At 36.7% G+C, this 144179-nt stretch overlaps 1 protein-coding gene and 2 non-coding genes across 4 annotated transcripts; 1 reads left to right on the forward strand and 2 right to left on the reverse strand.

The window, feature by feature from the left end:
• Nucleotides 1–24982: 24982 nt before the first annotated feature.
• ATG4C (autophagy related 4C cysteine peptidase) lies at nt 24983–115140 on the reverse strand. 2 transcript variants are annotated; one of them, XM_060142556.1, is made up of 11 exons: nt 115037–115140; nt 89697–89835; nt 83488–83571; nt 61889–62122; nt 59429–59759; nt 57510–57580; nt 51440–51576; nt 46996–47074; nt 46260–46336; nt 40778–40897; nt 24983–26129 (listed from the first exon to the last, which is right to left on the reverse strand). In XM_060142556.1, the coding sequence occupies exons 2-11, from the start codon at nt 89770–89772 to the stop codon at nt 25962–25964; spliced, it is 1377 nt and encodes a 458-aa protein (XP_059998539.1). In that variant the 5' UTR covers nt 89773–89835; nt 115037–115140; the 3' UTR covers nt 24983–25961. The 2 variants fall into 2 exon arrangements, with proteins under 2 accessions (XP_059998539.1, XP_059998541.1); XM_060142558.1 differs by having other exon boundaries at nt 89697–89781; nt 115037–115049.
• Nucleotides 35234–35340, forward strand: LOC132516657 (U6 spliceosomal RNA). Its single transcript, XR_009539464.1, has one exon. It is a non-coding gene; the product is annotated as a U6 spliceosomal RNA (small nuclear RNA).
• A 3058-nt stretch (nt 115141–118198) lies between the features above and the next one.
• On the reverse strand, nt 118199–118271 carry TRNAG-CCC (transfer RNA glycine (anticodon CCC)). The gene has a single exon. It is a non-coding gene; the product is annotated as a tRNA-Gly (tRNA).
• Between the last annotated feature and the right edge of the window lie 25908 nt (nt 118272–144179).

Here is a 144179-nt window from a genome sequence, read left to right on the forward strand (position 1 = left end):
GAAACCCTCTGAGGAAAGAAAGGGTATCACCCTCCTCATTTTGTAGAGAGGGGAAGTTATGCTAAGGGAGGTTAAGTCACAACTGCCAAGGCGAAGAGGGTGCTACAGTCAGGGCCAAACCTCCAAACGCAAGTTTCTTAAGCTGGATAAAGCACACACATTCAACAAAAGACACATGATGAGTCTCACGGACGGGAGCAGTGAACCTTCTGGGAATCTGCCTCAGAATTCAGCCAATTAGATGAGAGAGTGTAATGGACATATATACACTACCAAATGTAAAATAGGTAGCTAGTGGGAAGCAGCCACATAGCACAGGGAGATCAGCTCGGTGCTTTGTGACCACCTAGAGGGGTGGGAGGGAGACGCAAGAGGGAGGAGATACGGGGATATATGTATATGTATAGCTGATTCACTTTATACAGCAGAAACTAACACACCATTGTAAAGCAATTATACTCCAATAAAGATGTTTAAAAAAAGAATTCAGCCAATTAGAGCCTCCAGAGCAAACCGTGTTTGTGTGAAGAGGCGAAAGTCCAAAAAGAGAGTATAGAGGTTGGAACTGCTTTTCACTTCCAAGACAAAGACTCTTGGCCTGACTCTAGGGGACAAAGGTTGTTCTTCAACTCCTCGTGCAGGGCTCTGAAAGGGCGAACAAAGGAGGGGGTTATGGAATTCATCTTCCATAGCTAGAGGAAGGCCACCAGTTCAAACCAGGGGCACTGGTGGAGGACTGGTGGGAAGTGACAATTTGGGGTGATATACTCTGGGCACTGAGCTCCGACACTATGCCAAGCCCTCAACAGAGCTTATGACTGTTGCTTACCACTTGAATTGTCTTCTGTCTCAGCCCTGAAGGAATCCTGGGATGAGGTAGGGAGCCTGTCAACAACCTAAAGGTAGGGTGAAATAAATAGGGTGTGTAACACTGATGGGGGGTATTAAAACACGTACACACACTCACACACACATAGAAAGTATGCCTTCCTCTGTGGCATATAATTAAAGAAGTGTTATGCTTGTGGGTGGAGGTCTTCCCCGTCTGAGTGCAGGGCCTGCTGGAGCAGAGGAAGAACTAGCGTGACTAGAAGCAAAATGGATGATAACAATGTCACCAACAATGTGGGAATGAGCAGTGCACAGCGGAGTGACAAACTCCAAAGATACACCCAAGTTGGCGGCTCTCACCAGGAGTGACAGCAGGGCAGTGGCAGCAACAACAGAGGCTAAGGGGCAACACGTGTGGAGCTACAACAGCTGCTGCAGTAGAACTGTCAGTTAAAGTTCCTGAGCTGCTCTGGGATCAGGAAAATGTTGAGACAAGAAAGGAATATAAGCCTCAGACGAAGGTGAAGGGGAGATGCAATTAGAGGTTAACCTCCAGGAACACTTATCAAACTAAAAGTGGGGTTAATATGATTGTTTTGAGTCTTGAATCAGTAAACTCTCATCACAGACAAACTCTGCGTCTACAAACCCAAGAAGGTGCAGTTTCACAGGAACATATGTAAGTCCTGCACGTAGATTCTAAAAATCAGTTGAACTGAATAGGGCTGACAGGGTTAGCTCAGGGGTTTTGGCGACCGGAAACTCAGCAGGTGCTAATGATTTGGCTGCTAAAAAACCCCTACAAACCTCAGGCTACATTGATGAAAACGCATGTCCGGACCACTGGGCTCTTGTGGGTAGTACAGTCATCCCTTGGTATCTGCGGGGGATTAACTGCAGGACCCCACGCAGCTACTAAAATCTGTGGATGCTCAAATATCTCATATAAAATAGTGTAGTGCAGCTGGCTCTCCACATCTGCGGGCTCCACATCGCAGGAGCGGGCCCACTGTATTATGATGGGCTGTTGGTGCTGCCTCTGAAGAGGATCACTGACATTTCATGCTTGTCTCCAGAGGCACAAACAAGATGTAAGGGGTCCAGAAACCACGTCCCACAAGGAGCAACTGGAACTAAGGAAACCGCGTGGGGATCCAAAAGTCATCTTTAATTTCTGAGTAAGACTTCTTCTTGAAAACAAATCACACTTGTGTGGCATTATGGGATATAACCAGAACCAAAGATGAGAAGGCCAATTTTGGCTCAGTGTAAAGCAGAACTTTCTAATAGAACTGTTCAAAGGTAGAAGGCGCTGCCTTAAGAAGTGGCAAAATCCCCATCTCTGGAAGTGGATTTCAAGCTGAGGCTGGATGATCTTATGTCCAGGATACTACAGAAATGGTTCCTGCATTAGGTAGAAGCTTCGACTAAATGACCTCTGAGACTCCCTCCAGCTCTTAGAGACCAGGTTAGGGTTCTTTGCCTTGGAAACCAACAATTTCGTTCTGGAGACGAAACCCCAGAGGAACCCAGCTGTTCTGTGGACCTGTGGGGAGCAGAGGCCTGCCATAGCTTCTGTCTCAGAACTCCCCTTCTCAGCAAATGCTAATGCTCCAACTTATTTAGAATCTGGAAATAAGAAATGTATTTTTATGAAGCAAGTAGGTGTTTGTCTTCCTCGTGCCCCCTAAATGCAATCAACCAAATGTGTTTTGCCTGAGTCTCTGAAGAATGTCTCAAAAGTCCTTTCTTCTTCTCCATCCCCAGTAACACTGCCTTAGTTCAGGCCATCATCAGCTTACCTTGGGACTTTTTCAATAGACTCCTGAGTAGACTCCTTACCTCCCCTCTTATCTCCTTCAATACACCCTCTGTAGCGCAAGAAGAGTAGTTTTGAGAACTTGGCTTCTGTTTTGAATAGCTCCCCACTGACCACATGGGAGCTCTTAATGTTGAATGGAAAGCCCTGCAGCCTCATATTCTGTGACTTCCCACGCATGCCACCACCCCCTACACCACACACACACACACACACACACACACACCCCTTCTGCTTCAATAATACCAAACTATTTGTGACTTTTCTGAGCATACTATACTGTTATGCATCTTTGCACCTGCGCACACTGTTCCCTCTTTCTGAGATGCCTTCTTCCTCTCCAGCCCCCACCCTACTCACCATAACTCATGTTTACACTTTTTCATACATAAAAGCTTTGCTTGGGTATAACCTTTAAGAAGCCTTCTTTTAATCTCCTCCCCAACTCACCCCATCTACAAAAGTTAATCATTCCTTCCTATTTGCTACCTCTACACCTCTGCACATGGTCCTCTTGCAGCATTTATTACGCTGTATTGAAATACAATTACTTATGTGTCTGTCTTCTCCACTGTTCTTAGGCTCCTCAAAGGTGGAACCAAGTAATATTCATCTACAACTTCCTTGCACTTAGTTCAGTGTAAGTAGATCTCCATATTTGTTGAACTGACCTGACAGAGGGATCTTCATGAACATGTCTATCATTTGCTATGATATTGGACTTTGTATTATAATACACATGGACACCAAGCTCTACAATGAAAAACAAAGTGAAACTATTGAAATTGCCCAGTAATTTTAAGTTAAGTGAAAAGGACCCAGGGCTAAGAATTTAGTCTTAGAATGGAAGAAGGGGAAATTCTAACCTGTAAATTTCTGCTACCCTTACTGCTTTTGTTTTGAAAAGATTTAATCAGGAAGCTGGTCCCAAAGAACACTGGGTTTCTAGTCTTGGCCTTCTAAAGACGATATTCTCAAGGCAGAAACGGAACCACTCATTTTATCAAACAGTTACTGAGAGTGTACAAGGCATGGTGCTAAGCACTGGTATATTCCAGAAGAGATATTTGGAGGCTAAAGTGAAATACTAGCGGAGCTTTACCATACAGAGTTATAGGGCCATTAATACGTGTAAGTAGACTCTTGCTTATAGTTATCCTATACTATGCACAATGACAGCTTTTAAAATAATAGTTAACATCTATTGAGTGCTCATTATGTGCTATGAACTACCCTAAGCCCTTCTTTTATGCATTCAACAAATATTTACTGAAGTCTAATATATTATAGGCACTATACCAGGTGCTAGGAATCCAAAAGCAAACAAAACATACAAAACCCCCTGGTCCCTAGGAATTTACATTCTACAGGGGAAGACACATAAACAAACAAATAAAACATAGAATGCCAGATGGTGACAAGTGCTATGGAGAAAGGTAAACAGAACAGAAATACAAAGAGCCTGATGTGGATGTGGCGGTGATGGGGGTGCAGTCATCAATGAGGTGGTCAGAGAAGATACTGGTGACAAGGTGGTATGCATGCAAATACCTAAAAGTGGTAAGGAAACAAGCCATGAGAATATCTTGGGGAAGGGAGTTCTAGGCAGAGGGCAAAGCAAGTACAGAGACCTAAGGCAGGAGCCTACCCGGCATGTTTGAGGGACAAGGAGGCCATGTGGCTGAGGAAGAGTGAGCGATGGACAGAGCTGGAGGAGACAAGGTCAGCGGGGTAACTGGGGACCAGAACATGAAGGACCGTGTTAGTCATTATGAGGACTCTGGTTTCCATATTGAGTGACTGGGACCCCATTTGAGGGTTCTGACATGTTTTTGTTTGTTTGTTTGTTTAGTTGCGGCATGCAGAATCTTTAGTTGTGGCATGCAAACTCTTAGTTGTGGCATGTGGGATCTAGTTCCCTGACCAGGGATTCAATCTGTGCCCCCTGCATTGGGAGCATGGAGCCTTAGCCACTGGACCACCAGGGAAGTCCCTGACATGGTTTTTAAAAGATCGCTCTGTTTGCTATGTTGAGAATAGACTATAGACGGACAAGAACTTAAGTAGAGAAGCTATTGCAATAATCCAGGTGAGAAATGACAGAGGCTTGGAACAGGATGGTAGCAGTGGAGTGCTGAGGAGAGGCTGGTTTCTAGACGTATATTTAAGTAGAGATGACAAGATTTGTTGATGGAATTGATACAAGGCATGACAAAGAGAGAAAGAGGAATCAGGGATGACTTCATGGGTTTTGGCCTGAGCAACTGAGTAGCTAGAACTGCCCTTTACTGAGACAGAAGACTGTGAAGAATGCAGCTTTTTCTTGGGGCCGGGGGGTGGGGGTGGGGGGTGCCGGATGGGGAGGAGAGATCAGGGGTTTAACTTTGATTGTATTGCATTTGAGATGCCTACTAGATATCCAACTGGAGATGTAAAGCAGCTAGTTAAGGGAGAGAGTCAAGCTGGAGTTATACATTTGGAAGTAGGCACCATAAACTGGAAGAAATCATCAAGGGGTATAAACATAGAAGAGAAGAAAAAAGACTGAGGACTAAGCTCTAGGGCACCCCAACATTTACAGATTAGAGAGATGAGGGGGAACTTTAGAAGGAGCAGTGAAGGAGGAGAAAAACCAGGACAGCAAAGATCAGCCTCTGAAATCCTCATGCAGATATGTGACTAGAAACTATCCCTAAGCTCCCTTTTCTCATCTCCCTTAAATCCCAAATTTCCCACAGTTAAAATAACTTTATTTTTGTTGTCATTAAAGTATAAGATGTCTTCCAATTTGTGGGCTACACCACCTGTGGTACTATTCAGTTCTCCCTTCATTCCAGGTCATATCCAAGTCTTGCCTCAATGTTACCATCTGTGATAAATGATGACTTGTAGCAGATAGAGATGTGAATTCAGGCATTAGAGATGCTGTGTAGACACAGAAAAAGAAGTGTTAGGATCTGGTTATCTTACCTTACTGGAAACCCACAGCCAAGTCAGGTTCAATCAAGGCCATACCCACATTCTGCTGCTCTACGTAGATGTACCAAGGTGCCATCTTGCCCTGCCAAAATAACTCTTGCTGGATAATTCTCCTCACTGTCTCACCAGGCCAAGCACCTGACTGTCAGGAGAAAACAAAAACTATCGTTGCAAAATTGAAGTATACTCAGCTTTTCCTTATTTCTTTTTAACCAGCATGGATGGGGGTGGGAGGGGACAAAAAGCAAAAAAAACATGGTCCTAATGATGTAGCTACAACTTAATTTTTCCAGACAGATCCAAGCCTGGTTCTTATAAACTGGAAAGAAAATCTGAGCAACAAAAGAAGGGTTCTAATCAGAAGACTGTGAACATAAGACTAAGTTTCCCACTCACTGGGCTCTTTCCTAGGTAAAAAGGCTTAGAACAGCTCAAAATAATATCTTATGAGCATTCTGACCCTTTTAAAATCACACAGAGCCCTTGAATACAATAAGCAAACAGTCTGGGTGGCTTTAGGTCTGTCCGCAGCTGCAGGCAAGATGATGCATTTAGCCATATCCGCCCCCACAAAGGTTGGTTCCCCCACATGCCACCCCAGCAGTACCCGGATGAAAATGTGGATTTTTTTTTTTGGCAGCCGAGAAGCTGATACATGGTCCTATTACAGTCCTAGGCACCTATTAAATATGATTGAAACAATGCCCATTGGAAGTCTTAAAACCTTAACAACCAGTTTTACTTCCAAAATAAAGTAAACTGCCAAAAGTTCTGATAAAAGTGACAATTTATATTTTTAAGTAGTACAACTGGAATTTTCCTATAGCTATAGACAAAGGAATTCTTACTCAGATAAGTAGAAGAGCACCAATAAATTTAAGGTAGCTTATGCAAGTTAGGCACTAATGAATGTCATCTTCTGTTTAGTCATGAAAAAAGATCTTTCTGCTGCTAAAGGAGACTGATTTAGATTATGAATAGCTGTAGTGATTTGCAAAAATGGCTCCAGAGAGATAGAATGAGACTCCATATACTCACGGCACTTGAGGTTTCTGCCCTTTTTGTTGAAAATTAATTTGTCCTGTGGGTTATTGGATTCTAGCTCAGCCAATGTATATTGCTCAGTCATCACAAATTTACTTAAAATTTAGTGTAGCTGAAGTTCATTCAACAAGACAAAAGTCTACAGTTGAAAGCTTCTAAAAATCTTTTTTAAAAACTGGCTAACAGTGTAATTGAAAGTGCTGGCGTCTAACTAGATTCACATAATGTTTTGCAGGTATCAATATATACTATATTACTATGTTAGAAATAGATTTTTCACTTATTTCCCAAGAAAAAGCAGATAGGGAAGATTTATCATCCTTTGGTAAGAGGACATTTTGCTTGAAGTTTCCATATTCTGAAAAAATACAAACCCCTAGATTCAGATTTGATTCTGGAGTATGTACCATACAGTTCATTCATTTACGTATTTTGTGTAAGTTCAAAACAAATATTTTTAAAAGCAAATAGACTATACAACTCCTAATGTTTCCAAATCCCAAACACATTACACTAGAAAAAAATTTTAAGTATCTAAATTCTGTCTCCCTGTTTCAGCAACTCTGAGTGCAGGTCACTCACTTCCTACTTAGGATGCTACAACGTAGAGGCTTATAGACTGGGAGGGTCAGAGCAAAGACAGTCATACATCAGACAGAGCATCGGGATACAAATCACTTGCTTTTGACAAAGAGAACACTAGTTTAGTGGCCATGCTCCTTTACCCAACAATAATGAGAGGAAAAGAAAAGGGAGTATTCTTCAAAAGGGGCTCTTGTGAGAAGATACAAAGGAGACATAAAAAAAGAACAAGCAGCTAATGGCGAGAAACAGAGCAGTTTTTAATTAATCACTCCCTTAAAGTGATTTTCCTTAATATAATCTGTATTTTTCATTTTTACACATTTAAATATGTGTAGTTAACACATTAAACACGTTTAAATGTGTGCTTAACAGTCTTTTTTCCCTTTGAAAATCTAGCTGAATCTCAAAACTTAATAGCTAAAATCACACTAGAGAACCTCAACCGTGATTAGGGCCATTGGGGTAGCTCCTAATTAAACTGATACACCGGAGGCCACAAACATTATTTGTTCAGTTCATTTATAGCTGAAAGATTACTAGATAATAAGACTGCTTTCTATTGAAATAATATATTACAAAGCAATTAACAGCTAAACTGAAGTGGTAAAAACATTAGGATATATCATCTCATTAAGAAAAGAAAGCAAATAGTATTGGGGGTGCCCTAAACCATAGTTTCCGACTTTTTTTGGAGAGCGGCTTTTGTTTTATTCCTTGCACTTAGATTACAACTGAACTACACAACTGATAAAGTTCAAACTCTGAAGCGATCAGCTCTTTGCTTGAGGTACCATTGCTCAAATGAGATACAGAGTGCTAACCAAATCATGACACAGTGGACTGGAAATTTTACATTAATAAACCTCTTCCAGTGGAGAACTAAATAACTTTTACAGTTTTATCTACGGTTATTTGTTTCTCTGAAGATTTATGGTCCTCAGAACAGATATGCATCTTATCTTTCACTTTCCAGATTAAAGAAAGATGATTTTAAACAGGCTTCTGACTGGCATAATCTGGAATTGCAGATGATCTCAATTTTTTAAAAAATGCTAAAAGTGAACTTGCAAGTCAAATGAAAATGACTGCATGTGTCAGGTGCACAGGGGGAAAAAATCTGCATACAGCTAAAGAAGGCTGATCTTCTATTACCAATACTGATCCCCTTGCCCTACCTTGAATCAGCCAGGTGCAATCTGTACATGCTTAACCAGGAATTAAAACTCTTCATGCTGCTGCTGCTTTAATTGATTGATGCTAAAAGTTTAGAAAATAAAACCTAACCAGCTATTACAAAGCGCCTTTAACCAAGCCTTTTCCTTTGAAAGCAGGATCCTCAATTGAAACTGGCAGACCACATTTTTAGGTTTCAAGGAGCTCTGTCATTCTACAAGGAATGTGTCTGCCACTTCACAGGATAGCTTGAGCTGAAAGACATGTACTTTGAATCAGAGAATCAATAGAACACTTAATGGACAATTAGGAGAACAGCTGTAGGACTGTCAGAGACCCATCTGTACACAGCTCAAACAGCAAGCCTGGACAGGGCCTGGGAAACAAAGTACACTGCTCCAGGGCACTGGTCCCAGTACAAAATCTCCCTTTCATTTCTCATTTAATGTTAATATAGTGTTCTTTTTCATTACAAATTTTAACACGTGTAGAAAATTATGGAAATTGCTTAAGCCATTTGTCAACTTATATCATGTGAATTGATCAATAAATTTCAGTACTTTGTTGTTAATGTAGATAAATTTTGGCATTTAATTAAGCTCCAGTGAAAATGTGGCCACTTTTAATTTCAGCAGATGCTGCCGTTTCATTTGTAATACATAACTACAGGGGTAAATACAACCCAATCATGAATTATCACTAAATATTTATAGACAACATAGCAATTCAGAAAACAGACACAAAAGATTTTTACAATGAAACAATTACTATGAGCAAAATCTGAAATAGGTGTTGATGAACTCTAATAGGAGCTGTGAACAGAATCTTAATACAGTAGCTCTGCAAAAGAATTCCATGTGTATATTTTTGTCTCATGATCCTGCCTCCATAGATTACTCTCTATTAGGCAGAAATAATTTTGGATTTTTTTCACAGAATTGTGCCAAATGTTAAAAGAGAGTTTTCTAAGTTTGTGGAAGCTTATGAAAATTCATAAATTAAGATTAAAAACCCATTACTTCTTTTTACTAAATTTATTCAGATACAGTTGGGAACCCTCTCTTAATAAGAGGAAAATCTTACAATGCTTATTTCACAGACATGATTTGGATTTGGACTATAAGGTTGGTCAAGAGGACACTGGGATGGGAAAAGGAGGCAAGATGCTAGACAATGGGAAAAGGAGAATGAACTTTTTAGGCTTCCTCCATATGGCCTGAGGGGTCCCAAAATGAAATCCTGTTCCTGACAGCCAGAAGCCCGATAGCCTTAACCCTCCGTGGCGCGTAGTCTGACATGATAAACTGCTGTATCTCATTTGAGGGGGAAGAGGCTACCTCTTGGTGATTCTGCTGGTGCCTTCAGGGAAAAGGGGATTTAAAATCACATTGCTGTCTTTACAGTGTAATCCACTCCGTAACACCCATTCCCACCATTGTCTACATGCTTCAGTAAGAGGGCCCTTCTGGCAGTGCAATCACTGCCTTTTCAGCAGAAAAGCAGACCTGAGTGCTTGTGCGTAGCGCCTTTGTAAGTATTTTTAAAAATAAAGTTTAGGGAAATCAAAGCTGATCCCTCATTCTTATCTTCCCAGTGTCTCTACGTCAAGCTGGCCATCACTGCCACGCCAGTTTGGCACTTTCTGTTGTTCTGGCAGAGAAGTACCTGGTCGGAGAAGATGATTCTCTAAGTTCAGACTCTATTAGAGAAATTAGAATGCAGCAGCCAAAGGGAAAATGGATTTGGTCTTCTTGCTGAACCAAATTACACATCTAAATTCCCAGCCAAAATTCTCCCTCTGGCTCACTCTCACATGTTCATATTTCTTTTTATTCCAAAACTTAAATTTCCTGGGACTTGAAGTCTTCTTTTTATACCCCTAGAGAATAAAAGGGGCTGGAAAATTCACCTCAGATCTCACGCAGATAATCAGGGATATTTTTGTAATCTCTGAAATCTAGAACTTCACAACGTCATAATCGTAGCATTTTCCTGAGTTGTGTATGTCTGTGAATTTCTTTGTCTTTAGGGGAAACTGAGGAAAGATATAGGTTATTGCCTGGGCTAAGGAAATACTGGCATTTGTTGGATGTTTGATATGGGCATTAAAAAGGTAAGAAAGTTAAGATATAAGATTGGTTGAGAAACAAAAATTGAGATTCTAAAAAATTGAGATGATAATGGATTAAAGATGACCACAAAATTCTTTGTCATTTCTCTCATCAGTAAATGGAGTGTATTTCCTCTACCTGTGAATCTGGGCTGGCCTTTTGCTTTTGCTCAATAGAATTTAGCAGAAGTGACACTGTGCAAGATCCCGGCACGAGCCTTTTGAAGGCCTGGAAGCTACGGCATTTGTGCTCTCTTAGGAGTTGCCATGCACTAAAAAGTTCAGGTTAGACTAGCAAATGATGAGAGGTTACTTGGAGAGGGGTCTTGGAAGATGACACCATCTTGGCTGTTCCAGCCCAAGACATGACTGACTACAGCTTCATCACGAGGAGCAGAAGAACCTTATAGCTGAACTCAATCCACCCACAGAACCACGAGGAGAAACAAATCCTTCTTAGGTTAAGCTGTGACATTTTCAGGTGTTATGTTACATGGCAATAGATAAGTGAAACAGATTTTATACTAGAAATCTCCATTCGTTTTCTTCTCACATCTGACTTTCCTTTTGAAGTTTTGCCAACTGGCAGTCATCACCTGTTTTCCTATTCCTCTTGCAGAAGTGTCTCAATAACAGTATCACAAAAAGCCAAGATATGAATTGGGAGGGAGGGGTAGAATTTTTTTTTTAAAAAGGAACTCAGGGCTTCCCTGGTGGCGCGGTGGTTGAGAATCTGCCTGCCAATGCAGGGGACACGGGTTCGAGCCCTGGTCTGGGAAGATCTCACATACCGTGGAGCAACTAGCCCCGAGAGCCATAATTACTGAGCCTGCGCGTCTGGAGCCTGTGCTCCGCAACAAGAGAGGCCGCGATAGTGAGAGGCCCGCGCACCGCAATGAGGAGTGGCCCCCACTTGCTGCAACTGGAGAAAGCCTCGCATAGAAACGAAGAGCCAACACAGCCATAAATAAATAAATAAATAAAATTAAAAAAAAAAAAAAAAAAAGGAACTCAGACTGGGACTTCCCTGGTGGGGCAGTGGTTAAGAATCTTCCTGCCAGTACAGGGGACACGGGTTCGATCTCTGGTCCGGGAAGATCCCACGTGCTGCAGAGCAACTAAGCCTGTGCGCCACAACTACTGAGCCTGCGTGCCACAACTACTGAAGCCCACGCGCCTAGAGCCCTTGCTCCACAATGAGAAGCCACCGTAATGAAAAGCCCATGCACCGCAACAAAGAGTAGCCCCCACTCGCTGCAACTAGAGAAAGCCCACGCGCAGCAACGAAGACCCAATGCAGCCAAAGATAAATAAATATAATTAAAAAAAAAAAAACATAGACTGATTCCCTCTGCTCTTAGTTTTCTATTTTCTCTCTTGATGGTTTCACTCACTATCCCAAGTCTACATCAATGCTCAAATTGGACACCAAAGGAAAGGCAACTTCTGTAACAAGAACTCCATCCCTTTTCAGGACTCTAGTCTTGAAAGTCAACTGAATGACCTAATTTACTTAAATAAGAGTAGACTTTTAAAAAGACATCAGTAGATGTTCTGCTATCTATATTAAAGCTACCAAATATTAACTCTTTAAAATGAATTTTCTCTCAGCTAAAAGAACAAACTGAATTCTAATTAGAGCTCTGTCCTACATAGCTGTGTAACTTGGGCAAATAATTTTATCTTTGGCAGCCTTGGTTTCCTCATCTGTAAAAAGAAGACAATGGACTAGATAATCTTTAAGGTCCCAAAAACTTGGCCACCTTTCAAAGATATATGTCATTTTTCAGGTGATGCCAGCTCACTTGTAATCCCTTATTGCAATCATGTTAGTGTCAACTAAAAAGTCCTTCTCTATTGCCCAAGGCAGGAGTGAATATATCCCTAATCTAATATTCTACCCCTGAATAATTGAGGTGATTGTATAATTAACTTTCTCTCAGAAAGCATAATCCTATTTTTTTTTTACTCCATCATGCTATAAGAACAAAGAAGTATGACAATTTGTCTTACAATGCAGTTCTCTAAATGGATACCCATTCTTCATAAAGTTCATAAGAAGTCAGTACGTGTTTTGTTTGTGGGAAAGATCTGAGAGGAACTGAGAGAGGGTAATAGCTTTTGCATGGAAGGTAACAGCTTCAAAACTTACTGATTCTTATGTCATATCTGACACTTAAAATTCTGTTGTATTTCAGGGGGTCTTCATGAAACCTTGCTAACTTCTGGATTTTGTCAGAAACAGGATATTAATGTCTCATATACATCTAATTAAAAAAACAAGCAAAAATAAAAAACTTAGGGCTCTCTACCTCATTGTATTACTGTAGTAAATATTTGGCATGGTAGATAATGGTAAAGTTAGTTTTAACTTACAATATCTAGGAAAAGAACAACATGGTTCATTAATTCTACATACAATCCCAAAATTTAGCAGTTTCAACCATTTATGCAGTCAAATAGATCTGGGGTGGAATCCTGAATGAATCATTTACCAGCTGGGTAGCCTTGGGCAATCTGATTAATCTCTCTGAGTCTCAAGTTTCTTCCGTATAAAGCACAGATTTCTGTCTATGGCATAAAAATGAGATAATACGTATAAAGTGCCTAGAATAGTAAGCACTTAGTAAACAGAAGTTACAACTAAATGTGAACTCCATGAGAGCAGAAACCTTGCCTGTTTTGTTCACATGTCTATCTCAAGTACATAGATAAGCTGTATAAGTAAAGGATTATTTCTCTGGCCAACAGTTCCAACTTCTTTCCGTGGCCTTGTTACATTGTTTATCAAGGAGAAATCATTTTCTTTGAGTTTCATGCCCTGTAACCTCCTGTGCTCATTAAAACAAGGAATGAACCATCTAAAAGATAAAAATCAGAGGGATAAACTCTGCATAGATCACTGATCCCTGGTAAATTAAAAGTTATGAGCATGAACTGAAGACAACCATGGCTCATGTGGAATAGGAAGATCCCTGATCACAAAATAGGTACCTCTGGAAGCCGTACTAACTACCTTTACAAAGGCCACACCTTAGGTGAGCTTCTGCTTTGGTAAGTTTTCTAACAAACAAGCGGATTGGGTTTTGGGGATTCCTGTGGAGTAGCTGAAATTCAGTCTAGTAGAGGAATAAAACGAAAAGAGGTTCTCGACAATTTTCCCCAAGTCAATCAGTGACCAAATTGAAATTATAACTCACATTGCTTAATTTTCCAATCGTTATTCATTATTGACCATACTTATTTGCTTCCTATATTGAGAAACAATCTGCTTAGTGGTATGAAGCAACATTAGAAAACAAGGTATATAACACAGGTTCTCAATCTTCCTTCAAGGAATCCTTCCTTCAGGCTGAATTTGCAACATACCAGAAGAAATCTTACAAAGATCGATGATCAAAGCCTGCCCAGGGGTCCTGCTGCCCCAGATGGAGAATCAATTCTGGTTCATTTTCATACGAACCTACTTCTAGTGTGGCAAACAGTAATTGAGGATAAGATTATTCCATCCCAAACTACACCAAATCTATGCCTAATCGATCATCTCTTATGAAATGAGTCAGTTTACTGTGTCTCTACATATGGCAGACACAAAATACAAAAAGATTCACACTCCAAAACAAAACTACTGAAGTCCAATCTTCCTATAATTACAGAGAATTAATATGGCTATAGGTAAAGCTAAAGCCAATGAAGATATAAGACTTAAAAGCAGAAAAGAGAGGGGTATCTGCCACAGTGGGGGGGGGGGGTGGAGCGTGTCAAATCATAAATATGGAACCTGGTATTAATTGTTCTAAGTCCTTGATAGCAATGGTATATGACATGAACTCATCCAAATCACAGTGACTACTTTCATCTTTCTCCATTCCCACTCGTGTGAGAAGGAAGACAGCGGGCTACAGGAAATAGGAGCATAGAGTTTATAAGAAGCATTACCACGGACAGAACTCGGGCTAAAACTCGGGTGTCTTGTTCTTTGCACTCAGGGTTGAATATACCAAGTTATAGAAGAGTTTTCATTTGATTCTAAACCTTCACTTTCATATCAGCTTGCTTGTAGCTCTTGAGATTTTAAGATTCTAAGAGCTAGTCTATCTAAATGCAAACAACAATAATAATAATGGTGTTTCTTTTCTTTACGTGTTAATATTAAGAAAGCATCCTTCTTTATGTTGCGGAAGTCAGGCAAACCATAATCAAGGTCTGTCTGGGCTTGAGGAGAAGCGGACTCCATTCAGAGATTGTGGGTTTGCTTCAATTTCCAGAGTATACCAAATAACTTCAGAGGATCACAGAGGCCCTAATGCTAGTTCTTCTTGAGAAGCTGATGTTTACAGGTGCATAAAATGTATATTAGAAGTATATTAATGCAATTCTATCTCAACAGATTTAATTCTTAAATGCTACATATACTTGTTTAATCTCCCATTTTAAAAGTAGAAAAGGTTAGATTATAACATCAGGTTAGCTCTCTTTGAAGCAGGTAATAATTAAGTTGATTCACTGTTGCAATTACTGTCAAATCCCCCTTAATTACCAGAGATTTTATAGCAGCTTCATTATACGTCTGCTGTAATGCATTGTGGCCCTAAGGAGAAGTGTTGCAGGAAATTCTGCATAGCATGGATAATTCTAACATGCAGTTACAGCTTCCAGCAAAAGCTTCTGCACTAAATTTATCTTTTTTTGACATTTCTCCCTGTTACCCAAGCAGTTAAATGAGGTAACAATAATAAAATACCGACCTAACTTTGAAAGTTACAATTGATTTCTCCATAGATATTAAAAACAAACAAAAAAATAGATGAAGGGATAAATTAGCCTTCCATAATTCCTGAAGAAGCATTAAATTATGTTTAATAATGAATTTAGATTATGGCATTCAAATAGATGTGAGATCTATATCTAAATCACAGGTATACCTCATGTTTCTACTTCTTATGGATATTTCTTAATATGATAAGCAAGACATTATTGCTGAATCCCTAACAGATAATCTTGAAGAGAATTATCAACCACTTTTTATTTATCAACGATTTTTCAACTAATTTCTGGGAAAAGTAATCATTTAAAATAGGTCATTTTTAAGTTTCCATATCACTGCTTGTTTTCACTGGAAAAATCTTTACAAATCAGAGCCTCTAAATTGAGTAAAGTTCAAAACAGATAACTGAATAATGTCTCTCACAGATCTTTTTTTGACCAAGGAATTTACTCCACAGAATATATTAGATTCAGAAAGAGTTGCAGTGTCAATGACACTATTGGCAGCTGTGTTAACAGTTAAGGGCCTGGCTTTGTACAGCAATACAGTTATTAAATTTCTCCAGAGACCATGACTCATTAATCAAATATTCATACATCTCTGTAAATACACACTGAACAGAGAATACCCTCAGAGCTGAGTATCCCAATACAAGTGCTCTTTCATGTAACACTGACAAAATCCTGAGAACATGCGGTCATGTTTTGCATTTCTAATGCACTATGTACTCTTTAATACTCCATTTCCTAAAAACAGAACACAAATGATCTTACTGATGGCAAGTGTTAGAGGGTTACAATTAAAATTATTCCACTATTGCTTCATACCATCTTTTTTTAAAATGAGGACAGTGAATCAATTCTTCTGTTCTTTGTTTACCATCAAACAAGTAATTTTTTCCCAGGCGGATGAAGAAACCCAGGCCATGCTCCTATTAATACAAGAATTTGTATTAGCATGAAAACAACAAATCACTACTTAAACTAGGGAGGCCAAATAACTTAACATATTAGCAGACATGAACTTGCTATATTTTGCAAAGTCCTCAGTCTGTTTTCTACCACTGGGAGTTTTCCCCCTATTGTACAGTAACAAAAGGTCTTTCTCAATTGTGGTCTCTGGAAAATTGGGGTCTGAAGGCCAGGCAAAGAAGAGAGGGCTCAAACTGTCGCCTCATAAGGCTACTAAGATCAGACTCTTCACCTCAGGGTAAGTAGGATGTACTACTCGAAGGGAAGAGAGAAAAGGAGCATCTTACGAAAACTTCCCATCTATTTAGCAGTTTCTCAAACAACGGGAATCTGATTCTCAACACCAGTAAAACATAAGCAAAGCTGTCAAGTGTCTCTCATCTCTTCTTCAACCTCTTCAAACTGCCTGTGTCTTTATTCCCAGTTTTCCAAAATTCTGGCTACATTAGGTCGAAGGCTACCCTTCGACAGCTGGCCCCATTTTCATCCCCATCCAGCCCAGCCTTCCTCCACTCTATGTGCCATTTTCACTAGCGCCTGCTTCTCGGTCCTTTGGAACCTCTAACTCACTACCCTCCAGGGAAACCTAAAACAGCCTTTGGAATCAGGAGAGGTTTAAATCCCAGATCTGCAAATTATCAACTGTGCTAACCTGGCAAGTTACTGTATCTGAAATGTCAGTTTCCTCATCTGTAAAAGATGATAAAAATAACTAATATCCCAGGATCTTTGTGTAGATTAAATGAAATAATGTTTTTTATAAAATACTTGGTAAGTACCCAATAAATGGCAGCTGTTGCAATTGTTATCATCATTGCAATCATTAACCCTCTTTCTCTTCACACTGACTCAAACTTTTCTTTCCCTGACGATACTGATTCCCATCCAAACTCAACCAGACTCCTCCTTCTATCTGAATCCCTCCCATTGTGGGGGGGGGGGCTGGTGAGGGTGGCTCTGCATTCCCGCTTCCAGGTGCTGCTCTGTCATCATCTCACACCCTCTTCTCCTGATGTGCATCCATCTACTTCAACACTAAAAATGCTCCAACTCCGGATTTCAGCCTGAACTTCTGCCTTGCCTATCATCCTCACGACCTTCTGTCATTCCGTTTCTCCCACTTCCTCACTTTAAAGCCTTTGGGAGCCTGGTAAAGTCTATGGGCCCATTCTCAATAAAATATTTTAAAATGTAAATGAAATGCACATGGTTACAAAGGGAATAGTTATGAAAATATTTTAAAATTTGATATATAGTAATATATTGGCTTCTTTATCAACACATTAATAAGTCCTAGCAGCAAGTCCTACCATAATTTCAAGGCAGTGTAAATATTTCAAGATAACCGCATTAACCATGGTACGAAAGAATTTATGATTTCTATGAGTTGCAAAGTCCTAGGTACTGCTAATATTACTATACTTTTTTGCCTACATTCTTAGTGGAAGGAAATGCTGTGTTTTAGTTAGATGTTAATGAAAATAAAGATGTAATTTTTTTTCACATCCAAGTTCACAGACCCTTGATTTCTACTCATGGATTCATCAGGTTAAGAACCTCTACATTAAATGACTTACTCTTCCTCAGCCCCACCCAAATTCACTAAGTTCATCCATAGACTCTACAGAATTATATCAAAGTAAAACAGACTCTAAGGATAGGGCTTGAGAAATCATCTTCAATTTTAAATCTTCATGTTTTGTTTTTTGTGGGTTTTTTTGCGGTACGCGGGCCTCTCACTGTTGTGGCCTCTCACGTTGCAGAGCACAGGCTCCGGACGCGCAGGCTCAGCGGCCATGGCTCACGGGCCCAGCCACTCCGTGGCATGTGGGATCTTCCCGGACCGGGGCACGAACCCGTGTCCCCTGCATCGGCAGGCAGACTCTCAACCACTGCACCACCAGGGAAGCTCGAATCTTCATGTTTTAAAGTGTTAGAACTAAACCCCAGTTCTTCTGACTTCTATACCCTTTGTTTCTTCCTTCATACATCCTGCTCCTGTGGCTCTCCTCCCAGGCATCTACCTACTTAAGTGTAAATTTCAGCCTGACCCTCAAGATCCTCAGTAATATAGCTTTGACATATGTTTCATTCTTATCACTTATTCTTCTATCCACATCATTGCAGGATGTTTGTTATCATCATTCCCTCACTAAATGCCACCAGTGCTCCCTGGTCAGTAGAACAACCAAAAGCAGCCACATTCACCTCAAACGTGCCCTATGGGGATAACCCTCCACCCCAACCCCATTTTCATTTAGAAAACATGTCCACAGACCCTGTCTCTGAGTCTTTGTGTTGTTTCCTTATTAGCCCCACTACTTACTTCACCACTGCCTATATACCAGACTTTTAGGGTTCATCTCAACTGACACCTCCTCCATGAAGACATTCCTAATCTCCATAACCAGATGTGAGCTCTCTTTTGAAATCAAATACAATTTTATTTTATAGAATTTCTATTATAATTCTTCTCTCCCCCTACAAAGTGTGACCATCTTTTGGTGTATTTTCCCCACCCTTAAGTAAATTTGTAAGCTTCCTGACAGAAGTGTCACTTTTTTACCTCAAGGTATTCTATAGAGCCCGACAGACACTCAATATTGGAGTGGAATTAAGAAGTTTTAGGGGGTTTGATTTTTTTTCTTTTCTTTTCTAACTCTTGTTCTTCAATGCCAGTTCCAAAAACAAAAAACCTACTCTTAAAGCCTTTTCAAATATTAAGACAGAGATGAATGAAATCTTGACAACAGTTTTAAAGGCTAACACTTATTGAGTACTCACTATGTGCCAGGCATTTTTCTAAGTGTTTTTACATGTTTCCTCACTTAATCCTCACAATTGCCCAATGTGATAGTTACTATTATCCATATTTTGTAGATGAGATTAAGTTACTTGCTCAAGGCCATGTACATAGCTAGTAAGTGCTAAAGTCACAATTTGAACAGAGCCAGTCTGACTCTATAGTTTAACCAGTTCATTTATGCCATCTTCACGGTGGAACACTGGAGCTTGACAGGGAAATTAAGTATCTGTTTTTCTCTAAATATAAGGATTCATAATTTTTTCCAAGCTAGTAGTATTAAGTGAATACGTAAAGTCTTAGTTTTGAAACACTTGTTCTGGCTGTAATCTAGTGTAATCTGATATGCTCTTTTACAATATGACCATACCTATACGACCTATGTTTTGCATATTTTATTCCTTTGCAAACAAGTATCTTTGGTGTTTGGGGCCAACTCCATACTATGTGGAAATTCAATAACACTTTATGTTTTAAAAATAAAGACTGAAAAAAAAAAGAAGAAAAATTTTGCAGAAATTGACAAGCTGAAATTAATATGAAAATACAAGGTGTTCAGAAGTGCCAAAATTATCTTGAAAAAGAACAAAGTTAGAGGACTCACACTTCTCAGTTTCGAAATTTACTACAAAGCTATAGTAATCAAGATAGCGTGGTACTGGATAAACAAGGACTTACTGTACAGCACAGAGAACTATATTCAATATCCTGTGACAAACCACAATGGAACAGAATATGAAAAATTGTATAGAGATGTATAACTGAATCACTTTGCTGTACAGCAGAAACTAACACAACACGGTAAATCAACTATACGTCATATACATACGGCATGAGGATAAACATATAGATAAATGTAATAGAATTGAGAGTCCAGAAATAAACTCTTACATTTATGGTCAATTAATTTTCAATAAGAATGCCAAGACTATTCAATGGGGAAAGAACAGTCTTTTCAAGAAACAGTGCTGGGACAACTGGACGTCCACATGCAAAACAAGGAATTTGGACACCTATCTCACACCATATACAAAAATCAATTCAAAATGGATTTAAAAACCTAAATGTAAGAGCTAAAACTATAAAACTCTTAGAAGTACATAAATCTTTGTGATCGTGGATTAAACAATGGTTTCTTAAATATGACACCAAAAGCACAAGCAACCAAATAAAAAATAGAAAATAGATAAACTGGACTTTATTGGTGTTTCAAAGGATACCATCAAGAAAGTAAAAAAATCCACAGAATGGGAGAAAATGTTCTTAAATCATGTATATCTGATAAAGGACCTGTATCCAGAATATGCAAAGAACTCTTATAACTCAATACATATAAAGACAAATAAGCAATTTTAAAACGATCTAAGAACTTGAATACACACTTCTCCAAAGAAGATATACAAATGGCCACAAGCATATGAAAAGATGCTAAACATCCTTAGTCACTAAGAAATGCAAATCAAAACCAGAATAATGTACCATTTTACACACATTGGATGGTTAAAATTAAAGACAATAACAAGGGTTGGTGAGGAAGTAGAAAAATTGGAACCTTCATACATTGTTAATGGAATTGCAAAATGGTGCAGCCACTTTGGAAAACAATTTGGCAGTTCCTTAAATAGCTAAACACAGAGCTTCCATATGACCAGCAATTCCATTCCTAGGCATATTCCCAGAAGAAAGGAAAATAAATGTCCACATAAAATCATATACACAAGTGTTCACAGAAGTGTTATTCATAATAGCCAAAAAGTAGGAACAACCAAAATACCCATCAACTGATAAATAAACATGATGTAGTATATCCATCTACTAAAATATTATTCAGTCACAAAAAAGAATGAAGTGCTGATACATGCTACAATGTGGATAAATCTGAAAACATTATGTAAGTGAAAGGAGTCAGCCACCAAAGGCCACATATGATTCCATGTATATGAAATGTCTGGAATAGGCAAATCCACACGAACAGAAAGTAAATTAGTTAATAGGTACAGGGTTTCTTTTTGGAGTAATGAGAATATTCTGGAATTTGAGAGTGGTGATCACTGTATAACTCTGCAAATATATCTAAAACCAATGAACTGTACACTTGAAAAGGGTGAATTACATCTCAATAAAGTTATTTTTTAAAAAAAACATGATACCACTTCATGCCCACTAGGATGGCTATAAATCAAAAAGACATTAGACTTTCATATAATCTGATACTCTAAATGGCCTTTAATATTATAAAACTTGGACTTTTGAACATCAGCTGACAAAGAAGCACTATGAGCTCTGAGCTGATGCTGTGTGCCAGCTAATACCACAATCTTTGTGTAGCAGTTTATACAATATTGGATTTTATATTTCATTTCCCCTTATTTTGTAAACATGACAGGAAAATAGAAAAAAGAAAGTGCTAAAACTCACGGTAAGAAATGTAGGTCTCAAACTTCATATAATTAATATAAAGATAGAAATAATCATCAGCCTCAATGAAATGCTCACTGGACTTTAAGTCAATCAACTGTATGTTTGACTATAAAAGAACAAAATACAGAACATCTATGAAATGCTAGAACTCTTAAGATTATGTCAAGACTATATGATTAAAATAATTTTATAATGTTTTTAGTATTTCCATAATATTTTACACTCTCTGGGACAGAACCTTCCTTAAAATATTGTTTGAAAGCATCTATGGCTCAGTTCCTTCACATTCAGCTGTTTTAAGTGTTTACAGGAACATACTATGTACGAAAATAAGAGTCTCTCTCTAGGTCTCTCTCTCTCTAGACATGGGCTGGTAGCCACAAAACTGGCCAAGCACAGTGAATCAGGTTTAGGAACCAGATACAAGACACAGGAAAGACTACCGTGCAAGTCAGAGAGACAATGTCATTACACAATAAGTGGTGGCTCTCTCCATCAAATAGAATGCAGTTAAATTTTAAAAATAAGAATCAAAATTCAACCTATTAAACACAAAATAGAAGACAATATAGACAAGTGAAAATACTATATTGAGGTAGCAGAAGTGTAGGGTGGATTTTTTTCTATGATATCTAGTTAAAGTAACTTGGAAATAACTTAAATATGTATGTGTACCTCTCCATTAAAACTCCCTGATAACTTACTAGATAGAGTCCTAACTATGGACTCTCCTGACCTGCTCCATTATAGGATCATCCAAGTCTCAGGACTCCTTAATTGTCTCCTTAATCCCAGATCTAATTCCCCATCTTAGATTCATTAGCTATAATTTGATACAACTGAATTGATCAGAACAGTGCTGTATAAATAGCAAGTAGCTACAAGGATGCCACATTGTACAACTCCAGGAGTGCCATTCACATTACACTGAAAACAGTGCCCCCCTGGAGTTGTGCAACATGGCAGCCACATAACTACCTTTTGGTATCAGTCAGTATTTACTTTCTTCCAATGCCTACATCAAATTTTAAATCATCCCAGGGACTTCCGTGGTGGTCCAGTGGTAAAGAATCTGCCTTCCAATGCAGGGGACGTGAGTTCGATCCCTGGTCGGGGAACTAAGATCCCACATGCCGCAGGGCAAATAAGCCCGTGCACCACAACTACTGGGCTTGCATGCCTCAACAAGAGAGCCCGTGTGCCACAAACTACAGAGCCCACTTGCTCCGGAGCTCACAAACCCTGGAGCCCGCACGCCACAACTAAAGAGAAGCCTGTGCACCACAACTGGAGAGAGGCCCATGCACCTCAACAAAAGATCCCACGTGCCACAACTAAGACCCAACGCAGCCAAAAAAAAGAAAGTAATAAATTAAATACCTTTTAAAAAAATTTTAAATCATCCCAGCCTTCAAGCCTTTTAAATTCATACTTTTTACCTGTGTCAGTTTGATATGGTGTATTTGCCTAGACACACTCAAAACTTGCTGTCAATAATTCTCTCATCCTTTTGTTATCAGACTTCTATTGGACTTCTAACTTTCCTCTCTTTACCTTTCCTGCTTATAAAATAACTTCTTTTAAAACCCATGAATTCCCAATTCTTATTGTATTGTCTTAGTATAAAATATAAGTATTATATTTACACTTATTAATTTAATTTTCAATAACATTATAAATGAAAGATAATTCTCTGTAGAATTTTTTGGGGATTCATTCTTGAATGACAGCGGTATCTGGACTACTGACTTAAAATAGGGGAAAACTGAGTTTCTAAATTTCTGGAGGAATTGGTTAGACGGTAGCACAATAATTTTTCTACCTAATACAAACATGTATTTTGTTTCCATTCTCCTAAAAATAAGATGACATTAACATATATATTTTTAGATATGTTTGCCCTTGGACAATGCTAAATCCTAAGGTTAACAGAATTTTTAATCTTCTAATGTTGTCTTCTCACTAATACAAATTCAATGGGGTTGGTTTAACGTAAAAACAGAAAAATGGATACCTCTGGGAAATTCTTTTGCATAGACTTACACTATAAAGGATCTTTTCATTCAGTCATTCACCAAATGATGACTCTCAAGATTGCCTGCTGGTGGTTAATACATTGACAAAAGGGGATTCAAAGTGTCAAATTTTATGAAGAAGAGAGAAAAGAAACCTTTGCCACCAAAAAGTCACATCAAAAAATTTTTAAATTCATTTCTGATACGTTAATGGTAAAATCTAGTATCTTAATATTGATGTCCAAATGGAGGATCCTCCTATCATAATTCTAACAGAACACCCACTTCAGAATCTTGTCTCTTTTTACTTTCTTTTATTCCAGGCTGAAAGAGATTATCCAATAGCTTTATTGACTGAGTTTACTGGCTGTCAGAACTTTAAATGAAATCTGTGTTCAAAACAAAGTCTGAAACCTCTATTCTGAATCTAATGATGTAGTTTTGTTGCTGTCTTTCCAGTAAAATATTAGCACAACTTTTGGCTGGTCCTTGGCTGAAGCTGATTTTTTTATTATTAATAGGCAAGATAAATCCATCAGCCTATCTCTCAATTTTCAGGAATGCATGCATTCATTCATACATATTGTTGAATACTTTTTATATGCATATTATTCTAATAATTTCTGATCCTAACCATTTATTCTCAGTCATGGGGATGATTGTATTGTAAGATCTGTCTTGTCTGTGCAATATTCTGAGTATTTTCAATGTAATGCAATGTAAAGGAAGTTTCTCCCTCCTCTCACCTCAACTTTGTCCAGGTGTAATTTTGTCTCATCCCCAAATATGCTGTGAAAATAACAGAATGCTATTCTGTAATTCTAAGCTTGTATATAGTCCTTGTAAGAGAACACTTACAGTCAGTTCTGATTTGTTTGAAGATATGGTGCTCTCATTTGATGTGTTTGTTGTAGAATCCTGTGACTACTGCAGGTGTATAGGAACAACAAATTGCAGTACTTTAGACGAGGGAGCTGCAGTGTATAAAATCAGGCATACCACTGGCTTCTTGTTGTACCTGTACTGCTTTCGCATTCTACGAAAATCAGTACCATACTTAACTTGTCCAGATTTCATCTAGGGTAAAGGAAAATTTTAGATTACTGACTATTTTTTGAATTCAATAAACTATCTTCACCAGGAAATGCCAAACCTGATTTCTCTCATCAGGCATACCAAAGCAATCTATCTGCCCACCCTCTTTCAGTTTTGCATGTAACTCTAAACCTAACAAATAGGCTTCCTGAAGGGAAAAAATCAATGACTTTAAATGATACCCAATTTTATGTCTTTATAAGTCACCTTTTCACACTGAAACATGGAAGCTTCATAAAATAAGTTAATACTTGCTTTCAAAGCAACAATATTATTTGCCTTCATTATAAATAAACAGAATTCATTTGAGACAATGATTTTTCAAATGAAAGGATTAAAATAATCCCATTAAAACCAAAACAAAGGCATTTTATGTTCTTACATCTTTATTAAAGTACTTATTTTATAAACCTGGCTCAATAATAACTCATACTTTTATATCACATATTTGCCTTTAAGCAATACATAACACACTTAAGGCAGATTTACCTTATAGATGGCCTCAGCTTCTAAACACCACTGCACTGATTTATACAAATAGCAAAAATCACATGGAGGAGCATCTACTGATATCTTTCCTGGTACTTATCTTTAGATTTTAAAACTGCATAATAAGTAGAGTTTCCATAAAATTTCATTTTTGAGATAGGAAACAATTTTGCCTTTATCTGTTAGATTGGATGTAGTTATTAGTAATAACATAACCTTTAAATCTGTAGGGAAAACCAATACTTTACCTTCACTGCTCAGACAAGGCTCAACAGCAAGTAAAATGAGGTGCCACTGTAAAATCATATGGCTAAGTATTACCTTAACTCAAAATTCTGCTTATGTAATTATATCATATCACAGCTAAAAATTACTATTTAATATATCAAGATACATCCAAAAGCATCCTTTGGTTGCATTAATATCAGGAGGCTTAGGCAGCACTGAAGATTCATTCTCTGCTCTTCTGGTCATTAGTATAATCTGAAGCTTTTGAAACTATTTGGTGATCCTATTTTGGGGCCCAATATCACAAAACCTTCAGGAGAATACTGGACCCAGGTGGAAGAATTTGAAGACTGGAAGACTTGCAGTTAAGGTAGAGTTATCATTAGCAGATCTTAGGGAAACAGGAATGCAGCCAGAATCACTTGATATTTATTAGAAATCAAGATTCACTGAATCATTTCTCTTTCAAAAAAATATCTTTAAAACTTGTATATTTTCAAATGTTCTTTTTTTAAAGAACGTATAAAATTAAGGTATTTGCGAAAATAAACCAGTTTCAAGTATACTTGTTTCTCTTCATTTTGCTTCCTTCAAAGGATTTCTTCTCATCAAGCACAAATGTGCTAATCTTTACAGCAAGACAAACTCTTCTGTGCTAAATCTTTTTAATCTTTTCTTTTCATCCTCTGAGAAAAGGTCTTCTTCATTGGCTGTAGTAGATGTAAAATCATAGTCTCTGGAATGACCATTTACAAAAGTAAATAAGGGATATTTCTCCTTAGAAGAAATTTTCAGCATCTGTAACAGAAAGAACAGAAGAATCCCTTATTGGATGCAATAGTACACAGTAGGACCACATGATGAAATCTAATGTTTTAGTCCTGAATCTCTCTTGTTAGCTTCTCTCATTTACATTTATCCAGTGCTACTGCTTTACTGTTCTGGCTAAAAGACAAAAGTTGATCAGCATTGTATAGTTTATTTATCGCTAAATACCTACTTCCCCATTAGGATTAGACCATCAGAAATTAACTATATTATCATTCCTACCCAAAACCCCCAAAAGTAAAGTCTTCTGGTCACATTTGTTTGAAGGCTTACTAGTGAGCTAAGATTTATCTTCTATTGGTGGTAACAGACAATAAAACAAAATGGTATCACTGATTATGGTAAAATACTGTGAATGACTGTTTAGTACCATAACACAGAAAAAAAAAATTAAACTAAGTCAAAAGGTCCATTCTAATCTCACTTCTACAACTTAACTTTGATGTGATCTTTGACAAATCACTCTACCTGAGTATCACCTATAAAACTGGGCAAAAGTTATCGAATCTCCTTATCTCAGAGAAATGTTAGGATGACCAAAAGGAATAAAAAGTTATTTTTTAAAATCAAGTTTGGTCTTTTCAAAGATTTCTATATTAAAAAAATATATTTCTGCAATAATCTAGTTAAGATGAAAAATAGTATTCTTATACACAGTAACAATCCACACTTTACATATTACCTTCTAAAGTTACATTACACAATTTAGAAGTAAAATAAGTAATATCTGGAATTTTGTGAGAACACCAACAACCTTTATATAACCTCTGTCAATCTGGGATTCGTTGACAAGCCAAAAACCCATTCTAAACCATTTAAATATATCTGTTAAACAAAGTCTATTAAAAAATTAAAACAATTTTCATTTTAAGGTGAATAAAAACTTTTGAGTGAAGGATGTTTTTATAGAAATAAACATTTCTATAGGTAACGAGGACTTATAAGAAGGATTCTGAAAAGTTTATGTGAGTTACAAAGAATGCTGAAAAAATATCAATAGTACTTATACATCATTAATCATGATCAATTAAATATAATTTAAGGATAATTTTAGCAGTAAAAACTAAATTCTCCCAAATGTTGATATTCAACTGAAGGCTCATCAAAATCTTATATATTACATTTATAGATTCTCTTGGCTAAAATAAATATGTAGCCCTAGGATATAGATACAATGTTAAATTTAAAATATTTCAATGAGACAGTTAATATGAAATCCATTTTCTAATTGAGTGGAAATGAACCATTTAAAAACAATCAAGTACTTAAAAAACCAGATGTGATGAAATATGATTGATCCTATAATTCATATTGTGCTCCTACTTTTTACACTTCTCAAATTCATTTAACTTACATTCTAAAAAAAAGGTAGAGAGAAGGGCAAAAATGTGGAAATGAAAAGTAAGAGACAGAGGGGGCCGGCATCTGATCAATCATCTTTCACCTCGAGCCAATGGCTGGAATACAGTCCAAAATTGTTACCATTTTATATTCATTTAACATCACTTATAAAAAGTCCAGTATCTAACAAGCAGGTATCATTGTATCATTTTCAACTCAACACGCAAAGCTAACATTATCATGTCTTCATCCTTTCTTTCAAAATCAAGACGCCTTTCAAATGCTTTTCAAAGCTCTAAGCACCATATCAAGAATTTTTTAGACTTTTTTAATAAAGAATAACCATTGATTTGAACTTCTATTAGAAGGGAAAAGTTTAGTTTTCTTTTTTATACTACAAAATAGGATGCACTGTCAAAACATTAAGGTCCCTCCATAATGGATAATATAAAATCTACACAAAGAAAATTCCAAATTAGGTTATCTATATGACTTGGGGTATTATATCAATTGAGATATTATACAAAATAAAGATAATGAAAGACATTTAATAACTTGGGGAAATATTTAATATTTTGTTGTATTTCCTTCTAGATTTTTTAAAGTACATGTTTAAAATTACTTTAACAAAACTGAGATTAAATTTTATATATAGTGTTTATCCTGTTTTTCCTTTAACATTACATAATAAATACTGAACTACAATCCTGCAGCCTGTGGAATGAAAACCACATTCACAGAAAGATAGACAAAATGAAAAGGCAGAGGACTATGTATCAGATGAGGGAATAAGATAAAACCCCAGAAAAAAGACTAAATGAAGTGGATAGAGGTAACCTTCCAGAAAAAGAATTCAGAATAATGATAGTGAACATGGTCCTAGACCTTGGAAAAAGAATGGAGGCAAAGACTGAGAAGATGCAAGAAATGTTTAACAAAGATCTAGAAGAATTAAAGAGCAAACAAACAGAGATGAACAACACAACATCTGAAATCAAAAATACACTAGACAGAATCAATAGCAGAATAACTGAGGTGGAAGAACGGATAAGTGACCTGGAAGACAGAATGGTGGAATTCACTGCCACAGAACAGAATAAAGAAAAAAGAATGAAAAGAAATGAAGACAGCCTAAGAGACCTCTGGGACAACATTAAATGCACTAACATTCACATTATAGGGGTCCCAGAAGAAGAGAGAGAGAAAGGACCAGAGAAAATATTTGAAGAGATTATAGTCAAAAACTTCCCTAACATGGGAAAGGAAACAGCCAGCAAGCCCAGGAAGTGCTGAGAGCACCAGGCAGGATAAACCCAAGGAGAAACACGCCAAGACACATAGTAATCGAAGTGACAAAAATTAAACACAAAGAGAAATTATTGAAAGCAGCAAGGGAAAAACGACAAATAACACACAAGGGAACTCCCATTAGGTTAACAGCTGATTTCTCAGCAGAAACTCTACAAGCCAGAAGGGAATGGTATGATATATTTAAAGAGAGGGAAGAACCTACAACCAAGATTATTCTACCCGGCAAGGATCTCATTCAGATTCGATGGAGAAATCAAAAGCTTTACAGACAAGCAAAAGCAAAGAGAATTCAGCACCACCAAACCAGCTCTAAAACAAATGCTAAAGGAACTTCTCTAAGTGGGAAACACAAGAGAAGAAAAGGACCTACAAAAACAAACCCAAAACAATTAAGAAAATGGTAATAGGAACATACATGTCGATAATTACCTTAAATATGAATGGATTAAATGCTCCAACGAAAAGACACAGGCTTGCTGAATAGATACAAATACAAGACGCATATATACACTGTTTATAGGAGACCCACTGCAGACCTAGGGACACATACAGACTGAAAGTAAGGGGATGAAAAAATTTTCCATGCAAATGGAAATCAAAAGAAAGCTGGAGTAGTAATTCTCATATCAGACAAAATAGACTTTAAAATAAAGAATGTTACAAGAGACAAGGAAGGATACTACATAATGACCAAGGGATCAATCCAAGAACATATAACAATTATAAATATATATGCACCCAACATAGGAGCACCTCAATACATAAGGCAAATGCTAACAGCTATAAAAGAGGAAATTGACAGTAACACAGTAATAGTGGGGTAACCTAACACCTCACTTACACCAGTGCACAGATCATCCAGGCAGAAAATAAATAAGAAAACACAAGCTTTAAATGACACAACAGACCACACAGACTTAACTAATAATTATAGGACATTCCATCTGAAAACAGCAGATTACACTTTTGCCTCAAGTGCGCACAGAACATTCTCCAGGATAGATCACATCTTGGGTCACAAATCAAGCCTTGGTAAATTTAAGAAAATTGAAATCTAACAAGCAACTTTTCCGACCACAATGCTATGAGAAAAGAAATAAATTACAGGGAAAAAAACATAAAAAAACACAAACACATGGAGGCTAAACAATACATTACTAAATAACCAAGAGATCACTGAAGAAATCAAAGAGGAAATCAGAAAGTACCTAGAGACAAATGACAATGAAAACACAATGATCCAAAACCTATGGGATGCAGCAAAGGAAGTTCTAAGAGGGAAGTTTATAGCAATAAAATCCTACCTCAAGAAATAAGAAAAATCCCAAATAAACAATCTAAACTTACACCTAAAGGAACAAGAGAGAGAAAAACAAACAAAACCCAAAGTCAGCAGAAGGAAAGAAATCATAAAGATCAGAGCAGAAATAAATGAAATAGAAACAAAGAAAACAATAGCAAAGATCAATAAAACTAAAAGCCGATTCTTTGAGAAGATAAACAAAATTGATAAACCTTTAGCCAGACTCATCAAGAAGAAGAGGGAGAGGACTCAAATAAATAAAATTAGAAATGAAAAAGGAGAAGTTACAATGGACCCCAAAGAAATACAAAGCATCATAAGAGACTACTACAAGCAACTCTATGTCAATAAAATGGACAACCTGGAAGAAATGGACAAATTTTTAGAAAAGCACAACCTTACCAGACTGAACCAGGAAGAAACAGAAAATATAAACAGACCAATCACAAGCACTGAAAGTGAAACTGTGATTAAAAATGTTCCAACAGGGCTTCCCTGGTGGCGCAGTGGTTGAGAGTCCGCCTGCCGGTGCAGGGGACACAGGTTTGTGCCCCGGTCTGGGAAGATCCCACATGCTGCGGAGCGGCTGGGCCCATGAGCCATGGCTGCTGAGCCTGCGCGTCTGGAGCCTGTGCTCCACAACAGGAGTGGCCACAACAGTGAGAGGCACACGTAGCACAAAAAAAAAAAAACAATGTTCCAACAAACAAAAGCCCAGGACCAGATGGCTTCACAGGCAAATTCTATCAAACATTTAGACGAGCGCTAACACCTATGTTTCTCAAACTCTTCCAAATATAGCAGAGGGAGGAACACTCCCAAACTCATTCTACGAGGCCACCACCACCCTGATACCAAAACCAGACAAAGATGTTACCAAAGAAGAAAACTATAGGCCAATATCACTGATGAATATAGATGCAAAAATCCTCAACAAAATACTAGCAAACAGAATCCAACAGCACATTAAAAGGATCATACACCATGATAGTGGGATTTATCACAGGGATGCAAGGATTCTTCAATATATGCAAATCAATCAATGTGATATAGCTGATCCACTTTGTTATACAGCAGAAACTAACACAACATTGTAAAGCAATTATACTCCAATAGAAATGTTAAAAAAAATCAATGTGATACACCAATATTAATAAACTGAAGAATAAAAACCAAATGATCATCTCAATAAATGCAGAAAAAGCTTTTCACAAAATTCAACACCTATTTATGATTAAAAACTCTCCAGGGAGTGGGCACAGAGGGACCTACATCAACATAATAAAGCCCATATATTACAAACCCACAGCAAACACCATTCTCAATGGTGAAAAACTGAAAGCATTTCCTCTAAGATCAGAAACAAGAAAAGGATGTCCACTCTCGCCACTATTATTCAGCATAGTTTTGGAAGTCCTGGCCATGGCAATCAGAGAAGCAAAAGAAATAAAAGGAATACAAATTGGAAAAGAAGAAGTAAAACTGTCATTGTTTGCAGATGACATGATACTATACAAAGAGAATCATAAAGATGCCACCAGAAAACTATTAGAGTTAATCAATGAATCTCGTAAAGTAGCAGGATACAAAATTAATGCACAGAAATCTCTGGCATTCCCATACACTAATGACGAAAAATCTGAAAGTGAAGTTAAGAAAACACTCCCATTTACCACCGCAACAAAAAGAATAAAATATCTATGAATAAACCTACCTAAGGAGACAAAAGACCTGTATGCAGAAAATTATAAGACACTGATGAAAGAAATTAAAGATGATACAAAGAGATGGAGAGATATACCATGTTCTTGGATTGGAAGAATCAACATTGTGAAAATGACTATACTACCCAAATCAATCTACAGATTCAATGCAATCCCCATCAAACTACCACTGGCATTTTTCACAGATTTGAACAAAAAATTTCACAATTTGTATGAAAACACAAAAAAACCCATATAACCAAAGCAATCTTGAGAATGAAAAACAGAGCTGGAGGAATAAGGCTCCCTGACTTCAGACTATACTACAAAGCTACAGTAATCAAGACGTATGGTACTGGCACAAAAACAGAAAGACAGATCAATGGAACAGGATAGAAAGCACAGAGATACACCCACACACCTGTGGTCACCTTATCTTTGATAAAGGAGGCAAGAATATAAAATGGAGAAGAGACAGCCTCTTCAATAAGCAGTGCTGGGAAAACTAGACAGCTACATGTAAAAGAATGAAATTAGAACACTCCCTAACACCATAAACAAAAATAAACTCAAAATGGATTAAAGACCTAAATGTAAGGCCAGACACTATCAAACTCTTAGAGGAAAACATAGGCAGAACACTCTATGACATAAATCACAGCAAGGTCCTTTTTGATCCACCTCCTAGAGAAATGGCAATAAAAACAAAAATAAACAAATGGGACTTAATGAAACTTCAAAGCTTTTGCACAGCAAAGGGCACCATAAACAAGACCAAAAGACAACAGTCAGAATGCGAGAAAATATTTGCAAATAAAGCAACTGACAAAGGATTAATCTTCAAAATTTACAAGCAGCTCATACAGCTCAATATCAAAAAAACAAACAACCCAATCCAAAAATGGGCAGAAGACCTAAATAGACATTTCTCCAAAGAAAATATACAGATTGCCAACAAACACATGAAAGAATGCTCAACATCATTAATCATTAGAGAAATGCAAATCAAAACTACAATGAGATATCATCTCACACAGGTCAGAATGGCCATCATCAAAAAATCTAGAAACAATAAATGCTGGAGAAGGTGTGGAGAAAAAGGAACCCTCTGGCACTGTTGGTGGCAATGTAAATTGATACAGCCACTATGGAGAGCAGTATGGAGGTTCCTTAAAAAACTACAAATAGAACTACCATATGACCCAGCAATCCCACTACTGGGCACATACCCTGAGAAAACCATAATTCAAAAAGAGTCATGCACCACAATGTTCCTTGCAGCTCTATTTACAATAGCCAGGACATGGAAGCAACCTAAGTGTCCATCAACAGATGAATGGATAAAGAAGATGTGGCACATATATACAATGGAATATTACTCAGCCATAAAAGGAAACAAAATTGAGTTATTTGTAGTGAGGTGGATGGACCTAGAGTCTGTCATATACAGTGAAGTAAGTCAGAAAGAGAAAAACAAATACTGTATGCTAACACATATATATGGAATCTAAAAAACAAAACAAAACAAAAGGTCATGAAGAACTAGGGGCAAGACAGGAATAAAGACACAGACCTACTGGAGAATGGACTTGAGGATACGAGGCGGGGCAAGGGTAAGCTGGGACAAAGTGAGAGAGTGGCATGGACATATATACACTACCAAATGTAAAACAGATAGCTAGTGGGAAGCAGCTGCATAGCACAGGGAGATCAGCTCAGAGCTTTGTGAGCACCTAGAGGGGTGGGATAGGGAGGGTGGGAGGGAGGGAGACGCAAGAGGGAAGAGATATGGGGATATATGTATATGTATAACTGATTCACTTTGTTATAAAGCAGAAACTAACACACCATTGTAAAGCAATTATACTCCAATAAAGATGTTTAAATAAATAAATAAATAAATAAATAAAATAAAAAAGTCACAGGGACGTATTCTACACCATGGGGAATATAGTCTATAATACTGTAATTACTCTGTATGGTGACAGATGGTAACTGGACTTATCATGGTGATCACTGCATAATGTGTAAAAATACTGAATCACCATGTTGTACAACTGAAACTAGTCTAATATTGTATGTCAATTATAATTCAATATAAAAAAGAAAAAACACAATTATTAAAAAAAGAAAGAAAAAAGATTAGAAGGAAATGAATTGTAGTGCTAATCTAAAATGGCAGCATCCTAGGTGAAAGACCTATACACTGAAAACTATAAAACTCTCATAAAGGAAACTGAAGATGATTTAAAGAAATGGAAAGATATCTCATGCTCTTGGATTGACAGAATTAATATTGTTAAAAGGCTGTACTACTCAAAGCAATCTACAGATTTAATGCAATCCCTATCAAATTATCCAAGACATTTTTCACAGAACTAGAACAAATAATACTAAAATTTATATGGAACCACAAAAGACCCAGAGTTGCCAAAGCATTCCTGAGGGAAAAGAACAAAGCTGGAGGCAAAACCCTCCCAGACTTCAGACAATACTACAAAGCTACAGTAAACAAAACAGCATGGTATTGGCACACAAACAGACACATAGATCGATGGAACAGAACAGAGAGCCCAGAAGTAAACCCACACACCTACTGTCAATTAATCTGTAACAAAGGAAGCAAGAATATACAATGGAGAAAAGACAATCTCTTCAGCAAGTGGTGCTGGGAAAGCTGGACAGCCTCACATAAATCAGTGAAATTAGAACACTCCCTCAAACCATATACAAAACAAAATCAAAATGTCTTAAAGACCTAAATACAGGACATGACACCATAAAACTCCTAGAAGAGAACATAGACAAAACATTCTTCGACATAAATCATAGCAATATTTTCTTAGATCAGTCTCCCAAGACAAAAGAAGTAAGAGCAAAAGTAAACAAATGGGACCTAAACAAACTTATAAGCTTTTGCACAGCAAAGGAAACCATCAATAAAATTAAAAGACAACCTACAGAATGGGAGAAAATATTTGCAAACGATGCACCTGACAAGGGGTTAATATCTAAAATATACAAACAGCTCATACTACTCAATATCAAAACAAACAACCCAATCAAAAAATGGGGAGAAAACCTAAATAGTTGTTTCTTTAAAGAAGACATGCCGATTGGCCAACAGGTATATGAAAAGATGTTCAACATCTGTACCTCAGTAAATAAATAAACAAACAACAAGGTCCTACTGTACAGCACAGGGAACTATATTCAATATCCTGTGATAAACCATAATGGAAAAGAATACAAAAAAGTATATATATGTACAACTGAGAATATACATGTATAAAAGAATATATATACATATATATGTACAACTGTACAGCAGACATTAAGGTAACATTGTAAATCAACTATACTTCAAAAAATTCAATAAATAAATAAATACATGTTTTAAAACATAGTATACGGTAGTGCTCGCTTCGGCAGCACATATACTAAAATTGGAATGATACAGAGAAGATTAGCACGGTCCCTGCTCAAGGATGACAGGCAAATTTGTGAAGCATTCCATATTTTTCTTATTCAACATAGTTCTGGAAGTTTCAGCCACAGCAATCAGAGAAGAAAAGGAAATAAAAGGAATCCAAATTGGAAAAGAAGAAGTAAAGCTGTCACTGTTTGCAGATGACATGATACTATACATAGAGAATCCTAAAGATGCTACCAGAAAACTGCTAGAGCTAATCAATGAATTTGGTAAAGTAGCAGGATACAAAATTAATGCACAGAAATCTCTGGCATTCCTATACACTAATGATGAAAAATCTGAAAGTAAAATCAAGAAAACACTCCCATTTACCATTGCAACAAAAAGAATAAAGTATCTAGGAATAAACCTACCTAAGGAGACAAAAGACCTGTATGCAGAAAGCTATAAGACACTGATGAAAGAAATTAAAGATGATACAAAGAGATGGAGAGATATACCATGTTCTTGGATTGGAAGAATCAACATTGTGAAAATGACTCTACTACCCAAAGCAATCTACAGATTCAATGCAATCCCTATCAAACTATCACTGGCATTTTTCACAGAACTAGAACAAAAAATTTCACAATTTGTATGAAAACACAAAAGACCCCGAATAGCCAAATCAATCTTGAGAACGAAAAACGGAGCTGGAGGAATCAGGCTTCCTGACTTCAGACTATACTACAAAGCTACAGTAATCAAGATAGCATGGTACTGACACAAAAACAGAAAGATAGATCAATGGAACAGGACAGAAAGCACAGAGATAAACCCACGCACATATGGTCACCTTATCTTTGATAAAGGAGGCAGGAATGTACAGTGGAGAAAGGACAGCCTCTTCAATAAGTGGTGCTGGGAAAACTGGACAGCTTCATTTAAAAGTATGAGATTAGATCACTCCCTAACACCATACACAAAAATAAGCTCAAAATGGATTAAAGACCTAAATGTAAGGCCAGACACTATCAAACTCTTAGAGGAAAACATAGGCAGAACACTCTATGACATAAATCACAGCAAGGTCCTTTTTGACCCACCTCCTAGAGAAATGGAAATAAAAACAAAAATAAACAAATGGGACCTAATGAAACTTCAAAGCTTTTGCACAGCAAAGGGCACCATAAACAAGACCAAAAGACAACAGTCAGAATGCGAGAAAATATTTGCAAATAAAGCAACTGACAAAGGATTAATCTTCAAAATTTACAAGCAGCTCATGCAGCTCAATATCAAAAAAACAACCCAATCCAAAAATGGGCAGAAGACCTAAATAGACATTTCTCCAAAGAAAATATACAGATTGCCAACAAACACATGAAAGAATGCTCAACATCATTAATCATTAGAGAAATGCAAATCAAAACTACAATGAGATATCATCTCACACAGGTCAGAATGGCCATCATCAAAAAATCTAGAAACAATAAATGCTGGAGAAGGTGTGGAGAAAAAGGAACCCTCTGGCACTGTTGGTGGCAATGTAAATTGATACAGCCACTATGGAGAGCAGTATGGAGGTTCCTTAAAAAACTACAAATAGAACTACCATATGACCCAGCAATCCCACTACTGGGCATATACCCTGAGAAAACCATAATTCAAAAAGAGTCATGTACCAAAATGTTCATTGCAGCTCTATTTACAATAGCCCGGAGATGGAAACAACCTAAGTGTCCATCATCGGATGAATGGATAAAGAAGATGTGGCACATATATACAATGGAATATTACTCAGCCATAAAAAGAAACGAAATTGAGCTATTTGTAATGAGGTGGATAGATCTAGAGTCTGTCTTACAGAGTGAAGTCAGAAAGAGAAAGACAAATACCATATGCTAACACATATATATGGAATTTAAGAAAAAAAAATGTCATGAAGAACCTAGGGGTAAGACAGGAATAAAGACACAGACCTACTAGAGAATGGACTTGAGGATATGGGGAGGGGGAAGGGTAAGCTGTGACAAAGCGAGAGAGAGGCATGGACATATATACAGTACCAAACATAAGGTAGATAACTAGTGGGAAGCAACTGCATAGCACAGGGAGATCAGCTTGGTGCTTTGTGACCGCCTGGAGGGGTGGGATAGGGAGGGTGGGAGGGAGGGACACTCAAGAGGGAGGAGATATGGGAACATATGTATATGCATGACTGATTCACTTTGTTGTAAAGCAGAAACTAACACACCATTGTAAAGCAATTATACTCCAATAATGATGAAAACAAAAATGTAGTATACTGTAAAATGTACTACTATTTAGCAGTTTAAATGAATAAGCTAGACCAACATGAATAGATATAATCTCCAAGTCACTATCAAATGAAAAAGCAAATTGCAAAAGGATACATAACATTTTTATATGAATATATAATTAATGACAAGTTTAAGAACATACCAAAAAAAACAGTGTATGTTGTTTACAGATACATCAAGTATACTAATTTACACTAATTTAGGATAGTGGCTACCACTGGGAAGGAAATAAGGGAGTAAGATTGGGGAAGGGTAATACAGTTCGATTATATACGTGGGGTATTTTTTTTCTCCCTTAAGCTTAGAGGTAGCACATGGCTATTTATTATTCTATCCTCTATATTTCTGTATGCTTGAAATTTTTAAAAACTAATTTAATAAAATGAACATATTGCAAAGTACAAACTTCTTCAGTCTGGCATTCAATACTCCCCACAATATTATTCCAACCTCCTTTTCTAGCCTCATCCTTCACTATTTCCTATAGCAGTGTTTCCCAAGCCTTGGACATTTATATACCTCCTTCCTTATTTTCACTATATACGCCATCTCTATTACAATTAATGAATATTTTTCTTTTCATAATTTTAACCCCAGTAGCCTTGTACAGGTCAATGATAAGTAGGAAACCACATGTTTAATAAGCCAGCTATTCTTTTCTGATATGAATATACATATATAAGTATCAGAATATTTGTTCCAGGGTCACTTAAAACATCAAGTATCACACTTTAGGTTGCACTTATACTAGTGGTTCTCAAATTTGGTGTACAAGATTACTTGTGAAGTTTGTTAGAAATGGAGGCTCCCAGGCCATACCTCTAGGGATTCTGATTCATGCAATCAGAAGACAAAAAATCGTGCCCTATATGTATCCATGGCACCTAACAAATTGGACTATTTGCCATTCTCTAGAGAAGCTCTACATTTTTCTTTTCCAATACTTTTCCTCTTGTTATCTCCTCTGCTTGATGTACCCTCCCCCTTCTCCCTTAGCCAACAGAAATTAAGCCTACACTTTAGGGCTCATATTAAATATCACCATCACAATAAAGAACTTTGACTTGGATGCGACATCTCTCTCATTTTAACACTCCTCCTTACCCTATCAATTTATTTCTATTTCCGTATGAATGCTTATCATATTCAATGTAATACATGTCTACTTGTCTTATTCCGCCTCCTGAACTATAAATGCTACTTGAGGGCAAAGCCTTGGTCATTTTGTGTTTTCAACATGACAGTTATTCAGATACTTGCTGGACTGAGCTCTGCTAAACACTGAATTAATTTAACAATTTTTATTAACATTTTAAAACTCATGTGGCATAAGCATTAGAATATTCATTCACATAGCATTACAAATAAAACATGGGAATCTACACTACCTGGCCTCAATTTCAAAATGAGAAAACTGAAAATATATCCTATATAGAAACAAATAATTTAAGATGTTTTAATTTTCAAAGAAAAAAGTAACAGTTTAACTAAAAATGCTTAATTCAGTTTTTAAGAAGGAAAATTGCTTAACTTACAATCTTCCAAGCAAAAGTAAATGATCAAGTTATTAACTGACAAAGTGAGGTTTTGATACTGCTACCAAAAAGCTATTAACTTAAGAACAACAGTATAATTAAAGCAAAGTTAATTGACTCTGGCAAAATTCTCAGTACTTCCATATTATATTTCAACATGGCTTCTCATTGCTTTAATACTGCATATCACTTAGATGCATCAAGAGCAATAACTTCTAAGTAGTTTTCCAGTGTAAAAACTATTAGTATAAAACCACAGACTGTTTTTAATCAGAAAATATCAACATGCAGCTCATTTATGAATATTGTTTTTCTCAATTTGGTAACAGTAATTTGGGCTTTTTTCTATTCCAGAGGTAGACTACATCACTGTTCTAAATATACTTATTTCAACCTAGATAAAAAATAAACTAATGGAAACATAAATGGGACTTTTTAATGGAAAATGTTCATCAACATCAATCTATATTACCATATATCTGTATTTGTATATTTTAGCACGTACATGATACTTCATAAAGCCAGAGAATTGTCAAACTAAAATATACAAATGTATATACTAATTTCAAGTAATAAAAGAGGGGAAAATGGAGAAAACATATTTTCTTATGTTCACTTGGCCTTTCAGGTTGAAAAGAAGAATGAAAAGGTGACAACTGTGAGAAATGAGGAATAAGAAAAGGTTCTCACATATCTCATTTTCTCCTCTCCTCATTCATTTTTCTGTCATGTTCCTGTTAAATTTCCTCTTTTACATGGCAGGTCAAGTAAACTAAACCTAACTTAAATGAAATTTTTTATTTTTTTCATTCTATTTTTACATTATAAAACTAAAATTTCAACCCACTATGTCTATTTTCCTGAATAAAATTAATTGGAAGTAAAGCAGTAATAAGGTATACATATTACAACTGAGCTCAAATTAAGAATTCCCAAAAATGATTCTAGTTTTAGTTTTACTTACCATAAAGAATGATAACCTATAATACTGATATTAATAAAGAGAGCCATCCAATTAGTCTTACTTCCTAAATAAGTAATTTTTTTACTTTCTAAAGTACTAAATATAGACAGAGTTTATGGCCCTATAAATGTTTTAGCAGTACTCAAAGGCCAGAAAAATGCAGAAGTTTAAAGGTAATAAGAGGAGTTAAATAAACCTATTTCCAAGATCCTATAAGTAGAATAGATCAGATTAAACAAGTTTATTGGAAGGTAACAATACAGCTCATTTGATAAAACAGTTCTGAGAAATCCAAAAACACCATTTCTCTTTACAAAAATCGAAACACTTGGACTAACAAGAAATAATGCACAATTTGGCTTGATCAAATACTTCATTAATTTTTTTCTACCCCCTAAGGTATTGCCCTTTTAAAATCCTCTTCAAATAAAATATAACCTAATTGCTTGCACATAGCTAGTTTGCAGAGATTTTTATTTCAACAGTGCCACCTAGTGGAGCAATCAATACTTTCAATTGGTCACTAAGTGATTTCATCATCCTCAAAAGCTAGGAATCCCCAAATAGTTGTATTTTCTGGTTCAAAATATTCTTAATAATATTAACATTCAAGGGGAAATTTTATAAACGAATCATAATCTATATATTTTTATCTTCTGATAGGCTACCTCTAATAAAAATTAGGTCATTTACAAATATTATTATAATATTTAAAATAAAAGTACCTTAGTGATTTCTTCAGAAGCTCGTTTGAAGTCCTGAACATTTCGACAGTAAAATCCTATTGTACAGCTAGGATCCATTTTTCGAAATGACATCTTTTTGGGAGAAGGGCAGTGGAATGTCTGTAATTTTAAAAGTTCTTTAGGATTAATTTAGTTTTATTTGATGGACTTAAGTATACAAAAATATTACTTAATTTAAAATTTGCTATCTAGCTTTCCTCCAAACTACAAACATGCTTTCAAATGGTGTTTTAGTCTCTGCTCTGAAGATGGTCCCTCCCAATCTCCAAAGCTGTAAAACGTAAGCGCCAACACTGTGTATATTCAATTCACCAGATCTCCACCTTATGCAACATTAGTGCCATTCTGCAAAGGAAAGGAAGTGTGTCAAAGTGGTGTGCATTTCTAACACTTGCAGAATGGAAGAAAAATGTGTCTCTGAAAAAGACATGAATAAGCTAGTACAAGGTTTAGAATCAAGTTAGCTATTTCTAAGAAAGTGTAATTAAGTCTGTTTGGTTAGAGATTTTTTAAATGTTTATAAACCTTTGAATAAGAATACGAAGACTTTATAAACAAATACGCGGGTTCATGAAAATGTTCCATAATGATATAAAAAGAGATCAACATGAGAGTTTTAGCAATTGACACAATTGGCACATAATTACACATTCTCCCAACCCACTCTTCTACTGAGCTTTACCTCAAGTTCTTGTTCAGTCCCACACAGGATACAGGTGAAAACTGTTCTGTTATGGTCCTTGCCCTTCTCCTTACCAGTCCTCCTGTCCCTTAGTTTACTTTTCTCAAGTGGTCACAGTGCTAAAGATATAAATGAGCTAAGGAGACTGCTCTAGACTCTCTACTCTTGTCAATAGGCTGTGGCTACTAGTAGAGTCTGGTATCTTTAGAGAATGCAAAAGGAGGAAAAGGGCAGAATATAAAGCTAATCATTCCAATGTTTTTTTTTCTTCACCACTACACTCTGGTACTTTGTTCAAAAGATTTTTTTTTTGAACTGTGTGAACGCTCAGACACTTGTCCTTAAAAATTATTGATGCTACCAAATCTTTTTTTGTATGTATAAAAAAAAGTTTATGTTGAAAAGGAGGGCCAGGGCTTCCCTGGTGGCACAGTGGTTGCGAGTCCGCCTGCCGATGCAGGGGACGTGGGTTCGTGCCCTGGTCCGGGAAGATCCCACATGCCGCGGAGCGGCTGGGCCCGTGAGCCATGGCCGCTGAGCCTGCGCATCCGGAGCCTGTGCTCCGCCACGGGAGAGGCCACAACAGTGACAGGCCCATGTACCGCAAAAAAAAAAAAAAAAAAAAAAGGAGGGCCATAAAAAATATATATATATTCATATTTGCTTATATTTGCATAAAGATATCAAAAATTAACAAGTTTAAGGAGAGGAAGAAAACTGGGCAGATGGGAGACAGGTATAAGAAATTCTTCATTGCATATTTTATATTTTTGAATTAAAGAAGAAGCTCAAGAAATAATCTAGGCTGGATATGAACCCATAAACTTAAAATTTCCCTACATTTAATGCCTGAAACTAAGGGATTTCAACTTGAAACTATCTATTAAAACACAGAAAAATATAGGCTTTCATATTTATGTTCATGGTGAATCAGTCAAAATCACTCTTTTCTCTCCCTTTACATACATCCTAGTTATCCAATTAATAATCCATATTATCATCAGAGGATATGCAAAACGAATACATTCCAAGCTGCTTTTTTTTCCCTTACAGATAGTTCAGTCACATACTAGATTCAAATCCAACATCATGCTAGTAAGCATAAACCAAACAAATGTGTTTTCAAAACTATGACTTCTATGAAATGCTTAGCTAACACTTACTTTACAGTGGGATCCAACCTAGCTAAACTGGAACGTCCAGTGTTCTAATCAACACAAGTATTGTCTTAGTTGGACTTTTTCTAACATTGTTTTACCTGTTTTATTTATAAAGAGATATTAAAAACAGATCTGGAAAGGCATAGAAGAGCTAGGTAAACTTGTTAGTTAACAATATACAGGAGTATTACTGTTTAAGGCTCAGACAGTTCCCGGCCATAGTTACAATAAAATTATTCTACATACAAGGTATCTAACAATAGTCATTTGCCCAACTCCTTCCAAAGCCAATAATAAGGAATGTTTATTTAGTTTTTGCTACTTGGGGATAAGAAAGAAGAGCCAAAAGTTTGTACGGTCCAACAAAGTATTTTTTTAACCTGTCTACATGGGTGCCCTAAATTATATTAAAGCATTGATTCAAGTTTTCATGTAAGAACCACAGACTAAACTGGAATAGGCTTAGTGCTATTTCACTGTATTGCCTCAATCATCAGAGATAATAATGACAAACACTAGTTAATCATAGTTGTTTTGATACCTACAAAGAACTTTGAAATTATTCACCAAAACACAGATATAAACCTCTGATGACTGAAAAGTGAAATTGTTATTGGGTATTCCTACATGAGTACTAGGACTCATATTACAGAGAGGCATTTTATACCATTTAAATTATAATCTTTTGTTCACCCAAGAAGATTCTGAAAGAAACCAACATTAATTTATAATTCAGAATCATTTCTGTTTACTGTAAAACAAGTTAGACTTTAAAATATTTTCCCAAGTGGCATTACATAGTTATGTTCACTTTGTGATAATTATCTGAGCTATGCACTTAGATTTCTTTTTTAATTTTTAAAATTCTGATGACTGCTAAGAGTAGCAGCTTCTACTTCACAAACACATTTTAGCAAGTATCACTAGATACACTTCTGTGACAATAAAATATGTTTCTGAAAAAACTGGCCAGTGAGTCAATTCCCATTTATTCCATTTTTCAACACACTGTTTATTCACTGCCTAAACAAACAGTTAGATATTAGGCATCTACTAAATGCTAGGCCTGTTCTAGGCTTATTATATGGAATAGTGGATTCTATTACCTAAACATACAAATAATACTGAAACAAATACTTTTAGGTGTAGCTGTGTTATTCTGGTGATTTAGATAAAGCTTCCTAAGATAACTAATTAGAGAATACATCCTTACTAAAAAGCACCTCCTACGAACTGCAGTTCACATGTGTAATTCATAAAGCATACATCTTTCACCGATGAATTCACTCATCTATCTACATAATCACATCACATCATTCTAATAGCTTTAATGCCACTATTCTCTGAACTTACTAGGATATGTTAAAATAGTCACCACTGTATAAACCTCCTAAAACCTGAAACTTGGAATTGGGGGCCCAGGAATCAGAAGAGACTAACATATCTATAATAAGGTTTTTCTTACCTTATTAATAGAATATTAATATTAAGGTAACACAATATTACCTTAATAATAGAATAGATTCAGTATTTGTAAAGAGATAGAATCAGTATTCTGAAAGTATATCATAAATAGCATGAAGCAATAGTCTCTGTTTTAAGAAATCTTAACTTATTAAATATATATACACACAAACATGCACGTATACACACACACACTTCATAAATATGTATAAGGAAATGTATATCCACTAGTCCTCTCATCCCAACAACTGAAACTCTGCCCTGTCCTAACCACTAACAATGTGAACCCACAGTTCAACAAACCCTCTCTGCTAAAGCTCATCTTAAACCCACTTTCTTGGTGTCCCAATATATAAGAAATAAATGCTTCTGTGCATTCAAGAAGTTACCTAATTTCACCAAATTTTACTTTACAAAGTCTCTTAAAATCAATTCTTCTTTTCCATTCTCACTTTCACCCCATTTCAAACTTTTACTGAAGTGCTGAAGAGTTGCAACAGTTTCCCAATAATGAGCTGCGACCTTCCTAATATTGACTGTGTAGACATAACCAGGATATTCACTGACCTGGCATCTTTGTAGTCTCTCAAAATATCAAAAGAATAGTCTCTTTCTACTGGTCAAAATAACCAACACTAATAATCTTTTAATTTGCCAATTTTAGATAATCCTAGAATACTGTAAACTAGTTTCCATCTGAATCTCAAGTATTTACTTTTTTAAGGAGTCAGTTTGACACAGACACACTGGAAATGTAACTTAGACATAGGAATCAGTGCCACAAGACCACAACGCAGCAGCAAAAGAATTACAGTGTGGTTCACGTAGCACAATTCTATGTGCCTCCTCCCACAGTATCAATCAGCCAACTAGAAATATTTATTAAAGCTTACATGCAAAATATTATGAAGGAAGGAAGTAGAAAGCAAAGCTGATTCTGGCCTCAAGACGCTTGTACTTTAGTTGAGGTAACAGTCTACAAAAAATGCTAGGCTGTTTTATAATGTATCTTTCAAAACCAGTTTTTAATCTTGTGGTTTATCCATTTTCATAATCTACCCCCTAAATACTTATTAGGTATTAATATTAGCTAGCAAGCTATTACTAAAACAAAGTACTAAACCACATTTCCATCTTGTCAAGCCCTTGAGAATTAGTGATCCATGCCACTCAAGTGATTATTTTAAAAGCCTGTAAAAGCATCACCTGGGAAAACAAGAACCAAAACCATGTAATAATAACATGTCTCACTTATGCACTCTCAAATTTTCTGAATTAAAATGCTGCACATGGGGCTTCCCTGGTGGCACAGCGGTTGAGAGTACGCCTGCCGATGCAGGGGACACGGGTTTGTGCCCCGGTCCGGGAAGATTCCACATGCCGCGGAGCGGCTGGGCCCGTGAGCCATGGCCGCTGAGCCTGCGCGTCTGGAGCCTGTGCTCCGCAACAGCAGAGACCACAACAGTGACAGGCCCGTGTACCGCAAAAAAAAAAAAAAAAAAAAAAAATGCTGCACATGTATAATTGATTCACTTTGTTGTATACCTGAAACTAACACAACATTGTAAACCAACTATAATGCAATAAAAAATATTTTTTAAATGCTGGATCAGAAAATGATTAACATAAAGGAAAAGAAGACTAAGAAATCAAAGCTAAAACAAATATTAGAAACCCAATTAAAACTCGTGAAAACTTAACTAGAGGTTAAGACTTAATTACTATAATTAAAGCAAAATAATTTTGCAGGCTCCTTCAATCACTTTGTCACTCTAACCCAACTCCATCATCTTTATTTTTCTTTTTTTCTCCCTTTTTTTTTAAACATACCTAACATTTTAAATTCTTCAGTACTATTTAGCTGTATATGTACAAAATTACTTGGAGGCTTGATCATTTATTTTGGTACGGCTAGGGTATCTAACAAGTTAGAGACAAAGATAAATGAAGAAGAAAGTGTATTGTAAATTAAAATTCAGCAACGAATTATTTAACCTTTGACCGTTGTATGTATTATGGTTTTATAAATTAGTAGAATATTTATTATTAACTTGTAACTGTGATACCATAAAGCGTAGCTGCCTAGCACGTCTCTAAATAATTAGAATTTGCTTCATATGGTAAGAAAACAGTACCAGCTCTTTATCCACAGTACCTCAAGAGGGAAATCCTTTATGCTGACATCTACAAAAGATTGGCAGTAATGAGGATCCATGTAAATCAAACTGTCATCTACAAGGACAAAACAGAAGACAAGTAATTCAAAAAACACCTTATTATTACACTGCTTACAATCCAATTTCTATGTAGAATAGCTGAAAAAAATCTGGGAGTAACAGCTTGCCAGACTGATACTCATTGACTGAAACATAGGTTTGCACAGGACAGATTAACTTTTGCATAATCAAATATGCTTGTATAAGCAGAATTTTTATAAAGTGATGAGACTGTCATTTAATTTTTGGTGATAAAATTACTTTCACAAACACACAATTATATTCTACAGTTTGCATATGAAAAATGTATTGCACTACATTATCCTGACAGGAAGAACATATTGCTTGTCATTTTATCATCAACTAGCACCACTAAAACTAGTAAAAGGTAAATATATAAATAGCAACTGCCAGAATGTGGCAGCAATGTCTTCTAAAGTTTAGTAAAACCAATAAATTATGCCTTGTTTATGCAATAACAGAAATTAAATATACATTTTACAGAATCCAATTATGTTGTGGACCAAATGACAAATGAACGGTTATGGTAGGACTGATGAATTTGTAAGGTACTCATTTTGCTCCGTTAATCATCCTGTTTCTAGATGATCCTATATTAACTTTCCAACTTTTAAAAGAAAACAGAGAAGAAGTATATTTTACTAAATCACTAACCTTGAAATCCAGCAAAGTAATATGACTGTTTAGGTTTGCCACCAACAATACCCACACAATATTCAAGGCTTAAAATACCCTGCCAAGATAAATTAATTCAGATTTAGAGTCAAGAGACAAATGATAATTATTCAAAACAACCAAATTTGTATTACTAATAGTAGCAGTAGTTCCCAAATTTTTCACCACCAGTTTTATTTTTATTACATTTTCCCCATGTTCTGAAATCCTTTTGTCCACCAAACTATCTTCCATTTTCTTTAAACCATTCAACAACATTAAACAATTATTATGTGCCAGTTATAGAGATAAACAACATTAACCATGGAAAGGCAATAAAAATGCCTGCCAAAGTAAAAACATTTGGCCTTTCACTTAGCTGGTGCAGCCTCGCTGTGATCAATGTAGTATTTTCATCAGGCTTTTTGAAATGCTACAAATAATTATTGGACATTGTCACTGTTTTCACTGAAACCTGAGTCTTAGAATCACAAACTAAAAACCATTTTTAATCAATGGCATTCATGACAAAATTTTTACGCTACTTCATTTGGAATAAATATAAAGACTAATGAAAACAATTTGATCCAAGGAAAATAATAATTATTACTGTATTTAAACTCAGTTTATTTTACTAATCATAAAATATCAGTGATACCTCAATAAATTGTTTAATATTTCCCTCAGCATCTATTCTAAGCAGAACTCTATTTAAGCTTGGCCAAGTAATTCTATACTTTTTTAAAAAACATGTCCATGGAGTGGAGTCAATTAAAAACATGTCCAGGGCTTCCCTGGTGGCTCAGTGGTTGGGGGTCCGCCTGCCGATGCAGGGGGTGCGGGTTCGTGCCCTGGTCTGGGAGGATCCCGCGTGCCGCGTAGCAGCTGGGCCCATGGGCCGTGGCCGCTGGGCCTGCGTGTCCGGAGCCTGTGCTCCGCAGCGGGAGAGGCCGCAGCGGTGAGAGGCCCACGTACCGCAAAAAAAAAAAAAAAAAAAAAAAAAAGTCCAGTGGAATCAATCAATATCCTATCAATAGTTTCAACATTAATTTTAGCATATATTATGTTAGAAAACACTAGTAATTATAAAGTATATGTTATAAAACCCCAAAATATTAAACAATAAACTTTCCTTCTCTTAAGTGAGAGGATGTTTCAAAATCTAGAAGATACAAAAATAAAGACTGTATGAACAAATGTTTTTTTCCTTTAACAAGTAAACAAACCACAGTTTTGTTTAAACTTAATTATTTTCTTAAAAATAATATGTGGTGGTTATTGAAAAAACACACACAGAAATTTCCCAAAGCCCCAACACTCAGCATTATTAACATTTAGGAGAATACCTTCTTGACATCTGTCTATATTACATATATTCACATATAGATTTATAAATACAATGTTATATATATGGCACCATACAACATATGCTATTGTAACTTTTGTCATTCATTATCTTATAAACATCTTTTCCTATCAATAAATATAGATCTATATTATAATATTTAATGGCTGTAAATTTTGTACATTTTCAGTCTTGTGAAAATATCATAGAGGTTTTTTTGGAAAGGAGAACTGCACTGAAGAAATTACAGAAACAGAGAAGGCATATAAAGTTAAAATTTTAGAGCTAACTAAAAAATAAATTAAGATGAAATTATACCAAAAAACTTGATAATAATAGTTATTATTATTCTATTGTTATTATCATTCTATTAACAGTTCTATTATTCTATTGCTTTCCCCCTAAATAAAAATCCTTAACTCAATTAGAGAGTGCCTTACTTTAATCTGAGGCAAACTGATCAGCTGAAATACAATGTTTCTGATACAGGGACCCATGAGGAAGTGAAAGTTCTAAGTCCCTCATAGCCAAGAAGAAAAAGAAAAAATACATATATGTATAGTAAGAATCATCACAGACTCTCTTCAGAAAAAGAATGATTTCAGGTAATGGAAGAAAGACTTTGGTTCTTGACACCTATATTTCCTTTTCAACAGATTAGAGCAGATTTAGCAATAAACACTTATAAGTAGATTAGGAGCTAAAATGCCATTACATATAAGAAGCTGTATCTTTGGAAACCTGAAACACTTTTCAGTTCCTAAAAAAGCTTTTTCACAGTTATCTAGTGGTGAGAATTGATTGAGCTGTATCCATGAAGCAATAAATAAGACTGAAGTAATCAGTCAAAAAGGAAAGTCCTAATTTGTCTTGCTGAAGAAAGAGAACATATTGGATTTTCCTCATTCCAGGTCCTTTTAAAAATAAATAAATAAGTAAACTTCCTGTGGTAAGAGCTGATAAAGCACCACACCAAATTTCTTTCTCCTCACAGAATGCAGCAGGAGATGGTAACCATCTCTGAAATACTGTGGAATTACCTCAATCAATACATTTTAAAACTAGAATTGAATGGTGAATTTTAGAGAGTATAATGCACAATGGTTTGGCAGGAAAAAATACAGCTGCTGACAAGGGAGGAGGAGGAAGAAGTGTAGTGGGGGCAGTGGGTGGGGCAGTGATGGAGGTACAGGAGGAGGTGGAGAAGGAGGAGAAGAAAAGGGAGCAGAAATGGAAGAGAAAGATTACTTTTCTTTTAGGGCTATTAGACACACTATTTTTTCACTGCTAACTGAATGACTCTTTACATGCTCTCCTTTTGGCTTCTGACCCAACCACGCCCTGACCAAGCACAACATAACACTACTTCACTCAGCCATTTCAGCCATTTTTACCTGAGAGTTGAAATTTTTAAATGTGTTAGTAGTCACTACTCTAAAAGGAGACTGTAGCATAAATTAAATAAGTAGAAGCTCAAAGAAATGTTACATTTCAGAGAGTCCATATTTTAGAGGAAAATATGAAAAACAACATAAGTTCTGGTCTCTGTCACCAGTTTGTTATCCAAATTTGAACATATCACTTAACTTCTGTCATTTCTGTTTTATAAAGACAATCCAGTTTCTAGCTAGTATGAGGGTAAAATGAGATAAATCTGTATTAAAAGTGTTATACAAATATGAGAGTTAACAAATATTTGCTGAGCAGCTCCTATATGCTAGGTACTAAGGATCACTTTAACAGCTAACCATGGTTTGTTTCACTACAATGTAGACTCCAATGAATCACTCATCTGATAACTTTTATCAATACCACCAAACAGCAAAGCTCTCAGCCAGATGAAGCATGCCTCAAAGCTATCTGCAGTCCATTTCACCAGGAGTGGGGGTTTGGCAAAAGAGTCAGTTCCGAGACTGCCTCAATTTCTGATCTTCTCATGGTAGTAGAGAAGGCAGGGGAATTCATTTCAGATTTGGTTACAACCAACAGAGACATGACAACATGCGTGAAGTCTCGAAACCCTCCGTGGATCCACTAGATGAAACGGTTCATATCTTCTCACATTCCACCAATAATTCTACTAAAGAGTCCACATGTTAGAAATCAAAACCCCACTTTTATCTAGGGTATGTATATGTTATTGGTTATAGTACTGGTATTATTAGTAACAAGTATGCCTGCAACAGTTTAGTAACGATTAGGAAAAGCCAATATACCAGCTAGAAGACTTCCATATACCACATATTGAAAATAGCTGCTCTAAGTTTTTAGAATTGGTACAATCTAGAGTGAGGATACATGTTCTACCTATATACATAGGGACCACAATATGGGGTTAAGGCTTCATGTGGTGAACAAATCTAAACTTTATTTCAAGATTACTATATGCCATAACACTCCATTCAAAGAGGAATTCTATCTCTGGTCTTGATCTTATTAAAACTATGAAAATAATATAAATACTATACTCTCAACTAGAAACTAAGTATTTCAAAAGTTAAAGTTTTGTGACAAGATAACCTAATTAGACAGGTTCTTTTGGAGAAAAGAATTATGTGTTCTGAAATAGAACAGATTTTTAACTGGTTAATATGAAGAAAACAAAGTTGGAAGCTCCCCATACTATCTTCATCATTTCGTTCTATATAAATAAGTATTCTACCTACTGATGGACCTTATAGAAGCACAGGAAACAAACTAAGAGATAATGCAGCAGCAATAAAAAAAACTCATTCTGTTTCAATAATTACCTAGATATAGTTTAATGTGGGTTTTATGAATAAACAAAGGTACATACTTTTAAAAATCACAAATAAGGATGATGGGAACTGTAGACATATTTCAGACTATGATTATTGCTGCACTGTATCCCCCTGATTAGCTGCAAAGATTAAAAGCCTTTTTATTTTGTCATAGAACACCTTACTCTTCAAATCACATCTGATCTTGTAATACTAAAATTTAAGATCTCTAATGTCAAACTTTACAATCTACAACTATAAAATCATCACTACCCATTTCATAGAAAAAAGATCGCAAACCTCTATTTTTCATATCAGCCAGCATTGCCTTCAAAAAATTTTAGCTCTTATTTCATACCTTTACAAAATCTAAATAGTCGGCATTGGTTCTTTCTCCACCAAGTCTAACAGGAACTAGAATAATAACAGCTTTGTCATCTGTATTATCAGAGGCCATGGAAGTGCACTGTTTATCAATTACATCAGAACTGTAAACTGAGAAAAACACAATTAATATGTATTAAATTTTATAAAAATGATTTTCAGAAACATTTGTACCCTAATTTCCCCCCCACAATGGCCAGTCATATGATCTCTGACATCACTAACAAGGTCTCAGTGAGTTAAAAAATACCTACCTCATTTATGCATTCAATAGATATTTATCAAATGACTACTATATGGCACTGGGTCCTCAGCAGTGAGCAAAATGGAGAAAAACCCCTGCCCTCACAAGGCATACCATCTAACAGGGAAGTAGACAATAAATAAGTAAAACATAATATATGTCAGATGATGATAGGTGCTTTCAAGAAAAACAAGGGAGAAAAAGATGGATAAGAAATGTAGAGAAGGGGTGCAATTTAAAATAAGGTGGTAGGGAAGTCAAGACTTAAAGAAAGAAAGAAACCAAGAAATGCAGATACCTGGGGGGAAGAGATTCCACATAGAAAGATCAGCAAGTGCAAATGTCTTAAAGCAGAAGCATTGCCAGCTTGTTCCAGGAACAAGAGAGCAGTGCCTCTGCAGGGAAGTGAGCAAGGAGTACAATAGTAGAAAATGAGGTTAGGAGATAAAGTTACAGATGGGGAGAGAACGAAGACAGATTGTGGGAAATCTTAAAAGCCATTAATAAAGAATTCAGTCTTTACTTTGAGTGAGATGGGAAGCCGCTGAAGAGTTTTTTAGGAAAGGAATGTCCTGCTCTGATTTATACTTTACCAGTCTGGTTCCTGTGTTAACAGACTGCAGAGGGCAAGGGCTGAAGCATAGAGAAGTTAGAAAGCCACTGCAGGAACCCAGCAAGAGATGATGGTGGCTTGAACAAAGGCAGTATTGTCAAGATATGGAACGGTCATGGGATGATCATGTGCAGGTGGTGAAAACTGATCAGTTGAAAATGAAGAACTCCTTAATACATTAAATGTAAGATGTGAGAGGAAAAAAGGAGTCATAGATGATTTGAGTGGTTTTCATATAAGCAAACAGAGTAGGCGGGCTGCCATTTACAAAGACACAGAAGACTGTAGGAAGGGAAAATATAGAAAGGAGGAGTGGGAATTCAGTTTCAGACATGCCAAGTTTGAGATATCTATTAGACATGCAAGCAGGGAGGATAAGTAGGCAGGTAAGGACATAAAAGCCTGCATTTGGGGACAGGTCTGGGATGGAGCTATAAATTTGGGAATTGACAGGACCCAGATGGTACTGTAAAGCTATGAGACTGGGTAAATCCAAATCTGTATATACAGAAAAAAAAGTTGAGATCTAAAGACGTAGCACAACACACCAAGTACTTTAGAGATAGGGGGATAAGGAAGAATCCATACAGGAGACCGTGAAGGAGCAGACACATGGTAAAAGGAAAACCTGAAGAGTAGCGTTCTGGAAACTAAGTAAACAAAACATTACAAGGAGTGGGGGAGAAGTCAACAGTGTCAAATGCTGCTGACAGATTGTGAGGAAAAGACTGAGAAGTGACAACTGGATTTAGTGAGATTAAATTATTGACAAGAGTAGTTTTGGTAGAGTGATGGGTATGAGAGCCTAAGTGGATAGTTCAAGAGAAAATGGGTGGAGTTGGTAGAAGCAAATACAGACAAAACTTTATTTTGTTTTGTTCAACAAAAAACATAGTTTTATTCAAAACTTACTTTACACCCATACTCCCTGTCAGCAAACTCTTTTACTCTTCCACAGTTAGCTGATTAACAAATTCTGCCACTGCTGTCTCAGTTCTTCCCTAAATTCCAAATTGAGATTATGAGCTATCATAGTCTCCTGTTCACCTGCTTCACTATCCCCCATAGTCAGTCTAAACCAAAGCCACAAAAATGGAAAAACAGTTCTTTCCATGTTTCAATTCTGTCATCTTATTTTTGCTAAACTACTCAGTAAAGCCTTCTCAGTAAAGCCTAAACCTTTAAATTCACTTTTCTGAGGCAGTGCACACATGACCATCCCTATCTTCCACTTTCCACTAGTAACAGTATTTCCACTAGCATATACAACAAGTTCTTCCTTATCAAATGCTTCTTACCCTTCAGGCTAATTCAACACACATTGATTGACAGCCAACTATTTATTGAAGTTTTCTATGCCAGAGAAATATAAAAGCAGATAAGATCCTTACTTCACAGTGTCTGGCTCAATTGTTTTGGTATTTTTCCTCCACTCTCAACATATGTAAGGGCTATGAAATAATCCAATTCCATAACACAGGCTCACTACAGCAGTGATTGCCAACCAAATGGTTCTAGTACCTTTCCCCTACCCCTGCTACCTTAATAATCATTGATCTACCAAGGAGATACAGATAAGCACAAGGTGATATTAAAAGTGAATTACAAGCACAATATTTAATAGAGGTATTTCCAAAATGTTACAGAACACAGAATAATAAACTAATTCTACCTGATGAGAGTTGGTAAAGGCTTCACCAAAGATGTACCTTCGAGCGTGTTCATAAAGAATGAGTAAGAGTTAACAAAAGGCATTTTAACAATAAGGGGCATTCTAAGCAGAGGCAATAATATCAGCAAAGACATGGAAAAAAGATAATGATAGTATGCCCAAGGAATGGCTTGCAGGTTGATGGTTCTTTGGTGTATCAGCATGGAAGACAGTGTTGAGAGGTGATGCTGGAAATGCAGGTCAAGACAAATGGTAAAGAACTTCATGTGCTTTACATGCTACAATAACTTGAGACTAGAGTTAACAGACAGTCATTGGTTTTAAATTAAGGGACATGATCAATTTCTTTTGATCAGATGAATGAGAAAAAGAAAAGAAAGGGAAATCAAGTTCAAGTTCGAGATAAGGGTCTGATCTAAATCAATGAGAGTGAAGAAGAGAGAACAGATTTCAGATGCATTTTTTTAAGTATAATTTGTTAAGCTTTGGTTGACTAACTAGATATAAGCAACGAAAAAAGAGTCAAGAATAAGTACACACGCATGTGGACATGATACTATTAGTGAAGAGAATATAGGAAGCAAGAAAGGAGTGGTGTAGAGGGGAATGACAGGTTTAATCTTAAACACGCTGAATTTGAAGTGTTTGTAGAACATCCAGATGGAAATATTTGAAGGACAGCAGAAAATACGAGTTACCTCATATTAACACAAGTATCACTAGAAATGCAGTTTTAGAAGTCCTAATATATAGAGCACAGTCTTAACTACTTAAAGGCATGGAAAAATATGCAATCACAAAGGAAGAGAATACAGAATGAGAGGAAGAGAAAATGAATAGAAAGTGAAGCTTTTAAAAACACTAATGAAGATGGTGTTTGTTTTTAAAAACACTAATGAAGACGTGTGGAGGAGAATTATTAATAGACTCTGGCTTCACCTAGTTCCTAACCTCACAATCTATCAAAATGCACTACAGTAATATAAACTCTCCCTTTAGAATTTTAAATGTCAGTGTTCAAAATTTTAAGATCTACTTCAAATTACACAAACCACTTAGATATTGAGTAGCTTTGTGTTCTTTAATTAACTAACAATACGTAACGCATAAGACCAAGGCTGATTGATATCAATAAAAGCACAAAAGGCAAATTCATAAATTATTTAATGATTATTTGTTTAAGCACATCCTCTGGCTTAATTAGAACTCTTAACACAGTACATTTTACTTGTAAGATTTCCTACCTGATAAACAAATACAGTACCTGCAAAATTCACACACTCATCTGAAAACTTAAAACTTTCATGTTCATATGGCTATAATCATGGCTTATCAGTCTTTCTTAAAAATCCAATTAACCTTAACAAAAGGCCGAACAAAATGCACGTGTATTTGGTAACGATTATATCCACACTATAAACACTAGTCAGTCACCAGGGTAATCTCAAGCATTTTGTAAATACCCTTATATTAAACATAACTGAAGTATATTTAACTTTCCCCAAACATTAACATATTTTATCCTCTTAACAGTATTTCAGTAAAAAATAAACAACATGAGGTGGTTTACTTTGAAGGCACTTTTATTTTATTAGGAAATTAAGGTCACTATTTTATCCCCAATAGAGTTTCAAAATTACTATAGATACTGGTCATTAAACAGAATACCCATAACAATAAAACAAAGCAACATTCTGGACAATAGCTGCATCATGATCAGATGATTTACTGAAGGACTAGTGAGAAACAAATCAAACAGAGAATTTTCCTTCCTTGAAACACATCCCCAATGAGATGAGACATGGCAGACATGCACCCCAAGTATATACCTATGTTAAATTTTCCCACCTATCTTTTTTAAGTAGTCATTTTAAATATTGAAAATTTCCTTAAGAACTTATTTTAATATTGCAACTAATAATTCATAGTATATATTCAATCAAGAAATATTTAATCAGTGCCTATACAGGGTGCAATGTAGGAACAAAAATGTGTAAAACATGGTCTCTACTTTCATCATTTACAGTATAATTGGGATAAGCTATAAGCTAAATACTTATGAAAAATCTAATTATAAATGGTATTGGGAAAACTGGACAGCCGCATGCAAAAGAATAAAATTGGACCACTATCTTATACCATACACAATAATTAAATCAAAATCGATCATCAAAGATTTGAACACAAGACCTGAACTGAAACCACAAACTCCTAGAAGAAAACAGGCGGAAAGCTCCTTGACATTGGTCTTGGTGATAATTTTTTCAATTTGACACCACAAGGCAACATAAGCAAAAATAAACAAATGAGAATACATCAAACTAAAAAGCTTCTGTACAGCAAAGGAAACCATCAACAAAATAGAAAGGTAACTTACCAAATAGAAGAAAATATTTGCAATCATATATCTGATAAGGGGTTAATATCCAAACTATACAAAGATCTCACATAATTCAACATCAAAAAAACAAATAATCCAATTAAAAAAATGGGCAGAAGATCTGAAGAGACATTTTTCCAAAGAAGCCATACAAATGGCCAACAGGTACATGAGAAGGTGCTCAACATCACTAATCATCAGAGAAATGCAAATCAAACCACGAGATATCATCTCACACCTGTTAGAATGGTTACTATCAAAAAGACAAGAAACAACAAATGTTGTTGAAGATATGGAGCAAAGGGAACCCTTGTGCACTGTTGTTGAGAATGTAAGTTGGTGCAACCACTAAGGAAAACAGTACAGTGGTTCCTCAAAAAATTAAAAATAGAACTACAATGTGATCCAGCAATTCAACTTCTGGGTATTTATCTGAAGAAAACGAAACCACTATCTCAAAAAGATAAATGCACCCCTTTAATCACTGCAGCATTATTTATAATAGCCAAAATATGGAAACAACCTAAGTGCCCATCAATGGATAATGGATAAAGAAAATGTGGTACGTATATACAGTGGAATATTATTTAACCATAAAAAAGAATGAAATCTTGCCATCTGTGACAACATGGATAGACCCTGAGGGCGTTATGCTAAGTGAAATAAGTCAGACAGAGAAAGACACATACTGTATGATCTCACTTATATGTGGACTCTAAAAAGCAGAACAAAATGAATAAACAAAACACCAAGCTCACAGATACACAGAACAGACTGATGACTGGCAGAAGTGGGATGGGGGGACACAATGGGTGAAGGGCGTGAAAACTGCCAGCTATAAGATAAATAAGTCATAAGGATATAACGTACAGCATGGGGATGGGCACTATAGTTAATAATACTGTATTGTATATCTGAAAGTTCTCATCACAAGAAAAAAAATTTTCTAACTATGTATGGTGACGGATGCTAACTAGACTAATTATGGTGATCATTCACAATATATACAAATATTGAATCATTATGTTATACATCTGAAACTAATATAATGTTATATATCAATTATACCTAAATTTTTAAAAAGGTCTGACCAAATAAATGGATAAAAAGTAGAATTATATAATACATTCCTCACCTGTACAGTCTTGCGCAACATAAATAGTTATTCCTTGTAAATCTGGGTGTCTTGCTTCTTCAACTGCTTTTCTAAGAAAATAACAAGCATTATCCTTTAAAATCCTAACTAACATTTCCAGTTAATAACAAACGATTTAATTTAAGGGAAAAGAAAGCCATCATTTTCTTGACTTTCCTATTTACCCTATAGTGTCTGCTTTCAAAACTATCATCTGAATGGTATCAAAAATCAAGTCAATTTTTTCAAAGTAGAATATTACACTAAATTACTCAAAAAACATTAAAACATAAGTTTAAAAAACATATTTTAAAATTCTTCGGTACAAAGGTGTGAACCCCACCCTGCCCCCCAAAAAAGAATTTCTCTCAAACTCACCTGGCTATATTAAATGTTTTCTACCCAGTGGTATTACAATATGCTTCAAGGTTTACTTCATATTAACTTACATTACTGACTAGCAAAGTATGACTGTCCTCTGGTACAGTTATGAAAGATTTTTTCTTTTCTTTAAACAATAGCATGACTTTTTTCCTTCATTCGAAAACCTACATGACCTGAACAAATGAATTTCCCACTTTCAAGTCTTAGAATTCTATAAGTAAAACTGCAAATTGAAAAATATTTCCAAGTGGGTATAATATTCTCAATGGTGCACATGAAGTGAAAAAAAATCACAACAATATATGTAAAAGGAAATTACACAAATTATGGAAAAATACTTTTATTTAACTGTATCTTTATAATTTTTTAACTTAACATGCCTTATTATGCATGTTTGTATGTGCTAATATAAAAGAGGGATGGGGAAACTATGGCCCATAGACCAAGCATGACCTGTGGCCTGTTTTCGTACAGCCTGCAAGCTAAGAATGGTTTTTACAGTTTTCAACGACTGTAAAACAAAAAAAGAAAAAAAGAGCAAAATGAGCAATAGAGCCCTTATATAGCCTGCAAAGCCTAAACTATTTACCATTAGGCCTTTTACAGAAAAAGTGTTCTGATCCCTGGGATACAGAACATAACATCTTGAAGAGTAGAAACCATGCTTTTATGATTATGTTTTTATGTATGTCATACCAAGCTAGACTTGACATTATTAACAATCCATTTAATAATATTAGGCAACTACTTTTTCAACTATAAGCATCTGACCTATAAAATATAAAAGCCTGTTAATAAGCAAAAAAAACATTTGTACTAATTTGGATTTTGTATATTATTCTAAATAGACTAAATTTACTATAACATGCTGTACTTGGATGACAATATTAATGATTCAGTTAATAACAATAGTGGGACACAATAAATATGACAACTTTTAAAAAAACTTAAGTAGCATCCAAATAATTGGCACATAAAAAGCTGAGGTATAGTGAAATCTGACTTTCGACTTTTTTCTAACTACTCTGAATGTCACAGACACTTTATTTTACTATGATATAATTATAATATTAATAGTCCCATACATTTACAATTCACAAGAATTTGATGTGTGAAAAGAAATGCTGAAAACATCAATTTTAGCTCTTGACATTTCATTACACTATCAGTACATTACAGCCCCCAGATTACACTATTAAAAAAAAAAACTATAATGTTATTATGCATGTTCCAAGGTTGAAAGAGTTGTTAGTTTTTAGAACATTTCAATAAGGTAGTCTAATGAAAACCTGGTTAGAAAGAGACCTTGGATATCTATACCTATGAGCAAAAGAAGAAAAATTTGTCAGTAGATAAATGTAACTAGAGACACAATATGTCTTGTTTTTTCCCTAACAGTAAATGAAAGCTACTTTATGAATATTCTCATACAGTTAGACTTTAAAAGTTCCAATAATATATATACACTGCAAAAATCACTATCTCTGAGCCTGAGGACCTCTGTCACAAGATGAAAGATTTTAAAACAATTTTACCTTAAAATGTGAGCAACCACAGCTGGTCCATACCAATCTCCAGCTTTTTTCCCAGACTTCTTTCCATATTCTATTAGTTGATGTAAACCAAAGAGAGCCAAGGGGGAATCACCAAACCAAGAGATGATTTTCCTGTGATAAATTTCATTTTGCATTTCACGATCATCAGAATATCTCCCGATTGTTTCCTTCAGAGAAATTGTTGGGGTTTTGAGTTCTCTTTCCGCTGAAAGCGATGCTTCGAATGATGCAGTAAATTTTTTTACAGTGTTGGAAGTCCATGATTCAGAGTCTGAATTTTCAATGTTCAAAGCATCAGGCCAGGTCCAAGCTATAGCAGTTCCAAAGCAAGGTGTTCAGATCTTTTAAATAGTTAGACGTTAACAATTCTACTAAAATAAGCATGTAGCATTTAAAGTCCTATGGGTTACTAAACTAAAATAGCAAAGTCAGAAATAGGCAAATTTATAGTGACAGAAAGTAGATTAATGGTTGCTATTGGGAATGACTGCTAATGGGTATGAGGTTTCTTTGGGGGAAGATGAAAATCCTAAAATTAGATTATGGGGATAATTGTAGAACTCTGTAAATAAACTAAAAACCACTGAATTGTTGTTCACTTTAAATGAGTGAAATTATGGTATGTTGATTATATCTAAATAAAGTTGTGTAAAAAAAATAATAAACGTACAAGCAGAGGAAACATGCCAATATACCAATGATGTTTACTTTTGAGTTGAAATATTATTCTCCGGACTTTTCTGTAGTTTCTAAAATTTTTTGAATGGGGATATATTACATATAATCAGGAAAAAATTACCGTAATGAAAGAGAAAAAATAGTAAACTTAGGTACATATGGACAATTCTGGAATATGTTTTTCTTTCTTTTCTTTTTTTTTTTTTTGCGGTACGTGGGCCTCTCACTGTTGTGGCCTCTCCCGTTGCAGAGCACAGGCTCCGGATGCAAAGGTTCAGCGGCCACGGCTCACGGGCCTAGCTGCTCCGCGGCATGTGGGATCTTCCCGGACCGGGGCACGAACCCATGTCCCCTGCATCGGCAGGCAGACTCTCAACCACTGTGCCACCAGGGAAGCCCCCTTCTTTTCTTTTTTTTGACAGTGTTAAGGTGGAATAAAGACTTTTGTATTCCATTACCAGTACTGCTCACCAGACATCCAGTCTTGACTACCCAAAGGCACAATAAACATATTCAACTAACAATCATAGTATTTATGAGAGTTTAACTTCAGAAAGTGGATTTTGTTTTGGTTATACGTTAAAATAGAAGTTTGACCTGGAAGTTTAATATTTCTTTACAAGGTGCTTTTTTTCTCATACAGTCTTTCAAAATAACTTTATTATTTAGGGAGTAACATCAATTCTCTAGTAAATGAAGTTAATAAATGAAGTCATTAGAGATCAAAGATCCCCCCCAAATCAATTATATCACTACCTCACTGTTTTCAATAACACAACAGTCCCCAAACATTCATATAATTTCAAGCTAACAAAATGAGTCACAGATTCAGAGACCTAGTCAGAAGTGTGAAAAGTATTCCAATTCTTAATCATGATTGCATGAGACTATAAATAAATCATCCCAGAAAAAGCTGAAAAATTCCTTTTCCTTGCAATATCCACACTGCTCTTGAATAAACATTCTCTCCAAATGATCTCATCAATAATCCCTACAGAAAGGTTATTAAATATTTGCCATGCATTGCAGAAAATTGTCTGACACTTAAAAAAATATAACGACAGTAATAACCAGATATGATAGCCTAAAATGGTAAACTAAAAATCCTCCTACAAATGTACACATTATATAAAAATGAACTAACAGAACTGGTAAGAAAGGTGGCACATTGGAAAACATAGATATATGTAAGTTAGTATCAATGACATTTCTGAGAGTCTAAAAGTCTAAGCATGATGACCTTATTAAGAAAATGCCCTAATCAATTTAACTGATTATAATCACATTTATAAAGATAAAAATAATTTTAAAGCATAAAACTGTAAAATTTCTTAAGATTTAAATAATGTAAAAACATTAACTGCTCAATAATTTTCTGCTCAAAGTCACTGCTGTTGACCTGCCCAGAATTTACTGAACTGGAGATAATCTAGAGTTCAATCAAAAAGAACTAAATGATAACAGCAACAAAAAATCCAAAGACTACTAAAAGTTGAACTTAATTAATTCATAGTGGTAGTCATGAATAATACTTACGTTTAACCTGTATGTTTGAAACATAATAATACTTATGTTTAACCTGTATGTTTGAAATGGCCCAGTCCAACAAAGATGTTACATGGTAGATTAGTTACAACTTTAGAAGACATAGGGGACTCAGGAAATTAACACCAGGGAATTTTATTCAGTTTGCAAGCTAGAGTTCAAATTTAAAAAACAGTAACAATAACAAACCCCCCTAAAACCAGAGATTTGATTTACCTCTACCAAGGAAGTGTAGTACGAGTCCTTGAGCCAACAGCATCTGGCCAGTTCTTAGTGTACAGCCCCAACCACAGTCCGTTGTCAAAGCTGAGCCTTCTATTGGAGGAAACTCTTCCCTGTAGGTAAGCCATATTCTTGAAATGAAGTCTTTACGAAATTCTTCTACACTTCCCGCAATCACATGATCTTCTATTGTACATCCTGAGCTTACAGGTAACAGTTCATTTTCATCTACAAAATAAAAATATAAACTATACTCTAAATAAATGCAAAGAAATGTCAATAATGGTACTATATTCCCATTACTCTCGATATGGAGCACAGCACAATCTTTCTAATTCTTTTTTTTCAATTAAAATGAAGATAAGTCTCATATTCTGCCTATTCAGGCTGTTATGAAAATCAAATGAGAATGAATGCTGAAATGTTCTGTATACTCTGGTGCTAACTAATATAAGGTATTATCAGTACTACTGTTGTTAATAATAATACCCTATGTTCCGAATATAATCAACTCTCTTATGAGGACGTAATATAAAAATATATTTTCTTATTGCCTCATTTGGCTCAGGATATAGATATTAGTGCTCTCTAAAATGAGATTTGCAAATAAAATATCGTGATTTGTCAATATGCAAAAATGTATGTAATCACATAATTAGTTCTTAAAATCAAATAAAATGTGCACATTGTATTTATTGTCATGAATATTTATACTCAAATTATAAAATCAAAACTAACAAGCTAAACAGTAAGAATATAAAATTCTTAAATATATTCGTATCCTTTCATGTTGAAGTATATACTTTTTTAAATTGTTGTGGCCCACATATGTCATTTTTAAAGACTTTTCCAAATTGATTATCTCCTATGCAATTTCTATGTGAAAACTATGGTCACTATTTGCCCAATAATTTACAAAAGACTAGTGCTCAAAAGGAACTAACATTTCTTGATTCTTCCAGACAGAAAGTCTTAGTCATCTTTTCAACCTCAGCATGAAGCACAGTGCCTAGCACAAATAGATCCTAATAAATGTAGGCTGGTTTGGGTGGGTGGATGCATAGGGAGATAAATCTGCCCATAACTCTCAATTCCAAGGAGTTTAATTTCTAATGCCCTTCTAAAGGATGTTAAAGCAGTTTTATCATGCTTTTATTCCTCATCTTTCCTGCACCTATCCCTTTTCAAGCTCATTCTGAAAAAAATTACAATCACCCAAACTTCGTAATATTCAGCTTAATGGAGATAAGTTGTAGCATATAGTGTCAGTGGTAATTAAAAGAATACATGCCAGGGAGACGTTCAAGATGGTGGAGGAGTAAGATGTGGAGATCACCTTCCTCCCCACAAATACATCAAAAATACATCTACATGTGGAACAACTCCTACAGAACACCTATTGAACGCTGGCAGAAGACCTCAGACTTCCCAAAAGGCAAGAAAATCCCCATGTACCTGGGAAGGGCAAAAGAAAAAAGAAAACACAGAGACAAAAGAATAGGGACAGGACCTGCCCCTCTGGGGCAGGGAAGGGAAGGGCAAAAGAAAAAAGAAAACACAGAGACAAAAGAATAGGGACAGGACCTGCCCCTCTGGGAGGGAGCTGTGAAGGAGGAAAGGTTTCCCCACACTAGGAAGCCCCTTCACTGGTGGAGACGGTGGGGGGGGGTGACATTGGGGGAAGCTTCAGAGCCACGGAGGAGAGCGCAGCAACAGGGGTGCAGAGGTCAAAGTGGAGAGATTCCCTCACAGAGGATCACTGCCGACCAGCAGTCACCAGCCCGAGAGGTTTGTCTGCTCAACCACCGGGGCAGGTGGAGGCTGGGAGCTGAGGCTCCGGCTTCGGTTGGATCCCAGGGAGAGGACTGGGGTTGGCTGCGAGAAGACAGCCTGAAGGGGGCCAGTGCACCACAGCTAGCTGGGAGGGAGTCCGGGAAAAAGTCTGGACCTGCTGAAGAGACAAGAGACCATTGTTTCGGGGTGCATGAGGAGAGATGACTCCTTTCCTCTGTGCCCACAGAAGGCAAAGTACCACCTAAGTGAGCTCCAGAGATGGGAGCAAGCTGCGGCTATCAGCTTGGACCCCAGAGATGGGCACGGAATGCTAACGGCAACGCTGTCGCCGCTGCCACCAAAAATCCTGTGTGCAAGCACAGGTCACTACCCACGCCCCCCCACCGGGAGCCTGTGCAGCCAGCCACTGCCAGGGTCCCAAGATCCAAGGACAACTTCCCAGGGAGAACACACGGTGTGCCTCAGGCTGTTGCAATGTCATGCCAGCCTGTGCCGGCGCAGGCTTGCCCCGCATTCCAATTATGACTATTGTACCCTCTTTCTCCCTGGCCTGAGTGAGCAAGAGACCCCTTATCAGTCACTGCTTTAACCCCCTCTTGTCTGGGCAGGGAACAGATGCTTGAGGGTGACATACACACAGAGGTGGGGACAAAACCACAGCTGAACCCCAGAAGCTGTGCGAACAAAGAAGAGAAAGGGAAATTTCTCTGTGCAGCCTCAGGAGCAGCAGATTAAATCCCCACAATCAAGCAGAAGAACCCTGCATCTGTGAAATACCTGAATAGATAACGAATGTTCTCAAAATTGAGGCAGTGGACTTTGGGAGCAACTGTAGACTTGGTGTTTGCTTTCTGCGTCTGATTTGTTTCTGGTTTTTACGTTTCTCTCAGTTTAGTTTTTAGTGCTTGTTATCATTGGTTAATTCGTTTATTGGTTTAGTTGCTCTCTTCTTTTTTAAATTTCTTATTTATTGATTTTTCCCCCCTTGTTTCCCTTTTTGTGAGTGTGTGTGCATATGTTTCATTGTGTGGTTTTGTCTGTTTAGGTTTGCTTTTACCATTTGTCCTAGGGTTCTGACTGTTCTTTGTTAATTATTATTTTTTTTTCTTTTTCTTTTTTTTTTTAACAGCTGTGTTGGGTCTTCGTTTCTATGCAAGGGCTTTCTATAGTTGCGGCAAGTGGGGGCCACTCTTCATCGTGGTGCACGGGCCTCTCACTATCGCAGCCTCTCTTGTTGCAGAGCACAGGCTCCAGACGCGCAGGCTCAGTAATTGTGGCTCATGGGCCCAGCTGCTCGGTGGCATGTGGGATCCTCCCAGACCAGGGCTCGAACCCTTGTCCCCTGCATCAGCAGGCAGACTTCCAACCACTGAGCCACCAAGGAAGCCCCTATTATTTCTTTTTATGAGTGTGTGTGTGTGTGTGTGTGCGCGTTACTTTGTGTGATTTTTTCTAGTTTTGCTTTTACCATTTGGTTTGGGATTCTATCTGGTTTCTTTCCCCCCCTCCTTTTTTTTCTTCCTTTTCTTCCGAGCCATGGGGCTGGCAGGGTCTTGGTGCTCCGGCCGGATGTCAGGCCTGAGCCTCCAAGGTGGGAGAGCCAAGTCCACAACACTGGACCACCAGAGACCTCCCAGCCCCACGTAATATCAATTGGTGAGAGCTCTCCGTCTCAACGCTAAGACCCAGATCTACCCAATGGCCAGCAAACTCCAGTGCTGGACACCCCATGCCAAACAACTAGTAAGACAAAAAAACAACCAAACGCATAAGCATAAGGGCTGCCTAAACTCATACTAAGCTCACAGACATGCCAAAACACACCACCAGACACAGCCCTGCCCACCAGAAGATCCAGGCCCACCTACCAGAACCCAGGCACCAGTCCCCTCCACCAGGAAGCTTACACAACACACTGAACCAACCTCACCCATTGGGGGCAGACACCAAAAACAAAAGGAACAAAGAACCCAAAGCGTGTGAAGAGGAGACCCCAAACACAGTAAGTTAAACAAAATGAGAAGACAGAAATATGCAGCAGATGAAGGAGCAAGGTAAAAACCCACCAGACCAAACAAATGAAGAGGAAACAGGCAGTCTAACTGAAAAAGAATTCAGAATAATGATAGTAAAGATGAGCCAAAATCTTGGATATAGAATGGAGAAAATATAAGAAACGTTTAACAAGGACCTAGAAGACCTAAAGAGCAAACAAACAGTGATGAACAACACAGTAAATGAAATTATAAATTCTCTAGAAGGAATCAATAGCAGAATACCTGAGGCAGAAGAACAGATAAGTGACCTGGAAGATAAAATAATGGAAATAACTGCCACAGAGCAGAATAAAGAAAAACAAATGAAAAGAATTGAGGACAGTCTCAGAGACTCTTGGGACAACATTAAATACACCAACACTTGAATTATAGGGCTCTCAGAAGAAGAAGACAAAAAGAAAGGGTCTGAGAAAATATTTGAAGAGATTATAGTTGAAAACTTCCCTAGCATGGGAATGGAAATAGGCAACCAAGTCCAGGAAGCACAGAGAGTCCCATACAGGATAAATACAAGGAAAAACACAGCAAGACATATATTAATCAAACTATCAAAAACTAAATACAAAGAAAAACTATTAAAAGCAGCAAGGAAAAAGCAACAAATAACATACAAGGGAATCCACATATGGTTAACAGCTGATATTTCACCAGAAACTCTGCAAGCAGAAGGGAGTGGCAGGACATATTTAAAGTGATGAAAGGGAAAAACCTACAACCAAGATTACTCTACCCCGCAAAGATCTCATTCAGATTCGATGGAGCAATTACAACCTTTACAGACAAGCAAAAGCTAAGAGAATTCAGCACCACCAAACCAGCTTGACAACAAACGGTAAAGGAACTTCTCTGGGCAGGAAACACAAGAGAAGGAAAAGACTTACAAAAACAAACTGAAAACAATTAAGAAAATGGTAACAGGAATATACATATCAATAAACGTAAATGTAAATGTACCTTAAATGTAAATGGACTAAATGCTCCAACCAAAAGACACAGACTGACTGAACAGATACAAAAACAAGACCAATATATATGCTGTCTACAAGAGACCCACTTCAGACCCAGGGACACATGCAGACTGAAAGTAAGGAGACATAAAAAGATATTCTATGCAAATGGAAATCAAAAGAAAGCTGGAGTAGCAATTCTCATATCAGACAAAATAGACTTTAAAATAAAGACTATTACAAGAGACAAAGAAGGACACTACATAATGATCAAGGGATCAGTCCAAGAAGAAGATATAACAATTGTAAATATTTATGCACCCAACATAGGAGCACCTCAGTACATAAGGCAACTGTTAAGAGCCATAAAAGAGGAAATTGACAGTAACACAATCACAGTAGGGGACTTTAACACCCCACTTTCACCAATGGACAGATCATCCAAAATGAAAATAAATAAGGGAACACAGCTTTAAATGATACATTAAACAGGATGGACTTAATTGATATTTATAGAACATTCCATCCAAAAACAACAGAATACACTTTCTTCTCAAGTGCTCATGGAACATTCTCCAAGATAGATCATATCTTGAGTCACAAATCAAGCCTTGGTAAATTTAAGAAAATTGAAATCATATCAAGTATCTTTTCCAACCACAACACTGAGACTAGATATCAATTACAGGAAAAAAATCTGTAAAATATACAAACACATGGAGACTAAACAATACACTACTTAATAACCAAGAGATCACTGAAGAAATCAAAGAGAAAATCAAAAAGTACCTAGAAACAAATGACAATGAAAACACGACGACCCAAAACCTATGGGATACAGCAAAAGCAGTTTTAAGAGCGAAGTTTATAGCAATACAATTCTACCTTAAGAAACAAGAAACATCTCAAATAAACAACCTAACCTTACACCTAAAGCAATTAGAGAAAAAAGAACAAAAAAACCCCAAAGTTAGCAGAAGGAAAGGAATTATAAAGATCAGATCAGAAATAAGTGAAAACAAATGAAGGAAAAAATAGCAAAGATCAATGAAACTAAAACCTGGTTCTTTGAGAAGATAAACAAAATTGATAAACCATTAGCCAGACTCATCAAGAAAAAAGTGAGAAGACTCAAATCAATCCAATTAGAAATGAAAAAGGAGAAGTAACAATTGACACTGCAGAAACACAAAGGATCAGGAGAGATTACTACAAGCAACTACATGCCAATAAAATGGACAACCTGGAAGAAATGGACAAATTCTTAGAAAAGCACAACCTTCCCAGACTGAACCAGGAAGAAATAGAAAATATAAACAGACCAATCACAAGCACTGAAATTGAAACTGTGATTAAAAATGTTCCAACAAACAAAAGCCCAGGATCAGATAGCTTCACAGGTGAAATCTATCAAGCACTTAAAGAAGAGCTAACACCTATCCCTCTCAAGCTCTTCTAAAATATAGCAGAGGGAGGAACACTCCCAAATTCATTCTACAATGCCACCATCACCCTGATACCAAAACCAAAGATGTCACAAAAAAAGAAAACTACAGGCCAATATCAATGATGAATATAGATGCAAAAATCTTCAACAAAACTCCAGCAAACAGAACCCAACAGCACATTAAAAGGATCATACACCATAATCAAGTGGGGTTTATCCCAGGAATGCAAGAATTCTTCAATATATGCAAATCAATCAATGTGATACACCATATTAACAAATTGAAGGATAAAAACCATGTGATCATCTCAATAGATACAGAAAAAGCTTTTGAAAAAATTCAACACCCATTTATGATTAAAACTCTCCAGAAAGTGGGCATAGAAGGAAACTACCTCAACATAATAAAGGCCATATGTGACAAACCCACAGCCAACATCGTTCTCAATGGTGAAAAACTGAAAGCATTTCCTCTTAGATCAGGAAGAAGACAGGGTTGCCCATTCTCACTGCTATTATTCAACATAGTTTTATAAGTCTTAGGCACAGCAATCAGAGAAGAAAAAGAAATAAATGGAATCCAAATCAGAAAAGAAGAAGTAAAACTGTCACTGTTGGCAGATGACATGATACTATACATAGAGAACCCTAAATATGCTATCAGAAAACTACTAGAGCTAATCAATGAATTTGGTAAAATTGCAGGATACAAAATTAATGCACAGAAATCTCTTGCATTCCTATACAGTAATGATGAAAAATCTGAAACAGAAATTAAGGAAACACTTCCAGTTACCATTGCAGCAAAAAGAATAAAATACCTAGGAATAAACCTAAGAAGACAAAAGACCTGTATGCAGGAAACTATAAGACACTGATGAAAGAAATTAAAGATGATACAAACAGATGGAGAGATATACCTTGTTCTGGGATTGGAAGAGTCAACATTGTGAAAAAGCCTATACTACCCAAAGCAATCTACAGATTCAGTGCAATCCCTATCAAACTGCCAATGGCATTTTTCACAGAACTAGAACAAAAAGTTATACAATTTGTATGGAAACACAAAGACTCCGAATAGCCAAAGCAATCTTGAGAAAGAAAAATGGAGCTGGAGGAATCAGACTCCAGGACTTCAGACTATACTACAAAGCTACAGTAATCAAGTTAATATGGTACTGGCACAAAAACAGATATATAGATCAATGGAACAGGATAGAAAGCCCATAGATAGACACACGCACATATGGTCACCTTATCTTTGATAAAGGAGGCAAAAGTATACAATGGAGAAAAGACAGCCTCTTCAATAAGTGGTGCTGGGAAAACTGGACAGCTACATGTAAAATAATTAAATTAGAACACTCCCTAACACCATACACAAAAATAAACTCAAAATGGATTAAAGACCTAAATGTAAGGCCAGACACTATCAAGCTCTTAGAGGAAAACATAGGCAGAACACTCTATGACATAAATCACAGCAAGATCCTTTTTGATCCACCTCCTAGAGAAATGTAAGTAAAAACAATAATAAACAAATGGGACCTAATGAAACTTAAAAGCTTTTGCACAGCAAAGGAAACCATAAACAAGACGAAAAGACCACCCTCAGAATGGGAGAAAATATTTGCAAATGAAGCAAAAGACAAAGGATTAATCTCCAAAATTTACAAGCAGTTCATACAGCTCAATATCAAAAAAACAAACAACCCAATCCAAAAATGGGCAGAAGACCTAAACAGACATTTCTCCAAAGAAGATATACAGATTGCCAACAGACACATGAAAGGATGCTCAACATCACTAATCATTAGAGAAATGCAAATCAAAACCACTATGTGGTATCACCTCACACCAGTCAGAATGCCCATCATCAAAAAAATCTATAAACAATAAATGCTGGAGAGGGTGTGGAGAAAAGGGAACCCTCCTAAACTGTTGGTGGGAATGTAAATTGATACAGCCACTATGGAGAACAGTATGGAGTTTCCTTAAAAAACTAAAATAGAACTTCCCTTTGACCCAGCAATCCCACTACTGGGAATATACCCTGAGAAAACCATAACTCAAAAAGAGTCATGTACCACAGTGTTCACTGCAGCTCTATTTACAATAGCCAGGACATGGAAGCAACCTAAGTGTCCATCAACAGATGAATGGATAAAGGAGATGTGGCACATAGATACAATGGAATATTACTCAGCCATAAAAGGAAACTAAATTGAGTTTTTTGTAGTGAGGTGGATGGACCTAGAGTGTGTCATACAGAGTGAAGTTAGTCAGAAAGAGAAAGAGAAAAACAAATACCATATGCTAACACATATATATGGAATCTAAAAAAAAAAAAAAAAAGGTTATGAAGAACCTGGGGCAGACAGGAATAAAGACGCAGACGTTGAAAATGGACTTGAGGACACGGGGAGGGGGAAAGGTAAGCTGGGATGACGTGAGAGAGTGGCATGGACATATATATACTACCAAATGTAAAACAGATACCTAGTGGGAAGAAACCACATAGCACAAGGAGATCAGCTTGGTGTTTTGTGACCGCCTAGAGGGGTGGGATAGGGAGGGTGGGAGGCAGACGCAAGAGGGAGGAGATATGGGGATATATGTATATGTATAGCTGATTCACTTTGTTATACAGCAGAAACTAACACAACAATGTAAAGCAATTATAATCCAATAAAGATGTGAAAAAAAATTTTTTTTAATTATAAAAAAGGGCTTCCCTGGTGGCGCAGTGGTTGAGAGTCTGCCTGCTGATGCAGGGGACATGGGTTCATGCCCCAGTCCAGTAGGATCCTGCATGCTGCGGAGCGGCTGGGCCTGTGGGCCATGGCCGCTGGGCCTATGTGTCTGGAGCCTGTGCTCCGCAACGGGAGAGGCCACAACAGTGAGAGGCCCAAGTACCGCAAAAAAAAAAAAAAAAAAGATGTGGTACATATATACAGTGGAATATTACTCAGCCATAAGAAGAAACAAAATTGAGTTATTTGTAGTGAGGTAGATGGACCTAAAGTGTGTCATACAGAGTGAAGTAAGTCAGAAAGAAAAAAACGAATACCATATGCTAACACATATGTATGGAATCTAAAGAAATGGTTCGGATGAACCTAGGGGCAGGACAGGAATAAAGACGCAGACTAAGAGAATGGACTTGAGGACATGGCGGATGAAGAGGGTAAGCCGGGATGAAGTGAGAGAGTGGCATTGACACATATACACTACCAAATGTAAAATAGATAGTGGGAAGCAGCTGCATAGCACAGGGAGATCAGCTTGGTACTTTGTGACCACCTAGAGGGGTGGGATAGGGAAGGTAGGAGCGAGGCACAAGAGGGAGGGGATATGGGGATATATGTATACATATAGCTGATTCCCTTTGCTATAGAGCAGAAACTAACACAACATTGTAAAGCAATTATATTCTAATAAAGATGTTAAGAAAAAAAACCCGAATACATGGCAAGCCTCTATTATCAATGAATTTCTCTGAAGATAAGAGTTTGAATTTAATTCCAAATAAAAATAAAAATATCTGAAAACTGAATATGGCACTACAAGTAAGTCCAAAATTTCCACTTTGGAGACATTTAAATTTGTTTGAAATTGGATATAATAACACATAACTCTCACAGTTCATCCTGAGGCTTGCCAAACACATAGTTCTAATCTCCTATCTTGACAAAGTGATTAATTCCTTATTCTTTTAAGATTTAGTCTCCTCTTAATATTTACTCTAAATATTATTGTGAAACTGTTCATACTAAATGAACTTTGTTGTCTTGTTGACTTTCCACTATAATACTACTCCTGCTATTCCACTTTTTGACTGACTTTCCTTTTCACAGTATTAACTAATTATATCTAGAATGCTTTTTATCTACATCTGCTCCCCCTCCAGATTTCAAGTATTCTAGAGGAGAAGAAATATGTTTATCTTCTAGACCTCTGAATGTTCAGCGTCTAACACAGAGTTCAGTCCATAGTAGATACACAATAAATATTTGTTTTGCTTTGCTTTTGTTTTCTATGATGGAAAAGACTTCTGAGCAGACGTTTATGAAGAGTGAGAATGCCTGAAAGAATCACTACAAAGAATGAGAAAGAAAGCTGATAAAGGAAATAGAAGAGACCTGCTAGCAATATTGAGGGCTCAGCCAAGGGTGCTTATCGCAATCAAAAATCACAATTATACTACAACTAGAGAAACCCACGCACAGCAACAAAGACCCAATGCAGCCAAAAATAAATAATTTTTTTAAAAAATCACAATTAAACAAGCTAATATGAGAAATAATCAAAAGTACAACAAACTGCAGAAATAAATTCTGAAAGAGTGTAACTATTGTAATTATCAGGTATGGGATAAAATAAGTATGCATATGTTTAAAAAGTAGAAGGTACTAAAGGTGGACAAATAAAAGAAAACAATTAAAATTGACCAGGCACATGTACAGGAAAACCAAATAAAACTACTAGAAATGAAAAATATAATAAATGAAAATAGAAATTTGGTATAGGTTAAACAGAAAATTATACAAACCTCAGAAGATAATCAAGGAACCAGAAAAACTAAAGAAATTACTCAGAACACAGCACAGAGAGAAAAAATAACAGAAAATATAAAAAACAAGAATTTCAGGGCTTCCCTGGTGGCACAGTGGTTGCGGGTCCGCCTGCCGATGCAGGGGACGCAGGTTCGTGCCCCGGTCTGGGAGGATCCCACATGCCGCAGAGCGGCTGGGCCCGTGAGCCATGGCCGCTGGGCCTGCGCGTCCGGAGCCTGTTGCTCCGTGGCGGGAGAGGCTGCAACGGTGAGAGGCCCGCGTACCGCAAAAAAAAAAAAAAAAAAAAAAAAGAATTTCAGAGACATGAAAAAAATCTAACAGAAAGACTTATCAGAGATGCAAAAGGAGAGAACAAGAAGAATGGAGAAAAACTATAATTAAAAGTGGCTGAAATTTCTTCAGATTTTAAGAAATATATGATTCTGAGTAGAATAAAGTGAAATCCACATGAAAGACAAAGAGCTGATCTTAGAAGCAACCAGAGAGAAAAAACATAGAAATGAGAAAAAACATAGAAATGATAGCTTCAAAACACTAGAGAGACTATCTTGTCCTAAAGTGAGCAAAGATTTACTAAGCAGAACACAAAAAGTACTAACCATTTAAGAAGATAAAAAAGTTAACCAGACTATATTAAAATTAAGAACTATGCTCTTCAAAAGACAAACTGAGTGAAAAAGTAACGGAGTAGGAGACAACATTTCCTATAGACATATCCAAAAAAGGATTCATATCCAGAATATATTAAGGAAACCTAGAGAGATAATCTAATAGAAGACATATTTAAATGGAAAAATATTTATGAAAATATGCTCAATTTCCTAAGTTAGACAAACGCAAATTAAAATAAAATGTGGCTCTAATAAACATGGAAAAATACCAAGTACTGGTGAGCTGCGAGCAAGCAGAATTTGCATACACACCTGGTAGAAATACAAATTGGCACAACTGTTTTATAAAACTATTTGGTAGTATATAGTGAGGCTGAACATATGAATACCCTATTACCCAGCAATTACATTCCCAGGTATACATACTGAATGAAAATCCATACACATGTTCATTCACCAAAGCACATGTACTAGAATATTCAAGCAGGGCTCTTAACGATTGCCAAAAATTGAAAACTATCCAAATGCCCACCAAGAGTAAAATGGATGAAGTGTGGCATATTCACACAATGCAATACTCAGAATAAAAAAATATCCAGCTCCCAACAAGGTAAATAACACAACGTCTGGCAATCAATCAAGCATGCAAATAGGCAGGAAAACACAAGCCAAAATGAGAATACTCAACCAAACAAAAGTGAACCCAAACTAACACAAATGCTAGAATTAGCAAACAAGTACATTGAAACAGGTATTACAATATTACATATGTTCAAAAAGATAAGTAGAAGATTAAGTAAGGAAGGAAGATAAGTAAGGAAGATTTTTTTTTAATGGAACTTTCAGATATATAAACTACAATGTCCAGGATGAAAAATATACTGACTAGGATTTATGGCAGATTAGACATTGCTGAGGAAAAGATCAAAAGATTAGTGAACTTGAAGACACAGCAATAGGAACTATCCAAATTAAAACGCAGAGAGGAAAAAGAATTTTTTTAAAAAATAAAAGCACATCCGTGAGATGTGGCACAATTTCATTCATGCTAATATATGTTCAATTGGAGACCCAGAAGGAGAGGGAAGAGAGGGGAAGACAGAAAAAATATCTGAAGACAAAATGGCTGAAAAAATTCAAAATTGGTGAAAACTATGAAACAACCGATTCAAGAAATTCAACAAAACCCAAGCACAAGAAACATGAAGAAAACTATACTTCACATCATAATCAAATTGTTCCAAACTAGTGATAAAAAAAAATCTTAAAAGTAGTCAAGAAAAAAAAGCCACATTATGTACACAGAAAGATAAGGATGACCTCAGATTTCTCCCTGGAAACAAAATAAACAAAAAGATAGCAGGGCAACATCTTTAAAGCTACTGAAAGAAAAAAAATAATCAACCCAAAATTCTATACCCAGCAAAAATATCTTTCAAAAATGAAAGCAAAACCCTTTTTCAGAGACACAGAAGCTGAAGGAGTATATCACCCGCACACCTTGCACTATAAGAAATGTTAAAATAAGTCTTTCAAGCAGGAAAATAATGGATTTTAGCAGATGGAAATATGGATTCACACAAAGGAATGAAGAACACCAAAAATGGTAACTATATGAGCAAGTATATTATTTTTCTTATTACTTAAATCTCTTTAAGTAATTGACTTAAGTAATTGACATTGACTGTTTAAACAAAAATAATAACAATGTATTATGGCATGTATAAGATACAAATAAATAAAATGTATGACACCAGTAGCATAAAGACCAGGAGGAGGGAAGTGAAGTACACTACTCTAAGGTTCTTATACTATATGTGAGCTGGTATAATATCATTGAAGGTAGACTGTGATAAGTTAAAGATATACCCTAAAACCTTAAAGTAACCCAGTAAAATAACACAATAAAAAGTTACAGCTAATCAGCCAACAAAGAGATAAAATAGAAATCAAAAAATATTCAATCTGAAAGAAGGTAGAAAAAGAGGAAAAGGGAACAAAGAGCAGATTTAACAAATAGAAACCAAATAGTGAGATAACAGACAAACCTAACTATATCAATAATCATATAAAATGTGAATACAGGCATACCTTGTTTTTGTTCTTCACTTTATTGTGCTTTGCAAATACTGCATTTTTTACAAATTGAAGGTTTGTGGTAACCCTGTGTTGTCAGATGATGATTAGCATTTTTTAGCCATAAAATATTTTTTAATTAAGGTACATATATTATTTTTTTAGACATAATGCTATTGTATACTTAATAGACTATAATACAATATAAACATAACTTTGATATGTACTGGGAAACCAAAAAATTTGTGCAACTTACTTTATTGAAATATTTGCTTTATTGCAGTGGTCTGAAACCAAACCCACACTATCTCCGAGGTTTGCCTGTAGTCTAAACAACTTAATTAAAAGGCAGAGATTATCAGATTGTATAAAAAAGCAAGACCCAGCGATTTACTTCCTACAGGAAACAAACTTTAAATATAAAGAAAATAGATTAAGTGTAAAAGAACATAAAAAGATATACCATATAACCCTAAGCAAAAGAAAGCTTAATATCAGACAAAGTAGATTTCAGACCAAAAAAATATCACCAGGAATAAAGAAGGGTTTTATAATTATAAAGGGGTCAATTCATTAACTGACCATAACAACTCTAAATGTTAATGTACCCAATAACAAAGCTTCAAAATTGAAGAAGCAAAAACTGATAGAATTGCAAGGAGAAATAAACAAATCCACAATTATAGTCAGAGATGTCAATATCCCTCTCATAAAAATTGGTAGAACAAGTAGGACAGAGCAAGAATAGAGAAGACTTGAACTCAACCAACTTGACCTAACTGCCCTTATAGAACATTCCAGTAACAATACATATTCTTCTCAAGCACACAAAGAACATTTACCAAGTTATACCATATTTAGACCATAAAGCAAGTCTCAATAACTTCAAAGAGATTAAAGTCATAAAAACATTTTCTCTGACCACAATGGAATTAAATTAAAAATCAATAACAGAACGAGATCTGGAAATTTTCCAAATTAAGTAATATACCTATAAATAATTGATTGCATCCTGCACACCCTTTCTTACTAAATGGCAAAAGTCATGTTTCAAAAAATTCCAAATTGTGGGATCTTATTTCCACAACATTTGGGCATAATCTTGGCAACATGTAGAATAACGAAGATCCCTGAAAATAGTAAAGATAGTACAAGAACCAAGAGCACGCAAAGGAAGACCCCTTGATACCTTACTTTCATGCCCTTTATGTCCTATAAAAACATCCCTAGGCAAAGCTCCACCCTGGGCTGGTTTCAGTGCAGAAAAAACTTTTATTATTTTCTAGCCTCTGCGCTACCCTCTCTACTTCTTAAAAAGCTTTTTTTCCCCCTTTTTTCCACGCACTATTTTGGGGTTTTTTTGTCCATAGCTTAGAATCATTGTCTATAGATGCTCCTCAGCCCCAAAATTAGGAAGGAGAGAGCCTTATCTCTGTTATTCATGTTAAATCCTTTGGGTCCCTAAGACAGAACTGGTATACTAGAGATAACCACAGATACAGTTTTTCCTTAATGGTCTCTGGGCCCATCATGTCCTGAACCACCTAAGAGAAAATCTGGTGGAGACTGACCAATGCACAGTAAATCTAAAAAGCTGTGAGTACATAATGGCACACAGAGAGAAAAGGTTAGCATTAAAATATTTCAAATGCGATAAACAGAATATTATATTTCTGTTGAAGCTATAAAGAAAGTCATGACAAAACAGGGCAATAACCTTAGGACAAGTGTTATGAAATAGAAATTCACCAAAGTCATACCATAATTATAGGATTAATAAACCTTTACATAATATGGGTTTGTATACCCACAATAGGAGAAATAATAAAGAAAATTAGCCCCCCATAATCAATAGACCTTTATGTCATATATTTCAAAAGTTTTAAAACTTCATTAACAACAAAAAAATCCTTAATACGTGACTTCCACCATGTCATAATCCCTTTGTTTTTCTGAACAAATATTCTAATTCCCTTTTACCTTATCTTGATTATTATGACTCCTCTTATTTTCAAAATGTATATTTAAATCTCTTTTCAAATGTGTATTTGATCTTATTCAGTGTTATTTATCCTGTTTTCAGAATTATACTTGACTCACTAAAATTTGTATGCTTTTAAGTACAAGGGCCTCCCCCTCTCTGAGGATACCAAAAAATTCCTAGAAAGGTGTAAGAAGGTGGTTTGGGGTTAACTCATTAGAAAAGAGAATCTATAAAGTGGATGATAAGAACAGAAATACGATATTCTTCTGGCTAATGATTCATTCCCTTCATTCTGCATGTAGATATTTTTAAACATGAAAAGTCGTATTTCAAAAGCTTCTGAGAATACAGTCTTATTTCTACAAAAATACAAGAATGTACTATTACACACTATTTAAAAAGGCAAAGCCAAAGCAAACTAAATGTCTAACAATAGTAGAATGAATAATTTGTGGTAATTCATACAATGGAATATTATACAGCAGTAAAAATAAACTAGAACCTACACATAACATGGACAAATCTTTTTTTTTTTACATCTTTATTGGAGCATAATTGCTTTACAATGGTGTGTTAGTTTCTGCTTTATAACAAAGTGAATCAGTTATACATATACATATGTTCCCATATCTCTTCCCTCTTGTGTCTCCCTCCCTCCCTCCCTCCCTATCCCACCCCTCTAGGTGGTCACAAAGCACCGAGCTGATCTCCCTGTGCTATGTGGCTGCTTCCCACTAGCTATCTATTTTACGTTTGGTAGTGTATATATGTCCATGCCACTCTCCCACTTTGTCACAGCTTACCCTTCCCCCTCCCCATATCCTCAAGTCCATTCTCTAGTAGGTCTGTGTCTTTATTCCTGAACACAGACAAATCTTAAAAACACAACCTTAAAAGCCATAAGCAAGGCACAGAAGCAAAACATAGTTCATTTTCATTTTCAAAAAGGTCAAAAATAGGAAACACTAAATTCCACCACTTTAGGATAGTAGAGTTTTTTGGCATGGGAAGGACTACAGTTGGATAGAAGCACAAGGAGATTAAAACTTATTCATAATGTTGTACTTCTCTTGTCTAATAAAATTTCATTACTATTCTTGAAAGTGTATACACAAGGCTTTTGCCTTCTCTGTATATGAGTAATTCATAATTTTAAAAATGTAAAGATTTTAAATAATATAAAATTATTAAAATAATAAAAATTCATATTCATAATAAAGAAAACAAAGAAGAAAAAGTCCTTCTTCCACTGGATTCTGCCATATCTGCAATATGTCTTATCATGGTACTAAGATAGGCACTTGTTACTATAGGAGAGGTAGGTGAAAATAAGACCAATATGCTGAGATTAGCAGAGTAGGAAGATGGACAGAACATGGGTCCTTGATGATGTCACACAGGCACTGATTAACCAACCTAGAGCCATTCCTATGTCAGGACTTCCGCTTATGAATGATAATAAATACCCTTACTGCTTTTAAGCTATTTTGAAATGGACTTTCTGCTTATTTGATCCAATCACATCCTTTCTAATTTGGTCTCTGTTTATAAGAACCTATACTTCTGTTTTATCATGAATATCATAATGAAATTAATAATTTTGTAATTATTTGTTTAATGTCTCTCATCTACTGGACTGTAAGCTCCTTGAGTGTAAGTACTGTGCCTGCAATACTTTCAGCAGTAACCCCAGTGCCTGGCACGTAACAGGCTCTTAATAAATACTTTTGGAATGAATGAATAACCTTATTCATCTAATCCACTAGTAGCACATACTTGTTTCCAATATTTTTTGTTATTTCAACAAATTTACAATAAACATCCTTGTACAAGTGTTCTACACATATACAGAGAACTTCTCTGGGGTAAATACTTAAAGGTAGAATTGCTAGATACTAAGTTTATATATTATCAATTTTTCTAAGTACTTTCAAATTCATGAAGAGGTTGTACCAAGTTGCCTCCCATCGGCAGTGTTTGCGTTCCTGTTTCTTCACAACCTTGCTAAAATTTGATATCATGAAGCTTTAAAATTTTTGCAAATTTGACAACTAAGAAACAGTATCTCATTTTAATTTGCACTCCCTTTATTACTGTGGTGAACATTTTCTTATGTTTGGCCACTCAAGTTTCTACTTTAAAAGCACGTGTTCATTCCTTGGCTCATTTTTTTTTGAATTTTTCATATTATTTTGTAGTTTCGTATTATTTTGGAGACTAATCCTTTGTCCAAGATATAGATGAAGAGATAACAGATGGACAGATAGATCTTCAATGTACGCACACATACACACACACACACACACATACATATACCAATACAGAGAGAGAGAAAAAGAGAATGAGAGAGCATATACAAATATCTTCTCTCTCTGTCTTGTTTCTAAACTTTTTTATGGTGTCTTTCGTGATGCAGATTTTTAAATTTTTATTTGGTCAAATACATCAATATTTTCCTATATAGGCTGTGTTTTTATGTTTTATAAAAGCAGTTCTTCTCTACCCTGATATCATAACCAATAAATCTTTAAAAGAATATGCTTTGGGGAATTCCCTGGTGGCGCAGTGGTTAAGAATCCATCTGCTAATGCAGGGCACACAGGTTCAATCCCTGGTCTGGGAAGTTCCCACATGCCACGGAGCAACTAAGCCCATGTGCCACAACTACTGAGCCTGTGCTCTAGAGCCCACGAGCCACAATGTCGTGCCACAACTACTGAAACCCGCGTGCCCTAGAGCTCACGTGCCATAACTACTGAGCCCACGCACTGCAACTACTGAAGCCCGTGTGCGATAGGGTCTGCATACCACAGCTACTGAGCCTGCATGCTGCAACTACTGAAGCCTGTGCACCACAACAAGAGAAGCCACCGCAATGAGAAGCCCGCACACCACAACAAAGAGTAGTCCCTGCTCGTCGCAACTCGAGAAACCCCGTGCATCGCAATGAAGACCCAATATAGCCAAATAAATAGAATACACTTTGGCTTTCATGCATAACAAAGAGCCACACTCAGTAAATGCAGGTGAGCTGCTGTTAATTTTACTGCTTTTACTTTTCTATCCTTACCACTCCAGTGAAACTGATCTCTCAAAAGTCATCAGCAATTTCTCATTGACAAATCCTACAGCCTCTAATCAGGTTTTTTCCTGCTTAACCTCTTTTGAGCATTAGGCACTTTGTCCCAACTTTTCTCCTGAAAATCTCTTTCCTTCAGTCTCTATGATAAAATACTATCATGGGTTTTGTCCTATATATTGCCTACTCCTTCTCAATTTCATTCACTGATTCTTCTTCATCAGTAGATCCTTAAAGATGAATATTCTCCACCTATACTTTCCATCAATGTGACCTTATTCATTAGCCTCAAATGAAACTGAAAATAACTAGCCAACCAATTCTAAACCACCTACTTCATTCAGACTGTTTACTTCTGAACGGCCTACTTCAAACACTACATGTCCCTGCAAAATCCACGCTTCCTCTAGTATATCACATTTGGTTACTAACACTACCTATAATCCAAGATAGTAGTCTTTAAGTATTCTTTATCTTCTCTCTCTCATGACCTCAAATCCAATCATTTGTCAGATGCTATGGTGTCTACCTTAAAATATCTCAAGTCAATCCTCTCCATTTCCACTGCCCTATATCAGAGTCATCCTATCTTGCCTGATAACTGAGTTCCAATGGTTCTTCTACATTGCTATCAGTTATTTTTCTAAAGCATGTATTTAGTTATGATTATCATATGCTCATTCTGGGCAAGATCAATGTCCTAGCTAGCATGTTCTCAATACATGATCACTGAAAATAATTAAATGAATTCTGGTATTTTGTTGTTCAAAAACCTAGGATAATAATAACCATTGTAGTTAAGAAGCTGGGTACACCACCCCCTATCTCTCTGATAACTTAGAAAATTTGCTTGAACCAAAAATTCTGTGACATGTAGAAGTTCAAGCTAGCCCCCCAGATTTCTGTTAATTCTACACAGCTTAAACTCTCTTGGTTCCTCCCCTCCCTCTTCTAACTCCTACAATGATATGAGATGCCTTTTTCATTCCAGATGCCAAATCCACCCCCTTTCCAAAAGAACTTTTCCTACACCAAGCATTTCATAAACTTACCTGACTTTACTGAAGACCAGAGCACATCAAGGAAACTTCTCAGTGGACATGCAGAATCCAACCATCTTTCTGGCTCGCTCTCCTTTCTCCCTCCCGAGCCCCATACCCTTGTCTTTCCCTGTATCCCGACTCTTAGTCCAAAACAAAACAGTCTTCTATTTGTCTCATTTGTATCTCCTATATCATTTACTTTTCATCTCTTGAGTTGAGGACCCCCAAGAATCCATTTACTGCTCAAAGTATTTCTTCCAAAAAATATATAATGCTATCCTTAAAAAGAATTCTAATAACTTTTTCTCACATTCCTTTTATCATGAATAATAATATCATTTAGAATGCTTACATGTACGAGGCATATCACTAAACGCCTACGAAATAGGTATCATTAATACTTAGGGAAATTACATAACTTGCCAAAAATAACAACTAATCAGCAAAAAGAACCAAAATTCAAACCCACATATGTCTCATCCCAAAGCCCATACTCTCCTCTGCCTGTAAACAAATGACCTAACTCTTCAGCACAGCATTCAAGATGCTCCTCCATAATTTGATCCTTTTCATAATTCTCTCCCACCATAGTTACACTGGACACTTCTGTTTCCTATATATACTGTCTAACATCTCAGTGCTATTGCTTTCATCATGCCATTCTATTTACCTAAAATGCATGCCTTCTTTATCCATCAACTTCCTACTCATCTTTCAAGAATACTGTGAGGACTCAATGAGTTAATACATGTAAACTACTTAAAAATCCTGTCTGGCATATTATAAATACTCAATAAATGTCAGCTGTTACTATTACAAACCATTTAGGCTTTAGACAATTGCTGATGTGACCAAAAAAGATCAACCAAAAAATGAATACAAGCCTTGATAATCACATACTGTCACATACATACTTCCCCTCTCCTCTCTCTCACACACACACAAACACACACAAAACACACACACTCATACATACAAAATACCAAGCAAAGACATATAGTACAAAGAATGCCAGTATTAAAATGAAACATAGTCTTGGTTTAAAATTCAACTCTGTCATCTAATACCTGTGTGATTTTGGACAAATTATTTAACTTCTCTAAACTCTGGCTTTCAAACACATAGGATAGGGACACTTAAATCTACCTTGTAGGCTTGTTGTGAGAATTAAAGACATTTCCCAAAGAGTTTAGCATGATGCTTGACACATAGTAGGCACTCAATAGGGGACATAAATTATTAAAAGAAAATATATGATAATTATAGAAAGGATGAACATATATGAAAATTCAGAAACATCAAATACAGTAAATAATTCCAGAAATTGGAGCATCCTTAAGAATTGTAAAACTTACCATTTTTTATGTTAACTAACGTGATACTTTAAATTATTATCATATACTTTAAAATTATCATCAGAGAACTTGATAAAGAATATTAAGATATTGATTCAAATAATATTTACTTAGCACTCATATGGTAAGTCCAAAATTATGAGGGATATAACAAATGGTGTATGACGGTATGAACTTTATTTTCAAGGAATTCACAAGAAACCCAAACCATATGGCAGTATTTTATGTGTTACATAAAATACAGGTTTTTAAAAGATATATTCCAAAACACAGGCATAAAAAGTAGAATGGCGGTTGCCAGGGGCTGAAGGGAAGGGAGGAATGAGGAGTTATTGTTTAATGGGTACAGAATTTCAGTGTTACAAGATGAAGAGTTCTACAGATGAATGGTGATGATGGTAGCACAACATTATGAATGTATTTAATACCACTGAACCGTACACTTAAAAATGACTAAGATGGTAAATTTTGATATGTGTATTTTACCACAATAAAAATAACTGGAAGTAAAAAACAAAAAGAAATATGTCAGAAGTAGGTTAATCTGGAAATAAAATAATGAAAACAATTACACAATGAATTTCTACAAAGATTTTTAAATGGATTACAAATTTAGCACTTACCTTCATATTTAAAATGGTAACACTTTCCAAGCAATAATACAGGGGAATTTCTACTAAAATATGTCTTTGTTTTCAACACCCAACCTAAATGAGAAAAAGAGAAAAACAGTTTTGCAATTAAAGGATTTCAGACTAAAAGTTCAGCAGCATTTTCTTTTACTTAATTTCAAATCACCAATTCTCAATTATGGATGTGCATTTTTTACAAGTGTAGCAAAAGTATTTTGACAATGAACTGAAAATACAGGCCACTTATGCTACTTTCAAATAAAGCAAAGTATTTTAACCACATTCTGCCCACTTAAAGAACATGGCAGAGAAAAAATTTTAGTTTTAATTTATTTTCAAACAGATCACAATGTTCTTATGGTATAAAAATTAAAAGGTACAAATTCTACTCCAGTTTCCCTGACACCAACCTCTTTTCCCAAAGGCAACAAATTTTACCAATTTCTTATATCTTCTTCCATTTTAGATATTTTAAAGGTTTAAAGTATTTGAATATTCCAGTGAAGTAATTTAGGGAAAAGATCACACAGTACACTAATGCTTATGATAAAAGTGGATCTCTGAAGTTTCCTAGGGAAATCTGTTTTTACCCCATCATTTCAGCCAAATGAGGATTTCTTAAAGTGATGTATAAAGCTTTCAGACATTTTCATCTCAATTTTCCACCTTCCAATCCCCAATCCTCAACTCTTAGTTGCAAACTCTAATTCTTCCAATTTTCTTCCTACTAAACTGTCTATATCTAAAAGGAACTATCCTTTTGGTTTTTTACGATGCCATTAATAGTTCTCAATTTCCTAAGAAAAGCCATTACATTCCTGAATATTCCTAAGTGTATGAAATTTCTGAGTGCTAATGGCAGACTTAAAAGCAGCTCCTAAAATGCAAGTACATATAAATAAAAAGAATCTGAAATTGGGAGTTAAGAGACTTAGGTCTAGTCTTAAGCAGGCCAACATTTATATTTAACAGAGTTGTTACAAAATTTTAAATGAGTGATTTTTATGAAAGTGCTCCCTTAAGTACTATAATACAAATAAGCATAAAGAACAAGTAAATTAAAATATGTATTTATAATAAAAATCATGCAAGTATCTGAGTTTGGTAGTGAAAAATAAAGAATGGAGGGACTTCCCCGGTACTGCAGTGGTTAAGAATCTGCCTGCCAATGCAGGGGACACAAGTTTGATCCCTGGTCCAGGAAGATCCCACATGCTGTGCAGCAACTAAGCATGTGCACCACAACTACTGAGCCTGTGCTCCAGAGCCCGCGAGCCACAAAACTGAGCCCGCGTGCCACAACTACTGAAGCCCGCGCACCCTGGAGCCTGCGCACTGCAACTACTGAGCCCACATGCCACAACTACTGAAGCCCGCATGCTCTAGGGCTCGCGTGCCACAACTACTGAGCCTGCATGCTGCAACTACTGAAGCCTAGAGCCCGTGCTCCGCACCAAGAGAAGCCACTGCAAGTGAGAAGCCCAAGCACCACAATGAAGACCCAACACAGCCTAAAAAAAAAGAAAGAATGGAAAGTCAAATACAGTAATCAGGCTTTGGATTACTGCAATACTCCCCCAAAATGGCTTATCTGTAATCAGTTTTTCCCCACTCTAGCATATGCCACATATCCCTGCCAAATTAATCTCCCTGTGGCTCAGCTTTGATTAGGTAACTTGTCTGCTCAAAAACCATCCTCAATGATTCATTACCTAACAGATTTATAATGAACTTCTCTGTGATACTAAAGACTTTCCACAATATGATACAAATTACCTTTACAGCCATCTTTTCCACTACTTCTCATCTATACTCAAAGTGGGCTTTACTATTTGGTTCATACTATTCCATAACAAAAATATCCTCCCCAATATCAGCCCATTTAAATCCACTTAAATCTTCTTCTTCTGACTCAAACACACACTTCTAAGACATCTTTTCCTTTTCCCACCTATCTCTCATTCTCTTCTCTGAACTCCAATGGGAAAATAGTATTTACTTACCATCTATTTTACACTAGGAACTAAGCTAGGTGCTTTACAGACATTGTTTCATAGGAGTATTATTAGTACCATAGGAGTATTTTTAGTACCATACGAGAATGATTCTAATCCCCAAAATGATAACAATCCCCTCTCCCCAAAAGGCAGTATTTCCAAAGCAAATCCTAAGAACTTCATAAAAACAACCTCAAAAACTAACAAACAAAAAACTTTTAAGGAGGAACTTCTCTCTTTCTCCCTATGCTTTACCCTCTACCTGTATACCCTCTTACCAGTCACCAGTCCTTCCGAAAGAAAAGAAAGGTGAATCTGACAAGTCAGAGCCTGAGGCTCTACAACGATCTACATTTTACACGAGCAATGAGTTATAGTGCACACAGCAGGCAGAAGTTGTCTCTTAATGGCTAGGCTAGAATTGACATAGCTTCATTTCTAACTCATTCTATTGGTTGATATGAGACACAAGCCAGCCCAGATTCATATGAGAAAAGAGACAACACAAGATGTGATTCACTGAGGACCGTCTTTGGAGCCTAGCTACCATAAACAAAATGTTACCAAAAAACCGATAGTCCATTAAGTTAGCAATCTGAAAATCACAAGTCAGGCTTTAAAAGATGCAAACAAGCCAAAGAGCATAGAAATAGTAGAGATAATAATGATTTTCTGGAGGAACAGAAACACCCAGAAGGATGATTTACTTCTTAATATTTTAAAAAGGAAATCAAGTTTACATACCTCATAAAGACATGTAAATGTGGGGGGGGGAAGCAAAAATGAAACATTTTTGAAAAGAAAGTAAGGTCCAGTTTTGTTAAGTGCTATGCCATTTCTAGTTCCATCTTTATATAATAATATTGACATTGATAAAAAGTATTCCTAAATTATGTTCAGTGTATTCAGAGAACAGCAAGAATAGGGAGCAAGGGAGGCTGGGTTTGAATACAAGGTTCAAGACTTACCTAGATATATGACCTTGAATATGTCACCTAATCTCAGTTTTCTAATTTGCAAAAAAAGAATACCTTAGAAACATATTAGATTTAAATCTCAGAAAGATATCTAACTCAGAAAGATGAAATTTAAATGAGAAGGTACATAAACTACAACATACTAGTGGGTGCTCAATCGATTTTAATCCTTCTTAAACCATCCATACTACACAAACTCTAAACAATGAAAATACATTCAACATTTTAGAATAATTTTCACCAATAAAAATAAAACTAAAATACTACTCTATAACTTAAAACTATCTAGAACATGTAGTTACCCTGAACAATCTGTTCTTCAGAGATTAGGGATTACCATAATCTTATGATGTCCACTTAAATATCTAGATAGGGAAAGCTACACATATGTAAATAATAGGTTAAATAACAATTCCTAGGTCACTCCTGAAATGTGTTGAGTACCTGTATGACAATGTTCAGACCTTATAAATGAAATCTTCACATAACCTATCCATCAGATTAAATGGTTGAAAAAGAACACAAGCCTCTGTTTGCAGATGACATGATTTACACACAGAAAATCCTAAAGAATCCAAAAAAATTATTAGAATAAAAGAGATTATCAAGTTTACAAGATACAAGATCAAATCACAAAAATCAATTGTATTTCTATATACTAGCAATGAAGAGTCTAAATGAAATGAAGAAAATTCATTTTAAAATAGCATTGAAAACAATGAAATACTTAGGAATAACTTTAACAAAAGAAGTGCCAAGACTTGCACACAGAAAACTACAAAACATCATTGAAAGAAATTAAAGACCTAAATAAATGGAAAGACATCCCATGTCCATGGATTGGAAGACTTAATATGGCAATACTCTGTTAATATGCCAATACTCTGAAAATTGATCTACAGATTTCACTAAAATCTATATAAAAATCCCAGCTGGATTTCTTGCAGAAATTGATAAGAGGATCAAAAATTCATATGGAAAATGCATGGAATCCAGAACAGTCAAACAATCTTGGAAAAGAAGAACAAAGTTGGAGGAATCATACTTTCCAATTTCAAATTTTACAAACAGCTAAAGTAATCAAGAGAATGTTCTACTAGCATAAGAACAAACATACAGATTAATGGAATAGAATTGAGAGTCCAGAAATCAACCCTTACATCTATGGTCAACTGATTTTAGATAAGTGTGGCAAGACCAGTCAATGGAGAAAGAATATTCTTTTAAACAAATGGTGCTGAGACCAGATAGCCACTTACAAAGAATAACGTGGAACCTCTACCTCACATCATATGCAAAAATTAACCTGAAATGGATCAAAGACCTAAATATAAGAGCTAAAAAGATAAAAACTCTTTAAAGAATAGGTGCAAATCTTCATGACCTTGATTTAAGCAACAGTTTCGTAAATACAACATCAAAAGCACAAGCAACAAAGGGAAAAAAAATAGGTAAACTGGACCTCATCAAAAAGTAAAAGTTTTATGCTTCAATGGACACTATGAAGAAAGTGAAAAGACAATCCAAGAATGGGAGAAAATATTTGCAAATCATGTATCTGCTGAGGGATTTTTATCTAGAATATATAAAGAACTCTTACAACTCAGTAATAAAAAGACAACCCAATTTTAAAACATGCAAAAGATTTGAATGGACATTTCTTGAAAGAATATATACAAATTGCTAACAAATACATAAAAAGAAGATTAACTTCATATGTTCATCAGGGAAATGCAAATCAAACTCACAGTGAGATACTTCACATTCACTAGAATGGGTCTAATTAAAAAGATAGATATTAACAAGTTTTGCTGACGATGTGGAGAAATTCAAACCCTCAAACATTTCTGGTAGGAATGTATAATGGTGCAAACAGTTTGGAAAACAGTTTGGTAGTTCCTTAAAAAGTTAAACTTAGGGTAAACATATGATCCAGCAATTCTACTCCTAGGTATATACCCAAGAGAACTGAAAACATATGTTTACACAAAAACTTGTATACAATATTCATAGCAGCATTATTCATATAGCCAAAAAGTGGAAACCACCCAAACATCTATCAACTAACGAGTGGGTAAAGAAAATGTGATATATCCATACAATGAAATATTATTCAGCCGTATAAGAGAATGAAGTACTGATATATACATGCTACAACATGAATTAACTTTCAAAACGTTATGTCAAGTGAAAGGAGTCAAAAACAAAAGGCCACAAGTTATATGATACCATTTATATGAAATGTCCAGAATAGGCAAATCCAGAGAGGCAAAAAGTAGACTGGTGGATGCCAGGGATTGGAGAGAGGTGGGGAGGAATAGGGAGTAGTTGCTAATGGGTACAAGGTAGCCTTTGGGGGTGATGAAAATGTTCTGGAATTAGATAGTGATGATGGTTGTACATTCCTGTGAGCGTACTAAAAACCACTGAATCATACACTTTAAAAAGGTGAATTTTAGTAGTATATGATTTAAATCTCAATTTTTCAAAAAATTAATGTCTATAATCTTCAAAATACAATGTCAAGTTATTATCAAGTTTTAACTGCCTAAATAGCTAGCTGGCCATGACTTCCAGTGAACCAGAAACCAACAGCCAATTGTGTTTTACTTGAATTTGCACTGTTAAGGGGTTTTACTAAATTTTATCATTCCTATCTTATGGATATGAACTTCTTCCGGTTGAAACTGGTTCTGCTGAGTATTTCTCCATCTTTGAAGGATTTTTCATCTCCAATTTGTTTCTAGTCTTAAGTGGGCTTCAAAACCACCATATGATCCTTATTGGATTTGTATGCAAATCAAGAGTAACTAAGTTATAGAAACAAGGATCTGAGTGTGTTCCTAGAAGAAAGTCATACGCATCAGCATGTGAACTTTAAATGGTCTGCTTTGTGTGTTCAGAGGTCTATTTTGCTTGCTTCCTGGTTCATACATGAGGTTGCCTGATGCTGAGTCTGAAAACCTGAGGTATTATCATCACCTGAATAAATTCTATCTTCTTTGGAATTTTCTTTTTTAAAGGACCACATGATATGCCTGAGTTTTTAAGTAATGTTTATGATGGTATTTGGCTCTTTCTTCAGGTAGTATTCTTATCTACATTCCTTACAGAAATATTTCATTCAAAGAGAATCTCAACAATTGTCAGTGACTTAATACAGGAGATAATACATGTTTTCAAATATTTCTTTGGATTTATACAGTTTTCAAATCTTGATACTTACTATATTTCATGTTGTTCCAAGCAGATATAAACTTAGTTTTCAGCTTGTCAACTTCATCTGTTCCTGTGGCCTCCATATTCAGATTCTAAAGAAAAAGCCATCACTTGATTGCATTCTTCTGTAAGTTTAGACTTTTGTTCTGACATAAAGAAAAGAAGTTAAAGAAAAATAAGTAATGAGTACGTATTATATGGTGCACTATCTGCTAAAGTTACTTAAGTGATTAAATACAACTTGAATTGGAAATGAGCAAACCAATTTTTCATTTTACAGAACAGAATACAATATATTCTATAAATATTTTAATTACAAAATATATTTTATTGTTGTATATTTTATATACAATAAAAATTATCACACAAAACCAAACAATAAACTCCCCCAGACACTCACAATTAAGAACAATAACTTAGTAACACAAGTCAGTTTTGGTGAGACTATTCAAGACTTGTTTCATTTGTAATCAGAGAGTGTGATTTGAAATCATATAAGAAGGGGCAACTATCTTCAGAATGGAGGCTTCCACTTATATTGATTAAGTCACTACTTTCATATAAAACCTAGTTTTTTTTTTAATTAAGGCATTTCCTATATTTCCAATACATCCTTGCTTCCTACTGCAGCACTTTTTAAAAAATCAAATGGCTTAAATTTACAAGACAATGTTTTCTTACTTTAAAATAATAAATGTAGCTTATAAGTATTTAACTTACTTGAGGGAAAATTGAGATACGTGATATGTAATCTGAAAGACAAACAAATTATAACTGAAAATGTTTGAGCTTATTTGAAATAATTCACAGACAGTTTTCTTTTCAAGAAAAGAATGCTACACAGAACATTATCCTTTCAGGGTTATAAATATCAACTCAAAGGTATTGATATATTTGTTTCTCTGACAATAGGCATTCCATTTTATAATATGTATTAGAAGTTACTAATTATACATTATAACTGTGACAGATGAAAGCATGGTCCACTGGAAGAATTTAAAAAGCCAATGCAACTAAGAACTGAATCCAAAAAAGTGGCATGAGATGTGGCTATTGGGTTAGCCAGTGGCCAGAGCACACAGGGCCTTGTAGACCATGTTAAGGGTTTTGTTCTTTATCCAAAGAGCAACTGGTTCCAAACAGGAATATCAGAATCAGATTCTGTGGGTTTGTTTGGTTTTTTTGACTCCAACACAGAGAACAGATTGAAAAGGGACAAGAGTAAAGGGTGAAAGTTTACTACTATTGTATAGGATGAGGAGAGAGATGGTAGCTTGGACTAGAGCAGTGGAGATGGAGAGAAATGGACATATGAAGAAACGTCAAGAAATCATTAGGTCTCGGTGAGAAAATGGATGTGAAAGGTGAGAAAGAGGAATATGTCAAAGATACACCCAGGTTTCTGGCTTGTGAAATTAAATAGTTGGTGCCAATCACTTAAATAGGGAACATTAAATTAGGGGGACTTCCCTGGTGGCTCAGTGGTTAAGAATCCGCCTGCCAAAGCCGGGGACACGGTTCAATCCCTGGTCCAGGAAGATCCCACATGCCGCGGAGCAACTAAGTCCATGCACCACAACTACTGAGCCTGCACTCTAGAGCCCAGAAGCCACAACTACTGAGCCCATGTGCCACAACTACTGAAGCCCACGCACCTAGAGCCTATGCTCCACAACAAGAGAAGCCATGGCAATGAGAAGCCTGCACACTGCAACGAACAATAGCCCCCACCCACCACAACTAGAGAAAGCCTGTGTGCAGCAAAGAAGACCCAACACAGCCAAAACTAAATAAAATTTTTAAAAAAATTATTTTAAAAAATAGGGAACATTAGGAGAAGGGCAGGTTAGAGGGAGAAGATCATGAATTGGATTTATGTGGAGTTTGAGATGGCTCTGAGATATAGTAGGGAATCATTCATTTTTATTTAATCACTCGATAAATTATTGCCAGGCACTGTTCTAGGTAGTGCAGATATAGCTTAGGGCAAAGGAAGTAAAATACTTGCTTTCATGACGCTTACATTCTAGACATTCTAGAGAGGCCAACAAGGCAGTTGGATATATAGCTCTGGAGCTCAAAGGTGAGGTTTGGGTGAGAGCTATAAATTTGAGAATTGTTGATATACAAACGAAGAGTTAGAGCTATAAACATGTTTCTCAAGGATTCTGCCTCATCCATGATGGCACCCCAGCCTTGAGGATGATATTCAAAGCCCTTCATGAAATTACATCTGCCCACTTACTCAGCTTTCTCTCTTGCCACTCCCTCACATGCACTATATACTAAAGCCATTTTTAATATTAATATTAAAGCTTCCTAAACTTGACATGCTAATACCTCCATGCCTTTGGATGTGCTCTTCCCTCCACCTACAATGCCTTCCTGCTCACCCTCACTTTTTGACTGTCTTATTATCATGAGTCCCTAAGACCCAGCTTAAGTTTCTCCTCCTCTGGTGAGATTAGTACAATTTTTACCCCCCTCCCAACCTCAAACTAAGACAGAAGCCCCTCTTCTTAGCTCCTTAGGAGCCTATGTCTTCCTCTATCACAGCACTCATCACACTGTATTGTAATAACTTGCTTCTTACCTGCCTCTTACACCAGACAGTAAACTTTTCAAATGTCCTTAAGTTCTGCCTGGCACACAATTGTTTCTCAAAATGTTTATTAAATGAATCAGTGAACTGATAAATTATGCAAAATAAGCAGTAGTCTTACCTGCTGTAATTAGAATTCTTTGACAACTAGAATAAAGAAAAAAATTTCCTCCCAAACGTGCATTATTTAACAAAATTTGGAAAAGCGAGGAGAAAAGTTTATAAAATGTGTGATTATATATAGTGCATCCACATGATGGGTTATATATCCATTAAAAATGCTTACAAAGAGTCTGTGAAAATGGGGAAACACTATGCAAAATCTAAAACTTTATGTATCACACAATACTATCTGGGGGCTGAGGGGGAGGTGAAGGAGTGAAAAAAAGTATACCAAATTGCTAACAATAGTTTCCCTGACAAATTGCGTATGGCTACTTTTTTTTTATCACTATTGCTCACCTTTTCCAAATCTTATACAAAGAACACACGTAATTTTTAGAATTTAAAAAGTTTATTTTTAGGGACTTCCCTGGTGGTCCAGTGGTTAAGACTCCGAGCTCCCAATGCAGGGGGCCCTGGTTCTATCCCTGGTCAGGGAACTAGATCCCACATGCTGCAACTAAGACCCCACATGACGCAACTAAAGATCCCACATGCCACAACTAAAAAGATCCCGAATGCCACAACGAAGATCCCATGTGCCACAACTAAGATGAAGCACAGCCAAATGAGTGAATATTAGAAAACATATATAAAGTTTATTTTTAAAAAGCCACCAACCATGAATCTTCTAAATACAAAATGTTTAAAATAAGAGAATGTAAGGAACTTCCATACTGTTCTCCATGTGGCTGCACCAATTTATATTCCCACCAACAGTGCAGGAGGGTCCATTCTTCTCCACACCCTCTCCAGCGTTTAATGTTTGTAGACTTTTGGATGATGGCCATTCTAACCAGTGCGATGTGATACCTCGCAGTTTTGATTTGCATTTCTCTAATAATTAGCAATGTCAAACATCTTTTCATGTGCCTTTTGGCTATCTGTATGTCTTCTTTACAGAAATATCTATTTAGGTTTTCTGCCCATTTTTTGATTGGGTTATTTGTTTTTTTTATATTGAGCTGTATGAGCTATTTGTATATTTTAGAGATTAATCCCTTGTCAGTCACATAATTTGCAAATATTTTCTCCCAATCTGTAGGTTGTTTTTTCATTTTGTTTATGGTTTCCTTTGCTGTGCATATACTTTGATTTAATTAGATCCCGTTTGTTTCTTTTTGTTTTTATCTCCATTACTCTAGGAGACAAATCCAAAAAGATATTGCGATTTATGTCAAAAAGTGTTCTGCCTATGTTTTGGGGGTTTTTTTGTTTTGTTTTGTTTTATTTTATTTTTTGGCTGAATTGGGTTTTTGTTGCTGCACGTGGGCTTTCTCTAGTTGTGGCAAGTGGGGGCTACTCTTCCTTGTGGTGCACAGACATCTCATCGTAGTGGCTTCTCTTGTGCAGAACATGGGCTCTAGGCACACGGGTTTCAGTAGTTGCAGCACGCAGGCCCTAGAGCGTGCAGACTTCAGTAGTTGTGGCACGCGGGCTCAGTAGTTGTGCCTTACAGGCCCTAGAGCGCAGGCTCGGTAGTTGTGGCACATGGGTTTAGTTGCTCCACGGCATTTGGGATCTTCCCAGACCTGGAAAGATCAAACCTGTGTCCCCTGCATTGGCAGGCAGATTCTTAACAGCTGTGCCACCAGGGAAGTCCCTCTGCCTGTGTTTTCCTCTAGAAGTTTTATAGCATCCGGTCTTACATTTAGGTCTTTAATCCATTTTGAGTTTATTTTTGTGTGTGGTGTTAGAGAGTGTTCTAATTTCATTCTTTTACATGTAGCTGTCCAGTTTTCCCAGCACCACTTACTGAAGAGACTGGAGGTTCTTTAAAAAACCAAAAATAGAACTACCATATGATTCTGCAATACCACTCCTGGGCATATATAGGGACAAAACTAATTCGAAAGGTACATTCACCCTAATGTTCAGTGCAGCACTATTTACAATAGCCAAGACATGGAAGCAACCTAAATGTCCATCAACAGATAAATGGATAAAGATGTGATACATATATACAATGGAATATTACTCAGCCATAAAAAAGAATGAACTAATGCCATTTGCAGCAACATAGATGGACCTAGAGATTATCATATGAAGTGAAGCAAGACAAACATCATATGATATCGCTTATATGTGTAATGTAAACAAAAATGATACAAATGAACTTACATAAAGAACAGAAACAGGGCTTCCCTGGTGGTGCAGTGGTTAAGAATCCGCCTGCCAATTCAGGGGACACGGGTTCGAGCCCTGGTCCAGGAAGATCCCACATGCTGTGGAGCAACTAAGCCCGTGCACCACAACTACTGAGCCTGTGTGCCACAACTACTAAGCCCGTGAGCCACAACTACTGAGCCCACGTGCCACAACTACTGAAGCCTGCGCACCTAGAGCCTGTGCTCTGCAACAAGAGAAGCCACCACAATTAGAAGCCCACGCACTGCAACCAAGAGTAGCCCCCGCTCGCCACAACTAGAGAAAGCCTGCAGGCAGCAACGAACACCCAACACAACCAAAAATAAATAAATTTATTAAAAAAAAAAAAAAGAAAGAACAGAAACAGACCCACATACAAAGAAAACAAACTTATGGTTACCAAAGAGGAAAGGGGCGGGGGAGGGATAAATTAGGAGTTTGGGATTAACATATACACACCACTCTATAAAAAATAACCAACAAGGACCTACTATATAGCACAGAGAACTATACTCAATATTTTGCAATAACCTATAAGAGAAAAGAATCTGAAAAAATAGACCTATGTATGTATGTATAACTGAATCACTTTGCTGTAAACTTGAAATAACACAACATTGTAAATCAACTATACTTCAATAAAAATGAATAAATTAAAAAATAAAAATAAGAGAATGTACATGCATGTATTTTCTTTCTAAGTCAGAAAGAAAGTAGGCCACAGGGAGGACCGTGGTTCAAAGGGTTCCCAATACCAGCTACCAGGAACACTCTGGACAGTCCCTAGCAACAGTGTGAAAGTCAACATGCCTTTCAAGTGTGCTGGGGGAAAATGAAGACAAAATGAGACATTTTCTATGGGGAAAGTCTGTATATTAGATAAAGACTCCTAAATAAATAAATAAATAACCAAGGTAAGATGCTGTGACAGATATTAATGAGACAAATATACTAACCTCAAGGAACTCAGTGTGGAATAAATTGTTAAATTATTCTTTTACTGTTATTTTTACTTCAAACTCCTGCTACTTATAGACTATTTACTCAGAGTAATTTACCCCAAACTTGAAACATTTGAAATGTTTTTGGAACATCTCAACTATTTTATAAGAATTCATTTATTGTCATTGTTATATAGAGTACATGAAAAGAATAAAATTATTATCATAAGGTCAAATTAACTAAGCTGTTATTAGTTTAACAATTCAGTATAGTTACTTTCCATATAACTAAAATTGAATTCTAATCTTCTATAAAGACAGAAACCCACTTTATTTCCATAACAAAAATTTAAATGGCTGTTTCTAAAAATCCTAACTTTTTAGAGCAGAGATGATTTTGAAAGGTGATCCCTCGAACCATATTAGAAAGTACTATAAACTAAAACACTTTAAAAAGGAACCAAAAATTCCTAATGAGGAAAGGATTTTCCTTACTGCATATTAAAACACATTATAAAACTACAGTAATTAAGTTAATACTTAAATTTATTGATCTTATTAGCAAAGGATGACACTGAGTAAAACATAACAGGGAGTACAGAAATAAATCCAAATATATTTGAGAATTTAGTGACTGATACAAGAGATATTTCACATCAGTGAGAAAAGATAGCTGATTTAGTAAATAGTACTGGAATAATAAGCTAGCCAGTTTAAAAATAAAGCTACCTCACACATTATCAATTCTAGACTGATCACAGAATTAAATGCAAATGCAAGCACATGGCATGTTTGCACATACTGCAGGGAAGTATTGATTTAAATATTTTTAACAGTCTTGTAGAAAAGACCTTTCTAAGCATGGTATGCAATACTAGAAATCGGAAAGGAAAATGTAATCACATAAAAAAGAAAACTTCTGTACAGGAAGAAGAAAAAGAAAGCATTAACAAGGTTGACTTGCAATTCATAAATTAAGAAAAAATCCAATTCATATTGCATAGACAAAGCTTTAATGTCCATAATATATAAAGAGCTCTTAAAAATCAATCACAAAAAAAGGAAAAAAAAAGACAAGCATTCTGAAAGGACCAATAAACATATGAAAATATTTTCAACCTTACTAGATCAAAGTAATGCACATTAAAGGAATTTAATATATTTTTCATATTCACAAGAGATATTGGCAAGCCTGAGGTAACAACATTTTACAAAATTATTTCTCAGATAATAAACTCCTTGAGGGCAGAGAATGTGTCTTGTTCACTACTATATCCTCACACCTAGCACACAGGAGTGCTAGCAGACACAAATATCTGTTGATGATACATATTATGACCTATATTTATCACAATAAAGAGATATCCATAAAAAGTTTTAAAAAAAGATATCCAGAGAGCATCAAAATATGTGAGGCAAAACTGTAAGAAGAAATAGAATAATCCACTGTTATAATTGGAGACTTTAACACCTCTCTATCAGAAATGGACACATTCAGCAGGCAGAAAATCAGTAATGACATAATTGAGCTCAAAAGCAGCATCAATCAACAACTACAGACTATCCCTCCAAGGGGCCTCTGTGGGGGGGTGGGGGGAGGGAAACAGCTACAGACTAGACAGCTACAGACTACATCACCTAACAACAGCAGATTACACATTCTTCTCAGGTTCACACAGAATATTCACCAAAACAGACCACATTCTGGGCCATAAAACACCCCTTAACAAATTTAAAAGGATCAAAATCATACAATGTTTGCTCTTACCATGGTGGAGTTGAACTGGAAATCAAAAATGAAAAGATAGCCTAAAAATCCCAAAATACTTGGAGCTTAAACAACATACCTCTCATGGGTCAAAGAAGAAATCTCAAATCTCATGGGTCAAAGAAGGGAAATTGAAAAGTATTTTGAATTAAATGAAAATGAAAAAGTAGTATCAAAATTTGTGGGATGCAACAAACGCATGGCTACTGGGAAATTTATAGCACTGAATGCATATATTAGAAAAGAAATATAAAATTAATAACATAAGCTTCCACCTTAGAAAACCAGAAAAATAAGAGCAAATTAAATCTAAAGTAAGCAGAAAAAAGGAAATAATAAAAATTAGGGCAGAAAAAAAAAATCAATAGAGATTGAATGAAACCAATCAATGAAACCAAAAGCTGCTTCTTTGAAAAGATCAATAAAACCTATAAGCTTCTAGCCAGGCTAACTAAGAAAAAAGAGAGAAGACGCAAATTACTAATACCAGAAATGAGAAAGAAGGCATCAGCACAGCTCCCATGGAAATTAAAATAACAATAAGAAATATTATGAACAACTCTATGCTCACAAATTTGATAACCCAGGTGAAATGGACCAAATCCTTGAAAGATAGTCTGCCAAAAGTCACACAAGAAGACAGACAATCTGAATAGGGCTGTATCTATTTTTAAAAGTGAATCAATAATTCATAACCTTTAAAACACAAAGCATCAAGCCCAGATGGCGTCACTGAGTTGCACCATACATTTAAGAAAGAAGTTATGTCCATTCTCTACAATTTCTTCCAGAAGATAGAAGCAGAGGGAATACTTCCAAACTCATTCTATGAAGTCAGCATTACCCTAATACCAAAACCAAAGACATTACAAGAAAAGAAAACTACTGACCAGTATTTCTCATCAACATAGCTGCAAAATCCTCAACTAAATATTAGTAAATCAAATTCAGCGATGCATAGAGGATGCATCTGGGTGGCCTCTTTGGCGGAGTAGGAAGACGCTGAGCTCACCTCCTCCCACAGGCATACCAAAATTACAAATATTTACAGAGCAACTATTGATTATAGACCGGAAGACCAACAGAAAAGATCTTCTACAACTAAAGGTATAAAGAAGTAAACACAGAAGACGGATAGGAGGGGCAGAGACTTAATAAAGACCCATTCCCCAAGGTGGGTGACTCACGAACAAAATGATAATTACAGTTGTAGAGGTTTCTCCCCAAGGAGCAAGGGGGTCCAAGCCCCACACTGGGGTCCCCAGCCCAGGGGTCCTGCACCAGGAAAACAAGCCCCCAAAAAGATCTGGCTTGGAAAACCAGTGGGGCTTACTTTCGGGAAAGGAAGAGGACTGTGCAAAATAGAGACTCCACTCTTAAAAGGACGCACTCAAAACCTCACACTCTCTGGGATCCAGAGCAAAAGCAGTAATTTCAAAGGAGTCTGGGTCAGACCTACCTGCTGGTCTTGGCAGAGAGGCAGGAGGCAAGTGGAGCTCACCCTGGGGACATACACACTGGCAGCAGCCATTTTGGGGAGCTTGTTCTACCGCGAGGACCCCAGTGCTGTCAAGTACCAGTTTGGACTCCTCCCTCTCGCTTATTATCTCTGGAACCAAGCCCCTCCCACCAGCATGTCACCACCTGTAATGGGATTCCTAAAGCCATGCAACTAGCCAGGCAGAGACACAGGCTCACACACCAGCAGGCCAGCTACCTTAAGACCCCCCTCCCCCGAGCCCACAGCTGCCACAGGACCTGCGCTGTATAGAAGAGGGCCCAGGACCTGGCCCCACATACCAGTGCACCGGCACTAACCTCAGAACTGCCAGGCCTTGCAGCCAGAGAACCCAGGGCCTGGCCCCACCCACCAGTGGGCAGTCACCAGCCCCAGAACTCCCTGGGCCCAGGCCTTACCCACGAGTGTACCAACACCGCAACTCCAGGACCCCCAGGGCCCTACAACCAAAGACCCTGAGACCCAGCTTCACCCACCAATGAGCAGGCATTAGCCCCAGGACTACCTGGGCCTCGCCCTGCCCCCCCACACCAACAGGTTGCTACCAGCTCTATAATCCCCAGGCTCTACAGCCAGAGATTCCAGGATTCAGCTCTACCAACCAGTGGGCTGGCACTAGCCCCAGGACCTCAGACACTAGTGGGTGGGCAACAGCACCAGAACCCCATGGGCTACGGACCCACCCATCAGAGGGCAGACACCAGACCCAGGACCACCATAGCCCCACAGCCTGTCATGTCAGGACACAGCCCACCAACCAGCAGAAAAACACCACCCACAGGACACACTGGGTCCTGGCCCTGCCAACCAGCAAGCCAACACCAGCTCTAGGATACCCTGGGCCCCTCAGCCAGCCTCCCCAGGATCTGGCCCAACACACAAGTGGGGAAAAAAATCAGGTTTGGGACACCCCAGACCCTGCAGCCAGCCATGCCAGAAAATGGACCTGACCACCAGCAGGCTGATAATAGATCCAGGACCCCCCAGCCCCACACCAGAACCCAGTTCCCACCCACCAGTGGGACAGCGCTAGCCCCAGGACCCTCTGGGGCTCTGCAGTCAGGTGCCTCATGACCCAGCCCCACCAACCAGCAGCCAACAGCCTCTGCACAAGACAAGGCCTGACAAAGAAACAGACTGGGGACCAGTCATGCCTACCAGACCAACCACAGTAGCCAGCTCACCACAACAGAAGGACCCATGCAGCCCACAAAGGGAGCACCCTTAGACCATATAGCTCCGGTAACTACAGGGGAGTGCACTGCTGGGACGCATAGGATGTCTCCTATACAAGGCCACTTCTCCAAGGCTGGAAACATAACCAACCTACCAAGTACATAAAAATAAAAGTAGCAAATTAGGCAAAATGAGAAAACAGAGAAATATTTTGCAAATAAAGTAACAAGATAAAATTTAGAAGAACTAAAGGAAGCAGAGATTAGCAATCTAACCAATAAAGTGGTCAAGGTAATGATCATAAAGATGTTCAAAGAACTCAGAAGAAGATTGGATGAACAGAGAGAGAAGTTAGAAGTTTGTAACAAAGAGTTAGAAAATACAAAGAAGAAAGAACAGAGGTAAATACAGTAACTGAAATAAAAAATACAACAGAAGAAATCAACAGAAGACTGCATGATATAAGCAATGGATCAGTGAGCTGGAAAACAAAGTAGTGAAAATCACTAAACCTGAATGGAAAAAGAAAAAGTAATAAAAAGAAACAAGGACAGTTTAAGAGACCTCTGCACAATGACTCACATTCACATTACAGGGGTCGCAGAAGAAGAAGAGAGAGAAAAAAAGCAGAGAATGTATGAAAGACATAATAGTTGAAAACTTGCCTAAACTGGGAAACGAAACAGACACAGACGTCCAGGTCCAGGAAGCAGAGAGAGTCCCAAATGAGACCAACCCAAAAAAGACTACAACAAGACACATAGTAATTAAATTGGCAAAAATTAAAGATAAAGAGAACATTAAAAACAGCCAAGGAAGAAGCAACAATCTACAAAGGAACTCCCATTAGGCTATCAGCTGACTTTTCAGCAGAAACTCAGCAGGCCAAAAGGGAGTGGCATAATACATTTAAAGTAATGAAAGGGAAAAACCTACAACCAAGAAGACTCTACCCAGCAAGGCTTTCACTCAGATTTGATGGAGAGCTCAAGATTCACAGACAAGCAAAAGCCAAAAGAGCTCAGCTCGACCAACCAGCTTTACAGGAATTGTTAAAGGGACTTCTCTAAATGAAAAAGAAAGGCCACAACTGGAAACATAAAAATTACAAAAGGAAAGCCTCATTGGTAAAGGCAAATATACAATAAAGGTAGTAAGCCAACCAAGTACAAAGTTAGTAGGAAGGTTAAAAGACAAAAGTAGTAAAACCACCTACATCCACAATAACTAGTTAGGGATATACAGAACAAAAAGATGTAAAATATGATGTCAAAAACAATAAACGTGGTGGGGGGAGAAAAAATGCAGGGTTGTTAAAATGTGTTTGAACTTAAGAAATCAGCAACTTACAACAATCATATAAATATATAGAGATTGCTATATATAAACCTCATGGTAATAACCAAGCAAAAAACTACAATAGATACACAGGAGAAAAAAAAAAAAAGAAAGAAGGTATCCAAATACAACACTAAAGCTAGTCATCAAATTACAAGGGAAAAGAGCAAAAGAAGAAAGGAACAAAAAGAACTACACAAACAACCCAAAACAGTTAACAGAATGGCAAAAATTACATAGCTATCAATAATTACTTTAAATGTAAGTGGACTAAATACTCCAAACAAGGGCAGAGAGTGGCTGAATGGATACAAAAACAAGACCCATACATACGCAGCGTACATGAAACTCACTTCAGATCTAAAGACACAGACTGGAAGTGAGGGGATGGAAAAAGGTATTCTATGCAAATGGACATGAAAGCCAGGATAGCAACACTTATATCAAACAAAATAGACTTTAACAAAGACTATAACAAGAGACAAAGAAGGAGCTTGCATAATGATCAAGGAATCAGTCCAAGAAGTAGATATAACTGTTTTAAATATATAAGCACACAACATATGAGCACCTACATACATAAAGCAAATATTAACAGACATGAAGAAACTGACAGTAACACAATAACATCAATAGTATGGAACTTTAACACCCTACTTACATGAACTGAAAATCATCCAGACAGAAAATCAATTTGGAAAAAGGGGTATAAATGACACATTAGATCAAATGCAATTCAAAGATATATAAAGAACATACCATTCAAAAACAGCCAAATACACATTCTTTACAAATGCACATGGAACTTTCTCCAGGATAAATCAAACGCTAGGCCACAAAACAAGTCTCAGTAAATTTAATAAAATCCAAATTATATCATGAATCCTTTCTGACCAGAATGCTATGAGACTAGAAATCAACTACAAGAACAATACTGCAAAAAAGCACAAACACATGGAAGCTAAGCAATATGCTAGTAAACAACCAATGTTTACTAGCATGATTTTGAGGTCACTGAAAAAATCAAAAAATACCTGGAGACAAATGGAAACAAAAACACGACAATCCAAACTCTATAGGACAATAAAAACAAAAATAAACAAACGTGACCTAATGAAATTTAGAAGCTTTTGCACAGCAAAGGAAACCATAAACAAGACGAAAAGACAACCCTCAGAATGGGAGAAAATATTTGCAAATGAAGCAATGGACAAAGGACTAATATCCAAAATATACAAGCAGCTCATGCAGCTCAATATTAAAAAAAACAAAAAATCCAATCCAAAAATGGGCAGAAGACTAAATAGACATTTCTCCAAAGAAGATATACAGACTGCCAACAAACACATGAAAAGATGCTCAGCATCATTAATCATTAGAGAAATGCAAATCAAAACTACAATGAGATATCACCTCACACCAGTCAGAATGGCCATCATCAAAAAATCTAGAAACAATAAATGCTGGAGAGGGTGTGGAGAAAAGGGAACACTCTTGCACTGCTGGTGGGAATGTGAATTGGTTCAGCCACTGTAGAGAACAGTATGGAGGTTCCTTAAAAAACTACAAATAGAACTACCATATGACCCAGCAATCCCACTACTGGGCATATACCCTGAGAAAACCAAAATTCAAGAAGAGTCATGTACCAAAATGTTCACTGCAGCTCTATTTACAATAGCCCGGAGATGGAAACAACCTAAGTGCCCATCATCGGATGAATGGATAAAGAAGATGTGGCACATATATACAATGGAATATTACTCAGCCATAAAAAGAAACGAAATTGAGCTATTTGTAATGAGGTGGATAGACCTAGAGTCTGTCACACAGAGTGAAGTAAGTCAGAAAGAAAAAGACAAATACCATATGCTAACACATATATATGGAATTTAAGAAGAAAAAAAAAATGTCATGAAGAACCCAGGGGTAAGACAGGAATAAAGACACAGACCTACTGGAGAACGGACTTGAGGTTATGGGGAGGGGGAAGGGTGAGCTGTGACAGGGCGAGAGAGAGTCATGGATATATACACACTAACAAATGTAAGGTAGATAGTTAGTGGGAAGCAGCCGCATGGCACAGGGATATCGGCTCGGTGCTTTGTGACCGCCTGGAGGGGTGGGATAGGGAGGGTGGGAGGGAGGGAGATGCAAGAGGGAAGAGATATGGGAACATATATATATGTATAACTGATTCACTTTGTTATAAAGCAGAAACTAACACACCATTGTAAAGCAATTATACCCCAATAAAGATGTTTAAAAAAAAAAAACTACAATGAGATATCACCTCACACCAGTCAGAATGGCCATCATAAAAAAAAATCTACAAACAATAAAGGCTGGAGAGGTGTGGAGAAAAGGGAACCCTCTTGCACTGTTGGTGGGAATGTAAATTGATACAGCCACTGTGGAGAACAGTATGGAGGTTCCTTAAAAAACTAAAAATAGAACTATCACATAACCCAGCAATCCCACTACTGGGCATATACCCTGAGAAAACCATAACTCAAAAAGAGTCATGTACCACAATGTTCACTGCAGCACTATTTACAATAACCAGGACATGGAAGCAACCTAAGTGTCCATTAACAGATGAATGGATAAAGAATATGTGGCACATATATACAATGGAATATTACTCAGCCATAAAAAGAAACAAAATTGAGTTATTTGTAGTGAGGTGGATGGACCTAAAGTCTGTCATACAGAGTGAAGTCAGAAAGAAAAAAACAAATACCGTATGCTAACACATATATATGGAATCTTAAAAAAAATGGTTCTGAAGAACCTAGGGGCAGGACAGGAATAAAGACGCAGACATAGAGAATAGACTTAAGGACATGGGAGGGGGAAGGGTAAGCTGGGACAAAGTGAGGGAGTAGCACTGACATATATACACTACCAAATGTAAAACAGATAGCTAGTGGGAAGCAGCTGCATAGCACAGGGAGATCAGCTTGGTGCTTTGTGTTCACCTAGAGGGGTGGGATAGGGAGGCTGGGAGGGAGACACAAGAGGGAGAGTATATGGGGATATAAGTATACGTATAGCTGATTCACTTTGTTATACAGCAGAAACTAACACAGCAATATAAAGCAATTATACTCCAATAAATATTTTTTTAAAAAGTCCATAATGTTAAAAGTGGAAGTCTCTGAGAGATGCAATATCATTTTTTTTAACATTAGGAGAAGCTTTATTTAACAAGGTATGATTTATGTTGAGACTCTATGCTGACATTATGCAATGTCATTTCTACTTTTTTTTTGTACTTGTCTTTATTAAATTGTTTACATCGAGCCTCTTTTAAAATAATAACAGAATTATTCAAAAATAAATCGCTCAAGTGAAAAACTTAACATAGGAAATTACAAATATGTCCAGGTTATGTTAACTTCTAACAAAAACAACTTAAACTGCTCAACTAAGAAATCTACAGAGAAGACATTCTATTACAAAGTTCCTAAACAGCCTATGAGAAAGATAAAAATGCTGAGACAAAGTGCTTTTTTCCTTTTTAAGATAAACAATATTATTCTTGTGTTTCTCAAAGACATCAGATTCAGCTATTTAGTCTTTTACAAAACTTAACTTCCTCAACGTAGTTCCCCAGAACAGCTTTAGCTGAGTAAAATGACTTGGAGGCTACCCCTTGTTAACTCATAATTTTTTTTTTCTCCTAAAAATAAATGTGGTGAGATCTGGAAAGAGGAAAAAGCATAAATTAATACTTGCATCCATTCAGTCTACTAAAATATTTTCTTTAAATGAGTCTCAGGTATGAATAGGGAATATAGTTAATAATTACATAATATCTTTGGATGGTGACATACTGTAACTAATTGTGGTGATCATTTTAAAATGTATAAAAATACCAAATCACTACGTTAATAGGAACTAACATAGTGTTTAGGTCAATTATACTTCAAAAACAAACAAACTCATAGAAAAAGACATCAGATTTCTGGTTACCAGAGGAGGGGATGGCAGAGGGGGAGTTGGATGAAGGTAGTCAAAAGGTACAAACTTCCAAAAAAAAAAAAAGTATAAACTTCCAGTTATTTAAAAAAAAAAGTTACAAACTTCCAGTTGTAAGATAAATAAGTACTAGGGATGTAATTAACATGATAAATATAATTAGCACTGCTGTATGTTATATATGAAACTTAAGAGGGTAAATCCTGAGTTCTCTTCACAAGAAAATAATTTTTTTTCTATTTCTTTAATTTTGTATCTATATGAGATGACAGATGATCACTCAACTTACTGTGATAATCATTTCATGATGTATGTAAGTCAAATCATTATGCTGTACATCTTAAACTTATACAGTGCTGTGTGTCAATTATACCTCAATAAAGCTGGAAGAAAATGTATATAATAATTTTAAAAAATCAATGAAGAAAAAAATTTTTTCTTTTTGTTTGCCAGGGAAAGGCAAGACAAACAGTACTTTTAGTTTAACTATAAAAGAAAAAAAACATACAAATGAAGAAACCACAATTCTAACCTATCCTCACCTACAAATTCCCTTTCCAAAAGCTTTCCTGATTTAAAAAAAAAAATTAAAAATGAATTAAAATTCACTAGTCTATCAATTATAAAGTGAAGAGATGATTTACCCATTATCCAGTATATTTCAATCTCCTGTGATACCTAAAATACATGGTTTGACTGCTCCAGGAAAAAAAAAAATGATACGCCAAAACTCTTGGTTATTTTATGTAGTGTTATCAGAGCCTCAGTCTAAAAAACCATCCAAATAACATTCTCCACAATTTCCAAATACTTTTTAGAAGGGATTTATGGTTTATTTCTTAAAACTTCAGAGAAATTGGTAACACTTTTTTCAAGTAGACATTCTTCACTAACGTATGCTACAACAAATTTTATCATCCACCATTTCCATATTTCTGTTTGCTGTTTACATTCTGATGATTCCAGTTTTAATTTAAAAATAATAGCATTAAAGAGGAGAAAACTCTTTACCTCAGTAAACATAGATAAAGCCACTAGATGAGGTTCATTCCTCAACTTTATTGTTAATGATTTGAAGTGCAGAGTGAAGACTAAACAGAGCTGTTTTGGAAGACAGAACTACAACATTTGATATGAAAATCATCGGTTGAGACCCAAATGTCATTTTTAGAGAGTCACTTTTCTAACCACAACCACACATTAAGATAGTCGATAAATTATAAATTGATAAATGTAAACAGTACTCAAATCGATGTCCTTGAAGAGCAGATAAGGATAATCAGCCTCCCCCATACGGCAATAAATAGAATATTTTATCCACTGAGGATTTAAAGCCAGTAAAAACTGACAGAACTTTAGGGAACTGATTCTACAGAATATATCTCAGTCACGCAGCACAACCAATAAAAACACTGCAGGATTCCAGGATTTGTGTATGGTTGGGCATCTTCCCCAAATGGTATTCTGCAGCAAAAGAAATACAGATATTGATTTCGAATTTTTGATGTGCTTTTAACTATCCCATCAAATAAATTGACCTGTGAGGAAGTTTTTCATCTACTGTAACCTTTTCTACCTGTTTGCATTTTTATTAACAAATATCAATCCCGGGCTTCCCCGGTGGCGCAGTGGTTGAGAGTCCGCCTCCTGGTGCAGGGGACACGGGTTTGTGCCCTGGTCTGGGAGGATCCCACGTGCCGCGGAGCGGCTGGGCCCGTGAGCCATGGCCGCTGAGCCTGCGCGTCCGGAGCCTGTGCTCCGCGATGGGAGAGGCCACAGCAGTGAGAGGCCCGCGTACCGCAAAAAATAATAATAGTAATAAATAAAATGCTATAATAATTAAGAGAAATATTTTTCCACTTCCAATGAGAACATTCACACATGAAAAAAATCACAAGGTAACACACAGTCATAACTGGCATTCTTCAAATACAAAGAACAAGGACATACAAATAACATAAATCTTTCTATTCTGGGTGTCAATACAGGAAAACACTAGCCATATTTTTTAGGAATGAGTTAAAGTACCCTGAACAATTATGTCTATTGTTAAAGATTAATGCTTGAATTGTATCATCAGTCAAAAGAAGAGCACTGTTTAAAATGTTCACAAACATAATTGTTTTGGCTTACAAATGGAATTGTTTGATGACATTTTCCTCATCGTTTGTAATTTTAAACAGTAAAAAATTATATCAATTTGAAAAAAAGAGCTACAAATTTAAAGCCTTATAAAGATAAAAACTGCATATTCTCTATCTGATATAACTATCCTAGAGCTCCCTATTACTATATATTATGATAAAGTTTTAAATTATTATGTCTACTTTAGTAGTTTTACAGATAACCGATTTTACAGAAAGAGTCTATTAAAAAGTAGTTTAGTAGGAACTTAAATATATTTTAAATTGATAACATAATCACAGAAGAAATAATTCAAATACCTTTGAACACCCGCTTTCTTTGACTATATATCTTTAGTGGGATATATTATAAGGACAGAAAGTGGCAAAGAAATCTTTACTTGGTAAATCTGTTGCAGGAGGGAGTATCAGTATAGCAATTCCAAAACTATCATATGTGTGTGTAGGGCAGATTAAATGAGTAAGTATATTGATATGGTTGAGAATCAGAATTCTCCCTGTAGGAAAAGGGAGATACAAATATGAACTGAGGAAAGGTAAAGTTGAACTCTGTGATTCTGAACTTGAATTGAAGGTATCCTATAAAATCATGATTTCTTTTAAAAAATGTGTGTGTATGTGTGTAACCATTTAAAGGGCCTAGAAGCAACAACAGTAGTAGTAGTGAGTATATTCAATGCCCAAATTTTGGTTTCTAAGTACCATTTTCCACTAAAATGAACGAGGGCTCCACTGTTAAACAGTTGATTCCAAGTAGAATATACAAGGTGAGCCTGGAACACCTCATTGTACAAAGAAGTAAGAAGGTGCCCAAATACCAATGTGGACATATGCAAAGGCCACAGGAACTAGTTTGAAGGGCCTAAACAAATTTGAGATAATTCAGTCATCAAAAAGAATAATGGTAACAGATCATCACATCGGATACGTTTTTTAAAAAGGAATCCTTGGGTACACAGAGGTACTAAAATAAAAGGAGAGGGACTTCCTTGGTGTTCCAGTGGTTAAGGATCCGCCTTCCAGTGCAGGGGATGAGGGTTCGATCCCTGGTCAGGGAACTAAGATCCCATAGGCCACCAGGCAGCTAAGCCCGTGCGTTCTGGAGCCCATGCGCCACAACTAGAGAGAAGCGCACACGCCTCAACAAAGAGCCCACGCACCACAACTAAGACCCAATGCAGCCAAATAAATAAATAAATTTTTTTTGTATCTTCCTTTAAAATAAAATAAAAAGTGAGAGGAGGAATATCTCTTCTTTAAAGAAAATAGCCAGCAAACATATGTAGAAGGATTGAGAGAACTGGAAAACCATTATTTGGCAACAACCAATGCAATGATTTATTCAGGCAAGGTTTATCAATGGCTACTAAAACCACCGTATAGAAAAAAAATTGTTGGAAAACAGAATATCTAATGATAAAGTATCACCTCCACAGATTAATCGTTAAGTATAAAAGGGAAAAGACACCTTTAAAATGTAGGAATCTGGTTAACCTAAGTGATCAACCTTAACATCACCAATAAATGGACAAATTATCATTACATTACTCTTGATGTGATCAAATGGAAAGTTTACAATAACTACCATGTAACAGTCTTGAAAAAAAAACTATTTAGCCTGAAACTGTGAAGAAACAATCAAATTCATTTTGTGAAGCATTCTACAAAACAATTGGCCCAGACTTTTCAAAAATGTCAATGTCTTGAAACACCAAAAAAAAAAAAAAGGAAGGGGCTTTCCTGGTGGCGCGGTCGTTGGGAGTCCGCCTGCCGATGCAGGGGACGCGGGTTCGTGCCCCGGTCCAGGAAGATCCCACATACCGCGGAGCGGCTGGGCCCGTGAGCCATGGCCGCTGAGCCTGCGCGTCCGGAGCCTGTGCTCCGCAATGGGAGAGGCCACAACAGTGAGAGGCCCGCGTACCACAAAAAAAAAAAAAAAAAAAAAGTAAGGAAGATAGGAGTAAAAAGAAAAGATGAGGATTATTCTACATAAAAGAAAACAGAGAGATATGACAACCAAATACAATTCAATGAAATCTCTTACTCAATTCAGTGTTATTTTCCTAAAAAGCTATGAGACATTACTGGAACATCCGGGTAAATCTGAATTTTTTCATATGGCCTATACATTAGATAATATTATCATATCAAAATTAAATTATTTGGGTATGCTAATGGCATTATGGTTATGTAGAAGGATGTCCTAGTTCCTAGGCGATGCATGATGAAGTATTTAGAAGTATCATGATGTTTCCACCTTACTTTCAAATGCTTCAGCAAGGAAAAAAAAAAGTGTACATTTGTGTGTGTGTGTTAGAGAAAAAGCAAAAAAGCAAAAGAAGCATAATGTTAACAACTAGTGAGTCTAGGTAAAGGATATACAGGTATTTGTTGTACTACTCTTTAAACTTTTTTGTATAGGTTTGAAACTTTCAAAAGAAAAAAAGTTGGGGAAAAAAGTAGGATGTAAATTAAATCGACTTTAGAGCAGCTGATCAGACTTTATAACGTTTAACTACTTCTTTACCCTATCCATAAGACCTAAAAGCCAGTACAAAGTTCAGACAGGTTGGACTAAAAATGAAAGTAATAATCCTAACAAATAATAAGTAATTATAAGCCAATCCATCATTAACTTCCAATTATAGCTGTAGACTAACCATAATCTCTGATGAGAATTCTGTGAAAGATGACATGTGCTGACTCACCTAGGACAATTATGAATACACAAAAGCTGTCTTGTATAACATTTTCTCCAAATCCAAATATGACTACCAAACGATTTTTTCCCCAATCAAGATCTATTAGTTAAAAGGAACTCTAAATTAAAATGTTGTTACAGAAGTACAGATGATCCCAGACACCACATCACTATAATAATAATAATGATAATAATAATAAACAAACTCTGTACCAGGAATTTTGTAAACCTATGCACACATACCATCTCACTTAATCCTCACAACAACTCTATAAGGCAGGTACTATTATTATCCTCATTTTATAGATTTAAAAAATAACAAAGGCTGAATAACTTTTGCAAGATCATACTGCTACTAAATAGCAAAACACACCTTGAATCCAGGCAATTTGACTCCAAGCCCAAGCTTTTTGCTCTGTACCCTCTACTGCTTTACTATGAAATGTAAAATTTAAATAATAACTGACTGTATTAATTCAATATCTACCAAAAACTACACATGGAGTTATTTCAAAGAAAATCATAAGCATGTCTTTTTTCCCTAATACACATATTTATATTTACACATACACCAACTGAATGAAGTTAGAATTTAACCAGATGCCCAATTTACTGCCAAATCCCAAGTGCAAATAAAAATGATATAGAGCTGTATTACTCAGTTACCTATTCATATATATGGTTGAATATGTTACATATAAATTCAAAACAAATACCAACATATTTCCAAAAGCCTTCATCTAGAACCTTATCCCTGCCCACTCAAGGGAAAAAATACTGAAAAAACTTATTTCAGGTACAGCATTCCTCAAACATACTTAACTTAAACAACAACATAAAAGGAAAAAAAGAATAATTAAGACATAAACCTTGAACACTGATGCCACGGTAAAAAAATATTAAGAAACAAAGCATGTCCCCCCAAACCCAGTCATCTTACAATGTTCCCTACCTCAATGAACTGTACCACAATCCATCCAGTTACATAAGCCAAAATGGTAGTGGTGGCTGATGGCACCTTTCTCTCCCTCATTCCTCATATTCAATTCATCACCCAGTTCTACCTCCTAAACATCTCTAAAACCCATCCACTTTTACCTGTCTTCACCACCACCTTGTCTAAGATATTACCATCTCTCATCTGGCCTCTCCTCATCCACACTCTTATCTCCTCTGTAAACAGTTTTTCTTCTGTATAACATCAAGTCCTTTTTCATAGAATTTACAATAGTTGCAACTTTACATTTCTTTGATGGAATATTTGATTTATGTCTGCCTCCCCTCATAAGTTCTACGAGGTAAAGACTGCATTTACTCATCACTGTGGCCTAGAAGCGTGCCTAGTAAATAAATAAATGCTAAATGATTGAATGCATGCCAAAGATTACAAACATTTATAAACAGTCCAAAAAAATTAAGTAGTTACAAGACTCACGAACCATCATAAGGAGTACCTTATTTCATCATTTCTAGATCACACATTTTTACATTTTAAACTCTGAAACTGAATACACCTTACAGTTGACAATCTTTTTATGTTTAATGGGCAATATTTTTTTTCTTTCACGGCAGTTCATAAAATAATGGTGCACCTTGGAATAAAATAAACAAACAAATAAAAAACCCTCATCACAGGTAAATCTACAATACACCTGACCCACTCAGTTCAAACCTGGTAGTCTAGCCTCCCTTCTCCTTTGGCCACCACGCCACTCCCAACATTCAATAATTAACAGTGCTTACTGGTTCTTTCACCAACAGTTATCCAATTAATTCTTTTCTTTAAATCCCACAATAATAACACTAGATCTATCTAATTCCTCATTGCCTGGTATCTGAGCTCTTGCCACAGCTTCATTCATTTAAACATTTGTTTCAAATTCAGCCAACACTGCCCACCTATATGCAAAGAAATGAAGATACAAAGCAATCCAGTTAACTGTCCCTCCCACTAATCTCTCTCTCCTACAATTTAGAATTTTGCTCATTTTATGCCTCAAACTGGAATTACTTTCCTCCCAATTTCTACCTACCAAATTTATACTCACTATTTTAGTTCTAGATCAAATCTCATCTTCTTCATGAAATATTCCCTGGTTAATCTCTCTTTTCAACCTTAACATTCTAAAACACATAAAACCAAACGCATACAGGCTATATTTTGTTTCTTGAAGGCAAGGTTTACATGTCAAACATTCTAATAGAATGTAAGCTCCCTAAGAGCAGAGACTTTTGTCTCTTGTTCACTGTTCTATTCCCAGCACCTAGAAGAGTATCTGGTACGTAATAGCTGCTTAGCAAGTATTTATTGAATTAATGCTCTTTATATATTCCAGAGTAGTGAACAAATCTTTGCAACTGTAGTAAGTGGGAAGAGTCAAGAGGAACTGGACTAAATTACTTGAATTCTTTGAGTTTCAGTTTCTTCATCTGCTAAATGTAAATAATACTCAATAGCTCAATGAGTTGGTATAATGATTTAACGCAATAATGGTTTAAAGCAGTGGTCCCCAAACTTTTTGACACCAGGAACCAGTTTCGTGGGGAGGGGAATATGGTTCAGGTGGTAATGCAAGTGATGGGAAGCCGCAGATGAAGCTTCGCTGGCCCACCACTCACCTCCTACTGGGCAGCCCCGTTCCTAACAGGCCGCAGACCAGTACCAGTCTGTGGCCCGGGGGGTGGGGACCCTTGCTTTAAAGCATCTGGTACAGAGCTGAGGGCAAGAGGATGTTCTCAATAAATGTTTTGATGATATTGTGACAAAAGTTAAATAGTAAGAAGCATTTAATAAATGCCTACTAAATGAATAAAATCTCAGGAAAAATATAAAAAATGTGAGTAATGTCTAGCCTATCATTTATCCAATAAAGAATTTCATGAGTGAATTAATTCTGAAATATTATACATTTAGCCCCACTCTTAAACGTGGCTAAAACCATTTCTGACTAATTAGGAATAACCTCATTTAGACTGGGTACATGTTTTAATATTTATATTTTATTGACATAGAGATTATCTTTGACTCCTAAAGAACAATAATTTTGCTATTAGAATAGTAAAATACTCATAATAGAAGAAAGCTGCAAAGTTATTTAACTTACATGGCCCCAAGAAAGACAAGAAGTACAAAAATTTCTGTCTACAAAACATTACTGAATAGTAAACAATGCTGTTTTACCAGATCTAACAAATTATGCAGAAGGGGCTTCCCTGGTGGCGCAGTGGTTAAGAATCCGCCTGCCAATGCAAGGAACACGGGTTCGAGCCCTGGTCCGGGAAGATCCCACATGCCGCAGAGCAAATAAGCCCATGCGCCACAACTACTGAGCCTGTGCTCTAGAGCCCGCGAGCCACAACTACTGAAGCCCGTGTGCCTAGAGCCCGTGCTCTGCAACAAGAAGCCACCACAATGAAAAGCCCGCGCACCGCAACAAAGAGTAGCCCCCGCTCACCACAACTAGAGAAAGCCAGCGCACAGAAATGAACACCCAACGCAGCCAAAACTAAATAAATAAAATAAATTAAATATATATAGAGAGAGAGAAATATCTCATAAACAATCACAACAAATAAACTTTTCAATATATTTGTATTCCATTTTACAGAAAAATGAGCATCAGTTAAATGGTTTTTAAACTCTTTTTACTAAACTATAAAAGTTCTCATATTGGCTACTTTTTAACTTTAAACACATCCCAAAATTTTACAGTGAAAGAACTGATAATTCAATACAGCATCAGATTATTCGACTAATTAGAAACTCTCCCTTGTTCAGGGAAGACACTTTATTTACTTGTAAATTGGTACACACACAGACTTTACCTTTCAAAAGCTTTTCTAATCCCTCTGTATATTTTCAATGACTCACAATCTAATTACAAATCATAAACAACCAAGGAGGAAAGAGCATTCCCTTGTGTCTATCTGCTATTAATTGACACAAAATCATCGCAAAAATTCTACTGGGGACATATGTTTCGAGTAGGAGAAGGGAAAAAAATCTCATCTAAGTTAATTCAGGTACAAAGAGCTGTAGGATGAGGTATTCTCCTCTAACCATAGGGTAGCAGTGAACCCCTTGTGGGAGAATAATCAATACAAAACAAAAATGTAAGCCAAATAGATCTTAAGTATAAACTTCATAAGCAGAGTCATGCTTGGCTGTTCGTCTCGTATTCACCAGTCATCATAAGAATGTGTTTGAACATCCAACCTAAAAAGCCCTGACATGTGGATGGAAGTCGAAGAGTTGAAGATAAATAAGAAACAAATAAAGTGATTAAACGTTAATGTCGGAATGGAAAAGCATTAAGATATTCAGGCAAATGTGTTAAGAGTCTGAAGCAGTAACAAAGGCCTAAAAAGGGATAAAGGAGTTAGGAATGAGAAGATTGAGATCTTGAGAATCTGATTTGGGGGGATTTTTTTTTTTCTCTTTTCTGTTCTTTTTTTAACGGAGAGAAATAGGGAAGGAGTTAAATGGATGCAATAGCTTAGGGGACTAGCGATCGTGCCTGAAACACGTACGAAAAGCCTCTAGGAGAGGGGGAACAGCTGCCCACAGGAAGGCTTACGGTTCGTTAGCTCTGGAGACCAGGAAGGGCAAGGAGTCAGAAAACAAATTACACCAGAAACAGAGATGAGGGAGGCACCGAAACCCTCAGAGAGCCTAAACTGTTGGCTACTGGGTCTCCACTGAGGGCAGGGGCCCCCAAGAAACCCGGTCATTTGGAAGGACCAGAGACACTAAGTCCCAACCTCCTCTGAGGCTAGCGGAGTCAGAGGAACCTCAAGTCGACCCCTCACCGAAAAACCGAAAACAGAACTGGAGAAATGGAAACAATGTGCAGGAGCCACCAACCGGGAAATGTTCCAGCTCCACCAGCAGCCGCCACAAGAGCAGCCGACACACACGCAGACGCGCCGACCTCAGCGCCGCAGCTACAGGCACCTCGAGCTCCCCGGCCACCGTAGTAAGAGAAACGCCCACCCCCTTCAAACCCAGTAGGTCAGCCACTTCCGGGGCACTAACGCCTATTGATTGGCAGCAACAGTAGCAGCGGCCTACAGGTCCCCGGTCCGTTTACTTCATCCTTTTTTCGTCCTGTTTGCCGCCTCAGACTCTAAGTCACCAATATAGCAAGAGCAGAACCAAGAGAAAGTATCCATCTATAAGCGGTGTCTCCGATAGACAAACTACATTATTCCTGCCATGACTTCCTGCTGAACAATTGGACTTCAACTCCCAGCTTGCCGTGCAACACTCCCTCTCCTCCAGAGCGGGAACTACAAGATCCAGCATGCACTGCCCCCCTTATTCTTCACTCTGCCCCTGACACCTGCAGACCTCAAAGGCGATTTCAGAGGATTCATTAAATCCTTTAGATTAATGTAGACCTTTCTACCAAGACCCACTTTGGTAAAAATGCCAGTATTCTCTCGTTTCCTTTTGTGAAGGTATTAAATATCAAGGAGTATGTGAGTTCATTTTCCACGTTCAGATTATTTTCCAGAATTGAAACAGGACAGTCTGCAAAGGCTTTTTATGAAATGGAAATTTTTATCCTCATTCATAAGGGGTGTTGAGAGAAATACTAAATTATTGCAAAGTGTAATCCTGTGTCGTTTTTGCAGTACTGCAAGGTTGTGCTGGAACAAGGGCTACCAAACGTGCTCCCAAATTGCATAGGAAATTACAATAAGAGCGAGAAGTGAAAAATTAACAGTCTGTAGTACCAGACTATGAAACCACAAGGGAAAGAATATCTTTCAGAATACAGAGTTGAAAAGTTCAAAAGTAGATGTGAAAAGAGTTTTCAATTTTTTTATGTGTTTAATGGTTTGAATTATATTTATTATTATTCTCACAAAAACAGGTAACTGCAACTATTTATTTTCTGTTATGCAGTAGGGCCACCAAATAACCTATCATACAAAGGATATAGCAAGATGTAACATTTTTTAGAGTGAGCAAACGAAATAACTGTTTTCTTGCCTGATTGGATAGCCAGTGGTTCCACATTTTAAAATACAGAACTCTGTTTTGATTTCTTAGGGCAGATAACATGCATTTAACAAGCTGTCTGGATGCTTTTTTGTTACTTTCATGAAGACTCGGATCACAAGAATGAATGTTTTTTTGTTTTTTGTTTTTTGTTTTTTTTACAGTACGCGGGCCTCTCACTGTTGTGGCCTCTCGCGATGCGGAGCACAGGGTCTGGACGCTCAGGCTCAGCGGCCATGGCTCACGGGCCCAGCCGCTCCGCAGCATGTGGGATCTTCCCGGACCGGGGCACGAACCCGTGTCCCCTGCATCGGCAGGCGGACGCTCAACTACTGCGCCACCAGGGAAGCCTTATTTTATTTTTAATATCATACATTAACAGGACGAGAGAAACAATGCTTTGATTCTTTAAATAGACTACCTGGTAATTATACAAAATAAAACTGTATGTATTCCACAAACATTGGTAGTCTATGGATTTACAGCAAAAACAAATTTTAATTGGCTAGTAAAACAGTAGAATACTTTCCATTTTTACAACTTCACGTAGAAGTCACACAGGGAAATTATATTCTCTAACATTGGCATGGCATCAGCTACCATACAAACTGCTTTCCAACTCCAGTGTGCTAAATTATGCAGCACAAGCAGGTAAATATTTAAAACCTACGATCATGGAAAACAGTCTGCTGCTTTCGATACTCATACACCAAAGCACTGTCTGTGAGAGAAAACATTTTCATCGGAATGATTCAGAGGTAGTAATAAGCTATAATTAGGTTATCTGTTATTCATAGGTGTTTGTAGTAAATAAACACGTAATTGGATCCACTTATTAGGGTTGTTATTAAGGAAGCTTTAAAATATGCTAAATATTTGATACACATATTTCTAAAGTGGTTTCAATGATCAATTGTATAAATGAATGTGGGAAAGAGTCTAAAGAGTACATAATTTATGTAACAGACTTTAGGTTTCTAAAAGAGATTCTTGCAGCTGCAGTGCTCAGCAATATTCTCTCCTCTAAATGTGTCTTTGACTTTGCAATTCAGCCAATTGCCAACCACACAGAGTCAAAACTGGACAAGATGTTCATTTCAGTTTAACAAATACATGATAAGTGCTGCTAGGGGCAAAGCACTCTACCTAGGCACTATAGTCTTTTTGAAGCACATACAGTTTTGATAATTAAAAAAGAATTAAAAGGAAGTGAAAAGAAGATAAGAGAGCTTTATCAGAATGGAAAACAGAAAGTAAAATATGTGTAACATCAACTTTTTTTATTATACACACTTTTATTTTTAAACCATGTGAATGCCTTACCTAGTCAAAAAAATTTTTAGTTAAAAATTAAAAGACCTTTGCGGTGGAATACCTGTGTAAGGGTCACAGCTCTACACTTGGGCAAATTACTCTTCTCTCTGTGTTTCAGTTTCCTCAACTCTACAATAGGATGGTAATAAAAGCCACCATAAAGTATTTAGAACAGGGCTTGGCACATAAAATATTTTCTGAAGGTAAAATTTTAGTCAGGGTGTTGAAAGTTTTAAAAATAAACCATAACCCTATTTTTAGAAAGTACCTAAATAATGTCAATCATACAATTAGTGAAAAATACGCTACTATATTTGAACCAGATAGCATTCTAAGTATTTAGAAACTGTCTTCAACATCAACTTTCAATAATCACTTATGCATTTGTTTAACTGGAACTCTTTAGTAGTGAATATACTTTCTAAAAGACAGGAGCTACATCTTAGACATCTGTGTCCTGCTCAGCTCTAAGCACCGTACTTTGTACAGAGTAATTAGTTCTCCATCAGTGCTTGTGGGAGTTCATGGTGATGATGGAGGCCCTGAAAACTCCTTTCTCATTCATACATAAGCTATTTTTAACACCCGTGCCTTATTTTTTTTTAATATTTATTTATTTATTTGGCTGCCCCGGGTTTTAGTTGCGGTACACGGGATCTTCATTGCCACGTGCAGGATCTTTTCACTGTGGCATGCGGGATCTAGTTCCCTGACCAGGGATCGAACCCGGGCCCCCTGCATTGGGAGTGCAGAGTCTTAACCACTGGACCACCAGGGAAGTCCCTATTATTTTAATTAATAAATCAGATTGTATAATTAAATAACTATTAAAACCAGAATATTTGACTAATAGAATGCTACATTTAAAAACCATGAAAAACAGCAATTCACTGCTTAGTGCGTATATATATTTAAAACATTCATCTTAAGCGTCAAGCCCTTTCCAAAATTCATCATATCCCAGGTGTGTACTTTGAAAACATAGAAGCCATTCTAGTAGCATTGATTGTGACACAGCTCCAGGTTTTTGCTAGTAAACTTTTAATTCTTAACTTCTACCGAGTATACTTCTTATTCATCTCCCTCCAGGACCCAGAGAAAGATGAAGGTCCTGTTTAATAAGTAAACATGTACCATGTATGACTGATCAGGAACGTTATTTTGAGATAAATTGAACTCAGCCTTGATGAGATGAATACCTTGTGGAAATTATTAAAATTATTTTAAGGAAAACTTGGTGAAAACGTTTTCTCCTTTCCAAGTGAACTTACTTCTATCCCCTCTCCTACATCCTCAAGCTCACTCTTTCCACTGCCCCCTTTGCCTCAGCCTACAAACATGTACTGAATTCCCACAATTCTGAAAGCAACTTCAGCGGACTCAGTTTCCCCCCTACATGCAATATTATTCCATCTTCCTTTTCCTTTCATAACCACACTTCAGCAAGTGCTACAAAGTAAACCTTAGCCTTGAAATGCAGCACAAAATCTATTCACAGCTACTATTTACTGAACACCCAGCACTGTGCTAATTCATGGAAATATGAAAAGAATTCAGAGAAGTAACTTACGGCTCACAGTGTGATAAACATTATGATAGAGGGAAGAACAGGGTATTAAGAGAACAAGGAGTGTCAGTTATTCTCAAATTGAGGGATCCTGAAGGAGGAAGTCCTAAGATAACTTAAATGACAAATATAATTAACTAGCTTCAGAAGAGGGAGATTCGACCTGTTTAGGATAACCCAGAAATTTATTATACCTGGAACATGAGAGTTGGGGAGTGGTACTTGTATACTATGATAAGAGTGTTGAACTTTAATCTGGTTATAAAGGAAACCATTTAGGGAATGACATAATTAAATTGCATTTTAGGCTGCTGCTTGCAGGATTATGGAGAATGGCTTGGGCTGGAAAGAACAGTTAGGAGATTGTTTTCATAATTCAGGTTTTAAAAAATGGGAGACCTGAAATAAATAGTAATAAGAGAAGAGCAAAAAACTGGTCAAAGATATTAGGACAATAGAACTAAGAGGAGGGACGAAGGAGGGAAGAAATCAAAGGAGACTCCCAGGTTTCTGTTTTTTCACTTTTCCACGTGTTGAGTTAGGAATGCTTAAACACCATCAGAGGACTATGCCCAGGAGGCAATTAGATATGGAGCTTAAGAGGAAGATTTGAGCTGAATATATTGCTTTGGGACTCACTAGCTTTAGGTGAGAGTTGAAACCATGGGCGTGGAAGAGATTACGAGAGCCAGGTGGATGGGCATCTGAGCTAGTAACCAGGAAGCCAAAAGGTGACAGAAATGAGGGAGGGTGGAGAACAATACATGTAAATATCATGAAATTTTTCAAGGAACGGGATTTTTACATAAAAACAGAGGGTTACTTGTTTAGATGTAACATTGAAGAATAACGAGAGAGCTGAACTCACCTCTGGACCCAGTGTTCATGAATAAATGAGACCAAAAAGACAAAAGGACATACTTTCAAGAAAGTTGCAGGGGGACAGAATCTTCAGAGAAGTGTCAGCATTTGTTAAGACCAGAAGGTGAGGCAAAAATTCTGTGAGGAGAATCCAGAGGTAGTGAATTAGAGGATCAGAGAAACAATGGAAAAATTTTGAATGGAGAAAAGTAGCAGGAGATTGAGTCATAAGAAAGGAAGTACATGTGAGAACACACAAGAAAGATGATGACCAAGGATGCCAGGAATATGAGGAAGTATTCACTAGCCTCAAGGTCTCAAAACAGAAATCCTATATAAATCTGACGTTCACCCTAACTTGTGCAGGTAGACTTCACTAATCTTGACAGCAGAAAGTGTAACTTACTGACTTATACTCACATCTTTCTTTTACAATGGAACCCTAAATCAAACACTGTGGCCCATTTCTCTTGATTTAAGCATGAACATGTGAGATAATTCTTGGCAATGAGATGTGAGGGAAAATCTGCTATGGGGGGCTTCTGGGAAAAGTTTTTCTCTCTAACAAAAAGCAGCACATGCTGTGTACCCACATCATAGCAGCATTATGCACAACCACTAAAAAAAGGTGGACGCAGCCCAAGTGTCCATCAACAGATAAATGGATAAGCAAAATGTGGTGTATGGAAATAATGAACTATTACTCCTTAAAAAAGTAGGAAATTCTGGGCTTCCCTGGTGGCGCAGTGGTTGAGAGTCCGCCTGCCGATGCAGGGGACATGGGGGGTTCGTGCCACGGTCCGGGAAGATCCCACATGCCACGGAGCGGCTAGGCCCGTGAGCCATGGCCACTGAGCCTGCGCGTCCGGAGCCTGTGCTTCGCAACGGGAGAGACCACAACAGTGAGAGGCCCGCGTATCGCCAAAAAAAAAAAGTAGGAAATTCTGACACATGCTACAATATGGATGAAACTTGAGGACATTATACTGAGTGAAATAAGCCAATCACAAAAAGACAAATACAGTTGACCCTAGAACAATGAGGGAGTTAGGGCACCCATCCCCATGCTTTTGAAAATCTGCACGTGTAACTCATAGTCAGCCCTACATAACCACAGTTCTGCATCCACAGAGTCAGTCAGCCAAGGATTCTGTAGCACTGTAGTATTTACTATTGAAAAAAATCTGAGTATAAGTGGACCCATTCAATTTAAACCCATGTTGTTTAGGGGTCAACTGTACTGTAGGATTTCACTTACCTGAGGTACCTAGAGTAGTCACATTCGTAGCGATAGAAAGTAGAATGGTGATTACCAGGGGCTAGGGGGAGGGAGGAATGGAGTCATTACTTAATGGATATAGAGTTTCAGTTTTGTAAGGTAAAATGGATTCTGTAAAATAAAATGGATTCTTTTTTTTTTTTTTTCTGGAGCTAGCCATCCTGGGAGGCCTGATTTATTACAAATTCTTTTGCAAGCATTGAACCTCTTACAGGGAAGGGTTTGTGGACCAGAACTTCGACTCTGTGAATTAATGGTGTTAGAGATGTGGTGATGGTTACACAACAATGTGTATGTACTTAGTGTTACTGAACTGTACACTTAAAATGGTTAAAATAGTTAATTTTATGTTATGTGTATTTTACCACAATAAAATAATTGAAGAGAAAAAAAGCAATGAATGCCAAGACCATTCAATGGCCAAAGGATAGTCTCTTCAACAAATAAATAGTGGTGGAACAACTGGGTTTCCACACGCAAAAGAATAAAGTTGGATCCTTACTTCATACCATGTTCAAAAATTAACTCAAAATGGATCAAAGATCTAAATATAAAAGTTTAAATGATAAAACCCCTAGAGTAAAACATACAGGTATATCTTCATGACTGGGATTTGACAACAGCTTCTTAGATGACACCAAAAGTACAAGCAAGAAAGAAAAAATAGAGAAATCATACTTCATCAAAATTAAAAACTTTCATGCATCAAAGGACACTATGAAGAAAATGAAAAGACAATCCACAGAATGGGAAAAAAATATTTGCAAATTATATATCTGATAAGGGTCTAGTACCCAGAATATATAAAGAACTTAAAGATAGACAACAAAAAGACAATAATCCAATTAAAAGATGGGCAAAAGACTTGAATAGACATTCTCCAAAGGATATGCACAGATGGCCAAAAAGCACATGAAAAGGTGTTCAACATTGTTAATCATATTTTTATGAAAAAGTGTATTTTATGTTTAAATATGCACATACATACATTTAAAGAGTAATATATAATGCTTGAAATTGCAAAATGTTTCTCAGCCACTGTATTAATCATGTATTTTGTATAACAAATCATCCATGTCTTAGTGGTTTTAAAAAACAATATTTATTATCACAATTTTTGCGGGTTAGGAATCTGGTCATGACTTAGCTGGGTCCTCTGCTTCCGGGTCTCTGCCAAGGCTGCAGTCAAGGTCAGCCAAGGTCTGTGATCCCATCTGAAAATATGACTGGGAAAAAGTGTGCTTCCAAGTTCATTCAGTGGTTGTTGACAGGACTCAGTTTTTTGCAGGTTGTTGGACTGAGGGCCTTCGTTTCTCACTGGCTATTGGTCATCGCCTCTCTCAGTTCTTTGCCACATGAGCCTCTCAAAAAAGCAGCCTGTTTCATCAGAGCATGTGAGCCAAGAAGGCAATAGAGAGAGTCTGCTAGCAAAGTGGAAGTCACGTTCTTTTAAAAGCCAATCATGGAAGTGACACCCCATCACTTTTCCTGTGCTCTACTTATTAGAAACAATCTGCCAGGCTGAGCCCACAAGCAAGGGGAGATTATTACACAAAGGCATACATACAAGGAGGTGGGGATCACAGTAGGCCATTTTAGAAATATTCACCACAGTCACCATACACAACTGTTGCAAATACCAGGCTAATTCATAATTAACTTGGAACCACACATTGGAATAGGAACAGAAGCGAGAAAATGAATGCCTGGCTCTATTGTGGAATGAGTCTCTGCTATACAGGAATCTATGGCATTCATGCTTTTTGAAACGTATTTTGCCACTCAAATCCTCTCCATACTCTGAAGCAGTATTTATATTTGATGTTGCTCCCAGCAAATCCCAGAACTTTACAGCATTTGCATATAGCTGCCTTTTGTAGGGCAAAAGATGTGGAGAAGAATTTTCCTGGGACCTGAACAATATTAGTGACAGGAACAGCTATTTAGGGTGAAGGGTGGCACCAGGTTAGTGCGGAGAGCCAGTTAGAGAGTGAGAAAGATACTCCTGTGTTTTCAGTATGATTTTTGTGATCATATTACACGTAGAGCCCTCTAAGGCAGGGGTCCCCAACCCCTGGGCCGCAGACCAGTACAGGTCCGCGGCTTGTTAGGAACCAGGCCACACAGCAGGAGGCGAGCAGTGGGCGAGCAATCAAAGCTTCATCAGCCGCTCCCGATCTCTCGAATTACCGCCGGAACAATTCCCCACTCCACCCCCCCATCCTCCACCCCCATCTGTGGAAAAATTGTCTTCCATGAAACCAGTCCCTTATGCCAAAAACTTGGGGACTGCTGCTCTAAGGCATGGTTCCTCTTGCTTGGAGCTAGTGGCAGAACTGATGTATTTAAGGCACCTGAAACCCAGTGGGTAATAAAAGTCATACTCTTTGGCTTGTCTAACATGTCTCAGTTTTCAGATGATTTGAACTTAGATAAGCATGAATTCAAAATTCACATTTTTCTCTCTTTGCTTCTTTTTATTCCTTCCATTCTTTTGAAAGTTACTATTTTTTCCAATTATAAAATAAAATATATATAGATTGTAAATCATTGTAAACTGCCGAAAAGCAGTAAGAAAAAAGAATCACTCAAAATTTCGTTATCTATGGGACTAATTAAACTCAAAAGCTTTTGCACAGCAAAGGAAACCACAAACAAAATGAAAAGACAACCCACAAAGTGGGAGAAAATATTTGCAAATGATGTGACCAACAAGGGATTAGTCTCCAAAATTTATGAACAGCTCATTCAGCTCAATACCATAAAAACAAACAACCCAATTAAAAAATGGGCAGAAGACCTAAATAGATGTTTCTCCAAAAACATACAGGTGGCCAAGAGGCACAAGAAAAGATGCTCAACGTCGCTAATTATTAGAGAAATGCAGATCAAAACTACATGAGATATCACCTCACACCACACAGAATGACCATCATCAAAAAATCTACAAAAAATAAATTCTGGAGAGGGTGTGGAGAAAAGGGAACCCTCCTACACTGTTGGTGGGAATGTAAATTGGTACAGCCTCTATGGAGAACAGTATGGAGGTTCCACAAAAGAACTAAAAATAGAGCTACCATATGATCCAGCAATCCCACTCTGGGGCATATATCCATAGAAAGACATGGTTCGAAAGGATACATACACCCCAATGTTCATTGAAGCACTGTTTACAATAGGCAAGGCATGGAAGCAACCTAAATGTCCATCAACAGATGAATGGATAAAGAAGATGTGAGAGATATATATATATATATATATATATATATATATATATATATGCAGTGGAATATTACTCAGCCATTAAAAAGAATGAAATAATGCCATTTTCAGCAACATGGGTGGACCTGGAAATTATCATACTAAGTAAAGTAAATCAGACATATATCGTATGATATCACTTATATGTGGAATCTTAAAAAAACAAAATAAAGTTACGAATGACCTTATTTACAAAACAGAAACAGACTCACAAACTTAAGAGAATGAACTTATGGTTACCAGGTGGGATGGATGTGGGGGAAGGATAGATTGGGAGTTTGGGACTGACATGTACACACTTCTTTATTTAAAATAGATAACCCGAGGGAAGACATAGGGGAACATATGTTTATGTATGACTGATTCACTTTGTTATAAAGCAGAAACTAACACACCATTGTAAAGCAATTATACCCCAATAAAGATGTTAAAAAAAATAAAAAATAAAAATAAAATAAAATAAAATAGATAACCCAAAAGGACCTACTGTAAAAATAAATAAATAAATAATTTTTGTTATCTAAAGGTGACCATTGTTGACATTTTGATCTGTATTTCTTGGTATCTTTCCTTCTAAATGTAGTTTTTCATGTGTTTGTTTGACAGAGTTGTGATTACTTTACAAGCAATTTTTTATTCAGCTCTTTTCGCTTACCATTAAAACATACAGCACTTTTCCATGTTATTACGAACTGTTTTTAAACATTATTTTTTTAAACCTGTGCTCTTTTTTCCACCTTACACTGCTTTCCAGGGAAAAACAGCAAGTTAAATACTGCTCATAAGCATTACTTCTGTTAAGTCTAAATTTCAGCCTGACCCAATTTCAGATTCTTCTGAATCTAAAATAATCTCTCTCTCTCTCTCTCTCTCTCTCTCTCTTTCTTTCGATAGAAAACTATTTTGGGTGTTTGGAAACTAAGGAATTCAGTGAGCTTGGAGGAAGAGGAAAGAGTCTAATACCGGCAGTTTGTCACTTGAACCAAAAACCAGAACTCAAACTCTGAATTGGGAGAATGTTCAGAAAGGAACTACTAACTTAATATTAATATTAAATATTGATATCACAAAAACTTTAGTTTTTAAATAAAATTATAAAAAGCTTCAATTTATATATTTTAAAGTAAAAAGACAGCCAGAAACGACCTCTTGTAATTCTTTTTGACTTCTCTACAGAAACACGAAAGCTGGCAAGGATCTTGTTTATTAAGTCTCAGTACTTAGTTAAAGGATATTATTTACTTAATAATTCACAAAGTTTGTACCTCTGAATGCCAAAAGCCAGTTTTTTAATGAATTTACTCTAGTTTTGAAAATGGTTAGACTTTGAGGCATGGCCAGTCACACACTCAGTTGGTCAGGTGCCTAGGAGAACATGATATTATCTTGCCCTTGAGGAGCTAGAAATCTACTGAGGAAGACAAGTATGTACATACTAAATTATAAAGCAAGGCAGAATGTGAACAGGACTTAATAAAGATACAAAGTCTTATTGTGGCATAGAAGTATGTGTATACTTCAGATTATATATATTCTGATTTTTAAAATAACCCAGGTGTTTGATAAAAATTCAAACATTAAAGAATATATAACACAACCAGACTAATGACCCATAGTAACTTGATGTATAATCTTAACGTTTTATGACTATGCTAACATGAAATATTATTATTACAAACAGTTGTTAATGTTAATGAGTATGTCTGGACTGTATACAATGAGCTAGGCATTGTTTTAGATGTTGGGGTTATAGCTGAACAAAAACAGGGATTTCTGTTCAAGGAGCTTACATTTTAGTGGATTGAGACAGAGAATAAACAAAAAATAAAACAAGTAAATTATGTAGAATGCTAGAAGGTGATAAGTCCTATAGGGAGGTGGAGAGAAATAACAGAGGATGAAAAGAAGGACCAAGAGTCCTGAAGGATGGATTACAATTTTAAAATGGTGGTCAGGGTAGATCTCATTTAGAAGGTGACATGTGAATGAAAATTTAAAGGAGATAAGGGAATTAGGCAAGTAGATATGAGGGAAGAGCATTCAGGTAGAGGGTGCAGGCAGTACAAAAGTCCTAAGGTGGGCATGTGCCTTACCTGTGCACTTTTCTAGTCAGAAAAGATCTTTTAAGTATCTGGAAGCTGACAAGCTTGCAGTGGCTGATACTAGTTTTCCAACATTCTAATTTTCACTTAAAATTCTTGTGGTTTTCCTTGAAGTAACAGGTTCGTTTCACTCATTTTTTAAAAAATTTCTGTCAAATGCCAAATCTAAATAAATGTGGTTTGTCAGTTACTCTTTCATGAAAAAATGGCATTCCAAGAAAAATTGTCTAGTTTAGCTGGCAACTCAAATAATCACACATATGCTTCTCCTCAAGACAACCATCCCACTTTGGTATACATCAGAAGTGCTTTAGTCATACTGCCTATTTTATCACCCAAAAGGTTTGCACTTAAGAGGTAAGATTCAGGGACTTCCCTGGTGGCACAGTGGTTAAGAATCCGCCTGCCAATTCAGGCGACACTGGTTTGAGCCCTGGTCCAGGAAGATCACACATGTCGCGGAGCAACTAAGCCCGTGTGCCACAACTACTGAAGCCCGTGTGCCTAGAGTCTGTGCTCTGCAACAAGAGAAACCACCGCGATGAGGAGCCCGCGCACCAAAACGAAGAGTAGCCCCTGCTCGCCACAAGTAGAGAAAGCCTGTGGCGCAGCAACAAAGACCCAACACAGCCAAAAATTAATTAATTAATTAGTCATTTCTACTGCTTCATCAATGACAATTATAAATTAAAGTGGCATTTTTACTTCAAGTTCATGATAGTGGGTAATACAATGGCTGCTAGTAGAGAGACAGTTATTCTATTGTGTCATAAACCCAAATATCTACATATTAATATTCATTTATTTCAGAATAATAATTGCTACTATGTATTGGGTGCCTGTTATTGTGACTGGAGCTTTTACATATATTATCTCATTCTGCCCTTTTAGTAACTCCTAAAGTTGTAGCTATCACATTCAGACCTAAAGTACCCAGCAGAAGATGGACTATTTTTTGGTGCTGCTTTTTTTGTTGTTGTAGTAAAATACAGATAGCATGAAATTCACCATTTCAACCATTTCAAAATATATAGTTCAGTTCCATTTAGTAAATTCACAGTGTTGTAGAGCCATCACTACTATCTAGTTCCAGAATGTTCTCATCACCCTAAAAAGAAACTTCATACTGATTAAGCAGGCATTCTCTATTTGTCCCTTCCCCTGACCCCTGGAAACTACTAGTATACTTTCTGTTTCTATGGATTTGCTTATTCTGGTCATTTCGTATAAATGGAATCATACAACACGTGGTCTTCTGTGTCTGGCTTCTTTCACTTAGCATATAGTTTTAAAGGTTCATTCATGATGTAGCATATATCAGTGCTTCATCCCTTTTTATGGCTGAAAAACATTCTGTTGTATGGATATACCACACTTTGCTTATTCATTCATCTCTTGATGGGCATGTGGATTATTTACACTTTTTGGATACGTGAATAATGCTGCAGGGAACATTGGCATACAAGTGTCTGTTTACATCCCTGTTTTCAGTTAACTCCACTCCAGATCATATGGTAACTCAATGTTTCACTTTTTGACGAACTGCCAAACTCTTTTTCACAGCAACTGTGCCATTTTATATTCCCATCAGCAAATGTGTGAAGGTTCCCACTTCTCTACATCTTTTCCAACACTTACTATGACATCATTTTTTCACTTTTTAAAAAGATATTTATTTATTTGGTTGTGCTGGGTCTTAGTTGCAGCAGGCAGGCTCCTTAGTTGTGGCACCCTGGCTCCCTAGCTGTGGCATGCAAACTCTTAGTTGCGGCATGCATGTGGGACCTAGTTCCCTTACCAGGGATTGAACCCGGGCCCCCTGCATTGGGATCGCGGAGTCTTAGCCACTGTGCCAGCAGGGAAGTCCCTATTTTTCACTTTTTGATTATAGCATCCTAGTAGGTGTGAAGTTGTTCTAACTGTATTTTCTTAGATTCTGTTTGTCTATTTGGCATCCATTCATCACAGGGCAAATATTATATTACTTATATTTTCTTATTATCTGTATTATTTATTTATTTATTTTTGTCTTCATTGGGTCTTCGTTGCTGCACGCCGGCTTTCTCTAGTTGCGGCGAGCGGGGGCTACTGTTCGTTGCAGTGCACAGGCTTTGCATTGCTGTGGCTTTTCTTGTTGTGGAGCATGGGTTCTAGGCACGTGGGCTTCAGTAGTTGTGGCATGCAGGCTCAGTAGTTGTGGCATATGGGCTTAGTTGTTCCACAGCATGTGGGATTTTCCCGGACCAGGGCTTGAACCTGTGTCCCCTGCATTGGCAGGCAGATTCTTAACCACTGCACCACCAGGGAAGTCCCTATTTTCTGTATTCTTGATGCTCTGGCATTTGGGGGCCTTACAGACCCAGAGAGAGAATATCCCTCCAAGGGCTGGCTAATTCCTAAAGATAATAACAATTTGCCAATTGAGCACGATTTTAATATGTAAACCAAACAATACTGAGTCTATACACTCAACCATCTCCTTATCTAACTCTCACACACTAAGCCAATATTTCCCCTGCTCTAAATGATCCCAGGGCCAGGTATCAGGCAACTAGTGACCATAGTGTTTCACCAATGAGTATGATGTTCATTATGGGTTTTCCATAGATGTCTATTACCAGTTTGAGGAAGTTCTCTTGTATTCCTAGTTTGTTGAGTGTTTTTTTTTTTATCATGCAAGGGCATTAGATTTTTTTCAAATGTATGATTGATGATCATGTTGCTTTTGTCGTTCACTCTATGAATATGATATACATATATACTGATTACGTTTACCTGTATTACTGATCTTATATAATTGAATAAACAAGAATCCTTGGAGCAATCTACTTCCCCCTCTCCCTTGCCTCCAATATCTATTCAGCCTCCAGGTTCCACTGGTTCTATCTCAAAAAATCCTAAACCAGGCATTTCTTATCCACACCTGTTGATCTTTAGCAAGGAAATTCAAATTTCCTCTTTACCGCCCTCCTCCATTACACAACCTTTTGTTCTCTCCAGGAATAAAGATTAAAGAAAGACACAGCAACTCTATTCTAGTCTTAGCTTTTTTCACTAGACACACCTTCCCTTCTTCTTCAGACCCCACCCCTCTATGACCATAGACCTAGGCTGGCCCATAATTCTTCATCCCCTAAGTCAATCAATTCAAGCATGGGCATATGACAAACTATTCTAACATTGATATAGAAATGCAAGGAAACCAGACTAGCCAAAACAATCTTGAAAACAGAACTAAGTTGGAGGATTTATCCTTCCCAATATCAAATTTTAGAGGATTTGTCTTCCCAATTTCAAAATTTACTAGAGTGATCAAGATTACATGGTATTGGCATAAAGGTAGACCTATATATCAATGGAACAGAACTGAAAATCTAGAAATAAGTGCTTACATCTATGATCAATTGATTTTCAACAAAGGTGCTAAGGCAATTCAACAGGGAAAGGATAGTCTTTTCAATGGTACTGGGAAAATTGTATTACCAAATGCAAAGCAATCAATTTAGACCTGTACCTCATGCCTTACACAAATATCAACCCAAAATATATCACAGACCTAAATGTAAGAGCTAAAACAATAAATTTATTAGAAGAAAACATAGGAGTAAATCTTCATGATTGTAGGTTAGGCAAAGATTTCTTAGATACAGTACCAGAAGCATAAATGATTAAACAAAAACATTACAAATTTAACTTTATCAAAATTCAATGTATTTTGCTTCAAAAGGTTTTCATTTTCATTAAGAAAGTGAAGGGCTTCCCTGGTGGCGCAGTGGTTGAGAGTCCGTCTGCCGATGCAGGGGACACGGGTTCGTGCCCCAGTCCGGGAAGATCCCACATGCCGCAGAGTGGCTGGGCCCGTGAGCCATGGCCGCTGAGCCTGTGCGTCCGGAGCCTGTGCTCCGCAACGGGAGAGGCCACAACAGTGAGAGGCCCGCGTACGGCAAAAAAAAAAAAAGTGAAAAAATAAGCATATCATGTTACTGATAAAAGACTTGTCTCCAGAGTATATAAAGAACACTACAACTCAACCATAAAAAGACAAACCAATTTAAAAATGGGCAAAGGATTTGAATAGACATTTCTCCAAAGGAGAAAGATGTTCTACATCATTAGCATCGAAGAAATGCAAACCAAAACCACAAAGATGCCATTTTACACCCACTGGTTTTAGTTATAATCTAAAACACAGACAATAGCAAATGTTTACAAACAGCTCATACACCTCAATATCAAAAACAACAATAACAACCCAATCAAAAAATGGGCAGAAGGGGACTTCCCTGGCAGTCCAGTGTTTAAGACTCTGTGCTTCCAGTGCAGAGGGCACGGTTTGATCCCTGGTCAGGGAACTAAGATCCCACATGCCATGCCTCGCGGCCAAACAACAACAACAAAAATGCACAGAAGACCTAAACAGACATTTCTCCAAAACAGACATACAGATGGCCAAGAGGTACATGAAAAGATGCTCAACATCACTAATTATTAGAGAAATGCAAATCAAAACTACCATGAGGTATCACCTCACATTGATCAGAATGGCCATCATCAAAAAGTCTACAAATAATAAATGCTGGAGAGGGTGTGGAGAAAAGAGAACCTTCTCCTACACTGTTGATGGGAATGTAAATTGGTACAACCACTATGGAGAACAATATGGAGGTTCCTCAGAAAACTAAAAATAGAACTACCATATGATCCAGCAATCCCACTCCTGGGCATATATCTGGAGAAAACTATAATTCAAAAGATAATGCACCCCAATGTTCATAACAGCACTATTTACAATAACCAAGACATGGAATCAACCTAAATGTCCTTCGATAGATGAATGGATAAAGAAGATGTGATATATATATATATATATATATATATATATATATATATATACAGTGGAATATTACTCAGCCATTAAAAAAGAATTGAAATAATAGCAAATGTTGACAAGTATGTGGAAAATCAGAACTCTCACGTATTACTGGTGGAAATATAAAAGGGTACAGCTGTTTTGGAAAATAAGAAGTTCCTCTAAAAGTCGAACATAGAATTACCATAAAACCCAGCAATGCCACTCTGAGGTACATATCCAAGAGAAAGGGAACATATATCTACACAAAAACTTGTATACAAATATCTGTACCAGCATTATTCATACCAGCCAAAGAGTGAAAACAGTTCAAATGTCCATCAATTGTTTAATACATAAAGAAATACTTACAATAGAATGGTATTTAGTCACAAAAAAGAATGAAGTACTGACATATGCTACAACACAGATGAACCTTGAAAACATTATGTTATGTTACGTATTGTATTGTTTCATTTCTAAGAAATGGCCAGAACAGGCAAATCCGTATAGACAGAACTGAATTAGTGGTTGCCAGATTCTGGGGGGAAGGAGAGGATGGTAAATGACTATTGATGGACATAGGATTTCTCTTGGGGTGATGAAATATTCTAGAATTAATGGTGATGGTTACACAATTTTGTGAATACACTAAAAAATGCTGCATTGTACACTTGAAAAGGGTGAATTTAATAATATGTGAATTATATCTCAACAACAAAAGGATGTAGGTAATGGAACAGATTTGGTGATGGAGGGGAAATGTGCTCTGTTTGAAGATATTAACGTGTTAAGTCTTAGGTACCTCCAGAATATCGTGGTAGATACCCCAAGCAGGCATTTGGAATTACTTCACTACGGTTCTGGAGACAGTCCAAAAGTCAGGTGAGTTTTGCAACCACGAAAAATGTGAGATCATGTATGGACAGCAGAGCAGTTCAACCAAATCTCTCCTTAAGACAGCATATCAAGCCCTCTAGGAATGGCCTTTGCACTCTTCTCAGCCTGATCTTTCATCACTCTGTGTCTCAGATATTTTTCTCAACAAACTGAATTATATTCATTTATTAAACAAATATTTAGTGCCCAATACAAGGAATAAATGAGTGAGCAAAGCAGACATAGATAGCCCCTCACTTCAGGGAGCTTGCAGCTTAGAAAAGTAAACAAGTAGTTATATTTTAGTGTGGTTGGTGCTATGATTAGGAGAACAAGCTAAGATACCATCCCATTCTTTCTTCATAAAGTTGAGCTAAGTGCCTCTTCGTTGTGGTCTCAGAGCACACTTTACATGTTTTCATTAACTTACCACATCATCTATGTTAAACTTTATCTACATTTGCATGTTTCATCCTAACTGTAATCTTCTCAAATTTGACTTACTATCTTCGTAAGCCATAACAATGCTGATTAAATAATATGAACTCAATAGGTGTTTGTACATGGCTATGGTTAAAGAGTATCCATTCTGCAGCAAAATTACTTGAAACCTAATCCAAGCTCTGACACTTCGTAGCTGCTTGATCTTTGGCCAAGATATCTAACTTCTCTGTGTTCAGTTTCTTCACCTGTAAAATGAGGATAATAGCAGCACCTACTATGCAACTAGAGATTATCATACTAAGTGAAGTAAATCAGAAAGAGAAAGACAAATGCCGTATGATATCACTTATCTGTGGAATCTAAAATATGACACAAATTAACATATCTATGAAACAGAAACTGAATCATGGACTAAGAGAACAAACTGGTTGTTGCCAAGGGGGAGGGGTTTAGGGAAGGAATGGAACGAGAGGTTGGGGTTAGCTGATGCAAGCTTTTATAATAGAATGGATAAACAACAGGGTCCTACTGTATAGCACAGAGAACTATATTCAGTATCCTATAATAAACCATAATGGAAAAGAATGTGTATTTATATATATATATACATATATAGCTGAATCACTTTGCTGTACAGCAGTAATTAACACATCATAAATCAACTATACTTCAATAAAAATAAATAATTTTTAAAAAAAGAAGAATGAATGGGAAATAAAGAAGAGAAAAAAATAATAGCACAAACCTTATAAGGTTCTTGTGACGATTACAAGAATTCATGTAAGTAAAGTACATGCATGGAACAGTGCTGGACATATATTTTCTGCTCTTATTATGTTCACTTTACTAAACATCGTATACCCTGTTGTTATCATTCTTATTGTAATAGCCAAGTTGGCTAATTTCAAAGAATAACTCCTTAACATGGGTATCTGTGTTTCAAATTATAACTGTGATACTAAAGATACCCTCCTTCATACAAAGTATAGCATGAAAGTTGGTCAGATTAAATTTTTCCGGAAAGTTGGTCACAGTATTACATATGGAAATATATTTGGCATAGAAACCTACTGAATTAAAAAGATTTCGATGAGCTGCCAGTAGATGGCTCTCTTAATATGTTATTTTATTTTCAGTTCAGATTTGTGCTTTTATGCATGGAGTCACACCTTCAAAAAACCCTGCTAACAGGGTAGAAATGGCTCTCCAGGAATTATCTAATTTATTTGTCTATCTTCTGGTAGGATTTACAATCCGCAGTTGTAAATTCATTTGCAGAGGTACTTCAGTGGATAGTTATAGGGTTTTTGTTTGGTTGGTTGGTTTTTAATTAAGAAAACATAAGAAAGCCCTTTTGGAAATGTAAATTCATTTGCAGAGGTACTTCTTCAGTGGATAGTTGTGGGTTTTTTTGTTTGTTTGTAAGAAAACATATGAAAACCACTTTGGAAATGTTTTCATTGGAGCCTATTTTTATCTGTCATGATAGATGGATGAACATAATTTATACCTTAAATTTTTCATGGAAAATGGACTTCCAGTTTTCTTGATATCTCAGTTTTTAATAATAACTTTAGACATGGCTAATTCTTCCCTTAGTTTATCTTCGTATTATAAAGCTAAGTAATGACTTATAAAACTCTAATTTTACTATATCAGTTAGTTGTGCAGGACCTTTCTATTCCCATAGCATTTTAAAAACTTTATTTATTTTTGGCTGCGTTGGGTCTTCATTGCTGTGTGCAGGCTTTGGCGAGCAGGGGTACTCTTAGTTGCGGTGCACAGGCTGCTCACTGTGGTGGCATCTCTTGTTGTGGAGCATGGGCTCTAGGCGCTCAGCCTTCAATAGTTGTGGCTCACGGGCTTAGCTGCTCTGTGGCAAGTGGGATTTTCTGGGACCAGGGATCAAACCTGTGTCCCCTGCACTGGCAGGCGGATTCTCAATCACTGTGCCACCAGGGAAGTCCCTCCCATTGCATTTTACCTTTATTTTATTATATTGTGATTTATTAGCTTTTACTAGTTTTACTATTAGTTCATCAAATGTTTCGAGAATAAAGCTGAGACAGGCCGGGACCTGTGACCCTTTGCTAAAGTGCTGCAATGCTTGTACCAGGACACACCTCTCCTCAAGCAACAACATGCAAAGAAACTATATGGGACTAAAAATAACTGCATGCATGTGCAGCTGGGGTAAATTCTGGACCCAAAAGATACAAAGAGACCAAAAAACCCAACTGCCACTTCTGCCTGGAGCAAAAACAGGGTGTCGGGAGCAAAAGCAGGGTACTGAGCATGCCCCCTGCACACAACACCACCTAAGGGGTGGGCAAACCACCTAAGCTACGCCTCTGGCCAGAATCCTGGACACACCCCTACCCTTACCCCATAGAAGGAACCTGCTCGGCCCCCACCGCCCGGCCCAGCAAGCGCAAGCAAGGGAACCTGTTGTTTGTTCGCGCTCCCCACTGCTGCAGCAGGGGCCTCAATAAAGCCTTGCCTGAAGTTCTGGTCTGGCATCTAGTCAATTTCTATTGATTGGGGAAGGCCAAGAACTCTGGCCTTTAACAAAGCTATACTCTAGTCGCCAAAATATTTGTTGCTATGACAGGTATATCCAGATATTCACTAGTTAAACCTTATAACCTATAGTGTTCATAACCCTACCCACTGTTCCTGCAAAATTATAGAACTTATTTTCTCAGATTATATCTCTAAACTCCTGAATACACCTGTGCTCTACAGTTCCATCCCTTCCTAGGCCATTCTGGTGGGGGATGGCCAGTTTCTTCACTGCTTTCACACACACACACACACACACACACACACAACAAAACAAACAAAAAAATACTTGCACTCAAGCACTTGATAAAGATCTGCAGAATCCTAGAGAGGGTTCATAGGGCAAGGTGCTCGTTGGAATATTCTTTTGATTCACTTCGTATCTCCTCCTCATCACATCTCTCCATTTCTTCCCTATATATCCAGAATTCTAAAAATAAACTCAACCCTCTTCTTTATGGAACAGATCTGCCAAAAGTCAGACCTCAAGTTCCACAGACTTCTCAGCTGATCCCATGGGTAGCCCTAGAGTTGCAATGGCTCTTCAGATATGTCTTCAGTCAAGAAAAGAGGCCAGGCCTTGGTATCCCTCATTGATCAGTTTTTGGATGCAAGCTGCTCTCAGGGAGGTGTCATAACCTCCTCCCTGATTGAGGCTCCCCTCTTTGTCTAAGGGCAATTCCCAGAGATAGAGAGACTCAGCTTTAAGCCGTCAGCAGCCAACACTCCCCAAAGCTGGGGGAAACCAGTGCTTCCATCCTAAAAGTGGCGTCTGGGTGGTGCACCACAGAATCTACTTCAGAGTCCATCTTTAGAAGAAGAAGATAAGTCCCAAAAAGCAAGAAATAAATCCAGAAAGAAATGGAGAGACCCAATAATATTATTGGGGTTCCTCAGCTCAGCTTCATCCCTGGAATTCCTAGTTACATGAGCCAATAGATTCCATTTTCTGCTTAGGCTATTTGAAATTGGGTTTCTGTCACTTGCAGCTGAAAGATCTCTGATCAACAACACCTCATGTTTGAAGAAAGCAATAATCACTATTCTATTCTTTCAGCAATTACAATGTCATAATTTATTTGTTTACACATCTATCTCTCTAATTAGACAGTAAATTTCTTATAGGATCATATTTTATTCATCCTATCTGTAGCATCTATGGCAGTGGTAAGTAAAGGAGATAATGAACAAATATTTGTTGAATTAATGAATAAGAAAATGCCAAAACGGGGCTTCCCTGGTGTTGCAGTGGTTAAGAATCCACCTGCCAATGCAGGGGACACGGGTTCAAGCCCTGGTCCGGGAAGATCCCACATGCCGCAGAACAACTAAGCCCGTGAGCTACAACTACTGAGCCCGTGTGCCACGGTTACTGAAGCCCACACGCCTAGAGCCCATGCTCCGCAACGAGAGGCCACCGCAGTGAGCAGCCCGTGCACCACAATGAAGAGTAGCCTCTGCTCATCTCAACTAGAGAAAGCCCGCACACAGCAAGGAAGACCCAAAGCAGCCAAAAAGTAAAATAAAAGAAAGAAAGAAAGAAAACACCAAAACGATAGACAATGCACAGGAATAGACATGGATGAGTTCACAGAGCACATTAAGTAAGGAAAGGATAGTCAAATGTTGACTTGAAAGGCATATTTGGCCTATCAAATTTCACTTTCCTTCTCTAAGCCCAGTCTCAGTTGGAATTTCACCCAAGATACTCAGATTCATCAATATTACATAGCCTTTGGTTGACATTTAAGCTAAGTTTGGTGGAATGCTCATTTATTCTTAAAATACACTTTTTGCCTTTTCTGTGGTTCTGAGCTCCATGTTCATTCTTGGTCTAGTGATTTGTTCACTGTGTATTTGGTCCCAGGCCCTGTGCTGGACTCTGGGAATATAGCAATGAGTATGACAGAAAGCTCTGTCCCCAGGGAGTATATATTCTTTAAAAAGAAGACAGATTTTAAACAAGTAATTACAAACGCCATATGTACCACAAAAGGTAGTTATGGGAGTGTATAGCACAACCTAAATTGAGATTAGGGAAACCGTCCCTGAGAAAGTGACATTTCTATAGAGAACTGAAGGAAGAGTAGAAATTAGCTCCCAGAAGCCCCCAACAAACATGTTATTGTGTCTCATTAGGCCTGAAATAATCCGTATAGTCCGAGGAATAGATGAATTCACTCAATAGGAATTCACTGAGTAGCTAAACTAACCAGAATCCCCTTCTGGAGCTGAAGGTGAGGTTAATCCCACCCAAATTACATGATTGAGAATGGGGGAGGGATTTTTTCCCAAAGGAGATTTTTGGGTACAGCTACAAAGAAAAAGCAGAAATTTGTACTGAGCAGCAAGCACAAGCACCCCTTTATAGGGAGGAAGACTTGATTCACAGAGGCTGCTAGAAGACCTTTCCAGTATTCAAGTGAGAGATGAAAGTGACTTGGATAAGGAGAGGCCAGTGAAGGTTGAGAGAATGGACAGGACTTGATAACTAATTGGATAAAAAGGTAAAGAGTGGGGAGACTAATCAAAGATGACTCCAAGATTAAATTCTTTTCCTTCTCAGGCTGTGATATAGTTAGTCTAGATGTCCTAAGAATTTGCGGGCTGTGGGTCCATGAATGAGAAAAGATTTCCCGAGCTTATCATAAAGTTCCTTTTTGGTGTTTTCTAAACTAAGCTTATAAATGTCTCCTTTGCCCTTTAAAGTTCTCTCTTGTTCTTCTGGATCCTCATATGCTTCTTTTTATAACGTACTGCTTGTCTGAACCATATTCATTAATTAAATGTTAAGGCTACTTCTACCTTAGCTTCTTTATACACTGTATTAGGCAAGCATTTGACCCTTAATATTAAGCAGTGGTGAATGTCATGAAGTTTGAAATTACTTCAGAGTAGTTCTTTAAGTATCAAAAAATAGTATACCCAAAATTGTAGACACAGATTGGGATGGCTGCTCATCTGATAATTCCCCTGTCTTTCTATCTGCTAAGAAATTCCAGATCACTGGGCACAAAGGTAGGCATATGATCCAGACCGAGTTAGTTTAAATTCCTCATTCCCCAACCACAGTGACTCATCCAACGGATGGGCTCATCATTCCTTCCTAGATATTTTTCAAACCGATGCTGAGAAAAAGAGATTCACTTTCTTCTAAAAAAAATAAGCTTGAAAGAAGGCAATTACAGGTTGCTTTGTCTGTGTACTCTTCATGAATGCAGTTCATCTATAGAAGGAAAGATTGACACCACTGTGCAAAAAGATACAGAGACACAAGATATGGAAAGAGAGACAGAGACAGAGAGACAGAGATTTTGAAATCCGGTAGCATTTATATACTTGGGTCTTGCTGGCCGGGAGCTATCTCAACTTCTGACCTTCCTGTAATTCGATCATGTGCTCTAGAAAAGCAAGGATCCCAAGTGCCTGGCACATGACAGCCACTCCAAGATTAATTGTTGAGATAGAGACTTCACTTTGGACCAAGATGGAATGATAGGAACTGCATTTACACTCCCTTCTGAAACAATTTAAAAGACAGAGAAAATACATGAAAAAAAAAAAAGGTTTTTATTTATTTTTGTATTTTTATGTTTTTGGTCGTGGCATGAGGGATCCTAGTTCCCCGACCAGGGATGGAACCTGTACCCCCTGCAGTAGAAGCATGGAGTCCTAACCACTGGAGCACCAGATAAGTCCCCAAAAATGGTTTTTAGACATTGGACATCAGACAGTACAGAACAGCGTGATTTCTGATAGAGAAGAAACAAAGTGAGCCCTATAAGTACCCCCTTTTTATTGTCTGGAGAGTTTTCATACTGCATTGCAAAGAGAGGGGACGCTGGTGGAGTCTCACAGTCTCTCTGAGTGAGAAGATGGAGCTGGGGTTGTGGGAGGACAAGGCAGCTAGAGTTCTCAGGGCAGCATACCAGAGAGGAGACTGCTGCACCAGAGAGGAGACTGCTGCTCTGAAGATCTGCAGAGTTCTTCTTCATTGTTTAGCTGACTATTGATCAGAGGATATATATGAGGAACAATCTGAAGTGGGAACTGTAAAAGAAAAAGTTTCCTATAATTTTCTTTGAGCAGATCTGTGTTCCAACTTGGAAAATAAATATATTCTTATAGTTTCCAATGAACAAAAGCTCTAGTAATTTAAAAAAATTCTTGAATGATTGTGAATCAGTCCATTCTCCCTTTTTCCTTAAGCTAGTTCTAGTTGGGTTTCTGTTGCTTGCAACCAAAGAATCTTAGCCAATACACTTTAAAATTCCACTTCTGAAGTTATCTTCAGAAACTAACAAAGAATTCCAAAGACTTTGGTTATAAGAATGTCTATCATTTTAATGTTTATAAATGTCAAAACTCAGATTTTCTGATATTCCCAAAGATTTTTCTATGCAAATTGGTAAATTAATCTAATAAAATTCTATGTAATAACGAACAGGACATTTTAGTTTCTCACTTGACATAGAAATATGCTTATGATATATTGATTAGTTTTTTAAAAAATTAAAAATTTCCATTCCAAGTTATAAAACAGAATATACAGTTTTTATTGTGCATATGGATATATGCATATAAAGCGTGGACGAATGTTTCTTAAAACTTTAATAATCCTTTTCTCTGGCTGGTGGAATTTCAGGTAGTTTTTATCCTTAAAAAGAAAAGTATCTGTGTTTTTGGATTACCCATCCTACAACAAATTTGTTTCAACTCTTTTTTTTACTGCCTGTCTTAGTTGACCTCTGAGATTTTGTTTTTGATCTAAAGTTTACCCCAATTTTCAGTTTATTTGCAAAGCAGAGAAGGTTGACATAATTTTAGTCAGTTGAATAATTAAAAGTCTTTTCCTATTCAGATTACAAATTACTCCTATTTCCCCAAACCCTCTTACAGAGCTCTAATTTTTGCACTATTACAACTTAACAACCGTATACACAGTACACTTACTAGAGGCACAATAAAAATTGTTACATAGATGGTTATTCTCTCAGTAATATCCTAAGGGAGAGATGCTGTATACCAAAGGTATATGTTTGATAAAATGGGGCCGGAGAGGTTTTAACCTTTTACCAAAACACATCAAAGCAGCTCAGTTATTAAGCTTAGAAATGTTTCCTAGTGCCTGGCTGATCTAATGCTTTGGCAAATATTAAAAGTGACCTATGTCCCTAGGGGGAAGCACATTACGCCTCATGATTCGGTGTCCCAGATTTTCCAGAGAAGACCTGGTTTATTTCTTACTTTTGTTTTTCCATAGCAAAGGTCATTCCTTTATTGGATTTTAACTTTTATATCTCTCAAAGAGATTTCCTGTAAATAAATTCATGCATTTGAGTAAAATATCTTTTTCTAGATTACAAATCCCATTTTTAATTTAGAAAGATGAGCCAACAAAGCATCAGGATTGGAACAATTAATCCTCCAATAGGGTAATGTGGTGCTGGTGACCCAAACAGGATCAGGGAGATATATGAACGTTGTGGATATTAAAAATCTAATTTGGGTCTCACACTTGGTAACTACCAGAAACTACCACCTTGAATTCCCAATTTGCATCTTAATTACTTCTGACCTTGAATTCTTGTCTCAGATATAAAGCTAACTAGCTGTATAAAAGTCAGTCAGTCAGTTGCTTTCATCTATTTATCTCTCTAGTAGAATTTTGAAAAATGATCTATCAGCGATGCTGGGTTGTTTGAGAATCAAATGTAATAGTGAATGTACAAGTGATTTAAAAAGCACTGTTTGTATTTGCTAAGAGTCCTTTGTTAAAATCTTACTATGGATGTTAAAAAATACAACACAAAAAGACTGAGCTGCTCTGGTTGAAGAGGCTATGAAGGGCAGAGCCCTTCATACAAATTTGGTATGTTACTCTTGCTTCTTCTTATGCTTATCAGAGAAAAATTGGAACAAGAACAAAAAACAAAAATCAGTAATAATTCTACCACATAGAGAACTGTTTGTGGAACTACGTTTTTCCAGACCCCAAAGAATATCTTCAAACAAACTTGATCAGGTGACTGGTTGATCAGAATGAAATCTCTTTCCCATTGTTCCATGGAGCTGGGATAAGTGAGGTTTGGGGCCAATAGTCAAAGTAAGGAAGGCAGATTTCATCATCAGATCCTGGAGGCAATGAAACACATGGCCAGAATGAGGAGACAAAGTCCAGAACCTGCTGGATGATGAATCTGATTGGAGCCAGACTGAAGCAAACAGAAACATAGAAGCCCTGGATAACAGCTAGAAACAGACTAGAGTTCCTTTAGCTTTTTTTTCTTTGCTCCCGATCGAACCCACGCCCCCGGCAGTGGGAGCGCTGAGTCCGAACCACTGGACCACCAGGGAATTCCTCTTTAGCTTGTTTTTTATGGACCAGCAGCTGTAAATTCTTGGATTAATCAGAGTAGTAAAGAGAGTCAGGGTCATCAAAATAATTTAACTTAAAGTTTTGTTGAGTTTATAAAACGGCAGTTCTGAATTTTTGGTTAAAGTTTTAGCTGCTATTAAAACGTTATTTTGAATATACTTTGAATTATAAAAGCAAGATAAAGATAATTTTTGTACCTTTTTTTCATTTAATTGGAATTATTTTCAAGTTTCTGCAAAAGTAATTGTAAAGCATTAAGTATTTATTGGTAAATAATGTATGTATTTCCAATCCAAGAAACATAATAAGTGAGTGCAGTTGAAATAAGTGCTTAATTTATTTTTTAATTTTTTAACATATTTATTGGAGTACAATTGCTTTACAAGGGTGTGTTAGTTTCTGCTTTATAACAAAGTGAATCAGTTATACATATACATATGTCCCCATATCTCTTCCCTCTTGTGTCTCCCTCCCTGCCACCCTCCCTATCCCACCCCTCTAGGTGGTCACAAAACACTGAGCTGATCTCACTGTGCTATGCTGCTGCTTCCCACTATCTATCTACCTTACGTTTGGTAGTGTATATATGTCCATGCCACTCTTTCACTTTGTCCCAGCTTACCCTTCCCCCTCTCCGTATCCTCAAGTCCATTCTCTAGTAGGTCTGCCTCTTTATTCCTGTCTTGCCCCTAGGTTCTTCATGACATTTTTTTTTTTTTAGATTCCATATATATGTGCTAGCATTCCTTATTTGTTTTTCTCCTTCTGACTTACTTCACTCTGTATGACACACTCTAGGTCCATCCACCTCACTACAAATAACTCAATTTCGTTTCTTTTTATGGCTGAGTAATATTCCATTGTATATATGTGCCACATCTTCTTTATCCATTCATCAGTCAATGGACACTTAGGTTGCTTCCATGTCCTGGCTATTGTAAATAGAGCTGCAATGAACATTTTAGACATGACTCTTTTTGAATTATGGTTTTCTCAGGGTATATGCCCAGTAGTGGGATTGCTGGGTCATATGGTAGTTCTATTTGTAGTTTTTTAAGGAACCTCCATACTGTTCTCCATAGTGGCTGTATCAATTTACATTCCCACCAACAGTGCAAGAGGGTTCCCTTTTCTCCACACCCTCTCTAGCATTTATTGTTTCTAGATTTTTTGCTGATGGCCATTCTGACTGGTGTGAGGTATTACCTCATTGTAGTTTCGATTTGCATTTCTCTGATGATTAATGATGTTGAGCATTCTTTCATGTGTTTGTTGGCAAACTGTATATCTTCTTTGGAGAAATGTCTATTTAGGTCTTCTGCCCATTTTTGGATTGGGTTGTTTGTTTTTTTGTTATTGAGCTGCTTGTAAATTTTGGAGATTAATCCTTTGTCAGTTACTTCATTTGCAAATATTTTCTCCCATTCTGAGGGTTGTCTTTTCATCTTGTTTATGGTGTCCTTTGCTGTGCAAAAGACTTTAAGTTTCATTAGGCCCCATTTGTTTATTTTTGTTTCTATTTCCATTTGTCTACGAGATGGGTCAAAAAGGATCTTGCTGTCATTTATGTCACAGAGTGCTCTGCCTATGTTTTCCTCTAAGAGTTTGATAGTGTCTGGCCTTACATTTAGGTCTTTAATCCATTTTGAGTTTATTTTTGTGTATGGTGTTAGGAAGTGTTCTAATTTCATTCTTTTACGTGTAGCTGTCCAGTTTTCCCAGCACCACTTATTGAAGAGGCTGTCTTTTTTCCACTGTGTATTCTTGCCTCCTTTATCAAAGATAAGGTGATCATATGTGCATGGGTTTATCTCTGGGCTTTCTATCTTGTTCCATTGATCTATATTTCTGTTTTTGTGCCAGTACCATACTGTCTTGATGACTGTAGCTTTGTAGTATAGTCTGAAGTCAGGGAGCCTGATTCCTCCAGCTCCGTTTTTCTTTCTCAAGATTGCTTTGGCTATTCGGGGTCTTTTGTGTTTTCATACAAATTGTGAAATTTTTTGTTCTAGTTCTGTGAAAAATGCCAGTGGTAATTTGATAGGGATTGCATTGAATCTGTAGATTGCTTTGGGTAGTAGAGTCATTAGTGCTTTATTTTTTTAATATTTATTTATTTATTTGGTTGCACTGGGTCTTAGTTGTGACAGGTGGGCTTCTTAGCTGCAGCTCACAGGATCCTTACAGCTCGCTGGCTCCTTAGTTGTGGCATGTGAACTCTTAGGTGCAGCATGCATGTGGGATCTAGTTCCCTGACAAGGGATCAAACCTGGGCCCCCTGCATTGGGAGCATGGAGTCTTAACCACTGCGCCACCAGGGAAGTCCCAAAATAAGTGCTTTAAAGTTAAAAAAAAAAAAAAAGAGTAAGGATTAGGGTGAATATTTCCCAACACCCCCTGCCTTCTCCTGCTTCTTATGTCTCCAGAACAAGTCAAGGAATATAACTTGAAAGAAATATGCCCAAATAAATAAATAAATATGCCCAAATAAAGTTTTTCTATA

This window comes from Lagenorhynchus albirostris, chromosome 2, assembly GCF_949774975.1.
Source record: "Lagenorhynchus albirostris chromosome 2, mLagAlb1.1, whole genome shotgun sequence".
In the NCBI taxonomy this organism is placed as follows: domain Eukaryota; kingdom Metazoa; phylum Chordata; class Mammalia; order Artiodactyla; family Delphinidae; genus Lagenorhynchus; species Lagenorhynchus albirostris.

Coding starts and splice junctions, on each gene's coding strand:
- ATG4C (XM_060142556.1), bottom strand. CDS start 89,772: ATGGAGGCCACAGGAACAGATGAAGTTGACAAGCTGAAAACTAAGTTT. Junction 59,760..61,888: donor ACTACACTTCCTTGGTAGAG/GTAAATCAAATC, acceptor GAACTGCTATAG/CTTGGACCTGGCCTGATGCT. Junction 51,577..57,509: donor TGTTGCGCAAGACTGTACAG/GTGAGGAATGTA, acceptor TGTTTTTCTCAG/TTTACAGTTCTGATGTAATT.